The 111,334-nt window shown below is 40.7% G+C and overlaps 6 protein-coding genes and 3 long non-coding RNA genes across 11 annotated transcripts; 2 read left to right on the forward strand and 7 right to left on the reverse strand.

Moving 5' to 3' along the window:
* Positions 1-2,431: 2,431 nt before the first annotated feature.
* LOC137089876 (uncharacterized) lies at positions 2,432-13,025 on the reverse strand. The gene is made up of 11 exons (XM_067453439.1): positions 12,986-13,025; positions 12,527-12,889; positions 12,104-12,439; positions 9,003-9,347; positions 8,594-8,917; positions 8,346-8,446; positions 8,053-8,149; positions 5,086-5,205; positions 3,902-4,560; positions 3,421-3,547; positions 2,432-2,685 (listed from the first exon to the last, which is right to left on the reverse strand). Exons 1-11 carry the CDS (start codon positions 13,023-13,025, stop codon positions 2,432-2,434), a joined length of 2,766 nt encoding a protein of 921 aa, XP_067309540.1.
* A 9,344-nt stretch (positions 13,026-22,369) lies between these two features.
* LOC137089877 (macrophage mannose receptor 1-like) lies at positions 22,370-39,036 on the reverse strand. Its single transcript, XM_067453441.1, has 10 exons — positions 39,000-39,036; positions 38,557-38,922; positions 38,114-38,462; positions 26,237-26,240; positions 25,422-25,638; positions 24,901-25,233; positions 24,676-24,770; positions 23,440-23,570; positions 22,647-22,939; positions 22,370-22,545 (listed from the first exon to the last, which is right to left on the reverse strand). The coding sequence occupies exons 1-10, from the start codon at positions 39,034-39,036 to the stop codon at positions 22,370-22,372; spliced, it is 2,001 nt and encodes a 666-aa protein (XP_067309542.1).
* A 3,328-nt stretch (positions 39,037-42,364) lies between these two features.
* Positions 42,365-45,625, forward strand: LOC137089738 (uncharacterized). 2 transcript variants are annotated; one of them, XR_010907775.1, is made up of 4 exons: positions 42,365-42,449; positions 42,720-42,818; positions 43,089-43,135; positions 45,176-45,625. It is a non-coding gene; the product is annotated as an uncharacterized lncRNA (long non-coding RNA). The 2 variants fall into 2 exon arrangements; XR_010907774.1 differs by having other exon boundaries at positions 42,387-42,818.
* A 1,005-nt stretch (positions 45,626-46,630) lies between these two features.
* On the reverse strand, positions 46,631-53,145 carry LOC137089878 (macrophage mannose receptor 1-like). Its single transcript, XM_067453442.1, has 8 exons — positions 53,109-53,145; positions 52,669-53,031; positions 52,233-52,581; positions 51,127-51,130; positions 47,621-47,942; positions 47,212-47,535; positions 46,964-47,064; positions 46,631-46,765 (listed from the first exon to the last, which is right to left on the reverse strand). The coding sequence occupies exons 1-8, from the start codon at positions 53,143-53,145 to the stop codon at positions 46,631-46,633; spliced, it is 1,635 nt and encodes a 544-aa protein (XP_067309543.1).
* A 6,316-nt stretch (positions 53,146-59,461) lies between these two features.
* Positions 59,462-91,779, reverse strand: LOC137089879 (macrophage mannose receptor 1-like). Its single transcript, XM_067453443.1, has 9 exons — positions 91,707-91,779; positions 69,820-69,896; positions 69,380-69,742; positions 68,967-69,299; positions 67,759-67,778; positions 65,632-65,953; positions 65,223-65,546; positions 59,704-59,804; positions 59,462-59,596 (listed from the first exon to the last, which is right to left on the reverse strand). Exons 2-9 carry the CDS (start codon positions 69,854-69,856, stop codon positions 59,462-59,464), a joined length of 1,635 nt encoding a protein of 544 aa, XP_067309544.1. The 5' UTR covers positions 69,857-69,896; positions 91,707-91,779.
* On the reverse strand, positions 76,048-79,274 carry LOC137089880 (putative C-type lectin domain family 20 member A). Its single transcript, XM_067453444.1, has 6 exons — positions 78,965-79,274; positions 78,551-78,886; positions 78,325-78,419; positions 77,081-77,211; positions 76,358-76,517; positions 76,048-76,254 (listed from the first exon to the last, which is right to left on the reverse strand). Exons 1-6 carry the CDS (start codon positions 79,272-79,274, stop codon positions 76,048-76,050), a joined length of 1,239 nt encoding a protein of 412 aa, XP_067309545.1.
* Positions 88,080-98,681, reverse strand: LOC137089881 (lymphocyte antigen 75-like). The gene is made up of 6 exons (XM_067453445.1): positions 98,593-98,681; positions 98,287-98,461; positions 98,033-98,127; positions 97,713-97,811; positions 89,105-89,183; positions 88,080-88,339 (listed from the first exon to the last, which is right to left on the reverse strand). The coding sequence occupies exons 1-6, from the start codon at positions 98,614-98,616 to the stop codon at positions 88,080-88,082; spliced, it is 732 nt and encodes a 243-aa protein (XP_067309546.1). The 5' UTR covers positions 98,617-98,681.
* Positions 98,682-102,723: 4,042 nt separating this feature from the next.
* Positions 102,724-104,094, reverse strand: LOC137089740 (uncharacterized). Its single transcript, XR_010907778.1, has 3 exons — positions 103,985-104,094; positions 103,294-103,401; positions 102,724-103,184 (listed from the first exon to the last, which is right to left on the reverse strand). It is a non-coding gene; the product is annotated as an uncharacterized lncRNA (long non-coding RNA).
* An 867-nt stretch (positions 104,095-104,961) lies between these two features.
* LOC137089739 (uncharacterized) lies at positions 104,962-106,162 on the forward strand. Of its 2 annotated transcripts, XR_010907777.1 has the most exons (4): positions 104,962-105,089; positions 105,204-105,291; positions 105,405-105,522; positions 105,817-106,162. It is a non-coding gene; the product is annotated as an uncharacterized lncRNA (long non-coding RNA). The 2 variants fall into 2 exon arrangements; XR_010907776.1 differs by having other exon boundaries at positions 105,405-106,162.
* Positions 106,163-111,334: the final 5,172 nt, after the last annotated feature.

The raw sequence follows: 111,334 nt of genomic DNA on the forward strand, positions 1-111,334 counted from the left end.
TGCAATACTTACTGCACTTACTACACTTATTTAAATTGAGTTTTTACATAGCTTTCCTTCATATTAGCCTGGAACAGAAAGTAAACCATTATAGAAACTTCTGAGATGGAGTCTGGCCCACCAGAACACAACAAATTACACTTCTATTAACCTGTAAGTATTCCTGAGCCCATTTCACGAGTTCACACTTACAAATAATTCAGATAGAATAAATGGTATGCGTATTTGGCGTGCTGTCCGAGGAGAGGGCTCCGAGCTCGGTATTTGGCCCGAACCCAGAGTACTCCCCCCGTATTTCTGGTTAGGAAAGTTAACCAGGTGCGTGTGAGGTAGAAGGGGTGGTGGAGGGATGCTGCAAACTTTGTCAAGGAACGTTGGTGAGTTGACTGGGTATTTATGTGATCCTCCACTTGAGCTGATTGGTAGACATGTTGATTACTGATTGTTGACAGCTGGTTGGAATGACATCATGATTAGGTAGATCATTTGAACGTGCTTCTCCCGAACTTAGTTTTTTAAGAAACATCATTTCACGAGTTCACACTTACAAATAATTCAGATAGAATAAATGGTATGCGTATTTGGCGTGCTGTCCGAGGAGAGGGCTCCGAGCTCGGTATTTGGCCCGAACCCAGAGTACTCCCCCAAAAAATTGCTACTAGCATAGGACAGCAGCCAGTAAATGATGTTGATGCCCCCCAAAAGTTGCAGAGCATGAACTGGTGCTGTGCCAATCGAAGGGGGGGATAGTCACTGGATCGGGAGATCTTGTTCATTATTGTCTGAGGTTTGTATGGTCGTGATATCAGAAAGGTGAACCTCGTTGGTAGTCAGCTGGGGTGGTTGCGTGTAGGCGAGAGGAGATAGCAGTGCTGTGGCAGTGGAGACGAGCTGTTTCAGCATACTTTCAAACGTATCCAATGAGCTGGCTGTACAAAGAATTAGGCTCCTGTAGGAGTTGAGAAGATGACACTGCTGTGGGGGTGGGACAAGTTTGGATGGAGGAACAGAACTCCTGCGGGAGTGAGGTTGGTGATACTGCTGTGGCAGTGGAGATGAGCCCTTTTAAATCTGCTTTCCAAACTATCCGAAGACCCAGTTGTACAGAGAATTGGGCTCCTGTGGGGTGGAGAAGGTGAGACTGCTGAGACAGTGAAACAGGTTTTGAAAAGACGTATCAGAGCTCCTGCGGGAGCGAAATTGACTATAACTGCTGCGGCAGAGGATACGAGACGTTTCAACTTGCTTTCCAACTATCCAAACGAACAATTTGCACGGATGATTGGGCTCCTGTGGGCATGGAGATGACGACATTGCTGTGGTATTGAAACGAGTTTCAATGGAGTATCGGGCTTTGCGAGAGCCGAGTTGTCGATACTGCTGCAGCCGTGGAGACGAGCCATTTTAACTTGTTTTTCGAAACCACTGAGCTGGGTTGGACGTAGAACTGACACTCCTGCGGAAATATGGAGAAATCACTGCTGCGGCAGTACAAGCAAGTTGAATGGAAAAAACGGAACTCTTGCGGGAGCTGAGGCGGTATCACTGCTGTGGCAGTGGAGGCCTTTGGGTGGAGGAACTGGCTTCTGTTGGAGCGGAGGAGATGACACTGTTTTGCAGTAAAGTCGGTTGGAGAAACTGGGCTTCTGCTGGAGCGAATGAGATAACACTGCTGCGGCAGTGAGAACTAGCTGGATGGAAAAGCTTAGCTTCTGTTAGAACGGAGGAGATACTGCTGCGGCAGTGAGAGCCAGCTGGATGGGGAATGCTGAGCTTCTATTGGAGTGGAGGAGATAACACTGCTGCAGCAGTGAAAACCAGCTGGATGGAAAAGCTTAGCTTCTGTAAGAACAGAGGAGATACTGCTGCGGCAGTGAGAGCCAGCTGGATGGGGAATGCTGAGCTTCTATTGGAGCGGAGGAGATAACACTGCTGCGGCAGTGAGAGCCAGCTGGATGGAGAATCCTGAACTTCTGTTAGAGCAGAGGAGATACTGCTGCGGCAGTGAGAGCCAGCTGGATGAAGAATCCTGAGCTTTTGTTAGAGCGGAGGAGATAACACTGCTGCGGCAGTGAGAGCCAGCTGGATGGAGAATTCTGAACTTTTGTTAGAGCGGAGGAGAAAACACTGCTGTGGCAGTGACAGCCAGCTGGATGGAGAATCCTGAGCTTCTGTTAGAGCGGAGGAGATAACACTGCTGCGGCAGTGAGAGCCAGCTGGATGGAGAATCCTGAGCTTCTATTAGAGCGGAGGAGATAACACTGCTGCAGTGAAAAATTTGAGGTGGGTTCCTGCGGAAGTGACTGGAGAGATGCTGCTACGGCAGTGAATATTATTGATTCATTTAGTGAATTTGGTGATGTTGAATTGGAGTGGATGTGGTGATCCTGTAGGATTGAGTGTATGGAAACAAGCTGAAGCTGAAACAATTTTAGCTGATGAGGGTCTGTTGGGCTTCTTTGATGTGGGAGCGATTGGAGCGGATGTAGCTCTTGAAAGCCTCTGACGACCAGCGACCATGTTTTTGGATCTGGTGCTGGGAGAGACCTTTTTGAGCAGTTGTGGTTGCTGCACCTATGCGGAATGAATGGCTAGAAAAGTTGTCTGCCGAGATGCCGGATAGAATCAGTATAGACTTGAGGTGTTTTTGGAACCAGAAACGTGTGACAGGGCGGTTAGCATCGTCTGTGAAGAGTGGTTCAGATAAAAGTTTAGTCTGCAAACTTCTGAAATGTAGGTTGGCTAAAATGGATTGATACGGCTGGATTGGTGATGGAAGGTTGAAAATGTAAATGGATTGCCCTTTTTTCATTTGATCCGTCTTGCTTTGTTTGATGAAGTAAGAGATTGTTTCGTCATCTAGCACTGCTAGGTCTGAAATTATAGGATGAAGCTTTGGGTTGAAGGTGGACGTGATGGTAATTTCTGAGTTTCTGAGAAAACCGGAGCAAGCCAATATAAACATTGCATCCAGAGTGCGGGCAGTATTGGTGGAGTGGTAGCCTTGGCGGAGGGTGGAGATACATTTGGTAAGTATGTCTAGAGTTATTGGTTGTCTGCGTGGGTGGGTTGAGTTTTTTGGATGCCTTTGATGAGCATGGATGTTTGTGAATTGGTTATTTCTGGAGAGGGCAGACCAAACACAAGTTTGTTGAATTCAGCTTAGATGACCCTTGATGGAGCTGACTTGGAGGTTCTTGATGCTGTTGAAATAAGATATGAATGAAGTGATGGTAAGCAAAGAATAATCTGGAAAATTCAGCTTGTATATGGAGTGAAAAGACTTGAAACACTTCCATGCAGTTAGGTAGGATTGGAGGGTTCTGGGGGAAACAGCTTGAAGGATGGAATTGAGAGAAGCGTCAATGAGGGGTCTCAATGGGTGGTTTATGGGAATATTAGCTCTCAATACTTTGGTACTGGGGTTGGGAATGGGAATGGGTCCGCCTCTGGCGCCAACAGCCTGAATTTCTGTGAGGATCTGTGCTCTAATGTTGCTGGCGACAGGGGGCAGTTCCAAGGCTATAGCATTCGGCGGGAAGGGCATCTGTGTTGCAGAAAACAGAGTGAATGGAGCACTAGTTTGGGAAAAAGTGTTAGGCGGATAGAAACCAGGGGCCGAAAACCGCTTGCGGAGGCAACCTCTCGTTTCGGTCGGTCCCCGACAAAGGAGGAATGGGAAAAAAGGGGAAAGAGGAAAGCTAAGGAGGACAAAAAGCAGCTGGGCCTGCACCGCTAGCGGAGGCAGCCTCGCGCTAGAGTTTGATGGTGGGGCTGCAGGCCAAGGGAAGGGGTTAGAAAAAGTGACAGGAAAAGGCTGTGATACAAAGCTTGAGCTGCTGGCAGAAGCGTACTTACGCTTAAAGGATTGCCTGGGGCAGAGGAAACTGGTATTTCTAACCTGAGGTGCAATGCTGGAAACACCCACGGTCTCTGGCTCGGCGGAGCAGAGAGATGAGTTGGGCTGGGTGGCGGCGACGATGGCAGCGGTGGCTGGAACTGGGGCGTGGCCCGGGCTAGCTGAGGGCCTGCTGCAGTGGCCTGGTGCTCGAGGAAGAACCAGTTCTGTGGGAGAAGGGGTCTTTTGAGAGCGTGAGTTCGGATCCTTATGTTTCCTTGACCTGTTTGTAGTTTTGGAAGGTGGAGTGGATTTTGGAGATGGAGAAGCTGCTTGAAGTGACACGTACAGGTTGTATAATTTGGCTTTATTAATTCTTCTGGAAAAATTATCATCGACACTGATTAGCACTTGTCTTAACCCTAGTACGGTCCATTTCTCTGTTGCTGGAATCGTAGGTTGTACTGAGGAGTAGGAGGAAGCTGGAGATGGTGGATGTCTTGAAGGTGGAGGCGATGGCAAGCCTCTGTGTCTCGGTGTACGGGATGTGGCTCGGCTGGGCCGACGGCCACGCTGTGTTGCTGGAGATTCAGTCACGGTGTCTTGTTGGGTTGTGGTGCTCCTTGCAGCTGTCGGATGCTGTAGAGGATCTTCGTCAGATGGATAAATTTCATTCTCAAACATTGCAATGGGTAGGACCAAATGCTGATTTTCTTCAGCTCCTGCGGAAGCATAAAGAACAACACTGCTTTGGCAGTGGAGAAACGGTTAGCCAGAGAAACTGAGCTCCTGTGGGAGCAGAGGGAACAGCACTGCTGCAGCAGTGGAGAAACGGTTAGCCAGAAAAAAAACTGAGCTCCTGTGGGAGCAGAGGGAACAGCACTGCTGCAGCAGTGGAGAAACGGTTAGCCAGAAAAACTGAGCTCCTGTGGGAGCAGTGGAAAAACGGTTAGCCAGAAAAACTGAGCTCCTGTGGGAGCAGTGGAAAAACGGTTAGCCAGAAAAACTGAGCTCCTGTGGGAGCAGAGGGAACAACAACTGCTTTGGCGGTGGAGAAAATTGCCAGAGAAACTGAGCTCCTGCGGGAGCAGAGGGAACAGCACTGCTACAGCAGTGGAGAAGAGATTAGCCCGAAAAACTGAGCTCCTGTGGGAGCAGAAGGAAACATACTGTTATGGACACTGGAGGAATTAGCCAGAGAAACTGAGCTCCTGTGGGAGCAAAAGGAAACACACTGTTATGGATACTGGAGAAATTAGCCAGAGAAACTGGGCTCCTGTGGGAGCAGAAAGAACAGCACTGCTGTGGCACAGGAGAAAAATAGCCGGAGAAACTGAGCTCCTGCGGGAGCAGAGATAACAGCGCTGCTGTGGCGCAGAGGAGAAAAAGATTAGCCAGAAAACTGAGCTCCTGTGGGAGCAGAGAGAATAGCACTGTTATGGCAGAGGAGAAATTAGCCAGAGAAACTGAGCTCCTGTGGGAGAAGATGGAACATCACTGCTTCTGTGGTGGAGAAAAAGTTAGATGGAACAAAATGGAAAAGCATGTTTGTAAAACCATAATGGGACTCTTATTTTGAAAGAGACCCATTTGGGTCCAACTCTTATTAAATTTAGCATACAACATTACAATATAATCACATTAAAGAAAACAGTCCTGGTTCATAAGAACTTGGCGCCATACATTGATTGTAAATGCTCTGAAACTGTAATATTCTGAACGCAACACGGCGCCACATTCAAAAGTTTAAACACAATTAGGAAGATATGATGTATGTTTCTGTCTCCAAAATATAAGATGGCTTAAATAATCATTATGCTGTATTGTCAACATTTAAGTTACTTAGCCTCACGATACATTCATTCGCTTTGCGAGCGAGTAAATTTATTGTTCATCACCACGGCAAATGCACTTTGTGTGTGACATTTTTCTGTCTGTTGTACACAGAGGCAGCAAGATCACAAAGCTTGATGCGTGCCGGAACTATGTAATTTAAGATACATTTCTATTTCTTGGGACAGGAGCTGTTGTAGCTGTCCTGCTGTAAGTCTGTGCAGTGTGCACTCTTTACAGTGTCTGAGCGCTGCTCAAAGAATTGACTCCTCATTGATTGAATTGTGGCAAAGACCACATTACACTTTGGAAAAAACAGGAATTCTTTTACCGTGATGTTGAGGAGCCATTGGTTTGAAATAATGCTGATGAAAAGCGGCCAAAAGGGGCTTTAGGTAGCTTAGGAATTTGTAAGGAAAGTTTTGTAGCATTGTAGCATAGCTTCAAGCAGCGTGTGGAGCCATGTTGACAGCGTGGGTAGAAAAAGTGACCTGCCAGAATGCTGCAAACTTTGTCAAGGAACGTTGGTGAGTTGACTGGGTATTTATGTGATCCTCCACTTGAGCTGATTGGTAGACATGTTGATTACTGATTGTTGACAGCTGGTTGGAATGACATCATGATTAGGTAGATCATTTGAACGTGCTTCTCCCGAACTTAGTTTTTTAAGAAACATCATGTTGTGATTTCCATTACAGTAGCATTCCTGTATGTGATGCAGATTTTCCAGCCTTGACCCCTACACTAAGAGATTGTTCCAGATTCTCTGAATCTTTGGATGATATTATGCCATTACATCATCTAATTTATGTCTTTAAAGTTTGTCAAGAGATTTAAAGCACCTTTTTTGAAGAGTGTGGATGTGCGGACGTGCTCTAGTACGAAAGAACGAGCCTATTTGAATCTGTAACTAAAACAAAATAACTGATAAAAATAAGAATTAGTCCTTAGATGCCATGTCCATAATTTATAGCAAAAAATCTAGCATGAAGTCGATCTCAAAATAATTCATTAAAAGCAGTTAATACTCCACCACCCTGCATGACATCATTAACCACCGTGGTTGAATGACCGACTTATGACAATATGGTTTTCGGAAAACAGTCGTGACAGCTAGTTGATTTACGTCTTTATATGGGAAACAAGTGCATGAGCCCTTCCAAGAATTCCGCCCTTGTTGATGTCACATAGGTCCATTTTTTGGCACAGAAATACTCCATCAAACTTTCAACTTATTTAAAAAAAACTTTGGCCATGTTTAACATAGGAATCCAAGTCTTTAATAGTATAACAACTCAGAATGCATGAAAACACAGAGAGAGAGAGAGAGAGAGAGAGAGAGAGAGAGAGAGAGAGAGAGAGAGAGAGAGAGAGAGAGAGAGAGAGAGAGAGAGAGAACAAAAGTAATTTCCATTAAATGACCAATTCCAAGTCAATTTTATTTTACATATATACCACTGTTTATATATATATATATATATATATATATATATATATATATATATATATATATATATATATATATATATATATATATATATATATATATGCTATTACATGTTTTGATTTGACAAAGATTGTGCTGACAGTGGAGTAGCTTGTGATAGGACACAGATTTAATACACAAATGAAATCTGTAAAACTTAATTTAAATATTACTGAGTCAGAACTTTATTCTTATTTAAATTAACGAGGACTCTATTTAGATCACTACAGGTAAAATCTCAAACCTCACTACATAGTAAAAAGTAAAGAACTAGAATATGGTATTTAGTCTACATTTAATATAAATACAAATGCATAAAACATTTATGACAAAAAATATAGACTGTAATTTGGCCTTGATTACTCATTTAATACATGTCTACATTAAAAATGAAATAAAATTAGATATTAACTACATTTCAGACAAAGTACCATAGTTAGTTAGTGTTACTTACCACAGTAAATCCATGATAATATTGGTGAATTCTTGGATGAAAGTATTCTGACTTGATCTGCTCAATGTTTCTACTGATTTAAATGTTACTTTTGTTGATTAAGTCAGCGCTGTTTCAAATGGCTTTAATTGCAGGCTCTGATGCACAATTCCGATCTGGTGACTATATCCAAGTTTTTTGACGACCCGCTTACATCATCTTTTAAAAGCGACATGTATCCAATATTTGCATTTACACTATACACTGGCGAAACAGCCCAAGATGTTCTGACCCGGAAAAGGAATAAAACTCTCTACAATTACTTCACAATTCCTTAACACAATCTGCTTTTACTAAAAATAATAAAAACCCTTAATATTCTTCAAGTCTATTTATAATTTTATATAAAGGCATGGATAAAAGATTACTTTCTATTATATTTATTATTGGAACTTGCTGTACATTTTCTGTCCTGATGAAACACCTCTTCATCTTCCCTCTTTCTCCAGCTTATTTTGCCATCACTTTTCAGCCCCAAGCTCTTCAGCTTTTCACTTATCTATAGAAGACCAGCCAAAAAAGAAAAAGAAAAAAAGAAAGGGTCAAATCTATCTGGAGAAGAAGAAGAACAACAACAATAACAAAAAGATCAAACCTATGAACAGCAACAATGTGAAATGAGAGTTGCTTGCCTACTCAAAACTGAGCAAACAGAATTTGACACTGAAAATAAAGTTTTTAAGGCAGAGACAAACCTCATTCAGAATGGCAGTCTGTAGTGAAGGATCATTCAGTGTGCATTCTCCATTACAGGACAATTTCAGTCTGACGATCTGCTTTTTAATTAATGTGTCATCTAGAGAAATTATGAGTTCATCATCAACATAGAAGATATATTAATAAATGAACACTGGGTATGGTAGTTGTTTGTGATGTCTGTTTCAAGAACGATCTAGAAATCTTTTGTTTGAATCACTTGATTCTGTTAACTGTGGAAACTCACCTCCATAGCAGATAAAAGGACGCTTTAGATCACAGCTGTATTGAGCCCATTTCCCAGAGTCGGTTGTTGATATGCCGACACAGTCACCAGATCCTGAACTCTGGGATGGTTGATCTGCTGCCCAGTTTCTGAAGAAGCGGCTCCATTTGTCAGACCATTCCCAAGAGTCCCGGAACAGACCAATCCAGAGCGATTCTTGATCACTGATCAGATTCTGCTGCTCTGCGCTGCTGATACTCACCAAGTCCGTGTGGTGTTGTCTGCAGTAACTCTGAGCATCTCTCCATGTCATAGCAGTCTCAGTGATGATAAAACCAGAGCTATCTGTTCAGAAACACAGACAAAGACCAGCCCTTAGTCCAGGAACAGCTAAAGTGTCGGGGAAAATGAACCAGATTTGAACACTCACCATTGAAACACACAAATGGGAGAACGGTGCTGCAGCTCTCATCATACCAGCTTCCATTGAAACTCCTCACACACTCCCCATCTCCATTTGGTTCTCCTGGACCCCAGACGCTGTACTGGAACTGTGTGCCCATAGACCAGACCCAGCGATACTCTGTCCCACTGTGGAGACCTATCCATACTGAACCACTGTATCCAGCATCCACTGTATTCACCAGCAAACTCGCGTCACTCATGGTGTCAGCAGTAGCCAGATCAGTGAATCTCGCTCTGCAGTAACTCTGAGCATCTTGCCATGTCATGCTTTCATTCATAAACTGGTACTGGTACTCGGAAGGCTTTTGCACTTTAGGAGGAAATGACAGGATTGTAAATATAATAGACAGACTTGAAGATACAATAATAAAAAAAACATATTGCCCTAAAACAACATTTTATGAGAAATATTTAAGCTGAAACGTAGCAAATTAAATTTGTAGGTAAATAATGAATATTATGAGTCTAATAATAAAGATGATACAAATATTTAGAATAACTAACACGTTTGGGAGTAAAATGACTGACATTCAAGATTGATCTCATGAGGAAACATAGCTATGTTCTAAGGTGGTGATTTTGTATTAATTTGTATGATGTGAATTGCACAAAAACATCTAAGATTAGAGATTCATCCCTAAAGCTTAAAGTATACATCTTTTTTTTTACACATACATGAGTGAATGTGCACTGTTGAGTACACATTCGCTATCGTGTCATGTTCTTCTTCACCCCATCACACTGGTGGAGAATGCGGGCAGAAGCGCAAAGAAGTACCGACACGATCACCCCGCACTGAGTTCCTGCTTCCGGTATCACCTCGGAAGTGGTCCGGGGTTTGTTTTGTTTGGGGAAATTTTTGGTTTTCGTTTGGCTCATATGCCTTTTCTGTTGCCCCAGGTGGCGCTCCTCCCCCAACATGGATGAACTCCTCAAACACCTCACCGAGGTGAGCATCCGCCAGCAGCAAATAATGGAACACATGGCCGCCCGCCAAGGGGAAACCGATCGGGAGCTCGCCGCACTGCTGCTGCCCAGCGAACTCCGCTACCTGACCCCCGGGGCCCAAGCGACACAATTACTGCCGCGGATGACCATTCATGATGATGTGGCACTGCATCTTCAGATGTTTGAGGCGATCACCGTCCGAGAGGTGTGGCCCAGAGATGAGTGGGCCCGGATCCTAGCATCACTACTGACGGGAGAAGCCCACCGCGCCTATTTCGCCCTGACCGCTGAATAGAGCACGTCGTATGAAGAGTTGAAAAAGGAGATCCTAGGCCGGGCCGGCTTGTCACTGCAAAGCGGGGCACAGCTGTTTCACGAGTGGACCTACTATACTCGCCAGCCTGCCCGGGCTCAGGCTGCGAATATCTCCCGTCTGGCACCATACTGGCTATTGGCCGGGGGTCCCACCACCCACCAGGTAGCGGAGCGCGTTGTGATTGACCACCTGCTTTGAGCCCTCCCTCGGTCGCTTCGTCAAGCAGCTGGTATGCGGAACCCTGGCAACGTCGATGAGCTGCCAGAGGGCACTCCGCGACCAGTCAGCAGACAGGCGGTTCCACGGCATGGCAGACGAACCCATGCCCACCGAGGGACCCCGCTCACCAGGACGAGCTTGGCTGGCGGGCTATGCAGTCCACACTGCGAACGCAGCACGGGCTGAAGCCAAGATTCCGCCCTGTTGGATTCCGGGAGTGCGGTCAGCCTAGTCAAGACTACCGTCCTCCCGCCGCGAACAAAAACTAAGGCGAAGTTGTCCGTCACCTGTGTACACAGTGACACCAGAGAGGTACCCGCCAGGCGAGTGACCATCACGGCCACGCACGGTGCCTGGCCGGTGGAAGTGGGAATCGTCAAGGATCTGCCTGTCCCAGTCCTCCTCGGATGGGATTGGCCCGGTTTTGACCGCCAGCTTGCCGCGTCCAGCCAGCCCATCAGCCCAGCCGGGAACCGCCCAAAGTGGAAGACGACCCGGAGGTCCCGACGACATACCGTGTTGCAGGCCTCGGACAGCCCCAGAGACGATGATAGTATCCCCGTGATAGTATCCCTGTGATACTAATCTGTTGTTTGATCTCTACCAGCAGGTCTCTGGGGCTGGGGCTTTCGCCAAAGTGCAACATGAGGAGGACCGTTTGAAGCACTGTTGGACCCAAGTGAGGGTGGTGGATGGAAAGGAGCTCCAGCCTGCACCCCACCCCACTCTGCACTTCGTGGTCAACAACAGTCTGTTGTACTGCGTCGCCCAGCAGAGGGGGGAGGAAAAGTTACTGCTGGTGGTGCTCCGCACCAAGACCGAGGCCCTATTGGAGATTGCTCACATGCACCTTATGGCAGGCCACCTGGGGCCTCAGAACACAATTCAGCACCTCCGGGACCGATTCCATTGGCCAGGCCTAGAGGCCGAAGTGAAGAGATTCTGCCAAGCCTGCCCCACCTGCTAGCGGACGGCACCTCGTCTTCCTCCCTCCAGGAGTAGAAGCTCATCATATATGCAAATCTTATACAGTCCTAGCCCCTGACATTTACTTCCAAGTCTCCAGTGCGGCACGCCCATTAAAACCGAGCGTTCAGGAGGGAACCTCAAAATCAGTGTAGAAAATAGCCTATTACTTATTAGATTTGATGTTTATGAATGTAAAAACCATGCAAACATCATAAGTTGACCTCAGACAACAGTATAATTTTGTTTGACAAAAACAGTTCATGACACCTTTAAATACTGGAGAACAGGTTAAGTGTGATGGATGCTATATAACATACATTATGCATACATTTATCAAAGCTCCTCTCAGAGTTTATTTTTCTGACTAACTAATGTTTATGAACATTTAATGTTTTTTTTTTGGGGGGTGGGGGTGGGTGGGGGTGGTCTAACTTTTACAATGGTAATAGTAAAATGAGTTCAGAAATAGGTCAGCAAGCTCATGATGAAGAACTTTTAAACAATGTCACAAGACACAAGATTTATTGTGCATTATACTCTGCTTTTTATAACAGGAGTTTTCATAAGAGTGTAGAACCAACTACGGTTTGATTCTGTTAACTGTAGAAACTCACATCTATGGCAGATAAAAGGACGCTTTAGATCACAGCTTTCAGGAGCCCATTTCCCAGATATGGCTCTTGACATGCTGACACAGTCATCAGATCCTGAACTCTGTGATGGTGGACCTGCTGCCAAGTTTCTAAAGAGGAGACTCCATTTGTCAGACCATTCCCAAGAGTCCAGGACCAGACCAATCCAGATGTACCATCCAGGTAAAAGAATTTTAGTAATCTGGTCATTTTCCTCAGAGTTGTGGATGGTGGGCAGATCTGTGTAATACTGTCTGCAGTAGCTCTGAGCGTCACTCCAGTTCTTAGCAATCTGTACAAAGATGTACGTAGTATTTTCTATTAAGAGGCAAAAGAAAAATCAGTTTGTAGCTCTTCTTTCTCAGTTAAACTGTACTTTTTAATTGTAAAGAACAGAGAACTCACCCTTGTAGCACGTAAAATATCGTGAAGAACTACATTTCATATCATACCAGACACCGTCATAAGAGGTTGCACAATATGTATTTTCATTTGGCTCTCCTGGAGCCCAGTTAGAGTATGGAGAAGATATGTTTTCTCCATTAGACCAAGCCAAGCGTTTCTCTGTCCCTCTCTTCAGTCCAATCCACACCGATCCACTGTATCCAGCATCCACTATATTCACCAGCCTGTTGACATCAGCCATGGTGTCTACAGTAGCCAGGTCAGTGTACTTCTCTCTGCAGTAACTCTGAGCCTCTGGCCACGACATTCTCGCATTTATATAATGGTACTGACGAGAGAGAGCAGAACTGCCGCAGAAGAGCCCTGTTAAAATCAACATGTTAAAACATCTATAAGTACTGTAGTACTGTACAAGTACTGTACACATCATAAACACAGATTACAAATGACCACACCAACCTGACAGCAGCAGCAGCAGCACAAACAGACTCCCGTCCATCACTGCTCACACAGATCCTCTCTGGATCACTGTCACGGTTCTGTAAGCAGGGAATTCAGATCGTACAATGCAAATGTATTGTGACTTCACATGCTTCACGTCAAGATATACCTCTTAAATAAGGTTAATTAAACATTACAACTAAAACAATTGATTTGTATTCATTACTTTTTCTTTTAACATTTTCTGCATATTATTCTTAAACTTTTAATTATTGTAAATTAAGTCTATTAAAGGTACTATTTTAAAAAAAAAAAAAAAAACCCCAGCAGAGTCTAAAACAGCAGTGGTCGAAAGTGAAGAAAATAAACAGCTGTTTTCACAGCTTGCTGGCCGTTTTTCCTTTTGAGAGCTCTCAGCGGGCTTGCACCCTTTGAACCGCTGCGAGCCGCTGCCATTTCCCTTGTGTGCCTCAGCACTGATCTGAACTTTTTTTTTCCCTTCTCTTAAAGAGAAACATGGTTTGACCCAGCATCTTTTTCAAGATGTCATTCAATCCGTGTGTTTCTGGATGCCATCGGCAGTTGATGGTCACAATCACTGTCTCACATGTTTGGGCGTTCAGCACGCTGAGGCGGCTTTCGTGAATGACTCATGTTCCCATTTATTAATACGGTCTCAGATGAGGTGGAGTCCCATTGGGCATCCCCAATTCTAGTGGTCCTCCTGCTACAAAGCAGAGGGCTGCTACTTTGGCTGATGCCTTTGGCGGAGACCTGAAGGTTACTGTGAGGCATCCACGAGTTTGAGTGCAGAATCTTGGGACATGTGGTCTTCACCTCACAGCCAGTGGAAAAGAATTGGGATAGGACTCAGGCAGAAATCCTGCCTGAGACACAATGTTCATGAATGTGATTATTAACATTAGTGTGGTATGAAGCAGAGCAGGGCTGAATGTTGAAGGAGCTGAGTGAGGCCGCTGGAGCGATTATTACGCAAACACACGGCTCGTGAGCAGAGGGACTTTTATTATGAAGGGACACAGTCATCGGCGCTTATTGTATTGTCCTGGATGTGCAGAGCAGCAAGTACCAGGTCTCAGTTACTCCTTACTATCGCCAAACCTTTAACCCATGGACATACCCTTCATTTCTACGGGTGGGAGTGCCCTTAGAACAGGTGTCCAGGCATGCTGTGGTCTTCATGGATGCCTCATCTACCAGCTGGGGGGCCACGTGCAACAGGCATGCAGGTTTGGGTCTGTGGACGGGGCCCCAACTGCATATCAATTGCATAGAGTTGATAGCAGTATGTCTCGCCCTGGGCCGCCTCAAAAAGCCACTACAGGGCAAGCACGTACTAGTCCATACGGACAGCACTGCGGTCAATGTGAACATGAATGTACTCTGGAAATCAAATTGTTTAAAATGTTTAAAATATTTTTAAGCTATTCTCCATCACCAATCCCCTCTCCTCCTATTTGATTTTAACATATTAATTCACATCGGTAAACACACACACAAAAAAACATAATAAACATTGCAAAAACTTGAAACATGCAAATACACAAAATATACAGTATGCTAACAACTCTATAAACTTCACCGATAATGTATTTAACATTTTTACAGTTGAAGTGTTACGTGATCACTCATAAAGTGCAAAGTTGTATTAAGTGACACTGGGAAAGTAACATGTTATTTTATGGCTAATTCAAAAAATATTTCTTTACAGGATTAACAACGTCGTAAATTACCATCAAATGTAGAATTGTCATTTCTTACCTCAATTTCCTTGTTTATTGTTGTTGTAAATCCTTTATATTTCTACACAGAGACAAACAACTGCTAATGTCACCTCAGGAGGGTTATAGACTGCGATGTGATGTCGCAGGGCTGGTTATTTCGGATAACCCTGCCCTTACATGACAAATAAAACAAAATCTATCTTTGGTTGCTTTACATGTTTGTTGATGTATTTTTGGCAGAACAGAATAAACTGCAGTGTGAACCAGACCTTTTGTCATTTAGTCAAATCAAACCCCTGACCTTTGCATGTTTATTAGATGTTCTGGTAGATTTGCTTCCAGATACCAATGAGAGTGCAATACTTACTGCACTATTTAACTTATTTAAATTGAGTGTTTACATAGCTTTCCTTCATATTAGCTTGGAAAAAAAAGTGAACCATTATAGAAACTTCTGAGATGGACTCTGGCCCACCATAACACAACAAATTATACTTCTATTAACCTGTAAATGTACCTGTTTATCTGATGAACATTGCTGCATTAAAACTACACTATGTAACTTTTCAGTCCAAGGGCGCCTATTTAAAACAAAGTCGAAGTTTAATGAAGCCAAGTTTGGTCTTCACCTCACAGCCGGAGGAAAAGAATCGGGATAGGACTCGGGCAGAAATCATGTTCATGAATGTGATTAACGTTAGTGTAGTATGAAGCAGAGCAGGAACGAATGTTGAAGAAGCTGAGCGAGGCCGCTGGAGCGAATATTATGCAAACATGCGGCTCGCGAATAGAGGGAATCTTATTATGAAGGGACACAGTCGCCGGTGCTATTTCCGCTTTTCCGGTCATGAGTATGAGGTAACGCAGCTCTGTTTATCATATTAGATACATTTAAGTGTGTTTAAAATTATGTTATGACGTTACTCTGCATTCGCTCAGCAGCTGCTGACACTTGTTGCACACTGCTAAAAGTAAAGCGTTTCTGCCAAATAAAACCGAGGCCGGAAACCGAGGGTAACACGGATATGACACAATTGACAGGCGACTCTCTCAAACGCTATGATCAGACGTCCCGGATCCTTGGTTAAAGTAGCAATTTTCTCACAATTTACAAATAGTTGGAAACATTTGGGATATTGTAAGAACTCAACTGAACAAAATATATAACACTGGCCTGTTGGTTTTTGGATATTTTACTGCAAAAATACTACGTAGTGCACATTTAAGTGATTTTGTTCACAAGCAGATGTAACAGTATATCATATGCTGATTTTTGTGGCAAGTAATTTTCATATTCAAATAGCTTATTTTAATTTCTGGACCATGTGTGCACCACACTGCTACAATATCCATTTTCAGTTCTCCAAAGGACCTTTAAGCAAACAGATCTAAAGAGAAAATGTTTTGTCTTATTGTGAAGAACATTTTAACAATCTAAATTCTAAAGGGTAACACTTTACTTGAAGGGGTGTGCATAAGACTGACATGACACCTTCATAATCATGACATGCAATGAATATGAAGGAGTTTTATGCATGTTTATGACAACTGTCATTAAGTGTCATTCACTAAATTATGTCATTTTTGATGCAAAGATAACATTATTTGAGATGTCTTTGTTATGACAACTTGACATAAACCAATACATCATAACCTGTCATAAACATAAGAAACTACTTAGCTTTATAGGGTTAACATTAAACTGTCAAGTGGTTGGTTTTGATGTTGACTGAGGCCATTATAATGTCATGATTTTTTTCGCAGTTGTACAAGTTTAATTTGTTATTAAAATGTAATTTAGTGGTAATACTCTGTCGAATTATTATGAACTAAAAAAAATATTAATTAATCTGATATAAAATAATGTTTTTTGTTTTTTTTTAAATGTAAAGTTTCCTCCACCAGCCCCTATAGAAGGTCAAATAATAGACCATTTTAACAAATTTCTTAAAAATATGAATAGGCGTTCATGAAATAATTTGATTTTTAGACCTATTCTCTCACAGAACACCACTGACTCTTACAAATACAAGGCATGAATTTATACACTGGTGACCAGCGCCAATTAACTCGAAAAGGGGAAAACACGTACACAAATAATTGCCATTACACAAAATAAACATAAATAACAACATCATACACACACATAAACAAACACCGAAAAATAACACTTTGTCAAATGACTTCACTTTATAAATTATCTGCCGATGTATACAAATAAGAGGAATAGTCTTTGGAGCCCCACCCCGGGCTGAACAAGGAATGGTTGCAGCTAGATCCTGGGCCGGAACAGTATATATAAGTCCAATGTTTCTGCCCGAATTTCTTTTGATGGTGCACCAGCTCACGGGACTCAGCCATAACAAACAGACAGACAAAGAGTGAGCGAAAGTTTAAATAAAGTATATTAAACCAAAAATAATATTGTTGTTTTTTTTCTTACTGCAAACTAAATGTACATTAAATACCTGAACAAACTAACCTGAATGAGGCTCAGCCAATGTCTGTCAAAGCGTACACCAAACCAGTGGTGCCACCACAGACATCATCTGTTACGTTCGCTGGTGGAAAAGAGACAGAGAATCCAAGAATAACTCAGTTTATTATACTCAAGTTCAGTAAGAACACAAACAGTTCGCTGTCATCATAAGTCATCATCATTATTATTAGTAGTATTACTATTATTTACATTTGTTGTTTAAAGGAGACCAATAAGTGTTGCAACACCGTTTCTTTTCAAATCTGTGTAACAAAGAGAAAAAAAGAATATTTTGAGATCTTGGGCATGAATACTCTGGAAATCAATTGATTCAAATATTTAAAAATACATTTTAAGCCACTCTCCATCACCAACCTCCACTCCTATTCCATTTTAATTTACATTGGTATTTTTGTAATTTGTAATTTTAAAAAACCAACAACAACAACAACAACAAAAAACCCATTGTAAACATTGCAAAAACTGGAGACATGCAAATACACAAAACATATGTAGGCTATCAACTCTATAAACTTAACAGATAGTGTATTTATCATTTTAAATGATTGTTTATAAAAAGTGAAGTTGTATTAAGTGACACTGGGATATTAAATTAATTATGGGAAAGGAAAATTTCAGGAGGGTTATAGACTGCGATGTGATGTCGCAGGGCTGGTTATTTCGGATAACCCTGTCCTTACATGACAAATAAAACAAAATCTATCTTTGGTTGCTTTACATGTTTGTTGATGTATTTTCCAGAACAGAATAAACTGCAGTGTGAACCAGACTTTTTGTCATTTAGTCAAATCAAACCCCTGACCTTTGCATGTTTATTAGATGTTCTGGTAGATTTGCTTCCAGATACCAATGAGAGTGCAATACTTACTGCACTATTTAACTTATTTAAATTGAGAGTTTACATTTCTTTTCTTCATTCACTCACCTAAAGGATTATTAGGAACACCTGTTCAATTTCTCATTAATGCAATTATCTAATCAACCAACCACATTGCAGTTGCTTCAATGCATTTAGGGGTGAGGTCCTGGTCAAGACAATCTCCTGAACTCCAAACTTAATGTCAGAATGGTAAAGAAAGGCGATTTTAGCAATTTTGAGTGTGGCATGGTTGTTGGTGCCAGATGGGTCGGTTTGAGTATTTCACAATCTGCTCAGTTACTGAGATTTTCACGCACAACCGTTTCTAGAGATTACAAAGAATGGTATGAAAAGGGAAAAAACATCCAGTATGCAGCAGTCCTGTGGGCGAAAATGCCTCTGCTGGTCTCCCTCGTCACTCCAGGTCGGCCTCCAGCAGTCGACACACAGCCTTTGCCACGAACTTCCGTGATTTGCCCTGGTCCGTCGGCCACTTGGTTTCGCCGGTTCCTCCCCTCACCATGGTTACGCCTTCGCCGATCAGCCCCAGGGTGCCTTCTGCCCCTGCAGTTAGGACTCCACCCTGGATCCTCCCACCGTCACCGTCACCATGGTACCGGTGCCCGCCTACTCCAAGATTCTGCCCATCACCAGCTTCACCCCCTCCGCCCTTTTTCCTCATCTCTGACAAGATGTCGCTCTCAGTAGTTCTTAGATATCTTCTGCTATTTTAAAGGTTCCTAACTTTGTTTTAGAGGTCTCTTACAACAGGTTTACTTGCATCAAAGTTCAAAAAACACTTTAATTTTCTCATACTCGTTGGATGAATCAATCTCTCCTTACTCTACTCTTATTGGCCAGATGGCCCATTGTGATTGGCCTACTATACATTGTGCTGGAATATTCCATTATCATAACTTAACTTCAGTTTCAGAGGCTTCTAAGTCCACAGCGATTGTACTCACTGCAGTAACAATGATGTACCATATCAATCTGGTATGGTTTCCGATGATGAAACATTCTAAAACATACTAGCAATACTAAGCAGAAATTACACTAAAACATGATATTATCACTGTAACTCAAGCAAACAATGTCCAATCTGCCTCAAACTTCACATGTTTGATAATTGCCCTGGCCTGAAGCGATCTAGAGGCCAAAATTTAGTTAAAATATAGTCATGGCACCACCAGCTAGTAGCAGGAAGTGTGGAAAATACAAATGACTGACATAGTCCTCCTGTCTTTATATACTTAAATGCATATATATATATATATATATATATATATATATATATATATATATATATATATATATATATATATATATATATATACATACACACACACACACACACACACACTTTTTCTTCTTCTTGAGAAACAACCAGATGTTAGCCCATTTTTCAACCTCATTAATAGCTTCCTGCATTTTTCCTTCAACTTTATTTACATTTCAAGGACCAAATCTGGAGAAGACTATACGATTCATGTTAATTTTATATTATGTTCAATGTTTGCGGAAATAAGTACGAAAAAAATATTGATTCATAGCTTTTGAGAATAGATATCGAATCCAACACATTTTAAAAGATTGTAGCATTCTCAAGAAGAGGACGAGGTATTTTGATGGCAAAGTGTGTTTATTAATAAGCCTACGCCCGCCGTACACATCCCAACTTCGTATTCAGAGAGCCACCATTCTGCTTCCTTTCTCCTAGTCCCCTTCCCATATTAAACTTGAACTATATAATAATTATAATACAGCATCAACATTAACACATCAACATTTTGAACACGTTACAAAATTATTAATTGTAAAAAACCCTTTTGCCCTATATTTAATGTTTGGGTGAACTATCACTCTCTTAAAGCTACACTGTGTAACCTTTTGTTTATTCTTAGCTAAAAACACTTGGTTCTTTCAAAATATATGTGCTCATTATTGTATATTTACTTCTTTCAAGTAATAAAGTATTCTCGTAAGTTTATAATATGCCATTGAAAATACATAGGGGTGAGGGGTTCAAATGCTGGTCGCCATGTTGCCCCTCCATCTTGAAAGTACATTAGCCAAAGAGGGACATACCCATAAATTCAAGATTCACCTTTCGCGGTTTAACACTCGATGGCACCGTGCTTAATGTGAAGAGGGGGATTGCCATGTTAATCTTGGACTAAATCGGCCACCGTAGGAGTTAAAACGAAATCAGAATTGAGAGGAACAGAAACTATTATTCACTGGATGGTCATTTACCTTTTCACCACTAGATGGGGGAAAATATCACACAGTGTAGCTTTAACTTACTATATTCAATGTATCATAATTTTGAGTTAAGCATACTGTTTTTTATTTCATATTTGAAAGGTATCATATGAAAATAGGAATAATATACACAATATGAATCCAGTTGAATTTATTATGTAAATTATATCATGATATTTTACATAATGAAAAAAGGTCATACACATACATCTCAAAAGCCGTATTCACATAGGCTATACTCACAAAGTTTAATTAGTAAATATTGCATTCTACTACTATTTTTCAGTTTGTCAAAGCGTCTAGTTTCCTGAATAAGAACGAGGCGCTGCGTCACCGCTCTGGGAATGCCTTTGCATGATTGCGTTGTGAATCACATATGTCATCAGGCTAATAGAGAGATGGAACGTCATAGGTGGGTGACATCACAGACCCGGAAACGAAAAAGTACACCGGCATATTGTTAACGTCTGAAGAAGGATGAAACAAGGTGCTTGCGGGCATGCGGGGAGTATGGCAGGGTGACACTATTCAGGGAACTAAGGTTACAGACGTAACCAAGACGTTCCCTTTCAAGGGAACTTGTGCTGAATCTCTGCTCTGGGAATGAGAATACCCACATCCCTATAGGAGCCAGATACCCATCTGTGACATTGTATTAAAAGGCGAGCAGAGTAGAGTTAATGTCTAGTTTGTAGTACCCGATGAAAGTGTGCGGTGAGGACCAGCCTGCCGCATCACAGACATCCTGCAGGGAGGCCCCTGCCAAAAGAGCCTAAAAGAGGCTCGTAACAAACAAACAAACAAACAAACAAACAAACAAACAAACAAACAAACAAACAAACAGCTGTTCAGTTTTCTTTCACAGGGCAGCTCTGTGGACATAAGCACCAAGTACACAAACGGAACAAAGCAGATTCAATTTTTCCTGGTCTGATGTTGTAAAAGGAGGAGGACAGAAGGCCTAGAGTACTATCATTCTCACAGGATTAGTAGGGAACCTTAGGAACACACCCGGTCTCTGAGAAAGAAAGAAGAAACATGAAGAAGGCAAGAAGAAACAGACTTAAGAGTGAGAAACTTCTCTGAAACTTCCTCAAGCGGCTCAAAGGGAGCCTTGGAAAGGCCTTGAAGGACAATAGCCAAGTCCCAGGCCAGCACCCTGGTGCGTACTGCAGTTCTTAACCTCAAAGTTTCATGGAGGAAACGAGTTACTAGAGGGTGTGGCCCCAATGAAACACCACACAAAGTAGTGTGGTAAGCTGCTAAGGCTGCCACGTACACCTTTAATTTGGAGGGAGCTAACCCAGCGGAGAACCTCTCCTGCTGGAACTCCAGCACTGCACTCACGGGGAAGTTAACTGAATCCCACAGGCGACCTCTGCACCATAAGGTTAAGAGTCTTCACTTCAGAGCATACAGTTTCCTTATGTAGGGAGCCCTGTAGTGTAGAATGGTCTCAACTACCTCTTTGAGAGACCAGCACTTATGAGCTGGGCCCCCTCAGAGGCTAAGCCCACAGTTTCCACAACTCCGGGCGAGGGTGTACGAAGACACCACCCACCTGAGAGAGCAGGTCGCTCCTGAACGGAATCTCCAGAGGAGAGCTGTCGAGGAGAGACACAATGTCCGAGAACTACACTCTGCCAGGCCAGAACGAGGCTACTAGCAGAAGCAGGGCCACATCCCGGGGCACTTTCTCTAGAACTCCCGGAAGCAGAGCAATTGGGGGAAATGCGTACAGGGGCAGCCTCAGCCACTCCTGTACTATCGCATCCAGCCCAATTAGAGCTGGAGGTGACAGGGAGAACCACAGATGACAGTGTGAGTTTTCGTGAGTGGCAAACAGGTCTACATGAGCCCAGCCGAATTTCTCCCAAAGGAGATCCACCACCTCGGTGTTGAGTCTCCACTCCCCAGGCCTCAACCCCTGCCTTGACAGGATGGCAGCTTCAAGCAGATAACTCTTATCCTGTTCTTTGATCTCTGTAAGATTGAGCCATAAGTGCCTCTCCATGGCCAACACATCTAGAAGTTTACTTGGTGGCCTGGAGTGCAAGCTCTGCAGTAGATCGAAGCTCATTAATCATGATGGCTCCGATCTCATGGCTCTCCCTCGGGTCTTTCAGCAGGTCAGCGTGATATGACTGCACGATGGACATGGTGTGCAGACATGCGGGGGCCTGACCTGCTGCTGAGTACACTTTGCCCACTAACGAAGAAGTGACTTTAAGAGGTTAAGTGGGCAAAGATGTAACTTTTATGGCCAATGCCGACTCGGGCGAGAGATGGCTTGTGAGCGTCTCTTCTAGCCTAGGCATCTGAGCTGAACCGTGTGGGAACTGAAAATGCAAGAAGAAACGGGCCGCTTCCACGATTTCGACACCTCGGTGCGGTGATCAATGAAAACTGGCAAGCTTTGCCACGGAGGCTGAACAGAGCAAACGGGAAGAAAGCGTTCGTCAAGCCTGCTTTTAACTGATGCCTGCTCATTGTGCTCTTGTGGCCAGTTGATGTTTAACCTGGCCACCGCTCTGCTCAGGACCTCCATGAGCTGCTCACTGGCAGGGGTCGGAAGTGGCGAGTCTTCAGCCCCTGCAGCGGCGCTGCAGACATAAAAATAAATATATACAGATCTGGAATAACTTCAGGCTGAGGAAATTATGACAATTTTCATGTTGGGGTGCACTGTCCCTTTAAGCAGTCATTCTGAACCAGCAACCACTTTACTGACAATTCTGAAGTTCAAAAATTTGTCACATTTTATCTAAATATTTTTTAAATGTCAAACTTTATATGACAGGATTATTTATGTATTAATATACATTAATCCCTATAGCTAAATTATAAATTAATAACATTAATTAGGCTATAATCTATTAATTAACCGTGTGTTTGCCGGTGTGCTTTATAGTTTCTGGATCGGTGACATCACCTGCCTATGATGTTCCATCTCTCTATTGGACTGATGACATACGTGCTTCACGACGCAATCATGCAGAGGCATTCCCAAAGTGCTGATACAGCGAGAGTTCTCTATTTAGAGAACAATATATTAACATTTTTTTTCAAATCTGTGTTTCCTTAAAAAAAAGTACACGATTACTGCACATTGCATGTTTTATTTGAATCCACCAAGTGGTTGAGGTCCTGATGAAACACCTCTTCACCTTCCCCTTTTTTCCAGCTTATTTTGCTGTCACTTTCCAGCCCCATGCTCTTCAGCTTTTCACTGATCTGCAAGACCGGCAAGAAACAATACGAATAAAACATGCAAAACCGTGTCACACTAATAGGCTTCAAATAATCTATAGCCCTCAATAACAAAATAAAACAGCAATAAAATGATGATATTGAGCGCTGCTGGTTGAGAAGGTAATGTATTTTAAAGGGGTACTTCAGCACTGGGAAGATTAATCTGTATTTAAACTGGGTCATTAATGTAGTACAAATGTGAAATATTTTTTTTATTTGGTGCTTTCTAGACTGAGAAAAGACAGTAAAAAGAAAGGTATTTTTGTCTCATGGGGATGAAAGACAACAATTCTCAGAATGCTTTGCTGGCCTACAAGGCCACTCCCAAAGCCACTGCTACTAGATTACTGGATCACTTTCACTTTCCCACCGCAACCACGTTCATTTTCATAAAATCAGTTCAGTTAGAGAACAATTAAAAACTGAACGTGTCTGTTCAGTATAATGTGATTTAGCTGCAGAGGGAGTGTCACAGCACAAACGCTGTAGGAGTCAAATTACATACAGTCGTGATGAGCTGAATAACCTCTCGTGATGGGAGCTGAGGTAAACGCGACTGCACTCGCGGCATAGATTCAGAGTGCGTGTTTAGTCTGGTCCGTTTTCAGTTCATGCCTTTGGAAGCTTAACTTTCAGAGGAATTTTTTTGAGAAGTTTAAACACTTACTTTGCTCCTTGGCTGCACTGTTACATGAATGCCTGCAGCTGTGAGCTGAGCTGTGAGTGTGATCTCCGATCCCCCACGCGCAAGTTGAAAACGTGGAAATGGCTCCCTCTGCTGGCTGTAGTCTTTAGCCTCTGGCCAAAAATTCCTCCGATGACGCAAATTGACGATATTTGCGCCATCGGAGGAATTTGTCCAGAAATAAAATGCATATATCTCGTCTCAGGGGGATATGAGGAGGGGGAGCACAATCATTCGAATATACTCCAGGGTTTCTACAGATACAAAGCCATATGCTAATCGCTGAAGTAACCCTTTAATATGTTCATCCTTAGTCGTTTCACCCAGTGAATACTTGGTAAATTGTGTTGTTGCATCAGAATATGACCATGAAACTGAACGGTGTTTAAGGCAGAGACAAACCTCATTCAGAATGGCAGTCTGTAGTGAAGGATCATTCAGTGTGCATTCTCCATTACAGGACAATTTCAGTCTGACGATCTGCTTTTTCTTTTCATCTAGAGAAATACAGAGTTAAAGTATTTTAACGAACATAAAAGATGCATCAGTAAATTCAATTTCTGTTTCAAGAGTGATCTACAAATCTCTTGATTGATTCATTTGATTCTGTTAATTGTGAAAACTTACCACCATAGCAGATAAAAGGTTGCTTTAGATCACAGCTGTATTGAGCCCATTTCCCAGAGTCGGTTGTTAACATGCCGACACAGTCACCAGATCCTGAACTATCTGATGGTTGACCTGCTGCCCAGTTTCTAAAGAAGAGGCTCCATTTGTCAGACCATTCCCAAGAGTCCAGGAACAGACCAATCCAAACCCACGAAGTTGATGGAAGAATACTCTTTATTTTATTCTCTTCCTCAGAGTTGTGGATGGTGGGCAGGTCTGTGTGATACTGTCTGCAGTAGCTCTGAGCATCACTCCAGTTCTTCCAAATTTGAACCCTGATGTATTCATATTCTGTTGAAAAATAGAAATAAAGAATGAGTCTCAACCAAAGATAAATGGAATATTAACAAAGATAACAACTTAAAACTCACCACTGTAGCAAACAAAGTGTAAATTTAATGAGCATGGATAACTATACCAAACTCCAAAGGAAAAATAGCCACATTTATCCCTGCTCGGGTTTCCTTTTGTCCAGGCACTGTACTGTGTGAGTGTGTTTTCTCCATTAGACCAAGCCCAGCGATTCTCTGTCCCTCTCTTCAGTCCAATCCACACCGATCCACTGTATCCAGCATCCACTATATTCACCAGCCTGTTGACATCAGCCATGGTGTCTACAGTAGCCAGGTCAGTGTACTTCTCTCTGCAGTAACTCTGAGCCTCTGGCCACGACATTCTCGCATTTATATAATGGTACTGACGAGAGAGAGCAGAACTGCTCCAGAAGAGCCCTGTTAAAATCAACATGTTAAAACATCTATATGTGTACACATCATCATAAACACAGATTACAAATGACCACACCAACCTGACAGCAGCAGCAGCACAAACAGACTCCCGTCCATCACTGCTCACACAGATCCTCTCTGGATCACTGTCACAGTTCTGTAAGCAGGGAATTCAGATCGTACAATGCAAATGTATTGTGACTTCACGTCAAGATATACCTCTTAAATAAGGTTAATTAAACATTACAACTAAAACAATTGATATGTATTCATTACATTTTCTGCATTTTATTTTTCAACTTTTAATTATTGTACTAATTACATTAAGTCTAGTAAATAATTTTTAAAACAAGCAGAGTCTAAAACTGGTCCAAACAGTTTTCGAAAGACAGTGTAGAGCAGTACAAGTTCCATCAATGGTTATTTCTATAATCAAATCTGCTGGAACATTTACAGGATTAAAGGCAGATGCTTTTATTTGATTTACAGTATACTGTAATTGATCAGGGCTGTGTTTCCCAAAAGTTGATCACAGAACAATTGCCACTAATAATCTTTATGCTTACGATGCTTTTGGAAAACGCAGCCCACTTCATTTTCTGGGAATTGAACCCATGACTTGTTATAGGGACATGTTCTTTTGAGTTGCTGTACTTGAATGTTGTTGGTTCTTCTGACAAATTGCTGGTGATGTTTCTAATTTGTAAGTCACTTTGGATAAACTGGTGTGCCTAATTAATAAATCTACATGTGAATGTAAGTTGTCCAGAGCTGCGTTTCCTAAAAGCATCATAAGTTGATCGTAGAGACCGTTGGTGGCAATTGTTCTACGATCAACTTAAGCTTAAGATGTTTTTGCCAAACACAGCCCAGTTTAGTGACAGCAAATCTTTAAAAAGTGCACAGATGCCTGAGACAGAAACATATGTATGCCACCGATCCCTGAAGTCTGACCCACCGGAACGCACCAAATTACAATTTTACACTTTTTGAAGATGTTTCTGCACATAGCATCTTATCGATGGACAAAATATTTCATGTGCAAAATACATCATCTTGAAGATATATTGACACTACAGTTTAACACAAAATAGTTAACATAAAAACAGTTATGCCATTAAATCCTCATTATTATTATTATTATTACTACTATTAATAATATTTACATCTGTTGTTTAGGGGAGTGTTGCAACATTTGTTTCAAATGTGTGCAATAAAGAGAAAAAAGATTTTTTCTTGGGCATGAATGTACTCTGGAAATCAAATGTAATTGTTTACATTTTTTTTAAATAATTTTTTTAACCATCACAAACCTCCACTCCTATTTCATTTAAACTTTTTTATTTCACACTGGTAAACATCGTACATTTGTAAAAACAAAAAACAAAAATAAAATTGTAAACATTGCAAAAAGTGGAAACATGCAAATACACAAAACATACAGTAGGCTAACTCTATAAACTTCACCGATTTAACAATTTAAACGATTCTTCATACAATTCTAAGTCATGGTGACACTGGGATATTAAGTTCAATTCAGTTTATTTTAAGTTTAATATTAAGTTAAATTCGGGAAAGTAAAATGTTATTTCATAGCTAAGTCCAACAGTATTTCTTTACAGCATTAACATGAGCGTAAATTACCGTCAATTGTAGAATTGTAATTTCTTACCCTAATTTCCTTTTTTACTGTTGTTGTTGTCAATCCTTTACATTTCTACACAGAGACATACAACTGAAGGGGGGTCATAAACATGTACAAAACATTTTGAATAACCCTGCCCCTACATGACAAGTAAAACAGAACAATATATCTTTGGATGCTTTACATGTCTTTTGTCCAGAACAGAATAAACTGCAGTGTGAACCAGACCTTTCGTCATTTAGTCAAATCAAACCCCTGACCTTTGCATGTTTATTAGATGTTCTGGTAAATGCTTCCACCAATGAGAGTGCAGTTCTCCCTACACTATTTAACTTCTAGCTTTCCTTCATATTAGCCTGGAACAGAAAGTGAACCATTTTAGAAACTTCTGACATGGAGTCTGACCCACCAGAACACAACAAATTATACTTCTATTAACACTTTTAACGTACCCGTTTACCTGAAGAACATTGCTGCATTAAATGCTTTTGTTCACATGCAGATGCAACAGTATATCTTATGCTGATCTTTGTTACAAGTAGTTTTCATATTCAAACAACTAATTTTCATTTCTGGACCATGTGTGCATCACACGGATGGTTGAAATGTTTAAGTAAACGGATCTAAAGCTAATTTTTTTTAGTGTGAAGACCATTTTAATAATCAAAATTCTAAAGAACCTTTTGTGCAATGGAAATGTTTCACAATATAATAAAGTTTCCACAGGGAACCATCAATGCCAAAGACCCTTTAAAGTGTGTACTAGTCTAAAATATGCTGAAAACTTCTAGTTTCTTAATGTATATTACTGGGCAATATTCATGGATAAAAAATAATTAAAACAGAAGTAAAAGTAAAACTTTACAAAATATCTATCCTCTGCCAGAACGCTTTTCCGTATTCAACTTACAAAGAAAGTGTAATGCCTCACACAGTTCATAACGTCTTTTTATGAGCAGAGATCTTTCTTTATTATAACCAGCACATTTTAGAAGAACATGTTAGACTGTTTCTGCTGGACAATCCTTTATTATGTTTACCAATTTTAAAAAGTGACTGATTCACAGATGTGTGTCATGAAATAATACTCTCATCCCTTTTTTTGTCACCTACTTCTCTCATTTCATATGGAGTGTTCACAACTCTTGGCATTTATTCTTAGTGATCTTTTTGATTGACCCGGTCAGTTCAGCTTTGCCCAGAGTGACATTAATATTTTCCTTGAATACTTTTAAGTCTTTTTTTTTTGCCAACTCCACCATTTCATTTGCCACAATCCCATGTGAGCGGGAATCCACAAAAAAATAAAAATAAAAATAAAAATGGAAAAATAAAAAAAGGAAAAATAAGAGACTTATTTGTTCATTTCTGAACAGGGTTTGAATTGTTTCTAAGAGAATATCCTGTATTGAATCAGATTTTCAATTTTTAAAGCTTATGAAGTTTATTAAATAATCAGTGCAAGTGATAGTAATGAACCCCTTTTCACCCATTGAGGTTAGAAATTAGATGGTCTTTTTACTACTCTTGCAGCAGAACACCCAGATTCAGGATAATCTGAGCTATTCGTATTGAGTACACTGTTTAAATATATATATATATATATTATATCAGTTGTCCAAATTGCATTTCTGTGAAATAAATTGCATCAGTTCACAGAAATTTCATTTGGCCAACTGAAAAACTTAGATATGATCAGTCACTAGAATTTTTTTAATTGGGAACCTTTTTTTTATTTTTTATTTTTTATTTTTACAGTGTCTAAATAGCAACACATTTATTTCTTACAGCAAGTGCAGCTCGATCGATGACACTGGGAATAATCATGGAGTTAAAGATGATATTGCCACAGTTCCCAAAATGCCTCATTATTAGCATCCCTCTCGAAAGGCACCAAAGGCATTTCTCCTATTTCTGTAACGGCACTACTTGTTGTCAGGACTCCTGGGTGATCTGTGTGTGTGTGTGTGTGTGTGTGTATTCTTACCTGTTGGTGGTGGTTCTCCTTGATTCTCTAACTCCTCCCACTCATTTCAGTAATTGTTCACCTGTCGCGTCTCATCAGCCGTTCTCTTTGTATAGCACGCTGTTCTGTCTCTCGTTGCGCGCTCATTGCTTTGGTTGATTTCTGTCAGTTTGTCCAGTACAGTCGGAGATTCACTACGGTGTCCCTCTTCAGTCTTCCTCTGTTCCTGTCGCGGCATCTGGATACTTGTCAAGGCCAGTATTGCTCGCCTGTGGAAGTACGTGATCTTGTCCTCGAGTGAACTCTGTCCTGTTTTCCCGAAGTGACTGGTGCGCTTTGTTTTTAGGCGAGATCCAGTTTTTTCCAGGTTCCAGTGAGCTCTCCTCTGTCGGGCTTTTCCTGCCTTTTGTGTGGTGCATGGATGGTATCATCGGTCATCTGTTGTGTGAGGATTTCTCTCCGGTCACCGACCAGAGTGGATTACGGCGTTGGACGCCGCGTGTGGTCTCTCATTTGTGGACTGTGACTTTAGTACTCTATCTGACCCTATCGCTATCACTTCTAAATAAACTTTGTGAACTTGCATTTGACTCCGGGATCTTTTCTGACAGAATGAGCGCGCCACCAATGGAGTCAGCAAGTTCGGAGGGTTCAGAGTCGGTGTACGCCGCACTTCAGCAGCAGGGAGCAGTCATTGAACAGCATGCATCTATGCTGAATGTAGCGGCCAGAGATTTCCGTGCCCTGTCGGAACAATTTACGGAGCTCAGTACACGGGTGGATCAGATGGTTTTCCCGATCGGTGACCGGGTTCCTCCCGTCCCCTCTGTACCTGTTGAGACTGCACCTGCAGACCGAGAACCACACGCGGCGACGCCTCCGAACACCTGCCGGGCTTTTCTGCAGCAGTGTTCCCTTGTCTTCGCTCTTCAGCCACGGCGTTTCGCCGCTTTTACATCTAAGGTGGGATATGTGCTGACACTTCTCACTGGAAGGGCGAGACAGTGGGGAATGGCTGTATGGGGGGCCAAGGCTCCATGTACGGCTTCGTTTGAGGATCTCGAGACGGAGATGTTGAGTTTATTTGATCGGTCGCTTGATCGGTATTTGACGGACCTCTTCCGTCACAGATTATGCCATCGCGTTCAAGACGCTAGCCATCACCAGCGGCTGGAATGACGCCGCACTACGGGCTCAATTCCTCGAGGGTCTCAATCCTGCCATTCAGGATGAGGTTGCTGCACGGGATCCTCCAACATCTCTAGAGACGGCGATCGACCTGGCGTTGAGGATCGAGACCCGCCACCGTCAACGAGACATCCGCCGGTCGTTTCGTCATCTTGCCGTCTCTGAACCGGAGGAGCTCTCTTCATCCTCTCTCCAGACGGAGGAGCCCATGCAACTGGGCAAGCTTCGTCTTACCGCTACTGAAAGACATCGCCGTCTGTCCGGTGGTTTGTGCCTGTATTGCGGTAAGCCTGGGCATATCGCAGCTGCGTGTCCGGTAAAAGGTACTGCCCGCCGATGACTTCGGGAGTTTCGGTGGGCGTGTCATCTCTTAAGTCTCCCGTAAACTGCACCACACTACCCGTAACTGTTAACTATAAACGGTCTTATCATTCACAGGCGTTGCTGGATTCTGGTGCCGAGGCAAGTTTTCTAGATGCCGGCTTGGCCGAATCGTGGAACATTCCTGCTATTCCTCTGTCTTCTTCTCTCTCCGCTTGGACGTTAAAGGGACAACATATGGCTGTTATCACCCATCGCACACACCGCCTGTGAGTTTGTTTGTTTCTGGCAATCATCGTGAGGAGATCGAATTTTATTTATTAGAACAGTCTCAATCGCCGGTCATTTTAGGACATGACTGGTTGACCAAACATAATCCTCAAGTCGATTGGCAGAACGGTGTTGTGTTATCTTGGAAGTCTTCGTGTAATGTTTCATGTCTTGGTCCTGCTCCTTCTCCTGTTGTCTGTTCTACGTTTCAGGTTCCAGATGTTGATCTCTCAGGGGTCCCGGCGGAGTACTCAGATCTGTATCAGGTGTTCAGTAGGGCTCGGGCCACTTCCCTACCTCCTCACCGGTCGTATGATTGCGAAATCAAACTTTTCTCAGGCACTTCTCCGCCCAAGGGTCGTATATTTTCCCTTTCTAACCCAGAGAGAGAGGCTATGGATAAGTACATTAACGAATCTCTAAGTGCCGGTCTCATTCGCCGCTCCTCGTCTCCAGCTGGCGCTGGATTTTTTTTTGTCAAAAAGAAAGACGGGTCTCTTCGTCCGTGCATTGACTATAGAGGGCTGAATGACATTACTGTTAAGAATAAATACCCCTTGCCTTTAATGTCATCAGCGTTTGAGTTGTTACAGGGAGCGCACGTGTTTACCAAGTTAGATCTGCGCAACACTTATCACTTGGTACGTATTAAAGAGGGCGATGAGTGGAAGACAGCCTTTAATACACCATCAGGGCACTGGGAATACTGCGTTCTTCCGTTCGGTCTTTGTAACGCACCGGCTGTCTTCCAAACCATGGTCAATGAAGTGCTGGGTGACATGATTAACAAGTTTGTCTTTGTGTATCTCGATGACATTCTCATCTTTTCTCCCTCTATGCAGATACACACTCAGCATGTTCGCCAGGTTTTACAACGGCTGTTAGAGAATCAGCTCTTTGTTAAGGCGGAGAAGTGCGAGTTCCACAAGGAGTCGGTTTCGTTTCTGGGTTACGTAATAGCCGAGGGAGAGATTCGTCCCGATCCCGCTAAAGTTAAAGCGGTTGCCGAATGGCCAGTACCCGACACGCGTAAGGAGCTTCAGCGATTTCTGGGTTTCGCCAACTTTTACCGGCGCTTCATCCGAAATTTTGGTCAGATCGCTAAACCTCTTACCGCTCTCACTTCCTCTAAAGTGTCTTATCATTGGAATAAGGAAGCTCAGGAAGCCTTTGATGAATTAAAGTCCCGTTTCATCTCTGCGCCGGTTCTTTCTATTCCCGATTCGGTTAAGCAATTTATAGTGGAAGTGGATGCATCCGATGTCGGGGTAGGCGCCGTTTTATCTCAGCGATCTTCCGTTGACGGGAGAGTGCATCCGTGCGCTTTTTTCTCTCATCGGTTAAACCCAGCGGAACGAAATTACAACATAGGCAATCGGGAGCTGCTGGCGGTTAGACTCGCGCTGGGTGAGTGGCGTCACTGGTTGGAGGGAACCTCTGAACCCTTTCTGGTCTGGACGGATCATAAGAATTTGGAATATATCCGTTCAGCCAGAAGGTTAACATCTAGACAGGCTCGCTGGGCACTCTTCTTCGATCGTTTTAACTTCACACTCTCGTACCGGCCAGGTTCCAAGAACACCAAACCTGACGCTCTGTCCCGTCTGTTCGAGGGTCCCGGGGCTGAACGGACCGAAACCATTCTCCCGGAGGGGAGGGTGGTCGGTGCCCTTGTGTGGGGGGGTCGAACAGCGGGTGAGAGAGGCCGGTCGAGAGGGGGAAGCGCCAGAGGGGTGTCCGGTGGGTCGTCTATGGGTTCCTGAGCGTTTACGTTCCGACGTCATCCGGTGGGGTCACAAATCCAAGTTTGTCGGCCATCCGGGAATTCGGAGAACGTTGGCTGCCATCCACCAACGTTTTTGGTGGCCTTCCATGGCTACGGACGTCAGACAGTTCGTATTAGCCTGTTCAGTTTGTGCTTGTAATAAAGCATCTAATCAACCTCCCGCTGGTCTGCTAAAATCTTTGCCCGTGCCCTCCCGCCCCTGGTCTCATATAGCCCTTGATTTTGTCACTGGTTTACCGGCGTCCAATGGTAACACTGTCGTATTGACTGTGGTGGATCGTTTTTCCAAAGCGGTTCATTTTATTCCCCTGCCCAAACTCCCTTCTGCCAAAGAGATGGCACAGGTTTTGATTAATCACGTCTTTCGGTTACACGGTATTCCGACTGATGTAGTATCAGACAGGGGTCCTCAGTTCATCTCTCGTTTTTGGCAGGAGTTTTGTAGACAGATTGGCGCTACAGCCAGCTTGTCTTCTGGTTATCATCCGCAGACCAATGGGCAATGCGAACGGGCTAATCAGGATCTCGGTCGAACGTTTCGCTGTCTGTCGTCACAATATCCGAATTCTTGGTGCCAACAGCTCCCATGGGTCGAGTATTCTCATAATTCTCTTCCCGTCGCATCTACTAATTTGTCCCCGTTTGAATTATCCATCGGTTATCAACCCCCTATTTTCCCATCACAGGAGCCCGACGCAGCGGTTCCGTCTGCTTTAGCTTTCGTGCGCAGGTGCAGACGCACTTGGAGGAGAGCTAAAACACTTTTATTACGAAGCTCTAGACGAACCAAAGCTGCGGCTGATCGTCACCGGCGACCTCCACCTCGTTATATGTGTGGACAAAAGGTATGGCTTTCTACTAAAGATTTGCCTCTCCGTGAGCCTTCTCGTAAGCTGGCTCCCCGTTTCATTGGGCCATACAGTATCTCTAAGGTCATTAGTCCGGTAGCGGTTAAGCTTAAGTTACCTCCTATTCTTGGTCGGGTTCACCCAGTTTTTCATGTATCCAGGGTTAAACCTGTGATTTTTGCTCAGAACAATCCCCCCGTCTCTGCCCCCAGACCCCCCGCCCCTCGTCTAGTGGATGGTGCTCCTGCCTATACTGTTAGGAGATTACTAGATTCTCGTCGCAGGGGCAGAGGTTTTCAGTATTTAGTGGACTGGGAGGGTTACGGTCCGGAGGAGAGGTGCTGGGTTCCGTCCCGAGATATACTGGATCCTGGTCTGATCGAGGACCTCCGTCGGCGACAGGGTGAGTCCCCTCCGTGCCCGTCCGGTGCCGGTCATGGGGGGGGGATACTATCAGGACTCCTGGGTGATCTGTGTGTGTGTGTGTGTGTGTATTCTTACCTGTTGGTGGTGGTTCTCCTTGATTCTCTAACTCCTCCCACTCATTTCAGTAATTGTTCACCTGTCGCGTCTCATCAGCCGTTCTCTTTGTATAGCACGCTGTTCTGTCTCTCGTTGCGCGCTCATTGCTTTGGTTGATTTCTGTCAGTTTGTCCAGTCCAGTCGGAGATTCACTACGCTGTCCCTCTTCAGTCTTCCTCTGTTCCTGTCGCGGCATCTGGATACTTGTCAAGGCCAGTATTGCTCGCCTGTGGAAGTACGTGATCTTGTCCTCGAGTGAACTCTGTCCTGTTTTCCCGAAGTGACTGGTGCGCTTTGTTTTTAGGCGAGATCCAGTCTTTTCCAGGTTCCAGTGAGCTCTCCTCTGTCGGGCTTTTCCTGCCTTCTGTGTGGTGCATGGATGGTATCATCGGTCATCTGTTGTGTGAGGATTTCTCTCCGGTCACCGACCAGAGTGGATTACGGCGTTGGACGCCGCGTGTGGTCTCTCATTTGTGGACTGTGACTTTAGTACTCTATCTGACCCTATCGCTATGACTTCTAAATAAACTTTGTGAACTTGCATTTGACTCTGGGATCTTTTCTGACAACTTGTGATGTTCTAGAAGCCCCAAAACAAATTCCTAAAGCCTGTTATTGTGTGCTTTCAATTCTTTTCCATTTTATTTATGCAGCAGAATAAGCAATGCTGCCATAATCTATTGTAGTTCTTAATTTTGTTTTTGATGTCTAAACAGGTTTAGATGTATCACCATATAAATTTCACATCACCACATTTTTCAATGATTCTCAAACGACTTATTGGATGAATCAGTCTCTTCTTACTCTGCTCTTATTGGCCAGATGGCCCAGTCTGTTGTGATTGGTCTACCATTTACTTGGATTAAACCATAACCATAAATAAACTACAGCTTCAGAGGCTTCCCAAGTCTTCAGCGATTGTACACACTGTAAAGACATGGTTTGGAATGATTAAAAACATTAGAAGAACTAGTTATTCAACCTGAACTTCCATCACAAGGATGACTTAAGCAGAACATTTCTCAGTGATACACTAATCTGTTTGATGTACATTATGAGATGTTGAAACTGTAATTCCTTTCCATCAGCATTAACAAGAGGATGTTCATCAACAAACCAATATATTTCAAATTTATTGTGGTGCACATGCAGGAACTGTATCAATAACAGCATGTTATTGCCAAGCACTAACATGAATGACTGATGTAAAATTTAAGTGCAAAACAAATCTTGCTTTCTGCTTTATCTTTAATCAAATGTAGTGTAAATGACAGATTTTGCATTTATAATCCATTTTAGGTAATAGTGGCCCACTGCTGCTTAGCAGAAATATTTCATTATGACAGTAATAATGTGAGTTAGCCAGAAACGTACGCAATATAAAACACAAAACTACCTATTTTGAACACCTGGTAGAAAATACATCAATAGTTCCTCATAATTACAGGTTGTGATTCTGAGGAGCAAGCTGGTCAACGTACAACATAGGCAGGGCATTAGCACCGGAGTCATTTTTCCCCAAAACAATTACTTTTACTTGTCTAGTAAATACTTCTTGTTTTAATATTTTTTACATGTTTGGACTAGAAACAAGACACAAAATACTAAGTAAGAAAAGCATTTTTTTTTGCAGTGAGAAAAAAAGTGCAAAGAGTTTCAAGTTATCATCATCTAAAGTGCATAAGATCATCCAAAGATTCAGAGAATCTGAAACAATCCCTGTGCGTAAGGGTCAAGGCCGGAAAACCATACTGGATGCCCGGGATCTCTCTATTTCTCCGGGCCAAGGCTCATTTAAAATGGACTGCGGAAAAGTGGAAAACTGTTCTGTGGTCAGACGAATCAAAATTTGAAGTTCTTTTTTAAAAACTGGGACGCCCTGTCATCTGGACTAAAGAGGACATTGACAACCCAATCAGCGCTCAGTTCAGAAGTCTGCATCTCTGATGGTATGGGGTTACATGTGGAATGAGCCTCCATCCTTCTTCGGAACTATAAAGTACCGGCTGTAAAACCTTGACTCCCTGCTGTGGGGAGGGACCCTCTCTATAGCCTCTTTTTGCAGAAGAGTCTGTACTTCTTGTTCCATAACCAGAGCATGCTCGGGGCTGACCACTGTGTTATATCTGCAGGACCCAATCAGAGATAATTGGCAGAAGTTTCCATGCTGCCAGAAAATCTACTAAGGGAACCAGCCTCTTAAGGCCAGCCTCTGGTGTTTGTTGAGCGGTCAGATCGGTGTCCTGAAACGGCACACCGGCAGGGAGCAACAGAACTGACCCTCTTTGAGCCGTCCTTGGAGGGCGCGAGCTTCCCCCGTGCCGCTACGTTTCCGGGCGGACATGGAGTTGTGTGTTCGCTGAGGACCGCTGTGCCCTGAAGCACCAGAGGTGGCAGGGTTGGCAGAACGACAAGGACAGTGTAATGCGGTGAACACCGACCCACTCCGAAGGGGACTGCCATCAGAAGTCTGACCCTTCCGGTGTCAGGACTTTATTTTATTTGTAATGCAGCCAAATATCAACCAGACAAGTAAAAACGGTCTGGATGAAAGGCTGAATATAATGTATTTAAGACAGATAATCTTCTAAAAAGTATTTAACTCTAATTAAATGCAGCTAAACATCACCCAGACAAGTAAACATGGTCTGGGTGGAAGGCTGAATATACTATATTAATACTGATTATCTTCTGAAAAGTATTTACTATTTAATTCCTCAGATTTAAATGCAGCCGAATATCAACCAGACAAGTAAACACGGTCTGGATGAAAGGCTGAATATAATGTTTTAATACCGCTTCTGAAAAGTATTTATCATTTAAATCCTCAGAATTAAATGCAGCCAAATATCAACCAGACAAGTAAACACGGTCTGGATGCAAGGCTGAATATACTATATTAATACAGATTATCTTCTGAAAAGTATTTATCATTTAATTCCTCATAATTAAATGCGGCCAAATATAAAACAGACAAGTAAAAACGGTCTGGATGAGACTGAATACAGTGTTAATACCGACATCAACTCAGATGAGTATTACATTTAATTTAATCAGAAAAAATTTACTAAACTTGGTCTACCATAGACATAGTCTGCAAACACATAGGCTACTTAGTTCGATCACGATCATAAGAGAGAGAGAGAAAGGGAAATTCCCATCTGCTCAATTCCCCACGCAAATGCTACGGACCCATAATCTACACATTGCCTCAGCAAATGCGAGATCTGAGCCGCGATCTGTAGCAATAAGATTCTTATTGTAGAAATATATTTTTTTCACGGTCTATGGTAGAGACCCATAATCTACGCGATACCTCGGCAAACGCACGATCTGAGCCACTGTACTCAACCCCGTGATCGACACGCTGCCTCGGCAAAGGCGAGATCGGAGATCGAGTCAAGATTCTTTGTTGACTTTCTCCCCTCGAGAAGAAGCCAACAGGAGCAGATATACTCTCAATAGTGCAACGTCGGGAATTTTATGAACGAACACTGTCAGTACCTTATTACTAGAGCTGACCGTGCAGCATTCGCCACTCCAAACAAACAACACATTAATCGCGTGTATCCCAGGTAGGGAAGAACACACGATCAAAAATGCTGTCTGCCCACCATTATATGTCAATATGCTTTTTTTTTTTTTGGACAAACAACAATAAATAGACAAAGACAGTTTTACACTGAGCGCTTGTGAAGACATCAGAAGCTGACATCGTTTGGGTCAGGGGTGCTTTATAGTTTCCTGGTCAATGACGTCACCCGCCTATGACGTCCCGTCACGCCATTGGACTGATTTCACGAGTACTTCATGACACGGTCACGCAGAGGCGTTCTTGCAGCAGTGCGAGTTCCCTCGATAAGGGAACTCTTGTTTGATTCATTTGATTTTGTTAACTGGGGAAACTCACCTCCATAGCAGATAAAAGGTTGATGTAGATCACAGCTATATTGAGGCCATTTCCCAGAATTGGTTGTTGATATGCCGACACAGTCATCAGATCCTGAACTCTGGGATGGTTGATCTGCTGCCCAGTTTCTGAAGAAGTGGCTCCATTTGTCAGACCACTCCCAAGAGTCCAGGAACAGACCAATCCAGACCCAGGAAGTTGATGGAATAATCTTATTTATCTGTTTATTTTCCTCAGAGTTGTGGATGGTGGGCAGATCTGTGTAATACTGTCTGCAGTAGCTCTGAGCATCTGTCCAGTTTTTAGTGATCTTTACCATGATGTATTCTTTATTTTCTATTGAGAAAAGCAAAAAAAAAAAAAAAAAAAAATCAGTTCATAGCTCTTTCCTAATTAAATTGATCAATAATACATTTAGAAGAACGGGAACTCACCCTTGTAGCATGTAAAATATCGGCTATAACTACATCCCTTATCAAACCAGAAGCCAGAAAAAAAGATACACAATATGTATTCTCATTTGGCTCTCCTGGAGCCCAGTTAGAGTATGGAGAAGATATGTTTTCTCCATTAGACCAAGCCAAGCGTTTCTGTGTCCCTCTCTTCAGTCCAATCCACACCGATCCACTGTATCCAGCATCCACTATATTCACCAGCCTGTTGACATCAGCCATGGTGTCTACAGTAGCCAGGTCAGTGTACTTCTCTCTGCAGTAACTCTGAGCCTCTGGCCACGACATTCTCACATTTATATAATGGTACTGACGAGAGAGAGCAGAACTGCTCCAGAAGAGCCCTGTTAAAATCAACATGTTAAAACATCTATATGTGTACACATCATCATAAACACAGATTACAAATGACCACACCAACCTGACAGCAGCAGCAGAACAAACAGACTCCCGTCCATCACTGCTCACACAGATCCTCTCTGCTGTTTATCATCAAAACTAAGACACAGCTGAAAAATTATAACGGCATTAAATAATGTTATGAGATTATTAAAAAAAAATTTTGAACATAAAATTAAGACATTTTGGAGAGAAGGTTTAAACATGAAACTAAACCACCAGTAGGTGGCGGCAGGTGACTGTCTTAAAGGGGTCATATAATGCCATTTTTTTTTTAAAAGTTAATATGGTTCTTTAGTGTCTGAAGGAAAACGTTTTAATATACTTTAATTAAAATTTCTTGTTAGTATTGTAAGAAAAAACTATTTTTACCAGGTCCAAAACAGCTCTGTTTTCACCAAGCCATTTCAGTGCATACAACTTTAATGCTAACGAGCTTTGCTCACACTGCCCCCTCTGGCACAGTCTTACGAGATGGCAGTTACACATCGAGATCTCATGGCGCATATTCAGTGCTTGGGGCTGAGACTCAACACGAAAAAGAGCGTGTTGACGCCAGCCCAGAAAACGAGTTTTCTGGGGATAGTATGGGATTCGATGAGGGCACAATTGTCACAATAGGGCCCTGAGGGTATATTTGGAAAGGTCAGCTCAGTGGAGGAAATCAGACTAGCTTTTAGTGTGTTTTGGCTCGCCTCCATCTAGCCCTACTATTAGTAATTGGATTGTGCAGGCTATAGCCTTGGCATATCAGGTGCACAATCTGCCTTCACCTATAGCCTTGAGGGCCCATTTCACCAGGGGCATGGCCTCCTCAGTGGCCCTTCTCTCTGGAGTCCCCATGCAGGACATCTGCGAAGCAGGCGGTTGGGCCACTCAGCACACTTTTATAAGATTTTACAGCTTACACCTCCCTGCGACACCCGGCAGCAGGGTGCTTCAGTCCTAATTGTGCCTGGTCTCCAGCTTCACAATAGGGCAGGCCTACCCTTGATGTGGCATAGTGGGTACACGTTCCCCAAATTTGCCGTTCCGACGCAGTGTGAAGTTCCCTCGATATAGGGAACATCTCGGGATGGATATATATATATATATATATATATATATATATATATATATATATATATATATATATATATATATATATATATATATATATATATCCCTTGTTCCCCGAGAGGGAATGAGCACTGCATCTCATCACCACACTGGGTATTCCCTAAGAGCGCTTGCTTCATCGTGATAATTGATGCTATTATGCGCCGGGCTCCCCTTTATAGCTTCCGGGTATGCCGTCACATCTACGTCATGACGCAACACCAATCAGGATTTGACTAGTTTTATTCATACTTCAGATGCGCTGATGCTTAGGGAGCATTCCCAAATTCGTCGTTCCGACGCAGTGCTTGTTCCCTCTCAGGGAACAAGGGTTATATACACATAACCCGAGACGTTCACTTGAAGTGAAGGAATGAAAGAAAATGTGTGAGTGAATTCAGACAGCCGTTGTGTGTAGACTACATCAGTTTTACACTCGTTTTTGAAGTGCAGTGTTCAAATAGCTGATTCGTTAAGGAATGAGGCAGTTATTTATAAATGGCTGCGTCTGAAAACCTAGGCAGAGTGACTTGTTGCCTTGCTGCTTTATCAGACAATGACTTGTCAGGCAACATTTGTGCATGAAGGAAACCCTCATGAAACGATTATTGTACAGATTTCTAAGGAAGTGTAACAGTTTAATGATGTACAGCAAAATAGGGAGAGCTATGTTGATAAGTAAACATATATTTAATTACTACATTACTAATTGCTTGATAGAAATGACATCAGAAGTGGAAAATGTTGGTCAGAAATGTACATTTACAAACAAACCGACCAGCAAATGCAACTTTCAAATCTTTTTTCTCTCTAACTTCACTGTCACAGAATGGAACACACAGGATTGTGGGATATCAAAGGCAAAGAAGGGTACATATGCTGCCTTCAAAAAAATGATCAGATGAAGGCATCTCAGGAGACTCAACTGATTCGTTCAAAACTCTAAATCATTTAGTAACACACTGTTGCTGCGAGATGTGCTGTGGTTCTGCTGTGATCTTTGTTTAAAATATTTTCACTGCTGAAACAATATCAATTTCAAAAATAGTCAATATTGTTTCTAAAATGTAAGTGACTTAAAGGGTTAGTTCACCCAAAAATAAAATTTCTGTCATTAATGACTCACCCTAATGTTGTTTCACATCCGCAAGACCTCCGTTCATCTTCGGAACACAGTTTAGAGATTTTATATTTAGTCCGACAGCGTATCTAAGTCTATGCACTCTATACTGTCCATGTCCAGAAAGGGAATAAAAACATCAAAGTAGTCCATATGTGACATCAGAAGCGTCGAAAACACATTTTGGTCCAAAAATAGCAAAAACTACGAGTTTATTCAGAATTGTCTTCTATTCTGCGTTTGTTTTCAAACCTCAAATGAAGATTGGTTCAGAAAGGGGTAAGGACTCAGAAACTAACACAGTAAATATATTATGAAAATATATAAGAGGATTGTGTTTTAGCCGTGTTGTAGATGAAAAATAAATAAAAAAAATAACAAAACACGGTTTGCTCAGCGGCTACTATGAGACATTGTTGCACTGCAATTGCACTCACTCTAAATCAAGAAACCGGGATTTAAACAATAAGTCTAACCAATAATAAATTAGACACTCTTACGGAAGTGTCCACAGTCTTTCTCAGGTGATAGTAACAGTTTTAAGTCTCTGTTAAAAAATACAAGGGATTTTCTGGACAACAATTCTGAGGTAAGAAATTACATTTTCACATCTAGCCAATTTGATTTCTGTTCATGTTAATGAATCTTTATGACAGAAACATCTTAATCAGCATGTTTTCAATTAATGTGGTAAAATCCACACAAGGGTTTCAACTATATGCTTTAAAATCCAAAATGTATCATGTCGGAGGAAACGAGAAGGGAGAGGTAGGTTGTTTCAAGCATTTTGGAAAACTGCCACAGTTCTTACTTCACTGTAAACCTAACAGTGAAATTCACTAAATGAAATAAGTTCATTTTACTTAATGTTACCAAAAAAGTTAATTCAACTTAACAAATATGTGTGATGTTAACTCAAAAATGTATTATTGTAAGTAAACCTCAATCTAAATAAGTTACTAAAACTTTTTAACTCTAATGGTTTAAGTTACAGATATTTATTTAATCTAGTATTTTACATCTATGGCCAATTAAATAACTAAAAGCTGATAAAATAAATAAACAATAGTATATACATTAATCTACCTCATATTAAGCCTACAGTCTTACATTAAGCTCTTTTAAAGTCATTACATTTAGTCATGTCAAAGTATCATCCCAGTGAGTGTCCGAGGTAACAAAAACCGCACCATTTTCCCTCCTTCAGTCCAGTCACAGCAGGACGGCTCGCGCTACAGTCAAGAAAAACAAAAGGTAAGCGTTTCAAACTTATTTATTCATATTTCGCTCATGTTTGAACGTTTTCAGTGTTATTTTCGTACCTCTTTTATGTTTATCCGAAGATTAACCAGCTCAGTAATGTTGTGTGTAAAGTTAGCCAGCAAACAATCTAACATTAGGAGCAAATGCGCTATTGCACCAGTGTTATCAACGGTAATGTACACGTTTGGAGTTAATTATGCTGTTTTACACTGCAGTTTGTCAGCGGGGAATTAAAAAATATATGTTTGTGCTTTCTCACAGTCGGACAGATAAACGCTGGCTTTTGAGACAGTTGGCCATCTTTCCATGTCTCTCGTCTCGTGCCACAGTGACGTTAACTAACTTACGTTAAAGCAAAAGGTAACGTTAATGCAAACTCACGCATTCCTTATATTACAACCGTTTTAAATGTATTGTTAATCGAATTCGAGTTTCCTCTATCATATGTGATGCTAGTTAATTTGACTAAAGCAGCTGAAGCTCCGGGGTGAACAAAGTGACTTGAGGAGCATTTTAGATCCTGTTTTGCTAACGTTAGATAAAATTTTAAACTGTTATTTGTTTCTCATGACGTTTTCTCATTTGAAACTCACACTAACACATTGTTGCCATGCTTTTAAATCTTTTCAGAGCAAAGACGAAGGTGCAATGGCAGCAACGTGGCTACAATTCTATGAGTAAGTAAGTTAGAATTAACATTGAACAAATCAATGGAATTTTTTAACGTTACTGTGCAAAATGCAAATGATAACGTTATGAACAGTTACATAATGTTCATACAAATATAAGTTTGTTCTTCAATTTTAATTTTTGAATGAATTGCTATTTTTGCAAACGTAATTATGACCATAAATGTCTTTTAGCACAACTTGTAAGTCTTCTGAAGCAATATGATTTTTTTAAAAGGCTTAAAGTCCAAAGTCCAGTCTGTCTATCATTCAAAGTCATGTTGTATTGCTTCAGGAGAATACTGGTCAAGTCTTGAAAGTTGTTGTTATAGTCGGCTTTCCTAATATAAACAGAAACATTTCGTGTGTTATATTTTCACTGGCAGTTATCCTGAAGTTGCCTTGGGTTTGTAAAGGTGTAAGGTAATTGGCAATGCTAGATTTGCAGTGGTTGAAAGAAGTCTTGTCATGAATCATAAAAAAAACTACGATCCTGGCAGGTCTGTTACTATTTAAAAGGAAGAGTCAGGAGATGTTTTCAAGACACAAGGTAGGACACATGTCAAAACTACATTACATTTATTTAGCAACATGTTAACCTTTCAGCTGCCACCAGCATAAATGCATGGTGTGGTTACAGTGACTGATAGTTGATCATTCAAGTCGTCTTAAATGTATAGTCCACTTGCCAATACAAATTCAGTCATGATTCATAAATTACCAACCCTCATATTGTTCCAAACACATAAGAATTTTATTAATCTGTCCATTGAAAATCTAGTCTTCAAAACGTTTAATTTAGGCTTTCATTAGCATATACATTGAGCACAGCAAAAGCTTATTTGACACATAATAAACCAATCTCAGCTCAAGCTTAAAGGAATCGTTCACCCTGATTTACTCCCCCCCTCAAGTCCTCCTTGGTGTAAATGACATTCTTCTTTCAGACGAATACAATCATAGTTATATTAATACGTGTCCTGGCTCGTCCAAGCTTTATAATGGCAGTGAATGGCAGCCCAAAATTTGTAGCCCAAAAAAGTGCATCCATCCATTTTAAAAGTGTTCCACACGGCTCCGGGGGAATAATAAAGGCCTTCTGAATTAAATCGATGGGTTTGTGTAAGAAAAATATCCTCTCGTGATTCAAAACGCTTGTGCAACGCCCGACATCATCGTCACATCATTTATGTTTTTTACGCTGCGTCCGCCGTCAACGCCGTGGCTGTTATGCTTTTTTACGCTATATCCGACGTCATCGTTGCGCCGGAAACTAGTTATTTTCTTATTTTATAACGAGTTAAATATGGATATTTTTCTTATATAAACCCATCGATTCACTTCGGAAGTACTTTATTAACCCTCCAGAGTCATGTGGATTACTTTTATAATGAATAGATGCACTTTTTTGCCTTCAAATTTTGGACAGCCATTTACTGCCATTATAATGCTTGGATTAACCAGGACATTTATTAATACCGCTCTGATTATATTAATCTGAAAGAAGAACGTAATTTACACCAAGGATGTCTTGCCATTATCCATTTAAAATTTGTTAATCAAATCTGTCTTGTTTCACCTTGTCTACACCGGATGTGAGCAGCGCGACAGGACAAAAGAGCCCCTTATAGTCCGTTATGTTGTCTACACTGGATGCGGCGTGATGTGAGCGACAAATCTTTGACAGTAAACTGTTGCCTCTTTCTATTTATGACATACTGACATGAAAAACAAATGTTTTGCAATGTGTGCATTATCGCTTGAATTCAATTCAATTCAATTCGTCATTCAATTCAAGGTCTAGAACATTCGGCTGATACACCCCTGAAAATGTTTTTCCCCCAATTAAACCTTGCTGACAAACAACTTAACATCTTTACAAAATTGAACTACAGGGTTTTAAATAAGCACACGCCCAATTAAATCAACAATAATCCGTTCCTTATAACAATGTTTTTTTTATTTATGAAAATTGAAATATGGTGTCTGCCCTGACAAGGGTTATTTTTATATGTGGTGACATACAAACTTTTTTTCCAATGCATATAGAAAAAGGAGCTTGACCAGGTGCAGAAGCCAACAGTCACCATCCTTACTGTCGAGGAGGAAGAGGGAACGTTACCTTTAAACCCACTGGATGCTTTGATTGTCTTTAAAGATGAGGTGGTGATGTCTGCCAAGTCTTCGGTCAGTGCAATACACTTAGAGTACATTAAAGATCATACAGTGCTTTTGCTTTTTGAGGAAACGTACCTTTTTACATAATTTTTTTTATTTTATATGTTTTGTTATTTAAATGTTATGACTTTTTTAAACATGTTTGTGCTGTTTTATTTGGTGAAAAAGTCTAATATTTTTTGTCTAGTTATATTTGTGAACATATGGCATACTGTATTTATGATGTAAATGTTATATTTCAATAAATTACTTAAAAATACCCTCCTGTTCTGTCTTCATTTTGTACCAATGTTAGCTTGTGCTTAGTCTTATGTAACTTAATCACTTTGAGTTTGATGAACTTAAACCATTTGCCGCAATCTGTTTCCTAAAACCATTTAAGTAACCATGTAGTTGTTAAGACTTAGTTAGATTTGTTACCTGAATTCAAACTGAATTAATAAAATTAACTTAAAATCTTTAAGTTCAGTTTTACAGTGTATATATATATATATATATATATATATATATATATATATATATATATATATATATATATATATATATATATATGCTATTACATGTTTTGATTTGACAAAGATTGTGCTGACAGTGGAGTAGCTTGTGATAGGACACAGATTTAATACACAAATGAAATCTGTAAAACTTAATTTAAATATTACTGAGTCAGAACTTTATTCTTATTTAAATTAACGAGGACTCTATTTAGATCACTACAGGTAAAATCTCAAACCTCACTACATAGTAAAAAGTAAAGAACTAATATGGTATTTAGTCTACATTTAATATAAATACAAATGCATAAAACATTTATGACAAAAAATATAGACTGTAATTTGGCCTTCATTACTCATTTAATACATGTCTACATTAAAAATGAAATAAAATTAGATATTAACTACATTTCAGACAAAATACCATAGTTAGTTAGTGTTACTTACCACAGTAAATCCATGATAAATGATTTGACTTGACTTGATCTGCTCAATGTTTCTACTGATTTAAATGTTACTTTTGTTGATTAAGTCAGCGCTGTTTCAAATGGCTTTAATTGCAGGCTCTGATGCACAATTCCGATCTGGTGACTATATCCAAGTTTTTTGACGACCCGCTTACGTCATTTTTTAAAAGCGACATGTATCCAATATTTGCATTTACACTATACACTGGCGAAACAGCCCAAGATGTTCTGACCCGGAAAAGGAATAAAACTCTCTACAATTACTTCACACTTCCTTAACACAATCTGCTTTTACTAAAAATAATAAAAACCCTTAATATTCTTCAAGTCTATTTATAATTTTATATAAAGGCATGGATAAAAGATTACTTTCTATTATATTTATTATTGGAACTTGCTGTACATTTTCTGTCCTGATGAAACACCTCTTCATCTTCCCTCTTTCTCCAGTTTATTTTGCCATCACTTTTCAGCCCCAAGCTCTTCAGCTTTTCACTTATCTATAGAAGACCAGCCAAAAAAAAAAAAAAAAAAAAAGAAAGGGGTCAAATCTATCTGGAGAAGAAGAAGAACAACAACAATAACAAATAGATCAAACCTATGAACAGCAACAATGTGAAATGAGAGTTGCTTGCCTACTCAAAACGGAGCAAACAGAATTTGACACTGAAAATAAAGTTTTTAAGGCAGAGACAAACCTCCTTCAGAATGGCAGTCTGTAGTGAAGGATCATTCAGTGTGCATTCTCCATTACAGGACAATTTCAGTCTGACGATCTGCTTTTTAATTAATGTGTCATCTAGAGAAATTAAAAGTTCATCATCAACATAGAAGATATATTAAAAAATGAAAACATGCTATGGTAGTTGTTTGTGATGTCTGTTTCAGGAATGATGTAGAAATCTTTTGTTTGAATCACTTGATTCTGTTAACTGTGGAAACTCACCTCCATAGCAGATAAAAGGACGCTTTAGATCACAGCTGTATTGAGCCCATTTCCCAGAGTTGGCTGTTGATATGCCGACACAGTTACCAGATCCTGAACTCTGGGATGGTTGATCTGCTGCCCAGTTTCTGAAGAAGCGGCTCCATTTGTCAGACCATTCCCAAGAGTCCCGGAACAGACCAATCCAGAGCGATTCTTGATCACTGATCAGATTCTGCTGCTCTGCGCTGGTGATACTCTCTAAGTCCGTGTGGTGTTGTCTGCAGTAACTCTGAGCATCTCTCCATGTCATAGCAGTCTCAGTGATGATAAAACCAGAGCTATCTGTTCAGAAACACAGACAAAGACCAGCCCTTAGTCCAGGAACAGCTAAAGTGTCGGGGAAAATGAACCAGATTTGAGGACTCACCATTGAAACACACAAATGGGAGAACGGTGCTGCAGCTCTCATCATACCAGCTTCCATTGAAACTCCTCACACACTCCCCATCTCCATTTGGTTCTCCTGGACCCCAGACGCTGTACTGGAAATGTGTGCCCATAGACCAGACCCAGCGATACTCTGTCCCACTGTGGAGACCTATCCATACTGAACCACTGTATCCAGCATCCACTGTATTTACCAGCAAACCCGCGTCACTCATGGTGTCAGCAGTGGCCAGATCAGTGAATCTTGCTCTGCAGTAACTCTGAGCATCTTGCCATGTCATGCTTTCATTCATAAACTGGTACTGGTACTCGGAAGGCTTTTGCACTTTAGGAGGAAATGACAGGATTGTAAATATAATAGACAGACTTGAAGATACAATCATAAAAAAACATTGCCCTAAAACAACATTTTGTGAGAAATATTTAAGCTGAAACGTAGCAAATTAAATTTGTAGGTAAATAATGAATATTATGAGTCTAATAATAAAGATGATACAAATATTTAGAATAACTAACACGTTTGGGAGTAAAATGACTGACATTCAAGATTGATCTCATGAGGAAACATAGCTATGTTCTAAGGTGGTGATTTTGTATTAAATTGTATGATGTGAATTGCAGATTGGAGATGGGAGATTCATCCCTAAAGCTTAAAGTATACATCTTTTTTTTACACATACATGAGTGAATGTGCACAGTTGAGTACACATTCGCTATTGTGTCATGTTCTTCTTCACCCCATCACACTGGTGGAGAATGCGGGCAGAAGCACAAAGAAGTACCGACACGATCACCCCGCACTGAGTTCCTGCTTCCGGTATCACCTCGGAAGTGGTCCGGGTTTTGTTTTGGTTAGGGAAATTTTTGGTTTTCGTTTGGCTCACATCCCTTTTTCTGTTGCCCCAGGTGGCGCTCCTCCCGCAATATGGATGAACTCCTCAAACACCTCACCGAGGTGAGCATCCGCCAGCAGCAAATAATGGAACACATGGCCGCCCGCCAAGGGGAAACCGAGCGGGAGCTCGTCGCGCTGCTGCCGCCCAGCGAACTCCGCTACCTAACCCCCGGGCCCAAGCGACACAATTACTTCAGCGGAAGACCATTCATGATGATGTGGTGCTGTATCTTCAGATGTTTGAGGCGATCGCCGTCCGAGAGGTGTGGCCCAGAGATGAGTGGGCCCAGATCCTAGCGCCACTACTGACGGGAGAAGCCCACCGCGCCTATTTCGCCCTGACCGCTGAACAGAGCACGTCGTATGAAGAGTTGAAAAAGGAGATCCTAGGCTGGGCCGGCTTGCCACTGCTAAGCGCGGCACAGCTGTTTCACAAGTGGACCTACGATACGCGCCAGCCCGCCCGGGCTCAGGCTGCGAACCTCTCCCGTCTGGCACTATACTGGCTATTGGCCGGGGGTCCCACCGCCCACCAGGTAGCGGAGCGCGTTGTGATTTACCACCTGCTTTGAGCCCTCCCTCGGTCGCTTCGTCAAGCAGCTGGTATGCGGAACCCTGGCAACATCATGCAGTCCACACCGCGAACGCAGCACGGGCTGAAGTCAAGATCAACGGCCGGCCGTACCTCGCCCTGTTGGATTCCGGGAGTGCGGTCAGTCTAGTCAAGACCACCGTCCTCCCTCCACGAACAGAAACTAAGGCGAAGTTGTCTGTCACCTGTGTACACAGCGACACCAGAGAGGTACCCGCCAGGCGAGTGACCATCATGGCCACGCCCGGCGCCTGGCCGGTGGAAGTGGGAATCGTCAAGGATCTGCCCATTCCAGTCCTCCTCGGAAGGGATTGGCCCGGTTTTTACCGCCAGCTTGCCGCGTCCAGCCAGCCCATCAGCCCAGCCAGGAACAGCCCAAAGTAGAAGTCGACCCGGAGGTCCCGACGGCGTACAGTGTTGCAGGCCTCGGACAGCCCCAGAGACGGTGATACTCCCCGTGATAGTATCCCTGTGATACTAATCTGTTGTTTGATCTCTACCAGCAGGTCTCTGGGGCTGGGGCTTTCACCGAAGTGCAACATGAGGACGACCGTTTGAAGCACTGTTGGACCCAAGTGAGGGTGGTGGATGGAAAGGAGCTCCAGCCTGCACCCCACCCCACTCTGCACTTCGTGGTCAACAACAGTCTGTTGTACTGTGTCGCCCAGCGGAAGGGGGAGGAAAAATTACTGCTGGTGGTGCCCCGCACCAAGACCAAGGCCCTATTGGAGATTGCTCACACGCACCCTATGGCAGGCCACCTGGGGCCTCAGAACACCATTCAGCGCCTTCGGGACCGATTCCATTGGCCAGGCCTGGAGGCCGAAGTGAAGAGATTCTGCCAAGCCTGCCCCACCTGCTAGCGGACGGCGCCTCGTCTTTGTCCCCCCAGCCCGCTGATACCGCTGCCCATCATAGAGGTGCCCTTCAAGCGTATTGGAATGGATCTGGTAGGGCCGCTACCGAAATCCGAGGGGACCACATCCTGGTGTTGGTTCCCACGGCCGCCTGCAAGTTCCTGGCCACCTGACAGGGGCCGTTCACTGTCACTGAGAAGGTCGGCCCAGTTACTTACAGAGTATTTTTGTCCGGGAAGAGGAAGGAAGACCAGCTCTATCACATAAACCTTCTGAAGCGTTGGGTCGGGACCGGACCCCAGCTATTCGCCCTCGCCGAGTCACCTCCCATGGTTGTGGATATGGGCGCCCAGCTCTCCACCGCCCAAAAGGCCGATCTGCAGCACCTGGTCAGTCAGTTTTCTGCAGTGCTTTCCCCCTGGCCCGGGTGGAAACGTGCTGGAGGACAATGTCCGCACACCCGGAGTCGTCGTACGGCAGCGGCCCTGTACAGGGGGGTGTGACAAACGCCCCGAGCCTCAATCAGCGTTGTCCTGGAAACAGACCGGATGCACCTGTACCCGCTCATCATCGGCTGAGTGGTCACAGCTGCCACTCATATGGTCCCAGCCATATAAGCGGCAGAGACGGACAGCAAGGTGAGAGATGTCTCCAGAAGACTCTGCTAACTCTTTTCTCTGCTATCCCCCCAGAGAGCAGCGTGTGACTGCCAGCCCACCACCTGGAGAGGTGACCACGGACCCACACTGCCCTGCACCCAGAACACAGCACAGAGAGCGACCAGTCGAGCACCGAGCACCATCTACTGCACCACTTTTTTATATAGACTTTGATATATAAAAGGTCATAATGATATAAGAATATCCTGTAAGTTTCGCAGCTGAAAACTTTCTTTTTAGTCAAAGAAAAGCTTTTAGACACCAGACCCAGAAAAATGAGGCTCTCAAATATATATTGATCAATGATGTAATAGAAGGAGGAAAGGCCGCCTCAACAGATAAATGTGTACACTGCTTCTGTAGACCTGCCCACCAACTCGTGGAGCTAAACGAGCAATGAACATGCCAAAGATAGCAAGATAATCATTTGTAAACAAGACGTAGGTTGACACTGGATTTGCAGACATATTGCGATTAAAACACAATGCTGTGCCTTCTATATTGGATACGACAGGAATGGTGCAACACTTATGTGAGTAAAACATGTCTTTTATACGTGATAGTATTGCATTGATACAGATCGTTTTGATTATGTGTACGCGTCTAACGGAACATACCTAGCACGCTGTCACAGGCTGGAGAATCCCTTATTTGTTGGTTAATTGTGATTCGGGATCAGACTCGGACATGTATGGGCCAGGGCTTGCAAAGCCCAATGTCCCAGGGCTTTGTGTTTTCCTAATGGGCTACCAAAACGTAAGCATGTTGGCAGGCCGGTGAATTTTTAATAGTGAAATAACAATTTCTTGATCTGCATTGGTCACTCTCTTGACTTGATATTTGAAAAGCGGTTCGTGCTTATGTCCACTGATCGGGTGGGCCAAGTAATAGAAAAATAATAGTCACGGGTGGATGAGAGATAAATCATTGTTTTGACATACGTTTTGAGAGCCCTGTCAGAGAATAATTCTGGTTGCAGCTTTCAAAACAATCCCTCCCGTGAACTGACAGGGGAGTAGAAGCTCATCATATATGCAAATCTTATACAGTCCTAGCCGCTGGCATTTACTTCCAAGTCTCCAGTGCGGCACGGCCATCAAAACCGAGCGTTCAGGAGAGAGCCTCAAAACCAGTGTAGAAAATAGCCTATTACTTATTAGATTTGATGTTTATGAATGTAAAAACAATGCAAACATCATAAGTTGACCTCAGACAACAGTATAATTTTGTTTTAAAAAGCCAGTTCATGACACCTTTAAATACTGGAGAACAGGTTAAGTGTAATGGATGCTATATAACATAGTGCATACATTTATCAAAGCTCCTCTCAGAGTAAATTTTTCTGACTGACTAACGGTTATGAACATTTAATGTTTTTTTTTTTTTTTTGGGGGGGGGGGGTCTAACTTTTACAATAGTAATAGTAATCAGTCAGCAAGCAATAGAAATAGAAATCAGTCAGCAAGCTCATGATGAAGAACTTTTAAACAATGTCACATAACACAAGATTTATTGTGCATTATACTCTGCTTTTTATAACAGGAGTTTTCACAAGAGTGTAGAACCAACTACGGTTTGATTCTGTTAACTGTGGAAACTCACATCTATGGCAGATAAAAGGACGCTTTAGATCACAGCTTTCAGGGGCCCATTTCCCAGATATGGCTCTTGACATGCTGACACAGTCACCAGATTCTGAAATCAGGGATGGTGGACCTGCGACCCAGTTTCTAAAGAAGAGGCTCCATTTGTCAGACCATTCCCAAGAGTCCAGGAACAGACCAATCCAGATGTACCATCCAGGTAAAAGAATTTTAGTAATCTGGTCATTTTCCTCAGAGTTGTGGATGGTGGGGAGATCTGTGTAATACTGTCTGCAGTAGCTCTGAGCGTCACTCCATTTCTTAGCAATCTTTACAAAGATGTACGTAGAATTTTCTATTACGAGGCAAAAGAAAAATCAGTTTGTAGCTCTTCTTTCTCCGTTAAATTGTACTTTTTAATTGTAAAGAACAGAGAACTCACCCTTGTAGCAAGTAAAATATCGTGTAGAACTACATTTCATATCATACCAGAAACCGTCATTAGAAGTTGCACAATATGTATTCTCATTTGGCTCTCTTGGAGCCCAGTTAGAGTATGGAGAAGATATGTTTTCTCCATTAGACCAAGCCCAGCGTTTCTGTGTCCCTCTCTTCAGTCCAATCCACACTGATCCACTGTATCCAGCATCCACTATATCCACCAGCCTTTTCACATCAGCCATGGTGTCTACAGTAGCCAGGTCAGTGTACTTCTCTCTGCAGTAACTCTGAGCCGCTGGCCACGACATTCTCACATTTATATAATGGTACTGACGAGAGAGAGCAGAACTGCTCCAGAAGAGCCCTGTTAAAATCAACATGTTAAAACATCTATATGTGTACACATCATCATAAACACAGATTACAAATGACCACACCAACCTGACAGCAGCAGCAGCACAAACAGACTCCCATCCATCACTGCTCACACAGATCCTCTCTGGATCACTGTCACAGTTCTGTAAGCAGGGAATTCAGATCGAATAATGCAAAACATTTTTGTGACTTTACATGCTTCACGTCAAGGTATGCGTCTCAAACGTATTAAACATTACAACTAAAACATTTTATTTGTTTTCATTACTTTTTCTTGTAATATTTTCTGCATTTTATTCTTCACTTTTTAATTATTGTAAATTAAGTCTATTAAAGGTACTATTTAAAAAAGAGTCTAAAACTGGTCCAACCAAACAGTTTTCGAAAGACAGTGTAGAGCAGTACAAGTTCCATCAATGGTTATTTCTAATCTGCTGGAACATTTACAGGATTAGAGGCAGATGCTTTTATTTGACTCACAGTATAATGTAATTGATCAGTTAATTCTCTGGGAATCGAACCCATGACCCTCATGGTGTTGTAAGGGACGTGCTCTTTTGACTTTTTGAAAACTTTTTTAGTTGCTGTACTTGAATGTTGTCGGTTCCCTTTTAGTCGGTCATGTTCAACGTATGTCGAAACTGACCCGCAAATTGGAATCTATTTTCAGGGACCAATCTTTTTTGAGTCTTTAAAAATGAGCCAATGGACATTGACATGTGGTTCACACATTTTATCCTCTGCCCGCAGCGTGGGTATAAATACGGAAGAGGAAGTAACACGTATCGCTTTCAACTTCAGAGCCAAACACTGCTATCAGTGTTTTCTCAAAGTCTCATGAAGAGGATCATTCTGTGGTGTTGGTGTTACGCTGCCCAACAGCAGTGGTCGCTAGTGAAGAAAATAAACAGCTGTTTTCACAGCTTGCTGGGCGTTTTTCCTTTTGAGTGCTCTCAGCGGGCTTGCACCCTATGAACCGCTGCGAGCCGCTGCCATTTCCCCTGTGTGCCTCAGCACTGATCTGAACTTTTTTTCCTTTTCTTAAAGAGAAACACGGTTTGACCCAGCATCTTTTTCAAGATGTCATTCAATCTGTGTGTTTCTGGATGCCATCGGCAGTTGATGGTCACAATCACTGTCTCACATGTTTGGGCGTTCAGCACGCTGAGGCGGCTTTCGTGAATGACTCATGTTCCGATTTATTAATACGGTCTATGCTCGAGTACCTCAGATGAGGTGGAGTCCCAATGCGCATCCCCCATTCTAGTGGTCTAACAGGTGTCCAGGCATGCTGTGGTCTTCATGGATGCCTCATCTACCGGCTGGGGGGCCACGTACAACAGACATGCAGGTTTGGGTCTGTGGACAGGGCCCCAACTGCATATCAATTGCATAGAGTTGATAGCAGTATGTCTTGTCCTGGGCCGCCTCAAAAAGCCACTACAGGGCAAGCAAGTACTAGTCCGTACGGACAGCACTGCATACAATGTGAACATGAATGTACTCTGGAAATCAAATGTAATTGTTTAAAATATTTTTAAGCCAATCCCTTCTCCTCCTATTTGATTTTAACATTTTAATTCACATTGGTAAACACAACAACAACAAAAAAATTATAAACATTGCAAAAACTTGAAACATGCAAATACACAAAACATACAGTAGGCTAACAACTCTATAAACTTAACAGATAGTGTATTTAACATTTTTACAGTTGAAGTGTTACGTGATCACTCATAAAGTGCAAAGTTGTATTAAGTGACACTGGGATATTAAGTTAAATCCGGGAAAGGAAACATGTTATTTTAGGGCTAATTCAAAAAATATTTCTTTACAGGATTAACAACGTTGTAAATTACCATCAAAAGTAGAATTTTCATTTCTTACCTCAATTTCCTTTTTTATTGTTGTTGTAAATCCTTTATATTTCTACACAGAGACAAACAACTGCTAATGTCACCTCAGGAGGGTTATAGACTGCGATGTGATGTCGCAGTGTTGGTTATTTCGGATAACCCTGCCCTTACATGACAAGTAAAACAAAATCTATCTTTGGTTGCTTTACATGTTTGTTGATGTATTTTTGGCAGAACAGAATAAACTGCAGTGTGAACCAGACCTTTTGTCATTTAGTCAAAACAAACCCCTGACCTTTGCATGTTTATTAGATGTTCTGGTACATATGCTTTCAGATACCAATGAGAATGCAGTACTTACTGCACTATTTAACTTATTTAAATTGAGTGTTTACATAGCTTTCCTTCATATTAGCCTGGAACAAAAAAGTGAACTATTATAGAAACTTCTGAGATGGAGTCTGGCCCACCAGAACACAACAAATTATACTTCTATTAACCTGTAAATGTACCTGTTTACCTGAAGAACATTGCTGCATTAAAACTACACTATGTAACTTTTCCGTCCAAGGGCGCCTATTCAAAACAAAGTCGTAGTTTGCTGACGTTTGCTGAATACTACGTAGTGCACCTTTAAATGCTTTTGTTCACAAGCAGATGTAACAGTATATCATATGCTGACTTTTGTGGCAAGTAATTTTCATATTCAAATAGCTAATTTTAAATTCTGGACCATGTGTGCATCACACTGCTGGTCGAAACACCAGGTTTTCACAGCAATACAATATCCATATTCAGTTCTCCAAAGGACCTTGGAGCAAACAGATGTAAAGAGAAAATGTTTTGTATTATTATGAAGAACATTTTAATAATCTAAATTCTAAAGGGTAACACTTTACTTGAAGGGGTGTGCATAAGTCTGACATGACACCTTCATAATCATGACGTCATCAGTTTTATGCATGTTTATGACAACTGTCATTAAGTGTCATTCACTAAATTATGTCATTTTTGATGCAAAGATGACATTATTTGCGATGTCTTTGTTATGACAACTTGACATAAACCAATACATCATAACCTGTCAGTGTCTTTGTCATGACAACTTAACATTACCAAGACATCATAACCTGTCATAAACATACCAAACTACTTAGCTTTATAGGGTTAACATTAAACTGTCATGTGGTTGGTTTTGATGTTGACTGAGGCCATTATAATGTCATGATTTTTTTCTCGCAGTGGTACAATTTTAATTTGTTATTAAAATGTAATTTAGTGGTAATAATCTGTGGAATTATTATTTTATATCAGAATAAATAATATTTTTTTTAGTTCATAATGTTTTTTTTTTTAAATGTAAAGTTTCCTCCACCAGCCCCTATAGAAGGTCAGATAATAGACCATTTTAACAAATGTCTTAAAAATATGAATAGGCGTTTGAGAAATAATTTGATTTTTAAGACCTATTCTCTCACAGAACACCACTGACTCTTTCAAACACAAGGCATGAATTTATACACTGGTGACCAGCACCAATTAACTCAAAAAGGGGAAAACCACACAAATAATTGCCATTACACAAAATAAACATATATAACAACATCATATACACACATAAACAAACACCGGAAAATAACACTTTGTCAAATGACTTCACTTTATAAATGATCTGCCGATGTATAAAAATAAGAGGAATAGTCTTTGGAGCCCCACCCCGGGCTGAACAAGGAATGGTTGCAGCTAGATCCTGCCGGAACAGTATATATAAGTCCAATGTTTCTGCCCGAACCCCTTTTGATGGTGCACCAGCTCACGGGACTCAGCCATAACAACAGACAAACAAAGAGTGAGCGAAAGTTTAAATAAAGTATATTAAACCCAAAATAATATTGTTGTGAGTTTTTTTTCTTACTGCAAACTAAATTTACATTAAATACCTGAACAAACTAACCTGACTGAGGCTCGGCCAATGTCTGTCAAAGCGTACACCAAACCAGTGGTGCCACCACAGACATCATCAGATAGGTGTATATTATGTCTGTGGGTGCCACTATCCTTTTGAGCTGAGTTTTCAATGACAGTACGATTTCCTCTATGATGCCATAGTTCAGGTCAAGAAAAATGTTAATGACACTGTTATAAAATAATTTGATAGAGTATTGACACTTAATGACATGTTAATGACAAATTTAATTTATAAAAAAAATCATGACATTATAATAGCCTAATGAGAGCCAACGTCAAAACCAACCACATGACAGTTTAATGAAACGTTAACCCATAAAGCTAAGTAGTTTCTTAAGTTTGATAATTAATCTTCTATGTCATGTTTATGACAGGTTATGTTGTCTTGGTAATGTCAAGTTGTCATGACAAAGACACTGACAGGTTATGATGTATTGGTTTATGTCAAGTTGTCATATCAAAGACATCTCAAATAATGTCATCTTTGCATCAAAAATTACATAATTGAGCGAATGACACTAAACATGCATACAAATTCCTTCATATTCATGACATGTCATGTCATGATTATGATGGTGTCATGTCAGTCTTATGCACACCCCTTCAAGTAAAGTGTTACCCCTTTTCCCTATATGGCATTTCGAATTGTTTGGTACCTTCTGTTGGTTTTTGTTTATCTGTGTATCACTTGGGTTTGTATTTTGGGTTTCAGTTTGATTTACTATTTATTGGTTTACTTTCAGTATTGAGCTTTGATATTCACAATGCTGTCTTAGATTTCTGTGCAAATTGTTACTATTTTATCACTCAGTGATTCAACAGATACAGTTTATTTTCACTCCCTCATTGAGACTCTTACAGTTAGTTTGAACTACAAAGTGAATTTGCCTTTTTTGAGGCTTTCTTATTGTATAAAAAAAACTAAGGTGAGCCAGTTACAAGCATGAAGGGGTTTGTTTGTGTTTTGATTGTTTATTTTTGAAGTTTAATAAAAAGGCCATTAACCTCTAGCCTGGATGCCAGCCGAACTCAGCCCCGCCCACAACATTTGAGCTTGGGCAATTCGGTCTGGACTTGATCCATAGAGGAGTGATTATGCCCGAACAGAAACTGTTCGGACCAATGAGATTTTCAGGGAGGGCTTTAGACGATGAGCAACAGTAACATAATCTTCCGTGTCATCAAAGGCGCTTGATTGAATTTGTTCAAATCCTAAATGAAGAGCTTTTTGTATGCATTTATCTTCACTATTTCTCTCTGAAATGATGATCATGTTGGCAAGTACTCTCTGTATCCTTAAATTTTTTTTTTTTACAACACCGGCAAAGATAATTTATTCCAGCGTGTGTGCAGACAGGGTTGCCAAGTTTTTACAACAAAACCCGCCAACTACTATCCCAAAACAATAGCTTCTCGGGGGGTTCTCTGGAAAACACATTTTACCCCTGAAACGGAAAGTTGAGTTGAGAAAACAACATTAAAAATAATAATGTCACAATCAATTAAAATGAATAGTGTATAATGCAGTGTTTAGAAGCAGCATTAAGCTCAAATATGATCTGTGCTTTTCCAGCCAGTGGCCATCTGGTGGTCAAAGGATGAATAACACCTAAATAGAGTGCTTTTAATACAACCTAACCCAGTACCCAAGTACATGTGATTCATGTGAAAAACTTAGAATAAAGATGAATGCATATATTAAAGATATAGTAGCAAAAACAATGACAGCAAGAGCAAAAAACTTAAAACAGAGCATATGTGCATATTAAAGGTGCACTATGTAACTTTTCCGTCCGCTAGAGGGCGCCTATTCTTCACCTCACAGCTGGTGGAAAATAGGACTTGGGCAGAAATCATGTTCATGGGTGCAGTTATTAATGTTACTGTAGTATGAAGCAGAGCAGTACTGAGTGTTGAGGAGCTGAGCAAGGCCGCTGGAGCGATTGTTACACAAACAAACAACTCGCGAGCAGCGGGACTTTTATTTTAATGGGACAGGACACAGTCACCGGCGCCAATACTGCTTTTCTGGTCATAAGTATGAGGTAACACAGCTCTGTTTATCATATTAGATGCATTTAAGTGTGTTCAAAAGGATGTTATGATGTTATTCTTTGCGTTCGCTCAGCGGCTGCTGTGACACTTGTTCACAATGCTAAGAGTAAAGCGCATCTGCAGAATAAAACCAGAAACTGAGAGTAACGCAGATAAGATGCAAATGACAGGGGACTCCCTCAGATCATCCCGGGTCCTTGGTTAAAATAGCTATTTTATTAAAATTTTAATTAAAAAGTAGTTGGAAACATTTGGGATATTGTACTCAACTCAACAAAATATAACACTGGCCTGGTGGTTTTTGGATATTTTACTGCAAAAATACTACACAGTGCACCTTTAAAGTCACTTTTCCAACTGTATCAAATGCAAGACATGAACAGATGAATAAATCTTTATCTACTTATTTTCTATGATTAATGTTATTATTATTTAAACTACTTCACAATTCCTTAAAATAATCTACTTTTACTAAAAATAAAAACCCTTAAAAATGTTTGAGTCTGTTTTGAATTTTGATATATAGACGTGAAGAAAAGATTACTTCTTATTAAACGTATTATTGGAACTCGCTGTACATTTGCTCTCCTGATGAAACACCTCTTCACCTTCCATTTTTCTCCAGTTTATTTTGCTGTCACTCTCCAGCCCCATGCTCTTCAGCTTTTCACTTATCTAGAGAAGAACAGCCAAAAATTGTTTATGTTAAAAAAACTGCTTGCCTGCTCAAAACTGAGCTAACTGAATTTGACACTGAAAATCAAGTTAAGCCAGAGACAAACCTCCTTCAGAATGGCAGTCTGTAGTGAAGGATCATTCAATGTGCATTCTTCATTACAGGACAATTTCAGTCTAACGAGCTGCTTTTTAATTAGCGTGTCAGCTAGAGAAATTAAAAGTTCATAATCAACACAGAAGGTATATAAATAAATGAAAACATGCTATGGTAGTTGTTTGTGATGTCTGTTTCAGGAATGATCTAGAAATCTTTTGTTTGAATCACTTGATTCTGTTAACTCTTTATTCTAAGAGAGAAGCAATTCAATTGACTGATAGACAACTACTCTGTAAGTGTTTGTAACTTTTCTCATTTGATTGTCTGTTCATTTGTTGTTGGATAAGTGTGTCTGTGTAGTGCTGAGGTGTGTATTATTAGTTTGGGTATATTCTCTGGGTGTGTGTGGGAGTTAGCATTTGTTGAGTTAGCATTTGTTTGGTCATTGCCACGTTGGAAGCGAGTTTGTTGGGGGCGTGGCCAGCGAGGTATTAAAAGCCTTGTGTGTTTGAAACATTTTGGCTAGAGAGAAGCAATTCAATTGACTGATAGACAACTACTCTGTAAGTGTTTGTAACTTTTCTCATTTGATTGTCTGTTCATTTGTTGTTGGATAAGTGTGTCTGTGTAGTGCTGAGGTGTGTATTATTAGTTTGGGTATATTCTCTGGGTGTGTGTGGGAGTTAGCATTTGTTGAGTTAGCATTTGTTTGGTCATTGCCACGTTGGAAGCGAGTTTGTTGGGGGCGTGGCCAGCGAGGTATTAAAAGCCTTGTGTGTTTGAAACATTTTGGCTAGAGAGAAGCAATTCAATTGACTGATAGACAACTACTCTGTAAGTGTTTGTAACTTTTCTCATTTGATTGTCTGTTCATTTGTTGTTGGATAAGTGTGTCTGTGTAGTGCTGAGGTGTGTATTATTAGTTTGGGTATATTCTCTGGGTGTGTGTGGGAGTTAGCATTTGTTGAGTTAGCATTTGTTTGGTCATTGCCACGTTGGAAGCGAGTTTGTTGGGGGCGTGGCCAGCGAGGTATTAAAAGCCTTGTGTGTTTGAAACATTTTGGCTAGAGAGAAGCAATTCAATTGACTGATAGACAACTACTCTGTAAGTGTTTGTAACTTTTCTCATTTGATTGTCTGTTCATTTGTTGTTGGATAAGTGTGTCTGTGTAGTGCTGAGGTGTGTATTATTAGTTTGGGTATATTCTCTGGGTGTGTGTGGGAGTTAGCATTTGTTGAGTTAGCATTTGTTTGGTCATTGCCACGTTGGAAGCGAGTTTGTTGGGGGCGTGGCCAGCGAGGTATTAAAAGCCTTGTGTGTTTGAAACATTTTGGCTAGAGAGAAGCAATTCAATTGACTGATAGACAACTACTCTGTAAGTGTTTGTAACTTTTCTCATTTGATTGTCTGTTCATTTGTTGTTGGATAAGTGTGTCTGTGTAGTGCTGAGGTGTGTATTATTAGTTTGGGTATATTCTCTGGGTGTGTGTGGGAGTTAGCATTTGTTGAGTTAGCATTTGTTTGGTCATTGCCACGTTGGAAGCGAGTTTGTTGGGGGCGTGGCCAGCGAGGTATTAAAAGCCTTGTGTGTTTGAAACATTTTGGCTAGAGAGAAGCAATTCAATTGACTGATAGACAACTACTCTGTAAGTGTTTGTAACTTTTCTCATTTGATTGTCTGTTCATTTGTTGTTGGATAAGTGTGTCTGTGTAGTGCTGAGGTGTGTATTATTAGTTTGGGTATATTCTCTGGGTGTGTGTGGGAGTTAGCATTTGTTGAGTTAGCATTTGTTTGGTCATTGCCACGTTGGAAGCGAGTTTGTTGGGGGCGTTCCCAGCTGCTTTCAATAACGATACTCAAGTGAGTATAAATAGCGTGATAGTCCGCGGCAGCGGAAGCGGCAGTGTGAAGCCCTCCTTGTGTGAAGACCGACGAGTGTAAAGACTTCAACTCTTCCCTGTGCAACTCCTCCCGAGCAAGGACCCCGGCAAGGCACTTGAGTATCATCTTCCTTTTCATTATTTGTGTTCAGCTCTAATTCCTATCTGGCCTTTTCACCATGTGCTTTCAAATCTCAACTATAACTAATAGCACTCGTAAATCACGCTCCGTACGCACGAGACGCCGTAATCCTAATAATTTGCGCTATATCCTAACATCCTCTGCTACTTTACTCTTTATTCCAATTGGTCTCTGGAATTGCCAGTCGGCTGTAAACAAAGCAGACTTTATTTCATCTATTGGGACTCATTCTCAGCTTAGCCTCATGGCCCTAACTGAGACCTGGATCAAACCAGAGGACACTGCCACTCCTGCAGCACTCTCAAGCAATTATACTTTTTCACACACTCCTCGGCCTATTGGGAGGGGTGGGGGAACTGGTTTGCTTATCTCGAATGATTGGAAATTTGATCCATTACCGTCTCTACCGGCCAATTCATTTGAATCGCACTCAATCACTATTACTCACCCTGTTAAAATCCATGTGGTAGTGGTCTATCGTCCTCCAGGTCACCTCGGTAACTTTGTGGAGGAGTTGGATGTGTTACTTTCTAGCTTCCCTGAGGATGGCACTCCACTGATTCTGCTTGGCGACTTCAACATCCATCTTGATAAACACCTAGCTGCAGACTTCAGCACTCTACTGACTTCATTTGACCTTAAGTTAGTATCTACTACGGCTACTCACAGATCAGGTAACCAATTAGACCTGGTCTACACACGCAACTGCTCCACAGACAACATTTTAGTTACTCCATTACACACCTCAGACCACTTTCTCATCACTCTTAACCTCATACTGACTCCTGATACAAAACATACTCCTACACAGATTACCTTTCGGCGTAATCTACGCTCACTCTCTCCCTCTCGCCTATCCACTATGGTTTCATCTTCACTCCCTCCACCTGCTCAGTTCTCAGCACTGGACACTAACAGTGCTACTGACACTCTTTGCTCCACTCTAACATCCTCCTTAGACAGTTTTTGCCCCCTTTCATCCAGACCAGCCCGCCCCACCCCATCTGCCCCCTGGCTGTCTGAAGTTCTCCGTGAACATCGCTCTGGACTCAGGGCGGCAGAGAGGAAATGGCATAAATCTAAAAACAATACTGACCTTGCCTTTTATCAGTCTCTTCTCTCTTCTTTCTCTACAAATGTCTCCACTGCTAAAACAACATACTACCACAACAAAATCAACAATTGCTCTGACTCTCGCCAACTCTTTAAAACATTCTCCTCTCTCCTTTGTCCACCTCCTCCCCCTCCTTCATCAACTCTTACAGCTGATGACTTTGCATCATTTTTCACCAACAAAACAGCTCTCATTAGCAAACAGTTCTCCTCATCACTAACTGACACGCACATCTCAACAACTAACACGAACACGCTTCCATCCTTCTCTCCACTCTCCGAGGCAGATATTTCTAAACTCATCCTTTCCAATCACCCTACTACCTGTCCACTTGATCCTATTCCCACTCACCTCCTTCAGGCTATTTCTTCTTCAATCACTCCTGCACTCACTCACATTGTCAACACTTCTCTTCACACGGGAACCTTTCCCACAGCATTTAAGCAGGCTCGGGTAACCCCACTGCTTAAGAAACCCTCTCTGAATCCAGCACTTTTAGAAAACTACCGACCGGTATCCCTTCTGCCTTTCATTGCAAAGACCCTTGAGCGAGTTGTGTTCAATCAACTCTCTAGGTTTCTTGAACAGGACAACCTCCTAGACAACAACCAATCCGGCTTCAAAAGCGGCCATTCGACTGAGACGGCCTTGCTCTCGGTAACTGAGGCACTGAGACTGGCAAAAGCAGCTTCCAAATCCTCAGTGCTCATTCTGCTGGATCTGTCTGCTGCTTTTGACACAGTTAACCACCAGATCCTCCTGTCAACACTTAAGAGGACGGGGATCTCAGGATCTGCTCTCCAGTGGTTCAGGTCTTACCTCTCTGGTAGGTCCTACAGGGTGTCATGGAGAGGTGAAGTGTCTAAGTCTTATAATCTAGCTACTGGGGTTCCCCAGGGCTCAGTCCTTGGACCACTTCTCTTCTCCATCTACATGTCATCATTAGGTTCTGTCATTCAGAAACACGGCTTCTCCTATCACTGCTATGCGGATGACACTCAACTCTACTTCTCATTTCAACCAGATGATCCTACAGTCAGTGTTCGTATCGCTGCCTGTCTGACAGACATTTCTGACTGGATGAAAGAGCATCATCTTAAACTCAATCTTGCAAAGACAGAATTACTTGTTTTCTCAACCAACCCAGCACTTCATCAAAATTTCTCCATTCAGCTTGGTTCATCGACCATAACTCCATCAAGGACAGCAAGAAACCTTGGAGTTGTGATTGATGACCAGTTAAACTTCACTGACCACATTACTGCAACAGCCCGGTCCTGCAGATTTGCTTTATACAACATTAGAAAGATTAGACCCTTCCTATCAGAACAGGCTGCACAACTCCTGGTTCAAGCTCTTGTTCTCTCCAGACTGGATTATTGTAATGCTCTTCTGGCTGGGCTTCCAGCATGCACTATCAAACCCTTGCAGCTGATCCAGAATGCAGCGGCGAGAGTGGTCTTTAATGAGCCGAAGAGAGCGCATGTTACGCCTCTCTTCATCAAACTGCACTGGTTGCCAATGGCTGCTCGCATCAAATTCAAGGCACTAGTTATCGCCTACAAAACAACCTCTGGCTTGGCACCAATATACCTAAATTCACTTGCTCAGACTTACACACCCTCCAGAAGCTTGCGTTCTGCGAACGAGCGGCGCCTCGTGGTTCCATCCCAAAGAGGCTTGAAATCGCTCTCACGGACATTTTCCTGGACCGTTCCTACTTGGTGGAATGACCTGCCGATCTCAATTCGTGCTGCCGAGTCTGTAGCCATTCTTAAAAAACATCTTAAGACACATCTTTTCCATTTGCACTTGACCAATACAGAATAGCACTTACTGATCACCACAGCAACGACCAAAAGCGTACACTCCGGGATCATATCTACGTCTCTCATCCGGATTTGCGCCTTCAGGCGGGTATGTTACATAGTAATCATAACTATCAGAATCCAGTGTTCTGTATATTGCGTACGTGAGTTTTTGTTGTAGATGGCTATTGCTGCGCGTTTAGCTACAATACAAAACCAACCCATTGGGCCACTGAATCTGCATTAACGACAACAGCTGGGGCAACAGCCTTAGTCCTAATGGGTTGTAGCTATCTTAGCTATCAAAATCCAGTGTTCGTCACTGTGCGGACGTGAGTTTTTGTTGTAGATGTCTGTCTTTAAAAAAAAAAAAAAAAAAAAAAAAAAAAAAAAAAAAAAAAATTGTGTATTGTGTATTGTGCTAATTAATTGAGATTTCTTACAGCTCTTACAGGTTTTTGGCCTTGTCTGTTCCGTTGCTTCTATTACTCTCCCCTTTTTTGTAAGTCGCTTTGGATAAAAGCGTCTGCTAAATGATTAAATGTAAATGTAAATGTAAATGTTAACTGTGGAAACTCACCTCCATAGCAGATAAAAGGACGCTTTAGATCACAGCTGTATTGAGCCCATTTCCCAGAGTCGGTTGTTGATATGCCGACACAGTCACCCGATCCTGAACTCTGGGATGGTTGATCTGCTGCCCAGTTTCTGAAGAAGCGGCTCCATTTGTCAGACCATTCCCAAGAGTCCCGGAACAGACCAATCCAGAGCGATTCTTGATCACTGATCAGATTCTGCTGCTCTGCGCTGCTGATACTCACCAAGACCGTGTGGTGTTGTCTGCAGTAACTCTGAGCATCTCTCCATGTCATAGCAGTCTCAGTGATGATAAAACCAGAGCTATCTGTTTAGAAACACAGACAAAGACCAGCCCTTAGTCCAGGAACAGCTAAAGTGTCGGGGAAAATGAACCAGATTTGAGGACTCACCATTGAAACACACAAATGGGAGAACGGTGCTGCAGCTCTCATCATACCAGATTCCATTGAAACTCCTCACACACTCCCCATCTCCATTTGGTTCTCCTGGACCCCAGACGCTGTACTGGTACCGTGTGCCCATAGACCAGACCCAGCGATACTCTGTCCCACTGTGGAGACCTATCCATACTGAACCACTGTATCCAGCATCCACTGTATTTACCAGCAAACTCGCGTCACTCATGGTGTCAGCAGTGGCCAGATCAGTGAATCTCGCTCTGCAGTAACTCTGAGCATCTTGCCATGTCATGCTTTCATTCATAAACTGGTACTGGTACTCAGAAGGCTTTTGCACTTTGGGAGGAAATGACAGGATTGTAAATATAATAGACAGACTTGAGGATACAATCATAAAAAACATATTGCCCTAAAATAAAATTTTAGAAGAAATAAACAAGCTGAAATGTAGCAAATTAAATTTGTAGGTATAGACTAAATATTATGAGTCTAATAATAAAAATGATACAAATATTTAGAACAGCTAACGCGTTTGGGAGATGTAAAATGACAGAAAAAAACTTATTATTAGAAAGAAAAGAAAAAAAACTTTGCATGGAGATCCAACCCTAAAGATGAAATATATTCCTTTTTTTTTTTACACGTAGCCTACACGAGCGAATATGAACAGTCGAGCGCACAGCAAAGTATACTTCTTTTGACTCACCGGCATTTGACGCATTCACAGTTTTGAGCAATCTCTCACCACGAGTTATAAAATGTAATGTAATGCCCATGACCCGTGCGTGTAAACGGTGCAGGCGCTCCCACGACGCGCATCACGCGCTGCGCGTAGTGCAGGGGGCACCACAAGAAAATTCTCTCTGCACAAACATGCCCATCACACGTCCGAAAATATTCAAATTCATACAAATTAGACACCAAATAATCAAACTTAGTTAAAAGTTGCCATTAGTTTGTGTTGCATTCCCTGTGAATTGCACCCATGATCCAACACAAAATCACCACAACACAACGGACATGCTCCGGCCACTAGGGGGAAGTGTTGGCACTGAAAAGTCGATTTCCACGTGATACGAAGAGATGTGAGCATGTGCAATTTTTTTAAACTTAATAATTTTTTTTTGTTAATATAAAACATATTAACAAAATATGTTTTATTGAATGTTTGGAAATCCTGATAATCTTAATGTAGTGCTTCATAAAACAAGGATTTTCGACTGTTGTCTGTTTCGACTGTTGTTTTCGACATCTGTGGTCCTAACCTCATTCAAAAAATCCACCATCATCCCTGTCCCTAAGAACAGTAAACCCTCTTGCCTAAATGACTATCGCCCAGTGGCTCTCACGTCTTTAGTCATGAAGGTCTTTGAGAGACTCATCAAAAACAACATCTGCTCCTCCATCCCTGACACCTTGGACCCTTTTCAGTTCGCCTATCGTCCCAATAGATCGACTGAAGATGCCATCTCTCACGTCCTCCACTCCTCCCTCACACACATCGACAGCAAGAATGGGAACTATGTAAGACTGCTATTTATTGAATATAGTTCAGCCTTTAACACCATAGTTCCCATTAAGCTAACTAACAAACTCCTGGATCTCGGACTGAACTCTTCTCTCTGTCACTGGATTGAAGATTTCCTCACTGGCAGACCTCAGGTGGTGAGAGTAGGACAGTTCACCTCCACCTCCATCACCGTGAGTGTGGGAGCTCCACAGGGCTGTGTCCTCAGTCCCCTGCTCTACTCTCTCTACACGCATGACTGTTTGTCCACACACAGCTCCACCTCTGTCATCAAGTTTGCGGATGATACTGTTGTCCTGGGCCTCATCTCCAACAACAATGAGACCGCATACTTGGACGAGGTGGAGCAACTGACATCATGGTGCCAAGACAACTGTCTCCTTCTGAATGTGAACAAGACCAAAGAACTGATTGTGGACTTCAGGAAGAGACAGCAACGGTCATATTCCCCTCTCATGATCAGCGGGACACCAGTAGAGAGAGTGAGCAGCTTCAAATACCTGGGTGTCAACATCTCCGAGGACCTGACCTGGACTGCACATATCCAGTCTCAGATGAAAAAGGCCAGGCAAAGACTGTACCACCTGCGCCAGCTGAGGAAATTCCGGGTCTCACCAGCTATCCTGAAAACTTTCTATTCAGGGGCGATAGAAAGTTTACTGACCCAGTGCATCACAGCGTGGTATGGTAACAGCACCAGTCACGACTGCAAAGCCCTGCAAAGAGTGGTGTGCTTGTCCGAGCGCATCTCAGGGTCAGCTCTCCCGTCTCTGCAGGACATCTACATCAAACGATGCAGAGGCAGAGCTACAAAATTCATCAAGGACATTAATCACCCGGCCAACCCCCACTTCACCCGGCTGCCTTCAGGTAAGCGCTTCTGCAGCCTGATGGCCAAAACTGAGAGACTCAGGAGGAGTTTCTTCCCACAGGCCATCAGACTCCTGAACGCTGTCACTTAACAACATGTGACTTCACCTCACTTCAGTACTAACAAACTCACATACTGATATTGCACTGCACTTTATTCTTGTGTTCATGTAACTACTCATTATAATGCTGTTTGCACTCCTGCACTTCTGTAATCCACGTATTTATTTTTATAGTCTCCAGTTTACTTTATCTCACTTATTTTATTCCACATCTCTTATTTCTTTTACTTGATTTATTCATAATTCTACATATGTATGTATATAGCAACTTTATCCTATTCCTATTTTATAATTTATTGTACTTTTTTTGTTAATTGTTATTTGCTGTCCATGGAGCGGACCTGTTTACATTTCACTGCCGGTTGTATTCTGTATAACATATGTGTATGTGACAAATAAAACTCTTGAACTTGAACTGTTGTGGCGCTTCAATTGTGCTGTGGCTTGATTCTGTTGTGTTGTGGCGATTTCGTTGAGTTGTTGTGATTTCGTTTCGACTGGGCCACCGTACAAATCAAGGCAAACAACAAGAAAATACTGATTTAAAACAAAATCACAAAAAAATAGACAGACACAATAGAGTTAGAGTGCTGAAATAATGACGGTTATGGGTTTTTTGTTTAGGAAACCAGGTGATGAGGGTTGGCCTACAAAATGATTACTGTAGCACTCTATCACTAATGTATAAATGTAAAAATACATTGAGCTTGTGGTAACCATATAACTTATTTTAGGCATTTTACCAAAATCCCAGACAAGAAGTTATTTATTTATTATGCATTGTACTCAGCTTTTTGTAACAGGAGTTTACACAAGAGTGTAGAGCCAACAATGACGGTTTGATTCTGTTAAATGTGGAAACTCACATCTGTGGCAGATAAAAGGTTGCTGTAGATCACAGCTGTATCGAGCCCATTTCCCAGAGTCGGTTGTTAACATGCCGACACAGTCACCAGATCCTGGACGATCTGATGGTTGACCTGCTGCCCAGTTTCTGAAGAAGAGACTCCATTTGTCAGACCATTCCCAAGAGTCCAGGAACAGACCAATCCAAACCCACGAACTTGATGGAATAATACTCTTTATTTTATTCTGTTCCTCGGAGTTGTGGATGGTGGGCAGGTCTGTGTGATACTGTCTGCAGTAGCTCTGAGCATCTGTCCAGTTCTTCCAAATTTGTACCCTGATGTATTCATATTCTATTGAAAAATAGAAATAAAGAATGAGCCTCAACCAAAGATAAACTGAATATTAACAAAGATAACAACTTAAAACTCACCACTGTAGCAAACAAAGTGTAATACTGATGAGCATGGATAACTATACCAAACTCCAAAGGCAAAATAGCCACATGTTTTATTACTGCTCGGTTCTCCTTTTGTCCAGGCACTGTACTGTGTGAGTGTGTTTTCTCCATTAGACCAAGCCCAGCGATTCTCTGTCCCTCTCTTCAGTCCAATCCACACTGATCCACTGTATCCAGCATCCACTATATTCACCAGCCTGTTGACATCAGCCATGGTGTCTACAGTAGCCAGGTCAGTGTACTTCTCTCTGCAGTAACTCTGAGCCTCTGGCCACGACATTCTCACATTTATATAATGGTACTGACGAGAGAGAGCAGAACTGCTCCAGAAGAGCCCTGTTAAAATCAACATGTTAAAACATCTATATGTGTACACATCATCATAAACACAGATTACAAATGACCACACCAACCTGACAGCAGCAGCAGAACAAACAGACTCCCGTCCATCACTGCTCACACAGATCCTCTCTGGATCACTGTCACAGTTCTGTAAGCAGGGAATTCAGATCGTATTATGCAAATGTATTGTGACTTCACATGCTTCATGTCAAGATATGCCTCTTAAATAAGGTTAATTAAACATTACAACTAAAACAATTGATTTGTATTCATTACATTTTTTTTGTAATTATTTTTTTTTGTAACATCTTCTGCATTTTATTATTCATCTTTTAATTATTGTACTAATCACATTAAGTCTAGTAAAGATATTATTTTATAAATTATAAGGTATTATAATTATTATTATTAATAATAATAATAATCATAATAATAATAATAATTTATAAAAAATAAAAAAAATAAAAAAATTGCATAGTCTTAAACTGGTCCAAACAGTTTTTGATAGACAAGTTGATCGTAGAGACCGTTGGGCAATTGTTCTACGATCAACTTAAGCTTAAGATGCTTTTGGCAAACACAGCCCAGTTTAGTGACAGCGAATCTGTAAAAAGTGCACAGATGCCTGAGACAGAAACATATGTATGCCACCGATCCCTGAAGTCTGACCCACCTGAACGCACCAAATTACAATTTTACACTTTTTGAAGATGTTTCTGCACATAGCATCTTATCGATGGACAAAATATTTCATATGTGCAAAAAACATCACCTTGAAGATATATTGACACTACAGTTTAAAAGAATGTATTTTAACAAAATACATAAAAACTATTTATGTGATTGCATTTTCACCATCACCATCATCATCATCATCATCATTATTATTAGTAGTAGTATTACTATTATTACTATTATTTACATTTGTTGTTTAAGGGAGACCAATACGTGATGCAACACCGTTTCTTTTCAAATCTGTGTAACAAAGAGAAAAAAAGAGAATATTTTGAGATCTTGGGCATGAATACTCTGGAAATAAATTGATTAAAATATTTAAAAATACATTTTAAGCCATTCTCCATCACCAACCTCCACTCCTATTCCATTTTAATTTACATTGCTATTTTTGTATTTTGTAATTTAAAACAACAACAACAACAACAACCAAAAACATTGTAAACATTGCAAAAACTGGAGACATGCAAATACACAAAAACATACAGTAACTCTATAAACTTAACAGATAGTGTATCTACCATTTTAAATGATTGTTTATAAAAAGTGAAGTTGTATTAATTGACACTGGGATATTAAATTAATTATGGGAAAGGAACATTTTATTTCATAGCTAATTCCAACAATGAAGGAAATACCATCAAAAGTAGAATTGTCATTTCTTACCTCAATTTCCTTTTTATTGTTGTTGTAAATTCTTTATATTTCTACACAGAGACAAACAACGGCTAACTCAGGAGGGTTATAGACTGCGATGTGATGTCGCAGTGTTGGTTATTTCGGATAACCCTGCCCTTATATGACAAATAAAACAAAATCTATCTTTGGCTGCTTTACATGTTTGTTGATGTCTTTTTTCCAGAACAGAATAAACTGCAGTGTGAACCAGACCTTTTATCATTAAGTCAAATCAAACCCATTAACCTTTGCATGTTTATTAGATGTTCTGGTAGATTTGCTTCCAGATACCAATGAGAATGCAGTACTTACTGCATTATTTAACTTATTTAAATTGAGAGTTTACATATCTTTTCTTCATACACTCACCTAAAGGATTATTAGGAACACCTGTTCAATTTCTCATTGATGCAATTATCTAATCAACCAACCACATTGCAGTTGCTTCAATGCATTTAGGGGTGTGGTCATGGTCAAGACAGTCTCATGAACTCCAAACTGAATGTCAGAATGGGAAAGAAAGGTGATTTAAGCAATTTTGAGAGTGGCATGGTTGTTGGTGCCAGACGGGTCGGTTTGAGTATTTCACAATCTGCTCAGTTACTGGGATTTTCACGCACAACCATTTCGAGGGATTACAAAGAATGGTGTGAAAAGGGAAAAAAAATCCAGTATGCAGCAGTCCTGTGGGCGAAAATGCCTCCGCTGGTCTCCCTCGTCATTCCAGGTCGGCCGCCGGCGGTCGACACACAGCCTTTACCACGAACTTCCGTGATTCGCCCTGGTCCGTCGGCCACTTGGTTTCGCCGGTTCCTCCCCTCACCATGGTTACGCCTTCGCCGATCAGTCCCAGGGTGCCGTCTGCCCCTGCAGTTAGGACTCCACCCTGGATTCTCCCACCGTCACCGTCACCATGGTACCGGTGCCCGCCTACTCCAAGATTCTGCCCATCACCAGCTTCACGCCCTCCGCCCTTTTTCCTCATCTCTGACAAGATGTCGCTCTCAGTAGTTCTTAGATATCTTCTGCTATTTTAAAGGTTCCTAACTTTGTTTTAGAGGTCTCTTACAACAGGTTTACATGCATCAAAGTTCAAAAAACACTTTAATTTTCTCATACTTGTCAGATGAATCAATCTCTCCTTACTCTACTCTTATTGGCCAGATGGCCCATTGTGATTGGCCTACTATACATTGTGCTGGAATATTCCATTATCATAACTAAACTTCAGTTTCAGAGGCTTCTAAGTCCACAGCGATTGCACTCACTGTAATACAGTAACGATGTACCATATCAATCTGGTATGGTTTCCGATGATGAAACATGCTAGAAACATTCTAAAACATAGTAGCAATACTAAGCAGAAATTACACTAAAACACTAAAGCATGCTATTATCACTGTAACTCAAGCAAACAATGTCCAATCTGCCTCAAACTTCACATGCTTGTTAATTGCCATGGCCTGAAGCGATCTACAGGCCAAAATTTAGTTAAAATATAGTCATGGCACCACCAGCTAGTAGCAGGAAGTGTGGAAAATACAAATGACTGACATAGTCCTCCTGTCTGTATATACTTAAATGCATATATTTAAATATATATATACACACACACACACACACACACACACACACATTTTTTCTTCTTCTTGAGAAACAACCAGATGTTAGCCCATTTTTCAACCTCATTAATAGCCTCCTACATTTTTCCTTCAACTTTATTTACATTTCAAGGACCAAATCTGGAGAAGACTATACGATTCATGTTAATTTTATATTATGTTCAATGTTTGCGGAAATAAGTACGAAAAAAATATTTATTCATAGCTTTTGAGAATAGATATCGAATCCAACACATTTTAAAAGACATCAATGCAAAGGAATGCAGGAAGTGCTGCACAGGGTGTAAGATCTCGGTGCTCTTTGGTTGTGTAGGATAATTAAGTTTAAATGCAAAAGTAGTCCAAGGCACTCGATGGGTATATTGAGATAGTTAAAAAGCCTTTATTTTTTCATGGCTTAAACATTTAAAAAATTGGTGACAGAGACACCTACGCGTTGCGGCTTTACATGCCTTCGTCAGGGTGTGTATGACATTTTAAAAGACTGTAGCATTCTCAAGAAGAGGACGAGGTATTTTGATGGCAAAGTGTGTTTATTAAAGACTTATTAATAAGCCTACGCCCACCGTACACATCCCAACTTCGTATTCAGAGAGCCACCATTCTGCTTCCTTTCTCCTAGTCCCCTTCCCATATTAAACTTGAACTATATAATAATTATAATACAGCATCAACATTAACACATCAACATTTTGAACACGTTACAAAATTATTAATTGTAAAAAACCCTTTTGCCCTACATTTAATGTTTGGGTGAACTATCTCTCTCTTAAAGCTACACTGTGTAACTTTTTGTTTATTCTTAGCTAAAAACACTTAGTTAACACTTTCGAAATATATGTGCTCATTATTGTATATTTACTTCTTTCAAGTAATAAAGTATTCTCGTAAGTTTATAATATGCCATTGAAAATACATAGGGGTGAGGGGTTCAAATGCTGGTCGCCATGTTGCTCCTCCATCTTGAAAGTACATTAGCCAAAGAGGGACATACCCGTAAATTCAAGCTTCGCCTTTCGCGTTTTAAGACTCGATGGCACCGTGTTGAATGTGAAGAGGGGGATTGCCATGTTAATCTTGGACTAAATCGGCCACCGTAGGAGTTAAAACGAAATCAGAATTGAGAGGAACAGAAACTATTATTCACTGGATGGTCATATACTTTTTCACCGCTAGATGGGGGAAAATATCACACAGTGTAGCTTTAAGTTACTATATTCAATGTATCATAACTTTGAGTTAAGCATACTGTTTTTTATTTCATATTTGAAAGGTATCATATGAAAATAGGAATAATATACACAATATGAATCCAGTTGAATTTATTATGTAAATTATATCATGATATTTTACATATGAAAAAAGGTCATACACCTACAACTCAAAAGCCGTATTCACATAGGCTATACTCACAAAGTTTAATTAGTAAATATTGCATGCTACTACAATTTTTCAGTTTGTCAAAGCGCCTAGTTTCCTGAATAAGAACGAGGCGCTGCGTCACCGCTCTGGGAATGCCTCTGCGTGATTGCGTTGTGAATCACATATGTCATCAGGCAAATAGAGAGATGGAACGTCATAGGTGGGTGACATCACAGACCCGGAAACTAAAAAGTACACCGGCATATTGTTAACGTCTGAAGAAGGATGAAACAAGGTGCTTACGGGCATGCGGGGAGTATGGCAGGGTGACGCAGCATATCGTTCCCTATTCAGGGAACTAAGGTTACAGATGTAACCAAGACGTTCCCTTTCAAGGGAACTTGTGCTGCATCTCTGCTCTGGGAACGAGAATACCCACATCCCTATAGGAGCCAGATGCCTATCTTTGACATTGTATTAAAAGGCGAGCACCCAAGCCCCCAGAGTAGAGTTAATGTCTAGTTTGTAGTACCCGATGAAAGTGTGCGTTGAGGACCAGCCTGCCGCATCACAGACATCCTGCAGGGAGGCCCCTGCCAAAAGAGCCTGAGAGGCTCGTAACAAACAAACAAACAAACAAACAAACAAACAAACAAACAAACAGCTGTTCAGTTTAGTTTCACAGGGCAGCTCTGTGGACATAAGCATCAAGTGCACAAACGGAACAAAGCAGATTCAATTTTTCCTAGTCTGATGTCGTAAAGGGAGGAGGACAGAAGGCCTGGAGTACTATCCTTCTCACAGGATTAGTGGGGACCTTAGGAACACACCGGGTCTCTGAGAAAGAAAGAAGAAACATGAAGAAGGCAAGAAGAAACAGTCTTAAGAGTGAGAAACTTCTCTGAAACTTCCTCAAGCGGCTCAAAGGGAGCCTCGGAAAGGCCTTGAAGGACAATAGCCAAGTCCCAGGCCAGCACCCTGGTGCGTACTGCAGTTCTTAACCTCAAAGTTCCATGGAGGAAACGAGTTACTAGAGGGTGTGGCCCCAATGAAACACCACACAAAGTAGTGTGGTAAGCTGCTAAGGCTGCCACGTACACCTTTAATTTGGAGGGAGCTAACCCAGCGGAGAACCTCTCCTGCAGGAACTCCAAAACCGCGCTCACGGGGAAGTTAACTGAATCCCACAGGAGACCTCTGCACCATAAGGTTAAGGGTCTTCACTTCAGAGCACACAGTTTCCTTATGTAGGGAGCCCTAGAGTGTAGAATGGTCTCAACAACCTCTTTGAGAGACCAGCACTTATGAGCTGGGCCCCCTCAGAGGCTAAGCCCACAGTTTCCACAACTCTGGGCGAGGGTGTATGAAGACACCAACCACCTGAGAGAGCAGGTCCCTCCTGAACGGAATCTCCAGAGGAGAGCTGTCGAGGAGAGACACAAATATCCGAGAACTACACTCTGCCAGGCCAGAACGAGGCTACTAGCAGAAGCAGGGCCACATCCCGGGGCACATTCTCTAGAACTCCCGGAAGCAGAGCAATTGGGGGAAATGCGTACAGGGGCAGCCTCGGCCACTCCTGTACCATCGCATCCAGCCCGATTAGAGCTGGAGGTGACAGGGAGAACTACAGATGACAGTGTGAGTTTTCGTGAGTGGCAAACAGGTCTACATGAGCCCAGCCGAATTTCTCCTCGGAGTTGAGTCTCCCCTCCCCAGGCCTCAACCCCTGCATTGACAGGATGGCAGCTTCAAGCAGATAACTCTTATCCTGTTCTGTGATCTCCGTAAGATTGAGCCATAAGTGCCTCTCCATGGCCAACACATCTAGAAGTTTACTTGGTGGCCTGGAGTGCAAGCTCTGCAGTAGATCGAAGCTCATTAATCATGATGGCTCCGATCTCATGGCTCTTTCAGCAGGTCAGAGTGATATGACTGCACGATGGACATGGTGTGCAGACATGCGGGGGCCTGACCTGCTGCTGAGTACACTTTGCCCACTAACGAAGAAGTGACTTTAAGAGGTATAGTGGGCAATGCCGACTCGGGCGAGAGATGGCTTGTGAGCGTCTCTTCTAGCCTAGGCATCTGACCTGAACCGTGTGGGAACTGAAAATGCAAGAAGACACGGGCCGCTTTCACGATCTCGACACCTCGGTGCGGTGATCAATGAAACTGGCAAGCTTTGCCAATGAGGCTGAACAGAGCAAACGGGAAGAAAGCTTTCGTCAAGCCTGCTTTTAACTGATGCTCGCTCATTGTGCTCTTGTGGCCAGTTGATGTTTAACCTGGCCACCGCTCCGCTCAGGACCTCCATGAGCTGCTCACTGGCAGGGGTCGGAAGTGGCGAGTCTTCAGCCCCTGCAGCGGCGCTGCAGACATAAAAAGAAATATATACAGATCTGGAATAACTTCAGGGTGAGGAAATTATGACAATTTTCATTTTGGGGTGCACTGTCCCTTTAAGCAGTCATTCTGAACCAGCAACCACTTTACTGACAATTCTGAAGTTCAAAAATGTTTAATTTTCTTAATGAATTTACTATTATGACTATATTATTATGTCATAATTTGTCCAATTTTATCAAAATATTTTTTAAATGTCAAACTTTATATGACAGGATTATTTATGTATTAATATACATTAATCCCTATAGCTAAATTATAAATTAATAACATTAATTAGGCTATAATCTATTAATTAACCGTGTGTTTGCCGGTGTGCTTTATAGTTTCTGGATCGGTGACATCACCTGCCTATGACGTTCCATCTCTCTATTGGACTGATGACATACGTGCTTCACGACGCAATCATGCAGAGGCATTCCCAAAGTGCTGATACAGCGAGAGTTCTCTATTTAGGGAACAATATATTAACATTTAACTTTTTTTTAAAATCTGTGTTTCCTTAAAAGAAAAGTACACTAACGATTACTGCACATTGCATGTTTTATTTGAATCCACCAAGTGGTTGATGTCCTGATGAAACACCTCTTCACCTTCCCCTTTTGTCCAGCTTATTTTGCTGTCACTTTCCAGCCCCATGCTCTTCAGCTTTTCACTGATCTGCAAGACCGGCAAGAAACAATACGAATAAAACATGCAAAATCGTGTCACACTAATAGGCTTCAAATAATCTATAGCCCTCAATAACAAAATAAAACAGCAATAAAATGATGATATTGAGCGCTGCTGGTTGAGAATAAGGTAATGTATTTTAAAGGGGTACTTCAGCGCTGGGAAGATTAATCTGTATTTAAACTGGGTCATTAATGTACTACAAATGTGAAATCATTTTTTTATTTGGTGCCTTCTAGACTGAGAAAAGACAGAAAAGGTATTTTTGTCTCTTCGGGATGAAAGACAACAATACCCAGAATGCTTCGCTGCCCTACAAGGCCACTCCCAAAGCCCCCTACTAGATTACTGGATCACTTTCACTTTCCCACCGCGACCACGTTCATTTTCATAAAATCAGTTCAGTAAGAGAACAGACACTACAATTAAAAACTGAACGTGTCTGTTTAATATGTGATTTAGCCGCCGAGGGAGTGTCACACAGCACAAACACTGCAGGAGTCAAATTACATACATTTGTGATGAGCTGAATAACCTCTCGTGATGAGAGCTGAGGTAAACGCGACCGCACTTGAGGCATAGATTCAGAGTGCGTGTTTAGTCTGGCACGTTTTCAGTTCATGCCTTTGGAAGCTTAACTTTCAGAGGAATCAGTTTGAGAAGTTTAAACACTTACTTTGCTGCTTGGCTGCACCGTTTACATGAATGTCTGCAGCTGTGAGCTGAGCTGTGAGTGTGATCTAACATCACCCATGTGCAGGTTGAAAACATGTGGAAATGGCTTCCTCTGCTGGCTGTAGTCTTTAGCCTCTGGCCAAAAATTCCTCCGATGACGCAAATTGACGATATTTGTGCCATCGGAGGAATTTTTCCAGAAATAAAATGTGTAAATCTCTTGTCTCAGGGGGATATGAGGAGGGAGAGCACAATCATTTGAATATACTCCAGGGTTTCTACTGATACAAAGACATATGCTAATCGCTGAAGTAACCCTTTAATATGTTCATCCTTAGTCGTTTCACCCAGTGAATGCTTGGTAAATTGTGTTGTTGCATCAGAATATGACCATGAAACTGAACGGTGTTTAAGCCAGAGACAAACCTCCTTCAGAATGGCAGTCTGTAGTGAAGGATCATTCAGTGTGCATTCTCCATTACAGGACAATTTCAGTCTGACGATCTGCTTTTTCTTTTCATCTAGAGCAATAACAGATTTAAAGTATTTTAAAGAACATAAAATATGCATCAGTAAATTTAATTTCTGTTTCAAGAGTGATCTACCAATCAATTGATTGATTCACTTGATTCTGTTAATTGTGAAAACTTACCTCCATAGCAGATAAAAGGTTGCTGTAGATCACAGCTGTATTGAGCCCATTTCCCAGAATTGGTTGTTAACATGCCGACACAGTCACCAGATCCTGAACTCTGTGATGGTGGACCTGCTGCCCAGTTTCTGAAGAAGAGATTCCATTTGTCAGACCATTCCCAAGAGTCCAGGAACAGACCAATCCAGATGTAATATCCAGGTAAAAGAACCCTAGTTAACTGTTCATTTTCCTCAGAGTTGTGGATGGTGGGCAGATCTGTGTAATACTGTCTGCAGTAGCTCTGAGCGTCACTCCAGTTCATGTTGATCTTTACCAAGATGTATTCATTATTTTCTATTGAGGGATGCAATAGGAAAATCAGTTCATAGCTCTTCTTTCCCAGCTAAACATTTAAAATAAGGGAGAACTTACCCTTGTAGTAGCACATAAAATATCGGGGAGTCTTACATGGGTCATCGTTCCAGAACCCTGATACAGTACATACACAATCTCCATCCCTATTTGGCTGTTTTAGATCCCATTTATAGTACTGAGAGGATTTTTCTTCTCCATTAGACCAAGCCCAGCGATTCTCTGTCCCTCTCTTCAGTCCAATCCACACTGATCCACTGTATCCAGCATCCACTATATTCACCAGCCTGTTGACATCAGCCATGGTGTCTACAGTAGCCAGGTCAGTGTACTTCTCTCTGCAGTAACTCTGAGCCTCTGGCCACGACATTCTCACATTTATATAATGGTACTGACGAGAGAGAGCAGAACTCCTCCAGAAGAGCCCTGTTAAAATCAACATGTTAAAACATCTATATGTGTACACATCATCATAAACACAGATTACAAATGACCACACCAACCTGACAGCAGCAGCAGAACAAACAGACTCCTGTCCATCACTGCTCACACAGATCCTCTCTGGATCACTGTCACAGTTCTGTAAGCAGGGAATTCAGATCGTACAATGCAAATGTATTGTGACTTCACATGCTTCATGTCAAGATATGCCTCTTAAATAAGGTTAACTAAAACAATTGATTTGTATTCATTACATTTTCTTGGCTGTTTACTGCATGTAAAATCAATTTCTGTAGGCTAGTAACTGTAAATTCTGTATCTCTGCATTCTCGAATGTCAAAACTGTCATTCATGGTATCATTGGAATCGCGGACGCCCAACGGCAACAAATTCGGTATTTAAATATGCGACAAATGGCATCAAAATGAAAATATACACTTTCCGGGAAAAGAAAGAAAGATGGGCTCTTAATACATCACCCATCTTTGTTTGAGTCACAAGAAAGTGGGGTCTTTCAATAGGAACGGGGGGGGGGGGGGGGGGGTCTTGTGACCATTCATCTCCTGATTGAATTATCTCAGCCCATCTCATCTATAAAAACCTAGACCCACAATGACGCTTTGCAAGTGCCTTCCACCAAAGCGGGACCGGCGCTTCCGCGCTTCCAACTTGAGAGATGGGATGAAGAGATGCCACTTTCCCGCCACTCTGAAGAGATGAACGATTGAGCACGAGAGTGGGCAGGGAGAGATGGGCAAACCTGCCTGAGAGACACGACCAGCAATCACGCCCGGAAAACTCCTCCAAGAACGCCATCCAAGCTTTATTGCCTTGAGGAGAACCTTAAGAAATTGCAACAGACCTACACACCTAAAACTTTAATGCAAGTATCCTATTTCGCAATCAAACTACGCTTAAAGGTTGTCTTGACCATTCCTGTTTACGGGAATAGTATGAATTTCACGGGGCCTCTTGGAAAGAACTGCGTGATAGAAGGTCTCTCTGTCTGTCTCTCTCTCGTTTAGATTTTTCCCTATATGTTGTTTTTGTTACCCACATATATGCATGTTTTACCCTGTGTGAAATCGTAGTTTTGTATACTTTAGTTTAGAAAATCTGGATGACTGAAATCGACTTTGATAATAACAGGAATAAAAGTCCCTTTATAAAGTTAATAACTAATGTACAACCAGCGAGTCACATTATAGACTCATGAATATGAGTCCCATTTAAATACATTATTCCCCGAGACTCGTTATTGTTACACAAACTGGTCCAAACTGTTTTTGATAGACAGTGTAGCGCAGTACAAGTTCCATCAATGGTTATTTCTATAATCTAATCTGCTGGAACATTTACAGGATTAAAGGCAGTTGCTTTTATGTGACTGATCAGGGCTGTGTTTCCCAAAAGTTGATCACAGAACAATTGCCACTAATAATCTTTATGCTTATGATGCTTTTGGGAAACGCAGCCCACTTCATTTTCTGGGAATTAAACCCATGACTTGTTATAGGGACATGTTCTTTTGAGTTGCTGTACTTGAATGTTGTTGGTTCTTTTGACAAATTGCTGGTGATGTTTCTAATTTGTAAGTCACTTTGGATAAACTGGTGTGCCTAATTAATAAATCTACATGTGAATGGAAGTTGTCCAGAGCTGCGTTTCCTAAAAGCATCATAAGCCTAAGTTGATCGTAGAGACCGTTGGTGGCAATTGTTCTACGATCAACTTAAGCTTAAAATGCTTTTGCCAAACTCAGCCCAGTTTAGTGACAGCGAATCTTTAAAAAGTGCACAGATGCCTGAGACAGAAACATATGTATGCCACAGATACCTGAAGTCTGACCCACCTGAACGCACCAAATTACAATTTTACACTTTTTGAAGATGTTTCTGCACATAGCATCTTATCGATGGACAAAATATTTCATATGTGCAAAAAACATAATCTTGAAGATATATTGACACTACAGTTTAACACGAAATAGTAAACATAAAAACAATTATGCCATTAAATCCTCATTATTATTACTACTACTACTATTAATAATCAATGCAAAGGAATGCAGGAAGTGCTGCACAGGGTGTAAGATCTCGGTGCTCTTTGGTTGTGTAGGATAATTAAGTTTAAATGCAAAAGTAGTCCAAGGCACTCGATGGGTATATTGAGATAGTTAAAAAGCCTTTATTTTTTCATGGCTTAAACATTTAAAAAATTGGTGACAGAGACACCTACGCGTTGCGGCTTTACATGCCTTCGTCAGGGTGTGTGCAGGGGACACACCCTGACGAAGGCATGTAAAGCCGCAACGCGTAGGTGTCTCTGTCACCAATTTTTTAAATGTTTAAGCCATGAAAAAATAAAGGCTTTTTAACTATCTCAATATACCCATCGAGTGCCTTGGACTACTTTTACTATTAATAATATTTACATCTGTTGTTTAGGGGAGTGTTGCAACATTTATTTCAAATGTGTGCAATAAAGAAAGAAAAAAAAGATTTTTTCTTGGGCTTTAATGTACTCTGGAAATCAAATGTAATTGTTTAAAAAAAAATTAAATAATTTTTTTAACCATCACCAACCTCCACTCCTATTTCATTTAAACTTTTTTATTTCACACTGGTAAACATCGTACATTTGTAAAAAACTAAAAAAAAAAAAAACTAAAACTAAAACAAAACAAAAATAAAATAACATTGTAAACATTGCAAAAAGTGGAAACATGCAAATACACAAAACATACAGTAGGCTAACTCTATAAACTTCACCGATTTAACAATTTAAACGATTCTTCTATACAATTCTAAGTCATGGTGACACTGGGATATTAAGTTCAATTAAGTTTATTTTAAGTTTAATATTAAGTTAAATCTAGGAAAGTAAAATGTTATTTCATAGCTAAGTCCAACAGTATTTCTTTACAGCATTAACATGAGCATAAATTACCGTCAATTGTAAAATTGTAATTTCTTACCCTAATTTCCTTTTTAACTGTTGTTGTCGTCAATCCTTTATATTTCTACACAGAGACATACAACTGAAGGGGGGTCATAAACATGTACAAAACATTTTGAAGAACCCTGCCCCTACATGACAAGTAAAACAGAACAATCTATCTTTGGATGCTTTACATGTCTTTTGTCCAGAACAGAATAAACTGCAGTGTGAGCCAGACCTTTTGTCATTTAGTCAAATCAAACCCCTGACCTTTGCATGTTTATTAGATGTTCTGGTCCATATGTTGACAGATACCAATGAGAGTACAGTACTCCCTGCACTATTTAACTTATTTAAATTGAGTGTTTACATAGCTTTCCTTCATATTAGCCTGGAACAGAATGTGAACCATTATAGAAACTTCTGACATGGAGTCTGACCCACCAGAACACAACAAATTATACTTCTATTAACACTTTTAACGTACCCGTTTACCTGAAGAACATTGCTGCATTAAATGCTTTTGTTCACATGCAGATGCAACAGTATATCATATGCTGATCTTTGTTACAAGTAGTTTTCATATTCAAACAACTAATTTTCATTTCTGGACCATGTGTGCATCACACTGATGGTTGAAATGTTTAAGTAAACGGATCTAAAGCTAATTTTTTTTTAGTGTGAAGACCATTTTAATAATCAAAACTTTAAAGAACCTTTTGTGCAATGGAAATGTTTCACAATATAATAAAGTTACCACAGGGAACCATCAATGCCAAAGAACCTTTAAAGTGTGTACTAGTCTAAAATATGCTGAAAACTTCTCGCTCGCTCCAGGCAGGGCTCGAACTGGGGTCTTTTCACACAGGAGACACACTGCAAGCATACCGTGTCCGTTTTTATTTCGGCTCCCACCGGTTAGAGCTTGCATACTGCCTGCGTCACATGTGCGGTCCGAGCAGTGCGGAAAACGCGTGCATGCTTCAAATAGAAGAGACGCCTATTTTTCACGTGACATGCGAGCGTGTTGGAAGCGTTTCTGCCGACGTTGTCGTTTCTTAATGTATATTACTGGGCAATATTCATGGATAAAAAAATAATTAAAACAGAAGTAAAAGTAAAACTTTACAAAATATCTATCCTCTGCCAGAACGCTTTTCCGTATTCAACTTACAAAGAAAGTGTAATGCCTCACACAGTTCATAACGTCTTTTTATGAGCAGAGATCTTTCTTTATTATAACCAGCACATTTAAGAAGAAAATGTTAGACTGTTTCTGCTGTTTAATCCTTTATTATGTTTACCAATTTTAAAAAGTGATTGATTCTCAGATGTGTGTCATGAAATAATACTCTCATCCCTTCTTTTGTCACCTACTTCTCTCATTTCATATGGAGTGTTCACAACTCTTGGCATTTATTCTTAGTGATCTTTTTGATTGACCCGGTCAGTTCAGCTTTGCCCAGAGTGACATTATTATTTTCCTTGAATACTTTTAAGTCTTTTTTTTTTTGCCAACTCCACCATTTCATTTGCCACAATCCCATGTGAGCAGGAATCCCCAAAAAAAAAAAAAAAAAAAAAGGAAAAATAAGAGACTTATTTGTTCAATTCTGAACAGGGTTTGAATTGTTACTAAGAGAATATCCTGTATTGAGTCAGATTTTCAATTTTTAAAGCTTATAAAGTTTATTAAATAATCAGTGCAAATGATAGTAATGAACCCCTTTTCACCCATTGAGGTTAGAAATTAGATGGTCTTTTTACTACTCTTGCAGCAGAACACCCAGATTCAGGATAATCTGAGCTATTAGTATTGAGTACACGGTTTAAAAAAAAAAAAAAATTCAGATCTCCACAAATGTTTCAGTTGTCCAAATTGCATTTCTGTGAATTAAATTGCATCAGTTCACAGAAATTTCATTTGGCCAACTAAAAAAACTTAGATATGATCAGTCACTAGAATTTTTTTAATTGGGAACCTTTTTTTTTTTTTTTTATTATTATTATTATTTATTTTTTTACAGTATCTAAATAGCAACACATTTATTTCTTACAGCAAGTGCAGCTCGATCGATGACACTGGGAATAACCATGGAGTTAATGATGATATTGCCACAGTTCCCAAAATGCCTCATTATTAGCATCCCTTTCAAAACCAAAGGCATTTCTCCTATTTCTGTAACGGCACTACTTGTGATGTTCTAGAAGCCCCAAAACAAATTCTTAAAGCCTGTTTCAATTTTATTTATGCAGAAGAATAAGCAATGCTGCCATAATCTATTGTAGTTCTTAATTTTGTTTTTGAGGTCTAACAGGTTTAGATGTATCATCATATAAATTGCACATCACCACATTTTTCAGTGATTCTCAAACGACTTATTGGATGAATCAGTCTCTTCTTACTCTGCTCTTATTGGCCAGATGGCCCAGTCTGTTGTGATTGGTCTACCATTTACTTGGATTAAACCATAACCATAAATAAACTACAGCTTCAGAGGCTTCCCAAGTCTTCAGCGATTGTACACACTGTAAAGACATGGTTTGGAATGATTAAAAACATTAGAAGAACTAGTTATTCAACCTGAACTTCCATCACAAGGATGACTTAAGCAGAACATTTCTCAGTGATACACTAATCTGTTTGATGTACATTATGAGATGTTGAAACTAATTCCTTTCCATCAGCATTAACAAGAGGATGTTCATCAACAAACCAATATATTTCAAATTTATTGTGGTGCACATGCAGGAACTGTATCAATAACAGCATGTTATTGCCAAGCACTAACATGAATGACTGATGTAAAATTTAAGTGCAAAACAAATCTTGCTTTCTGCTTTATCTTTAATCAAATGTAGTGTAAATGACAGAGATTTTGCATTTATAATCCATTTTAGGTAATAGTGGCCCACTGCTGCTTAGCAGAAATATTTCATTATGACAGTAATAATGTGAGTTAGCCAGAAACATATGCAATATAAAACACAAAACTACCTATTTTGAACACCCGGTAGAAAATACATCAATAGTTCCTCATAATTACAGGTTGTGATTCTGAGGAGCAAGCTGGTCAACGTACAACATAGGCAGGGCATTAGCACCGGAGTCATTTTTCCCCAAAACAATTACTTTTACTTGTCTAGTAAATACTTCTTGTTTTAATATTTTTTACTTGTTTGGACTAGAAACAAGACACAAAATACTAAGTAAGAAAAGCATTTTTTTTTGCAGTGAGAAAAAAAGTGCAAAGAGTTTCAAGTTATCATCATCTAAAGTGCATAAGATCATCCAAAGATTCAGAGAATCTGAAACAATCCCTGTGCGTAAGGGTCAAGGCCGGAAAACCATACTGGATGCCCGGGATCTCTCTATTTCTCCGGGCCAAGGCTCATTTAAAATGGACTGCGGAAAAGTGGAAAACTGTTCTGTGGTCAGACGAATCAAAATTTGAAGTTCTTTTTTAAAAACTGGGACGCCCTGTCATCTGGACTAAAGAGGACATGGACAACCCAATCAGCACTCAGTTCAGAAGTCTGCATCTCTGATGGTATGGGGTGACATGTGGAATGAGCCTCCATCCTTCTTCGGAACTATAAAGTACCGGCTGTAAAACCTTGACTCCCTGCTGTGGGGAGGGACCCTCTCTATAGCCTCTTTTTGCAGAAGAGTCTGTACTTCTTGTTCCATAACCAGAGCATGCTCGGGGCTGACCACTGTGTTATATCTGCAGGACCCAATCAGAGATAATTGGCAGAAGTTTCCATGCTGCCAGAAGGCCAGCCTCTGGTGTTTGTTGAGCGGTCAGATCGGTGTCCTGAAACGGCACACCGGCAGGGAGCAACAGAACTGACCCTCTTTGAGCCGTCCTTGGAGGGCGCGAGCTTCCCCCGTGCCGCTACGTTTCCGGGCGGACATGGAGTTGTGTGTTCGCTGAGGACCGCTGTGCCCTGAAGCACCAGAGGTGGCAGGGTTGGCAGAACGACAAGGACAGTGTAATGCGATGAACACCGACCCACTCCGAAGGGGACTGCCATCAGAAGTCTGACCCTTCCGGTGTCAGGACTTTATTTTATTTGTAATGCAGCCAAATATCAACCAGACAAGTAAAAACGGTCTGGATGAAAGGCTGAATATAATGTATTTAAGACAGATAATCTTCTAAAAAGTATTTAACTCAGAATTAAATGCAGCTAAACATCACCCAGACAAGTAAACATGGTCTGGGTGGAAGGCTGAATATACTATATTAATACTGATTATCTTCTGAAAAGTATTTACCATTTAATTCCTCAGATTTAAATGCAGCCGAATATCAACCAGACAAGTAAACACGGTCTGGATGAAAGGCTGAATATAATGTTTTAATACCGCTTCTGAAAAGTATTTATCATTTAATTCCTCATAATTAAATGCGGCCAAATATAAAACAGACAAGTAAAAACGGTCTGGATGAGACTGAATACAGTGTTAATACCGACATCAACTCAGATGAGTATTACATTTAATTTAATCAGAAAAAATTTACTAAACTTGGTCTACCATAGACATAGTCTGCAAACACATAGGCTACTTAGTTCGATCACGATCATAAGAGAGAGAGAGAGAAAGGGAAATTCCCATCTGCTCAATTCCCCACGCAAATGCTACGGACCCATAATCTACACATTGCCTCAGCAAATGCGAGATCTGAGCCGCGATCTGTAGCAATAAGATTCTTATTGTAGAAATATATTTTTTTCACGGTCTATGGTAGAGACCCATAATCTACGCGATACCTCGGCAAACGCACGATCTGAGCCACTGTACTCAACCCCGTGATTGACACGCTGCCTCGGCAAAGGCGAGATCGGAGATCGAGTCAAGATTCTTTGTTGACTTTCTCCCCTCGAGAAGAAGCCAACAGGAGCAGATATACTCTCAATAGTGCAACGTCGGGAATTTTATGAACGAACACTGTCAGTACCTTATTACTAGAGCTGACCGTGCAGCATTCGCCACTCCAAACAAACAACACATTAATCGCATGCATCCCGGGTAGGGAAGAACACATGATCAAAAATGCTGTCTGCTCGTTTGGGTCAGGGGTGCTTTATAGTTTTCTGGTCAATGACGTCACCCGCCTATGATGTCCCGTCATGCCATTGGACTGATTTCACGAGTGCTTCATGACACGGTCACGCAGAGGCGTTCTTGCAGCTGTGCGAGTTCCCTCGATAAGGGAACTCTTGTTTGATTCATTTGATTTTGTTAACTGGGGAAACTCACCTCCATAGCAGATAAAAGGTTGATGTAGATCACAGCTATATTGAGACCATTTCCCAGAATTGGTTGTTGATATGCCAACACAGTCATCAGATCCTGAACTCTGGGATGGTTGATCTGCTGCCCAGTTTCTGAAGAAGAGACTCCATTTGTCAGACCATTCCCAAGAGTCCAGGAACAGACCAATCCAGACCCACGAAGTTGATGGAATAATCTTATTTATCTGTTTATTTTCCTCAGAGTTGTGGATGGTGGGCAGATCTGTGTAATGCTGTCTGCAGTAGCTCTGAGCATCACTCCAATTTTTAGCGATCTTTACCATGATGTATTCTTTAGTTTCTATTGAGAAAAGCAAAAAAACAATCAGTTCATAGCTCTTTCCTAGTTAAATTGATCAATAATACATTTAGAAGAACGGGAACTCACCCTTGTAGAATGTAAAATATCGGCTATAACTACATCTCTTATCAAACCAGAAGCCGGAAAAAAAGATACACAATATGTATTCTCATTTGGCTCTCCTGGAGCCTAGTTAGAGTATGGAGAAGATATGTTTTCTCCATTAGACCAAGCCCAGCGTTTCTGTGTCCCTCTCTTCAGTCCAATCCACACCGATCCACTGTATCCAGCATCCACTATATTCACCAGCCTGTTGACATCAGCCATGGTGTCTACAGTAGCCAGGTCAGTGTACTTCTCTCTGCAGTAACTCTGAGCCTCTGGCCACGACATTCTCGCATTTATATAATGGTACTGACGAGAGAGAGCAGAACTGCTCCAGAAGAGCCCTGTTAAAATCAACATGTTAAAACATCTATATGTGTACACATCATCATAAACACAGATTACAAATGACCACACCAACCTGACAGCAGCAGCACAAACAGACTCCCGTCCATCACTGCTCACACAGATCCTCTCTGCTGTTTATCATCAAAACTAAGACACAGCTGAAAAATTACAATGGCATTAAATAATGTTATGAGATTATTAAAAAGAAAATATGAACATACAATTAAGACATTTTAGAGAGAAGGTTTAAACATGAAACTAAACCACCAGTAGGTGGCGGCAGGTGACTGTCTTAAAGGGGTCATATGCCATTTTTTTTAAAGTTAATATGGTTCTTTAGTGTCTGAAGGAAAACATTTTAATATACTTTAATTAAAAATTCTTGTTAGTATTGTAAGAAAAAACTATTTTTACCAGGTCCAAAACAGCTCTGTTTTCACCAAGCCATTTCAGCGCATACAACTTTAATGCTAATGAGCTTTGCTCACACCGCCAGAGATGGCAGTTACACATCGAGATGTCGTTCTGGCGCATATTCAGTGCTTGGGGCTGAGACTCAACACGAAAAGGATAGTATGGGATTCGATGAGGGCACAATTGTCACAATAGGGCCCTGAGGGTATATTAGGAAAGGTCAGCTGAGTGGAGGAAATCAGACCAGCTGTTAGTGTGTTTTGGCTCGCCTCCATCTACCCCTACTATTAGTAATTGGATTGTGCAGGCTATAGCCTTGGCAAATCAGGTGCGCAATCTGCCTTCACCTATAGCCTTGAGGGCCCATTTCACCAGGGGCATGGCCTCCTCGGTGGCCCTTCTCTCTGGAGTCTCCATGCAGGACATCTGCGAAGCAGGCGGTTGGGCCACTCAGCACACTTTTATAAGATTTTACAGCTTACACCTCCCTGCGACACCCGGCAGCAGGGTGCTTCAGTCCTAATTGTGCCTGGTCTCCAGCTTCAATAGGACAGGCGTACCCTTGATGTGGCATAGTGGGTACACGTTCCCCAAAGTCGCCGTTCCGACAGTGTGAAGTTCCATCGATATAGGGAACATCTCGGGTTATATATATATAACCCTTGTTCCCCGAGAGGGAATGAGCACTGCATCTCATCACCACACCGCGTATTGCCTAAGAGCGCTTGCTTCATCGCGATAATTGACGCCATTATGCGCCGGGCTCCCCTTTATAGCTTCCGGGTATGCCGTCACATCTACGTCCTGACGCAACACCAATCAGGATTTGACTAGTTTCATTCATACTTCAGATGCGCTGATGCTTAGGGAGCATTCCCAAATTCGTCGTTCCGACGTAGTGCTTGTTCCCTCTCAGGGAACAAGGGTTATATACACATAACCCGAGACGTTCACTTGAAGTGAATGAATGAATGAAAACGTGCGAGTGAATTCAGACAGCCGTTGTGTGTAGACTACATCAGTTGTACACTCGTTTTTGAAGTGCAGTGTTCAAATAGCTGATTCGTTAAGGAATGAGGCAGTTATTTATAAATGGCTGCGTCTGAAAACCTAGGCAGAGTGACTTGTTGCCTTGCTGCTTTATCAGGCAATGACTTGTCAGGCAACATTTGTGCATGAAGGAAACCCTCATGAAACGATTATTGTACACACTTCTAAGGAAGTGTAACAGTTTAATGATGTACAGCAAAATAGGGAGAGTTTTGTTGAGAACTAAACATATATTTAATTACTACATTACTAATTGCTTGCTAGAAATGACATCAGAAGTGGAAAATGTTGGTCAGAAATGTACATTTACAAACAAACCGACCAGCAAATGCAACTTTCAAATCTTTTTTCTCTCTAGCTTCACTGTCACAGAATGGAACACACAGGATTGTGGGATATCAAAGGCAATGAAGGGTACATATGCTGCCTTCAAAAAAAATGATCAGATGAAGGTATCTCGGGAGACTCAACTGATTCATTCAAAACTCTAAATCATTTAGTAACACACTGTTACTGCGAGATGTGCTGTGGTTCTGCTGTGATCTTTGTTTGAAATATTTTCACTGCTGAAACAATATCAATTTCAAAAATAGTCAATATTGTGTCTAAAATGTAAGTGACTTAAAGGGTTAGTTCACCCAAAAATGAAATTTATGTCATTAATGAGTCACCCTAATGTTGTTTCACACCCGTAAGACCTCCGTTCATCTTCGGAACACAGTTTAGAGATTTTATATTTAGTCTGACACCGTATCTAAGTCTATGCACACTATACTGTCCATGTCCAGAAAGGGAATAAAAACATCAAAGTAGTCCATGTGTGACATCAGTTAGTTAATTAAAATCTCTTGAAGCATCGAAAACACATTTTGGTCCAAAAATAGCAAAAACTACGAGTTTATTCAGAATTGTCTTCTATTCTGTGTTTGTTTTCAAACCTCAAATGAAGATTGGTTCAGAAAGGGGTAAGGACTCAGAAACTAACACAGTAAATATATTATGAAAATATATAAGAGGATTGTGTTTTAGTCGTTTTGTAGATTTAAAAAACAAAAAAACAAAACGGTTTGCTCAGCGGCTACTATGAGACATTGCACACTGCAACTGCACCCACTGTAAATCAAGAAACCGGGATTTAAACAATAAGTCTAACCAATAATAAATTAGATACTCTTACGGAAGTGTTCACAGTCTCAGGTGACAATAGCAGTTTTAAGTCTCTGTTAAAAAATACAAAGGATTTTCTGGACAACAATTCTGAGGTAAGAAATTAAATGTTCACATCTAGCCAATTTGATTTCTGTTCATGTTAATGAATCTTAAATGACAGAAACATCTTAATCAGCATGTTTTCAATTAATGTGGTAAAATCCACACAAGGGTTTCAACTATATGCTTTAAAATCCAAAATGTATCATGTCGGAGGAAACGAGAAGTGAGACTGTGAGAGGTAGGTTGTTTCAAGCATTTTGGAAAACTGCCACAGTTCTTACTTGGATTTAGATGGTCTAATTTGCTTTTTTCAAACCCACAACTACATTAACCTCCTGTACTGTTCCCAGATCTCACTAGAAAAACAAGCCAGCTAGTATAAAACAAGGCCAAATTAAGCTACTTTTTGTACTTGTAGTCAAAACAACGAGATTCTATCTATCTAGATAGATAGATAGATAGATAGATAGATAGATAGATAGATAGATAGATAGATAGATAGATAGATAGATAGATATTTTGGATAGCTATGCAGTTTTTCGCGTGTATATGACACGCTCTTGGGTAGGATGGGGGTGATGGTGATATTATTTATTTTTATTAAAACACCAGAAAGAGAATACTCTCTGCACTAATCTGCACCATAATGCATTATATTTCTCCAAAGCAAAAGTCTAAAATGTTTACCTGTTTGCATATTGTAGAATGAAATGGGTTTGCCCACAAGCAGGTCAAACGCAGGTGATATTTGTGATGACAAGACGAGTACTTTTCATATTCAAATTGGTCATTTTCATTGAAGAACATTTTTAACATTAGCATGTCACGATCATGTTCTGTTTTGTTGAGTTTCTGTTGGTTATGTTTGGCTGCCTGGTTTCCAACTTATGTTACTCATTAATTAGTCATTCTGATCAGCTGGTCTTAATTAGTTCCCTTTGTTTGCTTCCTGTTAATGCTGCCTTCACATGACATCAAAAAATGAAAACCTGTTCCATTTAGAGATGCTAATGATATAATCGACAATTGATTATTGAATCATGCTTGCTGCTTAAAAGCATAAGACAAAGCAGACACGAGGAAATTGAGCAGTGTTACTCATTGCGCGGCTCGCAAGCCTCATGCGGCTCGCCAAGCTTTAATTTGCAGCTCGCGTTATATCACAGTTGAATGCGTATCAATCTCGTGGAAGAGATTGTTTTGGCGTACATGCTACGCAGTTTTTCGCGTGTATATGACACGCTCTTGGGTAGGATGGGGGTGATGGTTCCTGCGTATACGCCATAAAGTGCATAAATGTACATTAAAACACATTATACATACCCTCTATAGCTACCTTTTGAATTTATTGTTTGTTCAGAGATGACAGATTGATAAGCAGACATGACTGGATGTAACTTTTGCAAGAGGCAAGAGTTACACCTCCATGACTATAAGCATGTGTATTTATTTGCAGCCTTTTGTTTTGTACAAATGTCAGTTGTAATATTGTGCAGTGATGGGCATACCGCGGCTTCGTGAAGAACTGAAACAGTTGAGTGCCGAAGCTTCGAAACAAAACCCGACACCCGACTCCATGTCGCCATCTAGTGGTCACTTGCGTGTATTGATCTGAAATAACCTTGACAGTGATCTAATGTATGTAAAAAAAAAAAAAACACATCTAAATTTCACATCTGTCTGACAACTACTTGGTTTTGTAACATGTACAATTTTTTTATCATTGTTTTTATTTTTGATTATAAATCTTAATAAGATTAGCTGTCACAGTTGGTAAATCCGCTGTCTCATTCTAGTCTTGTGTGTGTGTGGTGCAGGTGTATGTTGTGTGGGTGTGTCTCGTTACGTTGTTTGTTCTGAGGGGCGTGGTTACTTGTTAGCCAGATCAGCAGCAGCTGCTCATTATCATTCCAGCCTACTTAATGTCTTCTCTCCCTCTTCATGTTGTCAGATTGTTGTTTGAGTCTCTCATGTCGCGTGTCTGTTTCTTGTTCCTCGTGTTTCCTGTGTACCGGACTCTTCACTCGTCGATCTCACCACGGACTTACCCTCACCATTGCATGCAGTCATCAGGCTCCCATCTCAGTCCCTGCTAGTGATGGGCAGACCGAGGCTTCGTGAAGCACTGAAACAGTTGAAGCAAATGTGCCGAAGCTTCGAAACAACACCCGACACCCGTCTCCATGACGCCATCTAGTGGACACTGGCGTGTATTGATCTGAAATAACCTTGACTGTGATCTACTGTTTGTAAAAAAAACACACAAAAAAAAAACACGTTTTTAACATCTGGCTCACAACTACTTGGTTTTGTAACCTGTAGCCTCCTCGTTGTAAATAACTTTAGTTTTTTGTTTTGTTTTTTTGAAAAATTAAGATTATTAAAAGAAATAAAGCCACAATGTGTCATTTGTTCCATAACATTTTTATTAAAAAATATGAATTAAGACATACAAATGAGTGAAAATTACTGAAAGTTAAGTTAATGGATCCGATCCTGCATTCTGGGTCAATACAATACACACATCTCACTTTATGTGGTGTTTCCAAATGGAAATGCTCCCACACCAGATGTAGTACGAGATTTCGTTTTTGATTTAAAAAAGCATTGTCATTTCATCATTGCGATATTTTAGAGAAGCATACATTTTTAAGCTTTGATAATTTTAGGCGTTTAAGTACACTTGTTTAGTTTACAAAATGTGACATAATCTTGCTCCCACTCCACTGCATGGCTTTTTCCAAAGACTTGACAGTGGAGGTTATACACGGGCCTGTGTCAAAGGAGACTGCGTGATAGGCTCACCACTTTTGGGTAAAATGTTTTGTCAGTAATAGGTGGTAAACTCTGGAATAGCTTGCCCCTTTCAACAAGAGAATGTCCTACACTCAACACCTTTAAAACTCACTTAAAACAGTGGCTTCTTGAAAACCAGAGGTGTACTCATATTTAACTGTCATACATTTATCAATAGCACATGTACACTTACACTGTAAATCTGAACGTAGTATAGAGGTGAATGAACAATGTCTTGCCATTTGTGTAATTTTTTGTTTAGTTTTTTGGTGAATGATGTTGTATGATTGTTGGCTGTCTTTGTTATTTTTGTTATCTGCCTATAGGGACTGCAGATGAAAAGTGGTTATTTTTACTAATTCTGGCATATTTGCATGGTGTATTTTTATACAACAATGTTCATGAATATGCTTGGTCCCTATTAAATAAACGAATAAAATAAAACAAAAATATATCACCTATGAATATCTATCTATCTATCTATCTATCTATCTATCTATCTATCTATCTATCTATCTATATATAATTCTATCTATCTATCTATCTATCTATCTATCTATCTATCTATCTATATATATATATAATTCTATATCTATAATTCTAACTTAGCCTATATGAATGTGTTACTAGCCTATATCTATCCTATCGGTCACTGATCAGTCAATATATCTCTTTTAAATCTAGCCTAAATATAACTAACCATAGCGCACAATAAATCTCACTTATATCACAAAATCTCTCTCCTCTGACAAAAACCCACGAGGTGAAGATGGGTTAACTTCACTTGTAAACTGTGGGGAATGAGGTTCATTCAGATGTGTGACTGTGCGGTTTGTTCCCGCCCCTTTTAATCAAAGCAGTTTCGACAGGCGCACCTGATGAAACACTTCGGTGCTTCGTTTAGCGGCAGTCACGTGGCATGGGTGTGTCGAATCACAGCTCGGAGCAGCGTTTCGAAGCATCCGCGCTTCGGGATCTCGATGCAGCGTCGAAACGTCAGGTTCGCGTCAGCCATCCCTAGTCCCTGCATCATCTCTTGCGGTCTGTGTTCCCGCTCCACTGCTTCGTCACAGGAGTGTCTGTGCAACGATCTTCCATTAACATTCTGAGTATCTGTTCAATAAACATTACCTTATGCATTGCATTTGCTTCGGTCCTGTTTATCATTACAGCCACATTGTGTCATTTTAACATTTGTATTAAAACATATTAATTGCTCTGCTGTTGTCTTTTTTTTTTTTTTACATATAATTTCTTCAGCCTTTGAAAAAATTATCTCACAAGAGACACTTGTTGCTGGCATGCACAAATGTTTTTTTAGCAAGTACATGAGGGAAAATTACTGACAATTGAGTTAATGGATCATGCGTTCTGGGCCAATACAATACACACCTCACTTTATGTGGTGTTTCCAAATGAAAATGATCCCACACCAGATGTATGACAGATGTATTTTTCTATATCTATAACTCTAACTTAGCCTATATCTAGCTATCCAAACTATCTGTCACTGTCTATACCTATCAGTCAATATATCTCATTTAAATCTAGCCTATCGGTAAATATAACTAACCAGAGCGCACTATAAATCACGCTTAAAATCACAAAATGGTCAACGGTCGATGTAAATTTTCAGCGCCCTAACCGTGTAGAGACCTAGAGGTCGCACATCATCTCCCACTTCTAACCCAGGAGGAGAAAAAGCTTTCAGAACTATGTGCTGGGATTGAAAAGAGGTCGAAGCGACCGTAGGGACATAGCCTGGCCTAGGTCGCAGCAAAACCTTAACTAATCCAGGTAGAAAGTCCATACAAGAGGGACTGGTAGACAGAACCTGTAAATCTCCAACCCTCTTCAGAGAGGTTAAGGCCAACAAGAGAACAGTTTTGAAAAACTTCTCTGCTACTGACTCCAAAGGCTCAAAGGCTTTTAGACCTTCTAGGACTATTGACAAGATCCCATGGCATAATTTGTGTAGGGCGGAAAGGCCTAAGCCGTATCGTCCCTTGGAGAAAGCGAGAAACCAATGGGCGCCGTGCCACCGAAGCACCCTGCACCTGTACATGTTTGACAGAAATGGCTGCCAAATAAACTTTCAAAGTAGCCGGAGCGGCTCCTACTGAAAAACGGCTTTGTAAGAACTCCAGCACTGAACCAATAAGTCAGTAGACTGGGTCCTCATTACGTGACAGACACCACAAAGCAAAAATCTTCCACTTAAAGGTATAAAGGTGTCTTGTAGACAGAGCTTTAGAGTTGAGAATGGTCTCTGAAATCTCAGCCAAGATACCATAACAATCTAGTGCATTCCGCTCAGAGTTCCATAACCCCGGACAGGGGTGTCGCATCATGCCTTGAGCTTGCTTTAGCAAGTCTGGGTCTGAGGGAAACCTTCCATGGAGGGCCGACAAGCAGACTGACCAGTTCCGAAACCAAACTTAAGTGGGCCAGTAAGGAGATGTCAGTAACAAATGCTCCACTCTGTCTGTTCCCAACCTGAGCAGTACGAAGAGAAAAGTCCCCCGTGGCGATTTAGGTAAGATAACATGGTCATGTTGTCTGTCCTGACATGACACCTTCTCAGATGGGGCAGGAATCGTTTGAATGCTATAAAAAACTGCTAACAGCTCCAGACGATTTATGTGCCAACTCCAATGCTCTCCACTCCAGGGCATGTGTCCTGCGATTCAGCCAAGGTAAAGCTTTAAGTTACAAGGTAAAGTTTTGGCATTACCTGTAACATCAATCTGTCAGTGAACTAACACATACATCAGTAAGCACATATCATTCGTATCTCACTATGCTAACGTTTCCCTACCAGAACATACAAAAAGATAGATCAAAGTCAAATTACATTATCCAACCATTCAGAAACGTCCTCTTCGAGCCTTAATTGTTGAATTTCGTTGGGGCTGTCATCTTGTCCCGGGTCCGACTCTGGTTCAAATTTATACAGTTGGCAGTTTATACAGATGTGTCCTCAAAGACTCTCAATTCTTTCCCCTCCACTGTTGTCAAGGCAACACTCCACATGTGTTGTGTCAAAGCCCCACAGAACAAAGGGGCGGGGTGAGCAAAGCTCATTAGCATTAAAGACAAATGCACTGAAATGGCTTGGTTGAAAACAGAGCTGTTTTTGACCTGGTAAAATGAGTGTTTTCTTACAATACTAATGAGAATTTTTGATTAAAGTATTTTACAAAGTTTTCATTTAGACAATAAAGAATCATATTAAATTGTACATAAGGCATTATATGACCCCTTTAAACACAGATGATGTAACTTTTTTAACATGATCAACTTTTTGCATGTTATTTTTACTTTATTTAAACTTTATTTAAAATGGATCTTAGACTGGAGATTGCAACAAAAGGTAAAGTAAGTAAGTGAAAGCAATGGGACATTGTTTAATTTGCATCATCTTTACTCTTTATCTCTTGTTGTATACATGTACATTAGTTCTAATTAATGATCTTTAATGTGATGTGCATTCTTTCATTTCTTTAATACAAAGGTGTTCAGATCCTGCGTGTTTTACTGCTATTGGGCTACACAATATACAATATAAATGCTCAAGTGCTCCTTCAATCATAAAATGGATCAGAATAAGGAATCTTTTCATCATACAAGTTTAATATTGGGAAACTTAAATAATTATATTTTAGTAGGTATACTCTATTGTTGATCAATTGTAATGTTACTTTTGCTGAATAAATGCACTTTTGCACTGCCATTGATAGAGGCTAAAGTGAAAGTTGTTTTAAGCTACAAAGCCATTTGAAGTTTCTGCCTGTCAAGATCCAGAGCAAATGTAAATATTTTGCGGAAAACCGAAATCCGATCTGTTATCCAAAAAGTACACTAATGATAATTGCTACAGTTATTATTTGAATTCACCGTATGGTTGATCTGATGAAACACCTCTTCACCTTCCCCTTTTGTCCAGCTTATTTTGCTGTCATTTTCCAGCCCCATGCTCTTCAGCTTTTCATTGATCTGCAGGACCAGCACGAAAGAATAAAAACAAAAGATGAAAAATAATGTCACACCTACAGGCTTCATATAATCTATAGCCCCAAATAAGAACAAAAACAGGAATAAAAAATTATGATAATGAGCAGTACTGTTTGAAAATATGGTATGTTTTTTAATTTGTATTTTACCCAGTATGGGTAATATGTCCATGAAACTGAACGGTGTTTAAGGCAGAGACAAACCTCCTTCAGAATGGCAGTCTGTAGTGAAGGATCATTCAGTGTGCATTCTCCATTACAGGACAATTTCAGTCTGACGATCTGCTTTCTTTTTTCAACTAGAGAAACACAGATTTAAAGTCTTTTAGCAAACATAAAAGATACATCAGTAATTGAAAACATATCAGAGTTTCTGTACAAATGAGAATTTCTGTTTCAAGAGTGATCTACAAATCTCTTGTTTGTTTGTTTCGATTCTGTTAACTGTGGAAACTCACCATGATAGCAGATAAAAGGTTGCTGTAGATCACAGCTGTATTGAGCCCATTTCCCAGAATTGGTTGTTAACATGCCGACACAGTCACCAGATCCTGAACTCTGGGATGGTGGACCTGCTGCCCAGTTTCTGAAGAAGAGATTCCATTTGTCGGACCATTCCCAAGAGTCCAGGAACTGACCAATCCAGACGTAAAAATTAGTTGGAATAATCATATTTATCTGATTATTTTCCTCAGAGTTGTGGATGGTGGGAAGATCTGTGTAATGCTGTCTGCAGTAGCTCTGAGCATCACTCCAGTTCTTACCAATTTGTATGAAGATGTATCCATTATTTTCTATTAAGAGATGCAAAAGGAAAGATATGTTCATAGCTCTTCTTTCCCCGTTAAAATCCTCAACAACATATTTAAAAGAATGGGGAACTCACCCTTGTAGCATACAAAATTTAGGGCAAGATGACATGGTGCATCATTCCAGAACTTAGAATTAAAAGATGTACAATATGCATTCTCATTTGGCTCTCGTAAGTTCCAGTTATAGTACTGAGGGGATACATTTTCTCCATTAGACCAAGCCCAGCGTTTCTGTGTCCCTCTCTTCAGTCCAATCCACACTGATCCACTGTATCCAGCATCCACTATATTCACCAGCCTGTTGACATCAGCCATGGTGTCTACAGTAGCCAGGTCAGTGTACTTCTCTCTGCAGTAACTCTGAGCTGCTGGCCACGACATTCTCACATTTATATAATGGTACTGACGAGAAAGAGCAGAACTGTTCCAGAAGACCCCTGTTAAAATCAACATGTTAAAACATCTATATGTGTACACATCATCATAAACACAGATTACAAATGACCACACCAACCTGACAGCAGCAGCACAAACAGACTCCCGTCCATCACTGCTCACACAGATCCTCTCTGCTGTTTATCACCAACACGTGCTGCTGTATTTTAAGAAGAGATTATCAAACAAATCATCCATTTTATGTTTCACAGAGTGTGTTGAATTATGGTAAAGATTACATCACACTGAGAAATGCCAGAAATGCCAAAGTCATGGGTTTTATTCCCAAGGGATGCATGAAATGATAACATATAGGTTAAAATTATATCAGGATGTGCACCAGTGAGTTAATGCATTACATTTAATATCCCTTAAAAGTGAAATGGCTGTGATTGATTAATTAAAAATAAAGGTCAATCATAAGTTCTCAATTTCACTAAAGAATGTTTTTATAACCGACAATTTTTCCACTTACCAGCCAGAACAGATCTGTATAATAGCTGGCAATAGAGTGCTAATGATACATTTTAATGATACAGGCCATCTCAGAAGATAGCATCACCCAAGTCACCACAAAAACTCGATTTGATTTTTTCATAGACTTTAGAATTATTGCAAAAAAGCTATAAGCTGGGATCAACAAAAGTTTTTGATACATACATGTTTTGTCCATCAAGATAATTTTCACAAATTAACACAACCTTTATGAATTTTGATGTCTAGAAATAAAAAGCTAACTTTAGGCTAATAATGAACTAATCCACGGATGCTCGACTTCAATGTCACCACCACCAAGCTTTTGAAAACTCTTTCATTCTGTATTAAAAAAGTATTTTCCCTGGAAGTGAGAGATTGTGATTATAATCACATCAAGGCTGTGAAAGTGGACTAGTGCGTATATGAGTTCAGTTCAGTACCTGTTCAGTGTGGTGATGATGTTTAAAATTCCAGACTTTTTAGCAACTTGTTAGCATTCGCCTTTTTAAAGAGTATTACTGTGTAGTGGTGTGTTTTATGTAGTGGAATAAACCATGAAAATATCTTGAGCTTGTGTTCACCACAGATGTTATTTTAACCATTTAAAATAAATATTTTAATTCATTTTAGGACAATGGAACCAGAAGTGCTAAAATGTTAACTTGGTTCCTTGCTTTGCCCTATACAGTATAAATCTACAGCACTCTAAATACAGTGCATTCAGAAAGTATTCACAGTGCTTCACTTTTTTCACATTTTGTTGTTACAGCCTTATTCCAAAATTAATTAAATTCTTTATTTTTTTATTTCTACAACTCTACAGACCATACTATGGGGGTAGATTTGTTGCGTTATTTCAAACAAATAGATTGTTATCCACAAATAAATGTAAAGAGATTCACAAAAATGTTATAAACTCACAAATAAATGGAATGAGATCAACAAATATATGCAGGAGTTTCACAAAAAAGAATAAGATTAACAAATAAATACAATGATATTTGTAAAAAATGCCCACACACGTTCCCTTTCAGTTGGTCACGTTCGACGTACGTTGGAACTGACTGACGAATTGGGATCTATTTTCGGAGACCAATCTACTTCGAATGTATAGAAACGAGCCATTGGCATGCGGTCCCCGCTCCGCCCGCAGTGCGGGTATAAATACACGAGTGTGACAGCGTGTTACAGTGAATTGCCGCCGGGTAGAAGCAACAGCTGTTTTCACAGCTTGCTGTGCGTTTCATTGAGTGCTCACAGCGGGCTTGCACATATGAACTGCTGTGAGCCGCGGTCACCTTCCATGTGAGCTTCAGCACTAATTGAGCTGTTTTCCTTTCTAAAAGAACAAGGTTTTGACGGTTCCTCAACGCCCCTGTCTGCCAGGCCGGCCTCTTCACTCCTTCAGGGAACAAGGGTTACATATGTAACGAGATGTTTTTGTCATAAACACAACTCTGCCTTGCATTAATTTGTGAATCATTTCCTGTAATTTTTTTGATGGCTTCCTCTGCATTAGTGGATCTATTCTTGCACATTTGTAAATCACAGCACAGCATGTGGATTTTGAAACATTTAGCATCTACACCAAACGGCAACCTCCCACAGTTTTTCTTGAAGCCAATACAGAGGTGACTTGAACTGCAATTCCTCGACTGGCCACTAGGGACACGCTCCAATAGGGAGCAGAATCTCATTGAACCTTATGTTAAAATGCCCAAATTTACAGCAGAAAAAAAACATATTTACAGCCTGGTACAAAATGTGGTTTTATCCGGGCATGACCGCAATGACGCATTGCCAAGATGACAAAGGCCAGCTTGTCTCTACTTTACGCTTCATAACAGCTTATCGGAATCCTATGGGTGACACTGCATGAAAACCCTGGAATACGGCATTATCCGGGCATGGTAAACTCCTGTGTAATTTGAGGTTTACCGGACGTATGTGGGAAAAAGCGGATCAGAGTAACACGGAACAGTATATTTCAAGATACACCCGGAAACCTCACATATGCGGACATATACAGGCATCCGTGGAATTTCACGGAAATATACAGCTGAAACACTGCTGGGTGCTAGGACTGGTGACTAGGTGTGAAGAAGGCCTTTCATATGTTAATGACACTAAGGTGTTGTCTGTTCTCAGAGGGAGGGGTGGCAGGGGAGGACTTCAGGATTGAGAATTATGACTCTTAATCAAAGTTTTTATAAAAACACTACAAAATAAACACCCCGAACATATAGTCACAAAAACAGAGTATTTAAATTAAGGAATTGAATGGAACAAATAAAGGAAAATTAACCAACCATTTTAGAATAACACACATTTATTGTGAAGTTTTACAAAATGCAGTTAATAACGATAAAATTTAATAAAAAGGAATGTACATTAATGTGAAATAATGAAAACATGGCTTTAAAAACACACAAAAAAAACATATGCTCAAAATAAAATTAAAGGAATAAAAAGAAGGTCGTTGGAAATCGCATGGGGCTAAATCTCAAACATTGTGCAAATTGGAATTATAGCATATACCTTTTCTTTTGTCTGACTTAACTGCACAATGAATGTACTTAGTACACATCTCCCTGCAATACGTTCCACAGGTAGGAAGGCTGCTGCACAATCAGTCTGTGTGCCATATATACAGGGTTCCCAAAGAAACATCTGTCTGGATGAGGGTGCAACCACGAAACCTTTGCAACAACATGGCGTATAGTACGTGTGTTAGTTTTTAACACTGATTATAAGAAATCTCTTAATGACTCCAGCACGCAGCTCTGCATTTGGGTCTAGGACTGGTTCGTCCAAGAATTTGTATTTCTCTCCATGCCTCTCTTTTTAAAAAACCCAGGTCTTTTTTACCAAGGTCTCTAATGACGGAGTTACTTTCTTGTAACAATAGGTTAGTTTGGGGTACAGATATTCCTTGCCATTGAAGCTTATCTTTTTGGACAGACAGCATATTCAGTGAAGTTGTCGTACTGGTATATTTTCTTAGTTAATATAAAGTCTTGGGAATCATACCAGCAAATTGCATCAATCAATCAACTTTATTTATATATAGTGCTTTTACAATGACGATTGTTTCAAATTAGCCTCACAGTGTCAAACGAGACAGTATTGCAACAAAATTTTAGTTGGCTGTACGGTCGACAATGTTGGCAGATCAATATTATGGTTTATAGAATTAAATAAGACCTAATTAATTCATTTTATTTGTATATTTAGTTGAATAACTTAGATCATAAATTTAGTGTTATAGTTTTAGTGTCCCCAACTGAGTAAACCAAAGGCCACAGTGGCAAACCCAGGAGACACCAATCAACACTGAGAATATTTCCAATGAGCCATCAGTTGTCTGAGGCATAGCAGCAGTGCAGTGATGGCATTTTTTGAAATGTTGAACAATGCTTGCCAGGTTAAAAGCATTATTGCTAATAGCTTTACAAGTAATAAAGCAGAGCTGTCTCTATTGCCATCATCTTCAGGTTTGTCATCTTTAAAATCCAAATGTTCACTGTGCTGACCATCTGTAAAGACATGTTGCTCTTCATGGTCACTGTCATCATCTGAAGACGTTTCACTGAGCTCCAAGGAAAGCCTGAGCAGCTCATTGCGTTCTTCTTCTTCAAAAAAAGACATTTGTTAGAGTTTTTTTTTTTTTAGAAAAAATTAATAGAAGTGTAACAATACACATCTGTCTGTGTGCATCAATTTAAATGTAAGGAGCCTTGCCTTCAGTGATGGATAAATCAAGAAGATCTGCCGAATCTTGGTTCTCATGTAAATGCTTGGTTTCTTCAAATATGCAGAAATCAACTTGCTCTTGGTCTCCAATGTCCTCTGTAACAATTAAAGAACAATACAACGATTTTAGCTACACGCAAATTTACATACACAAGCTAAATACAAAGATTTAGTTTAAACAGTGAAACCTCACAACACCAATTGATTAATGGCTGGAGCTATGCATTTGTCTAGCATTATCTTAAAGTTATTAGCTTTTTACTAAAATCCCTTAGAATCACATATCATGCACTTTACAGTACAGCATGTGTACAGGTCATGATGGGGCATAGAAATGTTAATGGGCAATTCATAATAGTTTATCCAAATAACTTTAGTTATTGTTATGAATGGCCCATCATGATTTAAATGTTCAGCAAATACAGCCATGACCAAATTTGTAATAAATAAAAGTTACAATGTATTAACAAGACTTATGCCTATACTGGAAAAAACACAAACTTACTACATTCTGAAAACAACCAAATCACTATTGTGTGTCAACTCTAACCAAAGCAGATCATAAACATCAGTGTAATGTTGCGCAACATCAGTAAATATATAAACCAAATGCTGATGATCACCATCTTATTTTACTTGTCATTTGGTTTTACATTAAAAAAAATGTTCAGTAACTTACCCAAATGAATACCAGCATCATCCCAGTCCACAGGTCTCATTTCGTCTGGATGAAGTTCATCACATGCTCTTCCAGCTCTGTGTTGTGATTTGTCTCAGCTGTCATCGCTCCATTGTGAAAAAAAAACTTTTTTTGTGAAGATAAAAATATGCATGTGAAACATTATCGTTGCAGTGGTCGCAAAACCTCTTTCACGCATTATTATCAACAGGTGGTTGTCCTTCCATGTTGATAGATAATTATGTCCAGCCAGCATTATATTTTTGCACCAAATTAAAGATACACCTGCGACGCGTCATACCGAGGGCGTGGTTTGAGTGGGGATTAGCAAGCAAACAACACGCGCCAAAGAGGGGGCGTTTTGAGGTTTGAAATCAACCACTCACAGTAAAGGTGGGGACGGAGGCGCACCCAATAGTAGTGTATTGTTTCATGCGCGCGAAAGTTGAAACCTCCGCATTGTTTCCGGAAGTACAGAGAACGGATTGTTGTTTTTTTGTGGTGTTTGGTTGAGATTTGGAATCGATCGTTTTCGACACATTTAATATGGAGAGTAAAAGGAACCTTAGTTTTTCTACTCCACTGAACAAAGGAGGACAAGCAGCCTCAAGCTCAAGCCCAGTTACTGTGAATGCCTTGATGAAGCAGCTGATCTCCGGCCAGAATGCTATAACGTTATCTCGTCAGCTTACTACTTTAATATCTGCACAGCATGAACAGGCTGATCTTCTCCAAGAGGCTCTCCAGCGTCTTTATTCTCTCGAGCAAAAGTATGAGCAGCACGGACTAACTTACAGGAAGAGCCTAACAACACTGAAAAGATTTAAAAGGGCACGTAACGTGAGGTAAGTTCAGTTATTGTTATATAATGTGCCTGTAAACCAAAGTTGGCTTACAATTAACGTTAGCCTAATAACGTTATGTGTTTTGTCTCCAGCGGTTACTTTGATGGCCATCTTATTCAAACTTGAAAATATTGTGGTTCTTGCAGATTGTGAATCCGTTTAAACGCATTTTAATTTCAAACTTTACAGGAATCTGTAAGGTGCCTTTGTGTGAAACCCAATTCAGAGAACAGCCCGCACAAATACGATCCACAAACTGGGTAAGACTGCTTATTGTATACTGTAAATGTTAGGTTAACCTACTTCTAACATCATATGGATTTGAAATGCCAAAACTGAATTTCATTAATTATAACTGCAACTTTTCCCCCCAGAATAGTCATCACACAACCTCGCTTTGACCATTTTCCTTTGAAGAATTAAGTACAACTTTTACAGATGTTGACCCTGAATGTGTAAAAGGTAATCTTAAAGATTGTATTATTTTTTTTAAAGTAATTTTATATTAATATTTACCATGTGTGCTTTGTTTTGCTTACTTTTATTGGTATTACAATTATTCATGATTTATTTAGCAGGTTGCAAGACATATTGAGACACCACGGAGGAAGTATTCTGTGGCTCAGCCTGAAAAGGCCCAAAAAAAGACACACTATGAAGAACATGGCAAAGAGCCGTCAAAGAAAGTGAAGGGTAAGTTAAGACACTTGCTAAGCATTTATTTTCTCTTTAGGAGATATGATTTTGTCAATATTGTGATTAAACTTATACATTAAACCCAATACTTTGATCAAATCTGAGTGTGACATAACCATACTCATTAGTGAATAATGCAAATTGCATGTAAACTGGAGTGAAGAGTTCTGCTTGTCATGTGAGCACCTTCCTGCGATTAAGACCTTACTCTTAGAATACATAGTTGCATTATTGTTGCACATGTAAACACAGTCTGTGTTTTAGTGGTTAAATTACTGTCATGTTTTGCAGTTGCTGGAGACCAGGTCCAGGGTTGTACAAGCTAACGCAGAAAGAGACCTGTGAGAGACCGCAACAATAGAGCAGATGTCTGATGAAGATGATGCTGTTGTTGATGGAAGGCCAGTGTGGATGGTGAGGTCTCCACCAAACCGAACCACGGTTGTCTGCGCTCTGCCAAGTGCCACGAACCAGACTAGAGGCTGACACGCTACACGTCACATCATCAGTGCATCATTATAATGTATTTTTACAATGCTCTTTGGAAATGTTTCCACTTATATATATTGTTTACTTAGAACATATATTATATGCATTTTTTTCTCTTATTCCTTTACATCGCCGTCCTTTAAATAGAATTTGCTCACTTTTTTTCCCCCATTCATTTTATAATATATGTTTACAATGCTCTTTGGGAGTTTTTTTTTTTTCACTTATTTTTATTGTTTACTTAGAACATTTATGTATATTATAACTTTTTTTATTATATAACTTTTTTATTTTAGATACACTGTGTATTTATTTCTTTATATCGCCAACTTTTAAATATGTTGTGTTAATTTTATTTTTCATGCCTTTTTTAGCCTTTCATTTTAACTTATGTTTATTTTATATAGTTATATTTATATTGTTTATTTGTTCCTTTTAAATGCCTTTATTTTTGTATTTTTTTTGTTCTTTACATTTTCATCCCTTTTAAATACATTTTGTTCACTTGTTTTTGTTTCTCCATTCTATTCTTTTGCTTGTTTAAAATGCTCTTGGTAATGTTTTATGTACATTAATAAATATTCCATATTTTCCTAAATTGTTTTTTGTGTGTATTTTTCCTTTGGGGGGAGAGGGGGGTGGGGTTTATGGTGTATGAACAGTATCTGCATAGCTGACCTATAACCAATCAAATCACTAAGCTATAAGGCCTTGGGTGGGCTAAGTTTTAAAAGTAACCAATAAAATCACTTTACTGGGTTTTCAATGTGCCCTGTCCTCCAATAGCAGTTTGGGTTTTGGGAGTGGTTTTAAAAGAACAACCAATCCAGTTTGAGTTGAAAGGCCAATAGGGGATGGGAGGCAAAGCTGCTCAGAGGTGTGAAAATGTCTCCTGAAAAAACCTGATGGGATTACTTGCCATGGCAACAAATGGCTGTAGCATGGAAGTATACGGCCACAACATACATCCGATTTGGTATCATTCCGGATGTATACGGATATATACCGGTCCATGGAATTTGACCTATCCGGCCAGTATACTCCCGGATTCTTCCGAATTTCAGCAGTGTATACAGGAGTATACGGGTCCGGATACACCTTTTTTCATGCAGTGTGACGTCATGGACACTATGTCCATATATTTTTTTTACAGTCTATGGTCTACACTCACACAAATCCACAAATAGGTAGACTCCCCCCACCGTCTACTTAAGCCAATCAGATAACGGCCCTATTGTGCTGACCAATCATAGCACATTCTCGCTCCAACCAATCATGTTTTGGTCAGAGTCATAGAGCTCTCAATAGTTCCGAACAGCTCCACGCTGGCAATATGTATGAATAGGATTAAACAGGATAGACAGCATTTTCACTGTATTTGCAGTGATTTCTGGCAAATATTAAAGGGGTGAGGAATTGAGAACGTCTCAGTTACATATGGTAACCCTCGTTCCCTGAAAGAGGGAACGGAGATGTACGTCAGACGTCACCGACAAATTGGGATCACTTCAGGAAGCCCCTATCAGCTTGGAGATAAAGAAAACGGGTCAATGGCCATTGGCGTGCGGGATTGCACTGCGGTTATTACCTCTGGTGTTACTGACTATGGAAGAGAGCACACGGGAAGCTACCTATCTAGCGAACTCTATACAATTTAGTGAACGTGTTAGGTGTCGCCCAGCCCACAGCTCTACAAATATCTGTCAGCGAGGCGCCACGAGCCAACACCCAGGAAGAAGCCACACCCCCCATGGAGTGGGCTTTAACTTCGAGCAGACAGGGCACGTCTTGTGATTCATACGCCAAGACGATGGCATCCACTATCCAGTTGGCCCTCCTCTGCTTGGAGACACCCTTTCCCTTCTGCTGTCCTCCGTAACAGACGAAGAGCAGCTCTGAGGTCCTAAAGCTTTGTGTTCTGTCCACGTAGGCCCACTCTTCCGAAGACAGCGCTCGCAGGCTCACCACCTGATCCCGGAAGGGAGTGGTGGGAACCTTGGGCACATATCCGGGCCGGGGTTTACGCGGTCAGGATTACATGAGAGTTACCGGGCTCGAACTCAGGGCATGATTCGTCAACCAAAAATGCCTGCAGGTCCCCTACCCTCTTGATGGAGGCCAATGCAGTCAGGAGTACTGTCTTCAGAGACAGAACTTTCAACTCAACTGACTGCAAAGGCTCAAAGGGAGCTCTCTGCAGTGGGGTAAGCACCTGAGTTAAGTCCCAAGAGGGTATAGAGGGAGGGTGAGGCGGATTTAGTCTCCTCGCCCCCCTCAGGAATCTGACGATCAGATTGTGCTTACCTAAGGACTTTCCATTTACTATGTCATGATTAGTGGAGATAGCTGCAGCATACACCTTAAGGGTGGAGGGAGACAGCCTTTGCTCCGACCCGTCTTGTAGGAAGGAAAGCACCGAACCGATCGTACACCTTCAGGGGTCTTCTCGGCGAGAAGAGCACCAGTCGACGAACAGGTTTCACTTCAATGCATAGATTCGATTCATAGAGGGAGCTCTAGCAGAAGTGATGGTGTCTACTACTGCCTGTGGTAGGCCACCTAGAACCATCCAGTGAACAGACATAGAGTTTTCAGAGGTCTGAACGCAGTTGCCAGAGGGTGCCCATCTCTGAGTCAGGAGGTCCTTCCTCAGAGGAATGGGCCAAGGAGGTTCTGTCGCGAGGAGCACTAGTCCGGGAACCAAGTCCTGAATGGCAATACGAAGCTACCAACAGGACTTGCTCCTCGTCTTCCCTGACTTTGCACAGAGTTTGTGTGAGAAGGCTCACTGGGGGAGCTCATTTGCGTAGGTCCTGGGGCGAGCTGTGCGCCAGTGCATCTATGCCTAAGGTACCTCCTATCAGGGAGTAGTACCACTGGCAATGGGTCATGTCCGGAGAGGCAAACAGGCCTATCTGCGCAATGGGACTCCACCCCATTTGAGATATTCAAGCCTAGACCTTAATACTGCAATGGTCATATTCCCGCAGTGGGAACACGAGTCATCCACAAAAGCCGCCTCAGCGTGCTGAACATCCAAACTTGAGACAGCGATCATGTCTGTCAACTGGGGACAGAAAACGACGACATCCAGAAACACACGGTTTGAATGACATCTTGAAATAGATGCAGGGTCAAACCGTGTTGCTCTTTTAGAAAGGAAAACTGCTCAATTAGTGCTGAAGCTCACAGGGAAGGTGACCGCGGCTCACAGCGGTTCATATATGCAAGCCCGCTGTGAGCACTCACTGGAACGCCAAGCGAGCTGTGAAAACAGCTGTTGTTTCTACCTGGCGGCAATTCACTGCAACACGCGTCACACCAACACGCCGTCACACCGCGCAGATGAAGCCGTTTCTGGAACCTTTCCTTGAGCAGACTCGTAAGTAAGCACTCAAATTAACACAAACAAAAGGCTGGTAACAGCAATGTTTGGCTCCGAAGTTGAAAGCGATATGCGGTACTTCCTCTTCCGTATTTATACCCGCGCTGCGGGCGGAGCGGGGACCGCATGCCAATGTTTATTGTATAGCTCGTTTCTATGCACTCGAATTAGATTGGTCTCCGAAAATAGATCCCAATTCGTCAATCTGTTCAACTGGACCGGCTGAAAGGGAACTAAATATAAAATAGCTATTTTTATTATTAAAAATTGGTTTACTGAACAAATTGTAATTGTCCTTGAATTTATTCAATTACAACTAAAAGTTTCTTAAAGAATTAAAAATATAATATAAAAAATATCTCTGCTAATGCTGTAAAGTGTAGACAATATAGGGAGGCCTTACTTGCTCTCGCGTTGTATGCAAGCATGTAAACTTCACATAAGGTCGTTTTTGCATTAACTTATTAATCTAACTATAAAATTATGTTCTTACTCCAATTCATTGTTGATATATAATAATTTATACACAGTGGAATTCATTTTCATGACAGATTTATTTAAACATTAAATACATTACTCCGATAAATTTAAATAATCAAGACATCACTAAGAGGTCAAGTAGAGTATAATAAATATATGGGCTAATATAGTGCATATATTTAATGAAAGAGTTGATCTCTCTAGTGAACTAACAGCTGTGGACACTGAAGCACTTCTTAGGTAAATATGATGCTACATTTCATTTTTCACAAACTGTTATTGACGTCTTTCTGCCGCTGAAACACAGATTGAATAAATACAGGACATGATAGTTTTAGTAAGTTGTAACATATCCTTAACATACCTTCTGATGTTAATTCATGTTTATTCTTTGACTATTACGAGATGCTTGAACTGACAGTTCAGGTATACAGTGATTTGTCACGTTACACTAAATAGCATCAAAATGGCTTTTATCACTTTAATTTAGGTAGCTTTCTATGAGGGAGATTGTGCATATAATCCTCATTGTCTTCCAGACTCTTTCTAAATGAATTTGTGTTTGTGTAAATAGTTTTTGGGGTTTTTCTTGTGCATCAACAAAAAGTTTTTTGTGTATTTGTTTTACAGATTGTTTTGTCAATAAATGTAGAGGGTTTAAATTTGGATGTTTATTATATGAGATTGCAGCTGTATTATTTGAAAAATGTAATTACAAATGTATTTAATTATATTATAGTGTACATAAATTATGTTAAAGTATATTTTAGTTCACAATAATTGCTCGTCACTATATTGAGCAGTGCACTTTAACTTTATTTTGAAGACACTAGAATCGAAGTACATATAAAGTTGTATTAAAGTCCCACTTAAGTGGTTTAAAAAAAATCAATCTTAATGGCAACTTATTCTATTTTATTTTTAAACTTAATATGTGATACATTTGAAACCAATTACATTTAATGTGTTTTAAGTGCGCCATTGCAAACATTGCATTTAATTCACACTTAAGTGTATTTATTATAAGTATATTATTTGTGTAATAAGTACACTTTATAAAAGTACACGAAAGTGCCCTTTTCAGACCCACTTTATATTAGGTGGCCTTAACTACTATGTACTAACATTGTAATTAATCATTTGAAACAATGCACTTATTGTGCACATACATGTTTTTACACTGTACTTACATTTAAAAAAATACCTGCAAGTAATTACGTCTGTAATTAATTTCTGTATCTACATTTGTAATTACACAGTTGTCACTTCCCTTACACATAACCATATCCTTAAACTTACCCACACCACCACACCTGTCCCTAACTCTACCCATATCCCACCTCAATATCAGCAAAAGTGCTTTGCAATACAATTTGAACACAGTAAGTACATTGTACCTATTTTTTGATGTAAGTACACAGTACTTAAAGCCACCTAATATAGGGCCGTTTACAC

The sequence above is a fragment of the Pseudorasbora parva genome, chromosome 9 (assembly GCF_024679245.1).
Source record: "Pseudorasbora parva isolate DD20220531a chromosome 9, ASM2467924v1, whole genome shotgun sequence".
NCBI classification, from domain to species: domain Eukaryota; kingdom Metazoa; phylum Chordata; class Actinopteri; order Cypriniformes; family Gobionidae; genus Pseudorasbora; species Pseudorasbora parva.

Bases quoted from the DNA above. Each gene is read 5' to 3' on its own strand.
- LOC137089876 (XM_067453439.1), bottom strand. From the start codon at position 13,025: ATGGACGGGAGTCTGTTTGTGCTGCTGCTGCTGCTGTCAG. The intron at 12,890-12,985 runs GTTGGTGTGGTC...TGATTTTAACAG, and splicing joins GCTGCTGCTGCTGCTGTCAG to GGCTCTTCTGCGGCAGTTCT. The intron at 8,447-8,593 runs GTGAGTTTCCAC...TAATTTCTCTAG, and splicing joins TCCTTTTATCTGCTATGGAG to ATGACACATTAATTAAAAAG.
- LOC137089877 (XM_067453441.1), bottom strand. From the start codon at position 39,036: ATGGACGGGAGTCTGTTTGTTCTGCTGCTGCTGTCAG. The intron at 23,571-24,675 runs GTTTGTCTCTGC...CCGGTCTTGCAG, and splicing joins AGACTGCCATTCTGAATGAG to ATCAGTGAAAAGCTGAAGAG. The intron at 22,940-23,439 runs GTAATCGTGTAC...TTATGTCTGCAG, and splicing joins AATAAAACATGCAATGTGCA to CGCCGCTGCAGGGGCTGAAG.
- LOC137089878 (XM_067453442.1), bottom strand. From the start codon at position 53,145: ATGGATGGGAGTCTGTTTGTGCTGCTGCTGCTGTCAG. The intron at 52,582-52,668 runs GTGAGTTCTCTG...GCCTCGTAATAG, and splicing joins ATATTTTACTTGCTACAAGG to AAAATTCTACGTACATCTTT. The intron at 47,536-47,620 runs GTGAGTCCTCAA...GTTTCTGAACAG, and splicing joins CCCATTTGTGTGTTTCAATG to ATAGCTCTGGTTTTATCATC.
- LOC137089879 (XM_067453443.1), bottom strand. From the start codon at position 69,856: ATGGACGGGAGTCTGTTTGTTCTGCTGCTGCTGTCAG. The intron at 69,743-69,819 runs GTTGGTGTGGTC...TGATTTTAACAG, and splicing joins TGTTCTGCTGCTGCTGTCAG to GGCTCTTCTGGAGCAGTTCT. The intron at 65,547-65,631 runs GTGAGTCCTCAA...GTTTCTAAACAG, and splicing joins CCCATTTGTGTGTTTCAATG to ATAGCTCTGGTTTTATCATC.
- LOC137089880 (XM_067453444.1), bottom strand. From the start codon at position 79,274: ATGTCGTGGCCAGAGGCTCAGAGTTACTGCAGAGAGAAGTACACTGAC. The intron at 78,420-78,550 runs GTAAGTTTTCAC...TTATTGCTCTAG, and splicing joins ACCTTTTATCTGCTATGGAG to ATGAAAAGAAAAAGCAGATC. The intron at 76,518-77,080 runs GTAATCGTTAGT...TTATGTCTGCAG, and splicing joins AATAAAACATGCAATGTGCA to CGCCGCTGCAGGGGCTGAAG.
- LOC137089881 (XM_067453445.1), bottom strand. From the start codon at position 98,616: ATGGATACATCTTCATACAAATTG. The intron at 98,128-98,286 runs GTGAGTTTCCAC...GTGTTTCTCTAG, and splicing joins ACCTTTTATCTGCTATCATG to TTGAAAAAAGAAAGCAGATC. The intron at 89,184-97,712 runs GTGAATTCAAAT...CCTGCTTCGCAG, and splicing joins TTCATCAGATCAACCATACG to ATGTCCTGCATGGAGACTCC.